Source organism: Pan paniscus, chromosome 2 (assembly GCF_029289425.2).
Source record: "Pan paniscus chromosome 2, NHGRI_mPanPan1-v2.0_pri, whole genome shotgun sequence".
Taxonomy (NCBI): domain Eukaryota; kingdom Metazoa; phylum Chordata; class Mammalia; order Primates; family Hominidae; genus Pan; species Pan paniscus.
The window spans coordinates 72,844,395-72,951,742 of record NC_085926.1 but is presented as its reverse complement, the minus strand read 5'-3'; the positions used below and the strand labels follow the sequence as shown (position 1 = coordinate 72,951,742).

General features: G+C 42.9%; 1 protein-coding gene and 1 pseudogene across 5 annotated transcripts; both read right to left on the bottom strand.

Annotated features, from left to right (window-relative positions):
• Nucleotides 1-12,605: 12,605 nt before the first annotated feature.
• GXYLT2 (glucoside xylosyltransferase 2) lies at nucleotides 12,606-105,549 on the bottom strand. Of its 5 annotated transcripts, none has more exons than XM_003815801.6 (7): nucleotides 104,901-105,542; nucleotides 84,837-85,029; nucleotides 71,322-71,453; nucleotides 38,310-38,561; nucleotides 36,317-36,440; nucleotides 25,976-26,148; nucleotides 12,606-18,709 (listed from the first exon to the last, which is right to left on the bottom strand). In XM_003815801.6, the coding sequence occupies exons 1-7, from the start codon at nucleotides 105,173-105,175 to the stop codon at nucleotides 18,527-18,529; spliced, it is 1,332 nt and encodes a 443-aa protein (XP_003815849.2). In that variant the 5' UTR covers nucleotides 105,176-105,542; the 3' UTR covers nucleotides 12,606-18,526. The 5 variants fall into 5 exon arrangements, with proteins under 5 accessions (XP_003815849.2, XP_034812785.1, XP_034812787.2 ...); XM_034956892.3 differs by lacking the exon at nucleotides 12,606-18,709 and adding an exon at nucleotides 21,018-21,544 and having other exon boundaries at nucleotides 104,901-105,543; XM_034956894.3 differs by lacking the exon at nucleotides 71,322-71,453 and having other exon boundaries at nucleotides 104,901-105,549.
• LOC134729995 (ferritin heavy chain-like) lies at nucleotides 63,897-69,676 on the bottom strand (annotated as a pseudogene).
• Nucleotides 105,550-107,348: the final 1,799 nt, after the last annotated feature.

The window sequence follows — 107,348 nt, the reverse complement described above, 5'->3', positions numbered from 1 at the left end:
GGGAGAAGAGGCAAAAGATGAGGCTGAAAAAATAACTTCATTTGGTTCATTCCTTCCTTCTTCCTTGAATTCTTCTCCAGCCGGCCTGTATCGCAATGTCTGCAATTACTAGAGCCTCCTACTGGCTGGGCATGGTGGCTCACACCTGTAATCTCGGTACTCTGGGAAGCCAAGGCTGGAGGATCACTTGAGACCAGCCCAGCAACATGTCTCTACAAAAAATAAAAAATTACCAGGGGTAGTGGCGCACACCTGTAGTACTAGCTACTTGGGAGGCTAGGAGGATTACTTGAGCCCAGGAATTTAAGTCTGCAGTGAGCCGGGATCATGCCACTGTAATCCATCCTGGGCCACAAACATAGTGAGACCCTGACTCAAAAATAAAAAATAGAATAAAAAGCCTCCTACTGATGCCAATTTCCTGGGAAGAAAACAGAATACAAATGTGGCAGCCAGCCCCCACAATTACCCCTCATGATCCTCACTTGCTGAGATTCATGCCCTAGTATAATCAGGCACACCAAATCACAGCTGTCTGTGTGAAGGCACTAGGGCTTCTGCCTTGGCCTCTTGAATTGGTAAATGGGGCCTCAATGGGGGAAGCCAGCTGCCATGTCATGAGAACATTAGACAGTCTTGTGGAAAGGCCCCACAGAGAGAAGAACTGTCCTTGAAGGTGGATCCTCCAGCCTCAGGAATTCCTTCAGGTAACTGCAGCCCCAGCTGACATCTGGATCACAACCTTAGCAGACATCCCACACTAGAGCAGCCCATCTAAGTCACTTCCCAATACATGATCCACAGAAACTGTAAAAGGTGACAATGTCTATAACTGTTCTAAGCCTCTAAATTTTAGAAACTAATGCAACAAATAAGAAATTTAATAGTAACAGCTAGTATTTATTAAATACTTTCATGTGTCTGGCATTCTCCTAAGCAGTTTACAAAACTATCAAAAAGTGTCTCCTAAGCAGTTTACAAAAGTATTTAATTGAATCCTCACAAAATCCTATGAGGATCCTCCTCACTTAACAGAAAAGAAAACTGAAATATAGAGGCCCAGCACAGTGGCTCACGCCTGTAATTCCAGCACTTTGAAAGGCCGAGGCGGGTGGATCACCTGAGGTCAGAAGCTGGAGACCAGCCTGGCCAATGTGATGAAACCCCATCTCTACTAAAAATACAAAAATTAGCTGGGCGTGGTGGTGGGCGCCTGTAATCCGAGCTACTCGGGAAGCTGAGGCAGGAGAATTGCTTGAACCCAAGAGGCAGAGCTTGCAATGAGCCAAGATCACGCCACTGCACTCCAGCCTGGGTGACAAGAGCGAAACTCAAGAAAGAAAGAGAGAGAGAGAAAGAAGGGAGGGAGGGAGGGAAGGAAAGGAGGAAAAGAAAAGAAAAGAAAGAAAAAGAAAGAAAGGGAAAGAAAGAAAGAAAACAGAAATATAAAGAGGTGAAATTGCTTGCACAAAATCACACAACTACATAGGCAGGTGACTGACCCATGATTCAAACCTAGACTGGCTTCAGAGCCCCCAAACACTTTCTTGTCCTCAAGAAGTTTGCAAAATACTAGGAAAGATAAGATGTAAGTGTAGGCCCTCATGCAAGGTAGAAGGCAAAGCTGTGTATCAGATATTCAGAGGCCTGCAAAATTTCTTCCAGGAAGAGATGGAAGGGTCTCACTTAAAGACTGGAAAAGATTTGTACTGACAGAGAAGAGCCCTCCTGGCAGAGGGAATGGTATTAACGAGGTAAACAGTCTGTGAGGGTCTCCAAGGTGCTCGGGAAAGTTGGTGCATAGTCTCTTTTCCCCCACGGAGCTCATAGTCTAATAGGGGAGGTAGACCTTAAATAAATATGAACATTCAGGAAGACTGGCAAGATGAAGGCCCATGTTCTGGGTGTGCAAAAGAGGGAAAAGGCCTGAACAGGGAGGAGACACAGAGTAGGCTGTAGAACATGGAGACACAAAGAGATGGGAGGGAGAAAACAGCCAGAACTATGTCAGAGAACATGTGGGTGGATCTTTTTTTAACCCCAGGGAAAAGTACTGGAGCTTGGCTGTCCTTCTGAGATGGGTCTGTGGGAAGGGACAAGAAGAGATTGAAGAAAAATCTAGAAAAACCAATATCCAGTCTAAACAAGCTGGAGAACAGAGGACAGACTGGGTTACAATACCACTACACAAAGCTTTAGACGTTCTTTGATTCTCGTGGCTTTTTATTCATGCCCTGAAGTCCTTATTTGTATATATAATGGGTACCAAATGAAGTTGAGATAGGAAGATAAACTAAACTGAATACATTTTTCTAAACAAGTATGAGGGCAGTTTCACAAACCATCAGGCTTCACTTTTTTCCCAGAGACTTTCCACTTTTTTAGTGGAAACAAGGGTAACAAAGGGTCTATGCAAAAAACCATGGGTTGTTTTCTCTGGAGTCACCACAGGCATGATGGCTGCTGGTGGCCATGGTGGGTGTTTAAGAGCAGTGTCAGAGAAGGGAACTGGCAGAGTGAAGCTGCCTAGGTGGCCATCTTGATTAGGTCTGACTGTAGTAGTGGAAGTTGGCTTCGAGTTGTGTGAAAGAAAATGGGAATTTATGAGGAGAGTAGGGTATTCCACAGATTAAGGACACTCACTGAACCCAACAGCCATTCTCTTCTTCAACTCTGCACACTTTCTGTCTCTTTCTCTGTCTCTCTCTCTCTTTCCCTTTCTCCACACCCACACCCACACATCCTATAGGTTGTGTTTCTTTGAAGAACCCTGATTATACATACACAGTCATGTGTCACTTAATAACAGAGATAGATTCTGAGAAACGTGCTATTGGGCAATTTCATTGTTGTGCAAGCATCGTAGAGTGTACTTACACAAACCTAGATGGTATAGCCTCCTACACACCTAGGCTATGGTACTTTCTATTGCTTCTAGGCTACAAACCAATACAGCGTGTTACTGTCCTGAATATTGTAAGCAACTGTAACACAATAGTAAATGTTTGTTTATCTAAACATACCTAAACATAGAAAGGCATAGTAAAAATACAGTATTATAATCTTATGAGACCATTGTCATTTATGTGATCTGTTGTCAAATGAAACATTGTTATGTGGTGCATGACTGTATATACACAAATACACACACATATATATATTCGATAATTGAATATGATAAAATCGAATAGTGTATTAAGAGAAAAAGGTCTAAAATCAGATATCTAGTTTAATTCCTGGCTTATTACTTCCTAGCTGTTTGAATTCAGGTAAATGATTAATATCAAAATGCCTCAGTTTCCTTATGTATAAATTGAAGTTAATAGTGGTGACTTACTCATTGGTTTGCTGAGAGAATTAAGCCAGTGATCTGACTCAATCAATATTAGGTATTGTTCATACTTACATAGGTTAAGAATTACAAAAATAATTTATGGTTTTTCTTTCTCTTTTGAAATGATTTCAAACTCACATAAAAGTTGCAAGTACAGGCCAGGCGTGGTGACTCAAGCCTGTAATCCCAGCACTTCGGGAGGCTGAGGCGGGCAGATCACTTGAGGTCAGGAATTCAAGACCAACCTGGCCAACATGGTGAAACCCCGTCTCTACTAAAAATACAAAAAATTCACCAGGCATAGTGGCACATGCCTGTAGTCCCAGCTACTCGGGAGGCTGAGGCAGGAGGATTGCTTGAACCCAGGTGCTGGAGGTTGCAGTGAGCCAAGATCTTGCCACTGCACTCCAGGCTGGGTGATGGAGCAAGACTCCATCTCAAAACCCAACCAGCAAACAAACAAGTTGCAAGTACAGTACGAACATTTCTTTTCCTGAACTATTTGAGAGTAAGTTGCTGAAGAGATACTCCCAACCCCCCGAAAACTTTAGTATATAATTGCTAAACATAATGGTGCAACAATTATTATTATACAACAATTGAGGCCGGGCGCAGTGGCTCACGCCTGTAATCCCAGCACTTTGGGAGGTCGAGGCAGGTGGATCACGAGGTCAGGAGATCGAGACCATCCTGGCTAACACGGTGAAACCCTGTCTTTACTAAAAATACAAAAAATTAGCCGGGCGTGGTGGCGGGCGCCTGTGGTCCCAGCTACTCGGGAGGCTGAGGCAGGAGAATGGCGTGAACCCAGGAGGCGGAGCTTGCAGTGAGCCGAGATCGCACCACTGCACTCCAGCCTGGGCGACAGAGTGAGACTCCATCTCAAAAAAAAAAAAAAAAAGCAATATATGTACTTTATTCTATTTCAATTATATCTTAAAAGAGTTGTACAAAAATACTGACTCCCTAAACACAAGTCAGAAATCAAAAACAAAAAACTAGAATACAGTGCATTTAAAGTACATACCTTAAAAGGGGAAATAGGGATAATAAAAGCATTGGGGGATTTTTGGAGTTAAAAATAAATCACCCAACTATGTTATCATTCGTAATAAAATTAAAGTAATAGCCATGCTACAAACTGGAGGAGAAATGTTATAAACCTTGAATATGTAACATCATAATAGCTAGTAAAATCCAATGATGAGAGAAAAATAAGAGAATATATAAGTATGCTAAATTCTAAATACTTTGTGCAGAGTTGATTCAGACTTTCCAAAATAGAAACAGAGATTGGCCGGGCACAGTGGTTCATGCCTGTAATCCCAGCACTTTGGAAGGCTGAGGCGGATGGATCACTTGAGGTCAGGAGTTCGAGACCAGCCTGGCCAACATGATGAAACCCTGTCTCTTCTAAAAATACAAAAACAAGCCAGGCATAGTGGCAAGCACATGTAATCCCAGCTACTCGGGAGGCTGAGGCAGGAGAATCACTTGAACCCAGGAGACGGAGGTTGCAGTGAGCTGAGATCATGCCATTGCACTCCAGCCTGGGCAGCACAGCCAAAGCTCCATCTCAAAAAAATAAATAAATAAAAATAAAAATAGAAACAGAGATGAAGGGCCAGGCGCAGTAGCTCATGCCTGTAGTCCCAGCACTTTGGGAGGCCGAGGTGGGCAGATCACCTGAGGTCAGGAGTTCAAGACCAGCCTGGCCAACATGGTGAAACCCCATCTCTACTAAAAATACAAAAATTAGCTGGGCATAGTGGCTAACGCCTGCAGTCCCAGCTACTTGGGAAGCTGAGGCAGGAGACTCGCTTGAACCCGGGAGGTGGAGGTTGCAGTGAGCCAAGATCACACCACTGCACTCCAGCCTGGGCAACAGAGTGAGACTTGGTCTCAAAAACAAAACAACAACAACAACAACAAACAGAAACAGGCGTGAAGAAGGAGTAGAGCGGGGAGGAGGATAATTATTCTTACGGTTAGTAAACTTAGACACAATATAGGTATTATTATTTAAGTTTTTTTTTTTTTGGAGACTGAATTTCACTCTGTTGTCCAGGCTGGAGTACAGTGGCGGGATCTCGGCTCACTGCAACATCTGCCTTCCGGGTTCAAGCAATTCTCCTGCCTCGGCCTCCCAAGTAGCAGGGATTACAGGCACGTGCCACCACGCTCAGCTACTTTTTGTGTTTTTAGTAGAGATGGGGGTTTCACCATGTTGGCCAGGCTGGTCTCAAACTCCTGACCTCAGGTGATCCTCCTGCCTTGGCATCCCAAAGTGCTGGGATTACAGGTGTAAGCCATCTGTACCTGGCCAAAATTCCATTTTTTATTCACATGAACAAAAATTACCAATTGCAAATGACAAGACAAAGATTTGAGTTCAAGTGGTCTATTTGGGGGCCAAATCCAAGAAAACACTGGTAGGAGTGGGGAAGTGTGATGGGGAAGGCAAGAAAGCCAATAAAGAATATATATTATTAAAGAAGTTACTACTGTGGGCAATTTGAGCTTCTTCACACTGGGAAATTCTGGGATGCAATTCTGGAACAGACCAGAGTTACCCTTCCAGAGAAGATGAGGAGCTGAGGTATTTATCTACCAACTCCTGTCAGTCAGTGATTGTTACTACTCCCAGAGGTGTTAATTTCCCAATACTTTGAGCCTGCCTGTAGGCAAGTGGAGCAGGCTGCAGTGGCAGAAGGGAGCCTTCGGGCAGAGTCACAGGTTGGGAATCAGAATTTTGAGCTGGCATGCATGGAAATAATGTATGTTAAGGGAATAAGACAGGGCATGCTATGCTGGTCATCTATTCTGTGCCAGAAATTGTGGGTTCTAAATAGGCAGATGGCAACCTTAGGAAGCTTAAATTCTGACACACAATACACCAACTATTTTCTTAATTAGTTATTGACTTTATTTGAATTTCCTCTCATTTGAGCACGTATTGGTTTTATGTTTTAAAACCTCCATACACATACAAACAATAAACATCAGAGAAGCTGTTATAAACGGTGATCATGTTTTAAACATTTAACTTTTTTTTAAAAGCTACTATCGGCCGGGCGCGGTGGCTCAAGCCTGTAATCCCAGCACTTTGGGAGGCTGAGGCAGGCGGATCACGAGGTCAGGAGATCGAGACCATCCTGGCTAACATGGTGAAACCCCGTCTCTACTAAAAATACAAAAAACTTAGCCGGGCGCGGTGGCAGGTGCCTGTAGTCCCAGCTATTCGGGAGGCTGAGGCAGGAGAATGGCGTGAACCCAGGAGGCGGAGCTTGCAGTGAGCCGAGATCACACCACTGCACTCCAGCTTGGGTGACAGACTGAGACTCCGTCTCAAAAAAAAAACAACAAAAAACAAAAAACAAACAAACAAACAAAAAGCTAGTATCAGTCCTTTTACTTTTCTTTCAACTGTGTGCTTGCAATCTTTTCTTTTCTTTTTTTTTTTTTTTTGAGATGGAGTTTCGCTCTGTCACCCAGGCTGGTGTGCAGTGGCGTGATCTCGGCTCACTGCAACCTCCGCCTCCTGGGTTAAAGCAACTCTCCTGCCTCAGCCTCCCGAGTAGCTGAGATTACAGGTGCCCGCCATGGCTTCTGGCTATTTTTTTTTTTTTTTTGTAATTTTAGTAGAGACTGGCATTCTGCCATGTTGGCCAGGCTGTTCTTAAACTCCTGACTTCAGGTGATTCACACACACTTTGGCCTCCCAGAGTGCTGGGATGGATACAGGCATGAGCCACTGCGCCTTGCCGCTTGCAATCTTTTCTAATAACAATAATTTAGAAGAATTCAATTTCCTAATATGATATTTAGACTTGCATTGTCACTTGACCCAGAATAGCAATCCTGAAAAAAGAAATGCTATTGTTTTGATAAACTCTAAGTGCTCCGTAATGAGACAGGCATAGGTGTTCCCAGGTGTCTCTTTATAGTTACAGCCTATATGCATATACATGACATAGAGCCTACATAAGTATAGTGGATACATCAACATTTATGATTTTGACTGTCACCTCTAGGAGTCTATGGGGACTGTGGAACTGAGGAATTGTTGAAGTGCTCTTTGGGAGGGGGAACCACCCCCTCCCAAATCATTCATTCATTTTAGATTATTGAATTGTTTCTGGTACGAGGGGTTTATTTGGTTAATGACAGTTTTCAATGAGGGGAAAAAGATATATTATAGTTGTCTTAAGTTAAACACCAGGAGAACAATTTTCTTGATATTTTGACCCAGGTTGGCAATACCATTTTTCATATGAACATGGAGACAAGGTATTTTTCCAAAGATGGAATGATTCTATTAAAATGACATGAAAATTTTATGGCCGGAATCCTAGAAGGATGTGTGGTTTTCAATAAAATATTAATGAAAAAAGCATTGTTAAAATGATACATTTCCCTTGGCATCTTTTGAGCCTTTGAATATAGAGCTATTTCCGGATTTTTCACTTACACAAGACCTTTTTTTTCCTCTGTACTTGTTTGAGTTGTGTTTGCTGTCACTTACAATTTAAAGAGTTTTAATGACTAAAGAAATTGGTACCAGGAGTGGGGTGGTTTCCAGGCAGCCAAAATCCCACAAATATCTAGTATAGAGCTATAAAAAACAGATTATGGAAATAGAGAGCATTTACACAAAAAGGAACTTTAACCTCATCTGACCTAACCATGTCATTTTATGAATAAGTAAATAAACTGACTCAATCAATACATTCTCTCTCTTTCTTTTTTTTTTTTCGGGACAAGGTCTTGTTCTCTCACCCAGGCTGGAGTATAGTGGTACAATTACAGCTCATTACAGCCTTGACCTCCTGGGTTCAAGTGATCCTCCTGACTCAGCCTCCCAAGTACCTAGGACTACAAGCATGCGCCATCACTCCCAGCAAATTGAAGTGTGTTTTTTTTTTTGATATGGGGTCTTGCCGTGTTGCCCAGGCTGGTCTTGAACTCCTGGCCTCATGATCCTCCTGCCTAGCCTCCCAAAGTGCTGGGATTACAGGCATCAGGCACCACACCTGGCCTCAATATACTTTCACTGACTGAGACTTTATTTATTTATTTATTTGAGACAGCGTCTCACTCTGTTGCCCAGGCTGGAGTGCACCTGGCCTCAACATACTTCCACTGAATGAGACTTTATTTATTTATTTATTTATTTATTTATTTATGTAAGACAGAGTCTCGCTCTGTTACCCAAGCTGGAGTGCAATGGTGCGATCTCGGCTCACTGCAACCTCCACTTCCTGGTTCAAGCAATTCTCCCACCTTAGCTTCCCAAGTAGCTAGGACTACAGGTGTGCACTACCATGCCCGGCTAATTTTTGTATTTTTAGTAGAGACGGAGTTTCACTCCCACAGTGCTGGGATTACAGGTGTGAGCCACCAAGCCTGGCTGAGACTTTATAGGATGGGTTATTATAGTCCAGCACCAACATTTACAGGAAAAGTAGTTTCTGAGAACACTCAAAATCAATACAGGGTATTGTGAAGCTTTGCCAATAGGAATTGGTCCCAATTCATGATGCAGATGAATAACTTCATTTATTTATTCCTTAAAGTTTTTTTTTTTTTGAGACGGAGTTTTGTTCTTGTCACTCAGGCTGGAGTGCAATAGCACGATCTCGGCTCACTGCAACCTCTGCCTCCCTGGTTCAAGCGATACTCCCGCCTCGGCCTCCTGAGTAGCGAGGATTACAGGTGCCAACCATCATGAGCTAATTTTTTTTTTTTTTTTGAGACCAAGTCTCACTCTGTTGCCCAGGCCAGAGTGCAGTGGCGTGATCTCAGCTTACTGCAACCTCCACCTTCTGGGTTCAAGCAATTCTCCTGCCTCAGCCTCCTGAGTAGCTGGGATTACAGGCACATGCCACCATGCCTGGCTAATTTTTTTATATTTTTAGTAGAGATGGGGTTTCACTGTGTTAGCCAGGATGATCTCGATCACCTGACCTCATGATCCGCCCACCTCAGCCTCCCAAAGTGCTGGGATTATAGGCATGAGCCACCGCGCCTGGCCTAATTTTTGTATTTTTAGTAGAGGCGGGGTTTCGCCGTGTTAGCCAGACTAGTCTCAAACTCCTGACCTCAGGTGATCGCCTGCCTTGACCTCCCAAAGTGCTGGGATTACAGGCATGAGCCACCGCGCCCAGCCCTCAAATATTTTTTGAGCATGAGAAATGTGTTGGCCGGCCCTCAAATATTTTTTGAGCATTGAGTTGATGATGGGCATAGAGCAGAGAACAGGATCAGCAAGGACCATACCCTCAAGGAACTATGTGTCTACTGGGGCAGGTATTCAATAAATTAATATTTTAATACAAATAAGTATTATTATTGTTATAATAATGCAAATAAAAAGTGCAGGTTGATATGAGTCAATATAAAACGAGGACCTGCCCTTATGTGGCATAATAAGAGGAGGCTTCCATGAGGAAATGGCATTTAAATTCAGACCTGAAAGATAGTGGAAATTTGCCAGGTGAAAGAAGGTGCGAGGCAAGGTGTAGGATTCCAGGTACATACGAAACCCCTGTGGGAGGAAAAAAGCTTGTATACTTAAAAAAGAAAACAAACCAGCATAAATAGAAATTAGTGTAGTGGGGGAGAATAACTCAAGATGAGAATAGGGAGATAGGAGATAGATTATACAGGAACTTTCTGAAACATTTGTTTTTCTTTTGTTTTGTTTTTGAGACAGAGTCTCACCCTGTCGCCCAGGCTGGAGTGTAGTGGCACAATCTCAGCTCACTGCAGCCTCCATCTCCCGGGTTCAAGTGATTCTCCTGTCTCAGCCTCCTGAGTAGCTGGGACTACAGGTGTGCACACCATGCCCAGCTAATTTTTGTATTTTTAGTAGAGATGGGGTTTCACTGTGTTGGCCAGGCTGGTCTCAAACTCCTGACCTCAGATGATCCACCTGCCTTGGCCTCCCAAAGTGCTGGGATTACAGGCGTGAGCCACTATGCCTGGCCTCTGAGACATTTGGAAAGGAGCTTAGGCATTATCGTAAGAGCAAAGGGGAATATGGGGTAGGGGTGGGTTATGGTTTAGAGGAAACCAGAGGGAATGTAGAGAGTGAAGAGAGACATAGGGCACAATGCAGGCTGGAGATGACAGGGACTCAAAGGGTTCTGAGCAGAGATAGCAGTAAAGATAAAAAGAGGAAGCTGACTCAGTTAATATTCAGGAGGTAGACATAGTCCATTCTCTTCTTTTCTGTGCTAGTTTGAGCTGTGTTTGCTGTCACTGGAAATTCAAAGGGCTTTAACTTACCACAGAAATCGGTACTGGGAGTGGGGTGGTTTAGTGGCGAAGTAATGATTTAGTGATGACAATGATGTAAAACCAGGGGGAGGAAAGAGACAAGGATAATGCCCAGGTTTCTGGGATAAGGCAGGGGGTAGGTGTTAGTGACATTTATGACTTAATGGAACAATGAAGAAGGAGAAGGAAGAGAAATATGAGATTGTGATGAAAGAGGGTGAGGCTGCTTTTGAGCTGTGTTCCAACTAAAGGACTTGATTAGGAAGCAAACAGAAACAGGACTGCAGTGAGAATTGTAAAGTGCAGCCAGAGAGTCACGCTTTTCTAGCTAAGTTCCTCTAAAAAGATAAAGAAGGCAGAACTTCTGCATATGAACCCCCTGGTAAGTAAACATAGGACATCATGGTAGACTGGTAAATTGTCATTCCTTAAATCTGATATTTAAAAAAATCTATTAGCCATTTATTTAGTGGAGGCAGGGAGCACAAATAAGATATTTTTAATTTCTGAAATTTCATGTTTTGCTTTATTTATTGTTTTTGAGAAAGGGCTCACTGCAGCCTCAACCTCCTGGGCTCAAATGATCAATCCCCCCAAGTAGCTGGGACTGTAGGCGCATGCCACCATGTCCAGCTAATTTTTTGTATTTTCGGTAGAGACGGGGTTTCGCCATGTTGCCCAGGCTGGTCTTGAACTCCTGAGCTCAAGCGATCCACCTGCCTTGATCTCCCAAGGTGCTAGGATTACAGGCATAAGCCAGTGTGCCCGGCCTCATGTTTTACTCAAATGCACCCAGATTTTACTTTTCTACAGTAACAATGTAGATGTGATAATAAAGCATGCTTTTAAAATTAGCAAGTGCTTTGAATCAGCATTATGCTAAAAGTCTTATTTTTATATCTCTTGTCACAATAACCCTTATAAGGTAGACATTTTAATGTCTGTTGTTTAAGGCACAGAGAGGTTAAGCTACTTCTACAAGGTTACACGACTAATAATTTATAAGCTAGGATTTGAGTCCAAGTTTATCTGAATATAGAAAGTTTTTTGTTTGTTTGTTTTTTGAGATGGAGTCTTGCTCTGTCGCCCAGACTGGAGTGCAGTAGTGCATTCTTGGCTCACTGCAACCTCCACCTTCTGGGTTCAAGCAATTCTCCTGCTTCAGCCTACCGAGTAGCTAGGATTACAAGCGCCTGCTACCATGCCTGGCTAAGTTTTGTATTTTTAGTATAGACTAAACATGGTTTCACCATGTTGGGCAGGCTGGTCTCGAACTCCTGACCTTGTGATCTGCTTGCCTCAGCCTCCCAAAGTGCTGGGATTACAGGCATGGGCTACCGTGCCTGACCTTTTTTTTTTTTTTTTTTCAGACAGGGTCTCACTCTGTTGCACAGGCTGGAATGTAGTGGTATGATCATGGCTCACTGCAGCCTTGACTCCCCTGGCTCATGATCCTCCCACCTCAGCTTTCTGAGTAGCTGGACTACAGGTGTGCACCACCGCACCCACCTAATTTTAAAAAAAGATTTTTTTCTTGACAGATAGGGGCTTGCTTTGTTGCTCAGGTTGGTCTAGAACTCCTGGCCTCAAGCAATTCTCAAGCCTCAGTCTCCCAAAGTTTGGGATTACAGGCATGAGCCACGGTATTTGGCTTAGTCAGTTATTTTTGATGTGTGTACTAGCTAGCAAGTTAGGCTCAATTTTGTTAAATAAAATGTAGGAACATAGATAATTAATTTTCACATTCTTCAAACTCTATTTATTCTATCTTAAACACAAAACACCATTAAAACCAAATAACATCATTTGTAGTATGGCATTTTTAAAAACAAAGCAAATTTTAATGATTTTTAAAAATAGACTAAGCTAATTACTAAACCAAATATTTCATTACTTGTTACAAGAATTTAAATATTATTACTTACTGTAAATGTTTAAACTTGAAATCTTATATAAAAGAAACATACCTCCAAAATAATACCCAAAGACATGTTTTTAAAGCTTTTATTTAAAAAAAGGGTAAAACAAGAGATGATATTTTAAAAAGACAAGACAGTAATTAAATCATAGTACCATGTCCCTTTTAATTTGCTGTAATAATTCCTTTTCTTTGGAGTATTCTTTTTTATGCTCATTTCTTTGCAAAGAAAAATTACAAAAAAAATGTTTTCCAATATAAAAAATGAATACGGGGCCAGGCGCGGTGGCTCACTCCTGTAATCCCAGCACTTTGGGAGGCTGAGGTGGGTGGATCACCTGAGGTCAGGAGTTTGAGATCAGCCTGGCCAACATGGTGAAATCCTGTCTCTACTAAAGATACAAAAATTAGCCAGGCATGGTAGCAGGCACCTGTAAATCCCAGCTACTGGGGAGGCTGAGGCAGGAGAATCACTTGAACCCAGGAGGCGGGGGTTGCAGTGAGCTGAGATCACGCTACTGCTCTCCAGCCTGGGCAACAAGAGCGACACTCCATCTCAAAAGAAAAAAAAAAGAATTTGGGGTCTCCTTGGGAGCTATAAACAGTGGATGCATTTTTTCAGTGACAACATGAACATGTGAAACTGATGAAGCAGAAATTGTATCTGATTCTTACATGTTCATGCATATGGTGATAGAAGCACAAACACTTTATCTTGCAGACAAGAGAATATTGCCAGTTTTGACCTATGAAGAACAAAAACTAGGACAAAGCTCTCTCTTTGTCAGAGAAATCTCATCAGTTTTCAATACCACCAATGCAATTGTGAAATGATTTGACCTAAGGTTTATCTATAATTCCTCAGTTCACAGGTACAACAAATATTGGCTCCTCCTTTTAAAGGCAGTGTGTGTGTGTGTGTGTGTGTTGTGTTGATTGATTTTTTTTTTTTTGAATTCTGGAAAACTCTTAACATAAAGATTTGGTCTAAGGGTTAGAACTTCGTTCTAGCCTGCAAGGGATCCCTAAGTTCTGTCATTCTACCACTAAAGCCAAGCTTCTTGGTTCTCCTCAGAAGCTTACATATACACAGAAATGGAAAGGCAAAAATGAAAAAGAGGAATATGAAAAAGTGGGAGAGAAAAAGAAAAACATGAAAAATTTCTCTATAATTCTATTAAGTGAGAATATGTCAGCTGGGCACAGTGGCTCATGCCTGTAATCCCAGCACTTTGGGAGGCCAAGGCAGGTGGATCACTTGAGCTCAGGAGTTTGAGACCAGCCTGGTCAACATGGTGAAATCCCATCTCTACTAAACATTCAAAAATTAGCTGGGCATGGTGGCGCACACCTGTAGTCCCAGCTACTCGGAAGCCTGAGGCATGAGAATCGTTTGAACCTGGGAGGCGGAGGCTGCAGTGAGCTGAGATTGTGCCACTGCACCCCAGCCTAGGTGATAGACGGAGACTTCATCTCAAAAAAAAAAAAAAAAAAGAGAGAATATGTCCTGTGTTAGCTTGCTTAAGAAAGAAAGAGGGAGAGAGAGAGAGAGAGAGAGAGGGAGGGAGGGAGGGAGGGAAAGAGAGAAAGAGAGAGAGAGCAAGACAGCAAGAGTAAGAAAGAAAGAAAAAGAGAAAGAAAGAAAAGAGGCCGGGCACAGTGGCTTACGCCTGTAATCCCAGCACTTTGGGAGGCCGAGGTGGGCGGATCACGAGGTCGGGAGATCAAGACCATCCTGGCTAACACGGTGAAACCCCTTCTCTACTAAAAATACAAAAAATTAGCTGGGCGTGGTGGCGCCTGTGGTCCCAGCTACTTGGGAGGCTGAGGCAGGAGAATGGCGTGAACCCGGGAGGTGGAGCTTGCAGTGAGCTGAGATCGTACCACTGCACTCCAGGCTGGGCGACAGAGTGAGACTCCATCTCAAAAAAAAAAAAAAAAGAAAGAAAAAAGAAAGAAAGAAAGAAAGGAAATATGATTTGTGCTGTCATAGAACTCAACATATTTCTGATTTCAGTGATGAAATCATGTTCATGTTGGTTTATCAAACACATGTAATTTATCTTTTATATGTATAAATATCAGATAATAACGTATAAATATCAGATAATATTTATACATGAATCTAAATTTGTATGAATGTCCTGCTTTCAGGCTGGGCTGGAGTGATTATTTTGTTATTGGATCATTATTTTGTTTTCAATCACTGTGAATAATAATGTTTTGTATGATTTGGTTTATTTGTTTGTTTTTGCTCATGAACACCATAACTGCAAATAAAAGAAATACTCTCAAACGTCTGAGTCCATATAAATACCCATTTCAATACCAAATTTGGTAAAAGTCACAATAATTTGCAATGGAAGCACTGAATATGAACTAGACATATCCCATAAATAGTAAAGCTTGAAGCTTTGTATCCAAAGTGCTAAATTGCCATTTTGGAAGTTGAAGAAAAACTTAAATTGCTTTTCTAGCCAGTTAATTGTTTAAATATTAGAATTTTCAATGTAAGCCATGATTACTGAGATTTATATTGGAGAAACACTCAGCAAGAAAAATATTGTCAGCATTTCCAGTGACACTGCTGTTGAAAAACCTCAATCTCGATGCATATAAAAATACTGTCACCTTTTGCTATCAGAAAGTGCTCTTTCCTTCTTTAATGGAACTCCATAGTTATATGCATTAAACAGAAATTAAAAAGAAATGAGTAAAGAAGAAAAGAGAGGGAAGAGAGAAAAGGCAGGGCAGGAGGAGAGGAGAGAACTGGCCCACCTTCTTCCCAGTATTCTTTTTTTTTTTTTTTTTTTGAGACGGAGTGTCGCTCTGTCGCCCAGGCTGGAGTGCAGGGGCGCAATCTCGGCTCCCTGCAAGCTCCGCCTGCCGGGTTCACGCCATTCTCCTGCCTCAGCCTCCCAAGTAGCTGGGACCACAGGCGCCACCACGCCCAGCTAATTTTTTGTATTTTTAGTAGAGAAGGGGTTTCATCGTGTTAGCCAGGATGGTCTTGATCTCCCGACCTCGTGATCCGCCCACCTCGGCCTCCCAAAGTGCTGGGATTACAGGCGTGAGCCACCGTGCCCGGCCCTTCCCAGTATTCAATGTGGCATATGGGGCAGCACCACCTTTGGCAAACTTTAAACCAGAGAGTGCATGTTTTAGCAGGCCACTGAATTAAAATTTGTGGCTCCTGGATTTCAAAGGCGGTTAATGTAGTAATTTGCTGGGAGTTATCAAAGGCAGAGAAAATATTGCTCCATGGTAATATCCTAGCTATGGAAAATAATTAGCACTTTCAGGCAGCAAGGATTAGAAAAGCAAATTTTCTCTAAATTCTCTGCCAAATTCAGCTAAAATTTCGGGATATAGCACAGGAATTCCAAGGCAGACAACCGCACGAGGTTCTAAGGTTTCACATTCTCAAAATTCATCATTCTAGAATGTTCTAGGGTGATATCATTGACCTTTGCGGGCAACCCTTTTCTGCACAGTCAGACCAGTACTGGTAGTTGAGAGTTGTGGGTAAACTTGGCTCTCATAAAAAAGAAAGGCATTGTATTTCAAGTCTTTACAGTAGATGTTTTTGTGGGACTTATCAAAGGAGGGAAGGAACCTCTTTGAGTTGGTGAGCCATCAACAAATCTGAGTGCCATTTGTGTGTTTCACTGGCCATTCTGAACAAGCAGAAAGGAAACTGGGATGAAGTTAGGAAATTATGTTCCATCCTGGCTCTTTCACTAAAACCCAATTTATGGGTATATAAGATGCAATTTCCCCTATGTGAAAGACAATTCAAAAATTGCTCCATATCGTATGTGTCCATACCACAAATGGAAAGCCTAGTACTAAAGTTACAAAATAATGATGTCACCTCTAGTGGTGAAATAAGGAAACAAAATATAACAGCAAAAATAAGAGTTTCCCATCATAATGGTAGTTTCCTTAACAAAAATAACCACAGGGCAACTGATCAGAAGGAAAGTATTACTCTAAAATTTTAGATTTAAATTTGTTACTACTATAATAATGCTGCATACCAAAACTGATTGGCATCTAAACATTTCTCTGTAGTGCTGAGATTTTCATATCTATTTTTTTTTCAGGGTAAGACTGACTTTTTTTTTGCTAATATTGCGCCCATGATATCTTATTGGATTCTAATATTTATAAGGATATCATATTTACATCAACAAGATAATATTTTTCTTTTTATACTTTCAGATCATTGTCTCGATATAACAAAAGGTATTTAATATTTTAATTTTCAAAAATGTCTCTGTAAATAAGATGCATCTTACACAGACTGTACGTCTTACAGAATAGCAATTATATTCAATATGTTCATTTCTTTGTGTTACAATTTCCTTGTTTGCCTTATAGAGATGATTCAGGACCCTACTAAATCCACTAGGCTGTTGCAAATATCAAGATCATTTATGCAATAGTCATTTGAGAAAAATAAAGCATTATGCAAAATATTGCTATGCTGATACCAACTATATGAGCAACTAGGGATTAAGCCAGATCCCCGTGGGGAACAGAATATTCAACTTCCTCCTTGCAGTGAGGTGATAAAACCTGTATGGACCAGCTGGGTAACCCTAGGGGGAAAGAAATTGTTTAAAGAGACCTTTCTAAGGCTGGTAGGAAGCTGAATTTTCTTACCAATAGAAGCAGCTGAACTATTTGTTTTTTACACATTAAATTTGAAGTTAGTCTCTGATTTCCACCCATTGCCCAACAGTTTAAGAAAGAGAGATGACCACAGCTACTGATGATTAACAGATCAAATGTTTTTGTCTGTGGTAAACACAAACATTCCTGAATTTCCTCTCAGAAGCTATTGTTGCATAGAAATGTATTACGATTTAGTCCTCCACAAATTGAAACAATTTTTTAATTTAGAAATACTCCCAGATTGGCTGGGTGCAGTGGCTCACACTTGTAATCCCAGCACTTTGGGAGGCTGAGGCAGGCAGATCACTTGAGGTCCGGAGATCAAGACCAGCCTGGCCAACATGGTAAAACCGTGTCTCTACTAAAAATACAAAAATTAGCCGGGTGTGGTGGCGCACACTTGTAATCCCAGCTACTGGGGAGGCTGAGGCATGAGAATCACTTGAACCCAGGAGGTGGAAGCTGCAGTGAGCCGAGATCCTGCCACTGCACTCTAGCCTGGGCTACAGAGTGAGATTCCGTCTCAAAAAAAAAAAAGAAAGAAAGAAAGAAAGAAAAAGAAGAAATACCCCCAGATACATGCTTCATCCTTTAACACTGCCCAAGTATCTGAATGATTCTCAGGTGTATTTTAAATAAAATTCTGTATGCATAATCATCTCGTCTAATATTTTAGTCTCCCACATAAAAATCTCAGCAAAAAGGCCAGCTTTTACTGAGATTACCTGTTTTAGATGTGTGTTAGAGTGGAAAATGCAAAAGTAGAGAAAAAAGGTTGTAAGGAACTGCTTTAAAATGGAAACAATCTTTTCCACTGGTCAATAGGATTATGGCTAATCTAATCTTGATGTTGAGCCCTTGACCCATATGCTCTACAAGTGTGTCTCTCTGTTTCACAAGTGTGTTTATTACTTTTATAACACGGGTGTGGGGGAGTCAGTTGCATAGAAAGAGTTTCAGGAATGCTAGATCAATATAACACCTCAGGTGCCACTGAAATGGTCTCAGACATTTAGGAATTGGAAGGCTCACAAAAGCTATTTTCACAGCTAGCTCAACCTGCTTAAACAATGTTAAATGAGTAATAGTCTTTTTTTTTTTTCCTTAGAGATAAATAGCATTTTAGAAAAAAAAAATAAGGAAAAGCATATTCCCTTTTGGGGGCAACTGATTTGGCAAAATTTAACGAGGTTTTTAAAACTCAACAGTCATGGAGCACCATTAAATATTCACACAAAAAGACCCAGGCAGCTTAGAGATTAATATTTCCTTGGTCACAAGACGCCTAATTGACTTGCAACAAGACAAAATATTCAGTGCATCTGGTTGGGGCCAACATGGATGATGACGTGTTTCTCATAAGCCCTTTTCATTGTTTTCTCAATTTGCTTCAGAAAAACTTGCGGGATTCGTCCACATAAAGTGTGCACAGTCTCCAAAAACTTCAGCTGAAGGGGGTAATACATGGATTGAAAGAGATTGTCTTGAAAGGGAAACTGAAAGATGACAAAAAAAAAAAAGCTTATTTAGTAACAGAAATGCCATTTTAAATGCAGATCATTTTTACTAAGAAATGACACAGGAATTACGATAAGCCCACAGGCACAGGTTTGGACAAGTGAAAAGACCTTTGAGGATCTAACTTAAAATCCCGTCTCAGCTGTGCAACCCCAGGTGATCATTTAAACTCTCTGAACCTCAGTTTCTTTACCTCTTTAAAAAGAAAAAGGCTGGGCATGGTGGCTTACACCTGTAACCCCAGCACTTTGAGAGGCCGAGGTGGGAGGACCACTTGAGCCCAGGAGTTTGAGACCAGCCTGAGCAACATGGCAAGACCCCATCTCATTAAAAAAGAATAGTAATAAAATTTAAAAAATTTTTGGGTCCTTAAGGGTCTTACAATCTAAAAATGATGCATGTCTCTAAGGACAGGAAAGTCCATATATCATAGCATGTTTATGCTGAGTAGAAGGAAGGCTCAAGATACTCACTTGAAATCTACTACAACAAAACAATGAATTCTTCATCTTTTTTCACCTTAATGAAGAAACTTTAGGGTATGTCTATGGTAATCTCGTGAAGTTCAGGGTTTAACAATTACTAGTAAAATTTATTGGCAATAAACCAGATTTTAATAATTCAGGTACCAAATATTAGTGGTTGTTTACTTCCCTCTTAATATTGGGCTTTTGAGATCATCACTGCCATTTTTAAAAATTCTTTTGTTTTTTTCATGGAATACGTCTATGAGCAGTATAACCCAAAATAAATCTTTCAGACCACTTAGTTATGCACATGTATCAAAGTTTTATTACAATCTTGTTGAAAGGGAGAAGTCTGGTAGTAGATCAAGTCAAAGATCCACTCTTGGTCAGGACTCGCTAGAAAGACTAGCGAGAAATGAAAGAAGAATGGTTAAAGATCAGTACACTCTTGCCTAACAGGAGAGGTGGGTGTCTGGTTTCCTAGAACAAATGTTAATCCTTTAAAATTAATCAGAAATACTGCTTACACAGGTTTATCAGAGATGCCAATTTCTTCTCGGAAGGAGATTATGCATTATGTAATGCAAGAAGGTTCTCTCCCAGACCAGGTTGATTTGGGATACTTTTTCTTTAATCATGAAATTTAAACCATTGATAAACCCCTTGAAGCCAGTCCTGAATCTGTCCTTTTCACCACTGTAGCTCCAGTAATGGGAACAGGATAGGTCAAAACCTTGGAATCACCCTCAATTCCTCTCTTTCCCCCCACAACCCTCATCCAATTCATCAGCAAGTCCTGTAAACTCTATCTCAACAACATAACCCAAATATGGCGACTTCTTCCCATTTTCCTGCCACCACGCAAGCCCATGCTGGCCCCACTGCTCACCCAGGTGGCTGCGATTAGTCTCACAAATAAATAGCCTTTGTGTTTTCACTCTTGCATCCCTTCCACCACGTTACCAAGGTGATATTTTTAAATCATAAATCAGAGCCTATCACTTTCCCGAAGGGGCTTTCCACTGCCATTAGAATGAGATTCCAACTCCTCCCTTGTTCTAAAGGTTCAAGGTGACCTGGAAACTCTCCCCTCTCAGTTCCTCCTCTCTCCTCTTATCTGGCCATTCCTGTATTTCCAGCACACCAAATTCATTCCTGCCTCTGGGACTTTCCCCTGGTTACTCCTTCTGTTTCACGGGATTTTCCCCAGATTTCCCCTGGGCTGCCTCCATCTGATAAGTCTAGGACTTACAAGCAGCCTTCCTGGTGCCCCTCCCCCCAGCTGGTAGAACACTCCTCTCCAGCCCAGGACTTTGGACCCATCAGCCCACTCTTTTTACTATCTCAGAGGATTTTTTTTTTCTTTCTTTCTTTTTTTTTTTTTTTTTGAGATAGGGTCTTGCTGTGTCACCCAAGCTGGAGTACAGAGGGGCAATCACGGCTCACTGCAGCCTTGAACTCCTGGGCTCAAGTGATCCTCCATCTCAGCCTCACAATTAGCTGGGACCACAGGCACTTGCCATGACGCCCAGTTGTTACTATTTTTTTTCCTAAAGAGGCAAAGTCTTGCTCTGGCTGGAGTACAGTGGTGCCATCCTAGCTCACTGTAGCCTTGGCCTCCTAAGCTCAAGGGATCTTCCCACCCCAGCCCCAACCCCTCCCCGCCCAGTAGCTGGGACTACCGGCATGTGCCACCAGGTTAATTTTTTTTTTTTTTTTTTAATTTTTGTAGAGACTCATCACACTATGTTGCCCAGGCTGAATTTTTCTTTCTTTTTCTCAATGAGTATTGTCTGGCTTCCCCCACCAGAATATATGCTTCTTTTTTTTTTTTTTTTTTTTTTTCCGAGACAGAGTCTTGCTCTGTCACCCAGGCTGGAGTGCAGTGGTGCGATCTTGGCTCACTGCAACTTCCGCTTCCTGGGTTCAAGAAATTCTCCTGCCTCAGCCTCCTGAGTAGCTGGGATTACAGGTGCCTGCCACCACGCCCGGCTGATTTCTGTATTTTTAGTAGAGACGGGGTTTCACCATGTTGGCCAGGCTGGTCTCGAACTCATGATCTCAGGTGATCCACCTGCCTCGGTCTCCCAAAGTGCTGGGATTACAGGCGTGACCCACTGCGCCCAGCTCAGAATATATGCTTCTTAAAGACTAGGGCTTTGTTCATCTTATTACCTTCCAAATTCCTAGAAACTAGAATTGTTCCTGCATAAAATAGATGCTTCATAAGTGACTGTCAAGAGAATTACTGCAAAAATGTCTATATGATAGATGCCTTCTTGTGGGGAGGCTGCACTGCCCTTTCACACAAACACGTACCACACAGGTTAGGATGTCTATGAGCACCTGAAACAGAGAGAGAAACAGAGAGAAAGAGAGAGAATATTTTCAGAGACAGATGAAGGGAGAAAAAGAAAAAGATATATAGAGAGAAACTGTTTATAAGCAAGAAGAGAGAGAGAAATGTGAAAAAGCTAGAGAAAGTGTGAAATTGTTATCATCAAAACAACTTCCTTATATCTTTTTTTTTTTTTTTTAGATGGAGTGTCACTCTGTCGCCCAGGCTGGAGTGCAGTGGCACGATCCTGGCTTGCTGTAACCTCTGCCTCCCGGTTTCAAGCCATTCTCCTACCTCAGCCTCCCAAGTAGCTGGGATTACAGGCATGCGCCACCACGCCCGGCTAATTTTCATGTTTTTAGTAGAGACAGGGTTTCGCCATTTTGGCCACGCTGGTCTCGAACTCCCAACCTCAAGTGATCCACCTGCCTCAGCCTCCCAAAGTGCTGGGATTACAGGTGTGAGCCACCGCACCTGGCCAAAACAACTTCTAATTATTGCACAAACTGTATGTCAGGCTCTGTACTAAAAGCGTAAAGACTATCATTTTGTTGAATTTTCATAACACTTGTTTGAGGTAGATAATCTTATTATCTACACTTGACTGATGAAAAAACTGAGGCCCAGCAAGGTAAGGGCACAGTTAATGGCAAATCACCAGAAAGTGGCAAAATTGGGATTTGAACCTGTCTGTCCAGGCCCAAAGCCAAGCTCTGACCCACTACACAATGGTTCACAGCATTGTAGAGAATGGGGAAATACATCTTTTATGATGGAGTCTCTTTATATTTACTCACATTTTAGGTCAGGGTTAGTCATTTTTCCGATTGAAATGCCTGAACGAAAACTATATTTTCAGGCCCAACTGAGGAAAATCATGGAGTGTACTAAGCAGAATCATTTATGAAACAAAGTTGTTCAGCCCTCTTTCTGATCCCCCAGAAAACAAACAAGATGAGTTGTAACTCAAGAACCACAACTGCTCAACTCCAAACTAGGGGTGACAGATCACAAAAGAAACCCAAGAGTGGCTCTGATAGACACACGGCTGCTGTGTACTTATTTAACTTCTGCTTGTACTCCTGAATGAGTTTGCCCCTGGAGTCAGTGTTTGAATATTTAAATGTGAGGATATCATTAAGCACAGAACAAATTTTCTGCGTAATTAAATCACCTGGCCTTTGAAAACCAAATAGCAGGAAATGCAGAAGGAAAAGCTTGGATGCATGCTAAACACTTTCCCTGTACAGAAGTCAACTCTAGGAATTTCTTTTTTCTTTTTTTGAGATGGAGTTTCACTCTTGTTGCCCAGGCTGGAGTGCAATGGCATGATCTTGGCTCACTGCAACCTCTGCTTCCCAGGTTCAAATGATTCTCCTGCCTCAGCCACCCGAGTAGCTGGGATTACAGGCATGCGCCACAACGCCCAGCTAATTTTGTATTTTTAGTAGAGACGGGGGGGATTTCTCCATGTTGGTCAGGCTGGTCTCGAACTCCCGACCTCAGGTGATCCACCCACCTCGGCCTCCCAAAGTGCTGGGATTACAGACGTGAGCCACCACGCTCAGCCAACTCTGCGAATTTCAGAGTTAGAATTCTCCAGGACTCTCCCTAGCAAATGCATACTTTCTTTTTTTCATTTATTTTCTTTTTTTTAATTTGTTTTTTCAGAGACAGGGTCTTACTATGTTGCCCAGGCTGGTCTTGAACTCCTCGCCTCAGCCTCCAAAGTGCTGGGATTATAGGCGTGAGCTTCTGTACCGGGCCTATTTAATTAATTAATTAATTGGTTTTTTTGAGATGGAGTGTCGCTCTGTCACCCAGGCTGGAGTGTAGTAGTGCAATCAAGACTCACTGCAACCTCTGCCTCCCAGGTTCACGCAATTCACCTGTCTCAGCCTCCCTAATAGCTGGGATTATAGGCGTGCACCACCATACCCGGCTAATTTTTGTATTTTTAGTAGAGATGGGGTTTTACCATGTTGGCCAGGCTGGTCTTGAATTCCTAACCTCAAGTGATCTGCCTGTCTCAGCCTCCCAATGTGCTAGGATTACAGGCATAAACCACCACACCAGGCCGATTTTATTTTTTTTTGAGATGGGGTCTCACTATGTTGGCTGCGCTGACCTCAAACTCCTGACCTCAAGCAATCCTCTCACTTCTTAGCCTCTTGAAGTGCTGGGATTACAGGCATGAGCCACTGTGCTGGGCCTTAAATGTTTTTTTTTTTTTTTTTTTTTTTTTTTTGCAAATGCACATTTTCATACACAAAAAAATGTTACTATGTTACAGGATTTACCCCCTACCTCACTTCTACCAAAGCCTGTTCATGAAACTTAGAGAATTCGATCTTTAACAACAAAGCCTAATAAATTCTACATGTTTTATGTCAGGGGCTGGCAAACTTTTTCTGTAAAGGAGTAGATGGTAAATATTTTAGACTCTGTAGACCATATGTCCTTTGTCACAACTAATCATCCTGTTATTATAGTGCCAACATAACCATAGATAATACATAAATGGCCAGGCACGATGGCTCAGACCTGTAGTCCTAGCACTTTGTGAGGCTGGGATGGGAAGATCACTTGAAGCCAGGAGTTTGAAATCAGCCTGGGCAACAAAGCAAGATCCCATCTCCACCAAAAGAAAAATGACAATACATAAATGAATAGGTGTCACTGGTTCCCAATATGACTTTATTTACCAGTGCTGACATTTGAATTTCATATAGTTTTCTTCTGTCGTGAATTTTTTTTTTTTTTTTTGAGACAGGGTCTTGCTCTGTTGCCCAAGCTGGAGTGAAGTGGTGCAATCATAGCTCACTGCAGCCTTGAACTCCTGGGGTCAAGTGATCCTCCTGCCTCAGCCTCCCAAGTCACTCAGATTACAGGCATGAGGCTTGCCTTATTTTTTAAATTTTTTGTACAGATGGGGTCTTACTATGTTGTAGTTTTCTTGAGAAAGTTGCATAAAGGGCTCCAGACAGCCATGTTCATACACATACCTGCATTCCCACCCTATTTTCTCCTCTCTTTTCCCATCCCTAGCCCACGAGTCCATAAAGAGGCAAGAACCTTCTTTTTTTTTTGAGATGGAGTCTTGCTCTGTCACCCAGGCTGGAGTGCAGTGGCGCCATCTCAGCTCCCTGCAAGCTCCGCCTCCTGGGTTCATGCAATTCTCCTGCCTCAGCCTCCCGAGTAGCTGGGACTACAGGCACTCGCCACCACACCCAGCACCAAAAAAAAATTTTTTTTTGTATTTTTTAGTAGAGATGGGGTTTCACCATGTTAGGAAAGTCTCGATCTCCTGACCTCGTGATCCGCCAACCTTGCCCTCCCAAAGTGCAGGGATTACAGGCATGAGCCACTGCGCCAAGCCTAATTTTTGTATTTTTAGTAGAGACAGGGTTTCACCATATTGGCCAGGCTGGTCTCGAACTCCTGACCTCGTGATCCACCTGCCTTGGCCTCCCCAAGTGTTGGGATTACAGGCGTGAGCCACTGCATCCAGCCAAGAACCTTTTCTTCAGTGCCCCTTGGCAGTGAGAAGGTTCCTGCCATGTGTGCTGTATGCACTTGACTCTTATCTTGTACCCTTTGGTGGGGAAAAATGGAAGACTGGGGAGTCAGGGCCTCTTTCTGCTGCTTGCATGCACTTCTGCAGTTAAGCAAATAAAGGCTTGATTGTTACTTTTAGTTTGCCTCCTTGTTATAACTGAACACCTTGACCCCTGATTGAGTAACAGATTGGAGTTGGCAATCAGGCAACGTATTTAGCTAGAACTGAGTAATATCATTTTCTTTTTATTGTCTAATCTTGATCCTATATGTTACCTTACACTATGGCAAAAGGCACAGAAGCTGTCTTTGTGACATGAAATTTCCTCCTAAAGTAGGTGGCTCACACCTGTAATACCAACATTTTGGGAGGCTAAGGCGAGTGGATCACTTGAGGTCAGGAGTTCGAGACCAGCCTGGCCAACGTGGTGAAACCCCATCTCTACTAAAAATACAAAAATTTGCCAGGCATGGCGGCGCGTGTCTGTAGTCCCAGCTACTTGGGAGGCTGAGGCAGGAAAATCACTTGAACCCAGGAGGTGGAGGTTGCAGTAAGCCAAGATCCCACCACTGCACTCCAGCCTGGGTAACAGAGCAAGACTCCATCTCAAAAAACAAAAACAAAAAACAGAAATTTCCTCCTAAAGTAAATTTGGTTAAGTAAAAGATAATGAATGGTGTACGTGGAAATAAGTCAAGTAGATATGACATAGTACAAGGTGGCAAGAGGATATAGTGACAGAGCGTGACTGAGGTCGGGAATAACTGGTATAACTCTATGCTTTGGGAATATTTGGCCTTCAAAGGGACAGGTGACTAAAGCGCCAATATTGCTTCATGCTGATAAGCACATCTGCTAACAGCAGCAAGGGCACACTTACATCCCGTATTGCTTCATAGAGTGCTCTGAACGTTGGTTGCTTATCGTCATGGTAGACGCCTCGGTTTCCATGCAGAACAGACACACCTTCATGCTCAGCCTCTCTGCAGTTGCTTCCGTACATGCAGTGATCGGGACGGTAGTTCCACTGGCAGGGGAATACATAGAGACACTCTGGTGGTAAAAAGAGAAAGACATATATGTCCACGGTTAGTGCCAGCTCTCATGCACATGTCCCACGATTAAACTGTTTCCACTAACTGTACACAGCATGTAATTTCAAAGTACAGGAGTGTGATTTTTTACTCATAGATCAAATTTTGCTCCATTTGTCAAAATTCTGAGATCAAGAATTGAAGGGGCACACAGTGATGATGTAGGTTTCATCTAAAAAAAGAAGAGAGTATTGCATCTTAAATAAGAAAGCAAACACAGGCATGAGGCAGCCTGGGTCCAAATCTCAACTCTCTCACTTAAAACCACTGAAATCCATGTCTAGTCACTTAACTTCCTGTACTTCTGTTTTCTCATCTGTAAATGGGAATAATACAACCTCTATCTTATTTTGATGATTAAACTTTAAACATACATGTAAAATGCTTAGCAGGGTATCAAACATACAGTAGTGGTTCAATAATGTTAGCAGTTGCACTGGCTGGGTGTGGTGGCTCACACCTGTAATCCCAGGGTTTGGGAGGCCAAGGTGGAAGGATCACTTGAGGTCAGGAGTTTGAGACCAGCTTGGGTAACATAGCAAGACCCCTGTCTCCACACAAATTTTAAAAATTAGCAGCTGGGCCAGGCATGGTGGCTCACGCCTGTAATCCCAGCACTTTGGGAGGCCAAGGCAGGCAAATCACCTGAGGTCAGGAGTTTGAGATCAGTCTGGCCAACATGGCGAAACCTGTCTCTACTAAAAATACAAAAATTAGCCAGCCATGGCGGCACGCACCTGTAATCCCACCTACTTGGGAGGCTGAGGCGGGAGAATAGCCAGGAGGTGGCAGAGGTTGCAGTGATCCAAGATCGCACCACTACACTCCACCCTGAGCAACAAAATAAGACTGTCTCAAAACAAAAAAAAACGAACAAACCAAAAAAATTACAAAAATAAATTAGCCAGGCATGGTGGCACACTTGAAGCTACTTGGCAGGATTCCTTGAGCCCAGGAGTTAGAGGTTACAGTGAGCTATGATCATGCCACTGCACTCTAGCCTGTGACGGAGTGAGATCCTGTATCAAAAAAAAAAAAAAAAGATACACACAAAAAAATGTCAAAAATAGTGTTAGCAGTTGTAATCAACTCTCTGGAAAGGTTTTATAAAATGGACAGAGCTAAAAAAGAGGAGTCAAGATTAAAGTAAAGATTCTGCTTCAGATTAAGAACAAACAAAAAACCAAAGGAAAAAAAAAAACCAGCAAAAACCCCCACCTTCGGCTGGGTACAGTGGCTCACACCTGTAATCCTAGCACTTTGGAAGGCTGAGGTTGGTGGATAACTTGAGGTCAGGAGTTCGAGACCAGCTTGACCAACATGATGAAACCCTGTCTCTTCTAAAAATACAAACGTTAGCCAGGCATGGAGGCAGGAGCCTGTAATCCCAGCTACTCAGGAGGCTGAGGCACAAGAATCTAGAACCCGGAAGGCAGAGGTTGCAGTGAGCTGAAATCACACCACTGCATTCCAGCCTGGGTGACGGAGTAAGACTCCATCTCAAAAACAAAAACCAACAACAACAAAAAAACCCCACCTACAACAGGAAAGAGAAAAACCCCAAAGCAAAAAGCAAAGAAAAAAAAGCCCTGTGCCAAGCTAACTATATGCACCATGGCCATATGTGCACATATGTACACAGGTGTGTTTGTATCTCTAAACCCTGGTTGGTTCTCAACCAGGGGCAATTTTGCCCCCTCCCTACTCCTCTACCCCAGGGCCATTTGGCAATATTTGGAGGGAAACACTGTTGACTGTTATACATGGGGGAGGCTGCTACTGGCATCTAGTGGGTGCTCTGAACATCCTATAATGAACAGGACAGTCCCCAACAATAGCAATAGTGCTGATGTTGAGAAACTCTGCCCTAATCCTATTGGATTCAGAAAATTTCCTCTTGGTGACCAGAATTATACAATTAGCAATAAATTCATGACCCCTAGCTTCCTGGCTTCTCAGCTTGATGCTTTTCAGGGTTGGGGGCAGAGGAGTATGGATCAAAGCTCTCTGCAAATGTGTGTTGCTGATCATGAGAAAGACCCTGTGAGAGAGCACAAGAGAGGATTACAGCAAATCAGTAACACCACCACCATTGGAAAAGCAACTTCAAGATGTGCTTGTTCATTGGGTTGATGGCATTCCTGTCTCACAGAAAAAAAATCATTGCTTAGTGATTACTTACAGAAAGCTTCAAGATGGAAGGCAAATAATGAAGTGATTGTCACAATCCCGTCTGGCAGGCTGTGTATGTTTTCATGGCTCAGTCTTTTATAGGACAGTGACATTTAGGCATCCTTTATCAAATTGCTAATTGCTCATAACACACTGTGACATTTCTCTTTTCTCAGGAGAACTCCATTCCACCATGACATTCCCGTACTTGCATTTACCTGAACATTTGCACATACATAGTCCCTAAGTGGGATGGAGTCGTGGCCATCCTCAAGTCACCCTATATAGATTTGAATCACAACTCCTCTATTAGCTGCCTGACCTTTCTGCAATTTAATGCAGAGACTGGATGTGAGGATTAAATAAAGGAAAATATCTAAAAGTGCTTTTGAACTGTGCCTGGCCACACCCAACTGCTTCCTTTTGTCACCCAATGGGTCATATCACTCATTAATGATGCTCACCCAAGCATTTACATTGTCTTGTTTAAGCGCCTTCTAAAGTTTCCAGTTGAATAAACTGTGCTTGAGTCTGTTTTTGTAAACACACTGATTGATTGAATCAATGAATATTTGTTGAGGGTCTGCTGTGTGCACTGTGGACAAATAATAGAAAAATCCAGTCCCTGCTTTCATGGAGTTTAGATTAGTGATGAGAGTTTTTGCCTCTTTCCAAGTAGTTTAGGGCTTACAAAAAGAAACCTTTTCTCGGCTGGGTGCAATGGCTCACGCCTGTAATCCCAGCACTTTAGGAGGCCAAGGCGGGCGGATCACGAGGTCAGGAGTTCGAGACCAGCCTGGCCAACATGGTGAAACCCCACCTATACTAAAAATACAAAAATTAGCCAGGCATGATGGCATGTGCCTGTAGTCCCAGCTACTCAGGGGGCTGAGGCAGGAGAACTGCTTGAACCTGGGAGGTGGAGGTTGTGGTGAGCCGAGATCGCACCACTGCACTCCAGCCCGAATGACAAAGCAAGACTCTGTCTCAAAAAAAAAAAAAAAGAAAAAAAAAGAGAGAAACCTTTTCTCTCTTTGCAACCTCCTTAGAGGACTGAGCCCAGTGAGGGGCACTCCAAGGCAGAAAACAAACAGAAAGGGCAAAGACTCTGGAATCAGAAGTGCAGAGGTGTAAATCTGGCTTCTACCCCCATCTAGCTCTATAATCGTGGTAAGTTAGAAAAACATTTCACCTTGATTTAACAGCAGTAAAGAGAAGCCAAGGCCGGGCATGGTGGCTCACGCCTATAATCCCAGCACTTTGGGAGGCCAAGGTGGGAGGACTGCTTTAGCTCAGGAGTTTGAGACCAGCCTGGGCAACACAGCGAGACTCCCGTCTCTACAAAATTAAAAAATTTGTCCGGGTATGGTGGCTCACGCCTGTAATCCCAGCACTTTGGGAGGCCATGGCAGGTAGATCACCTGAGGTCGGGAGTTCGAGACCAGCCTGACCAACATGGAGAAACCCTGTCTCTACTAAAAATACAAAAAAATTAGCTGGGCGTGGTGGCACATGACTGTAATCGCAGCTACTCGGGAGGGTGAGGCAGGAAAATTGCTTGGACCTGGGAGGCAGAGGTTGCGGTGAGCCAAGATCGTGCCATTGCACTCCAGCCTGGGCAACAACAGTGAAACTCTGTCTCAAAAAAAAAAAAAAAAAATTAGCTAGGCATGGTGGTACACACCTGTAATCCCAGCTACTCAGGAGGCTGAGGCAGGAGACTCACTTGAGCCCAGGATGTGGAGGTTGCATTGAGCCAAGATTGTGCCACTGCACTCCAGCCTGGGCAACAGGGTGAGACTCTGTCTCAAAAAAAACCCAAAAAACTCCGGACCTCAGGTGATCTGCCCGCCTCGGCCTCCCAAAGTGCTGGTATTACAGGCCTCTACTGTGCCCATCCAGAGTTTCGTATTTTTAGTAGAGACAGGGTTTCGCCATGTTGGCCAGGCTGGTCTCGAACTCCTTATCTCAAGTAATCTGCCCGCCTCAGCCTCCCAGTGCTGGGATTACAGGTGTCAGCCACTGTGCCCAGCCTACTCCTCTCCTTATATTTCTGATTATTTCATACTCTTGGGATCTCTAAGATTATGAACTAGTTTATGCCTGATCATTTTAACTTCATGGTAATACAGGCTTGCTACACTTTTATTTTTATTTTTTATGTATTTTTATTTTTTAGTAGAGATGGGGTCTTGCCACGTTGCCCAGACTGGTCTGGGACTCCTGGCCTCAAGCAATACTCCCTGCTCAGCCTCCTAAAGTGTTGAGATTACAGGCATAAGCTCCCACATGCGGCCTCGCTTAATACTCTGTATCAATAGAACGGAGGCTGTTCAACTGCACTGTTAATAGTTTCTTTTTTTTTTTTTTTAATGTCCCATCCTGGAACTGAGATTTCCCAGCATTCTCTTTTTCCTTATTTCAGAATGCTCCTTGTTCCAAAAAAGGCAATTACTTTTTTGAGAAGGCTTTTCTGATCACACAATCTAAGGAAGCTCTTCTCTCTCCAGCCTTGAGGGTCTCTCTCTCAACCCCTCATTTGTTTCCTCCATCTCATTTATCACAATTTGTGATTTTGAACAACTAGTTATTCTTTAGGAGTCTACCTTCTACCTCCTCCAACAAAAGGTAGGTTTCATGAAACCAGTAACTTTGTTTAACTCATCTGTTGCCATATTCCTGGGACCTAGCCCTGTGGCTGGCACATAGTGCTCAAAAACTAGTGCTGAATGAATGAATGAAATGCAACTTATACCTCCTTTCACCAAATGCATCTTTTCCCTTTCTCCAGCTTTCTATCTCCTTTCTCTCCTGAACTTCTCTTTTCTCTCATTTTCCTTGCTGTGGCTCTTTCTCTTCCATTTTTTAATACTTTTCCCCTTCACTCCCTTCTCTTAATTCCATTCATTCAACCAAACAACACTTCTGAACACCAACTCTATTTAAAGCACTGAGCCTTGCACTGTGAAAGACACAAAGTTGACACAACCCCTTCTCACACAGACCATACAATTTTTATCCGTTTCTCTTGCGTTTTACATCAGGGCTCATGAACTTCCTAGACTCCTGAAACAGTGATTTGTTACCAGTTTCCTAGAACAGTCCCAATATGAAATAACTGGGCTTGTCAACCCCACAATGCAGCACTCGTAACTGCCTGTTGCTGGGTGCTTTGGTGTGGTGAATATACAATGTGGTTGCATGCTCAAGGGCAGGGCTCCAGTGACTCCAGGCAGGATGAGAATAAGGCCCTCCTGGAGCCATTGAAGAGACTTGTCCCATGTGAGTGAGTCCTGCTCCTTGAGGTTCCCATGAACTCCTCCTGCCTCCCTAGTATCACACACTCGACTCACAATCTACGTGTACTCCATGGGCATTTCAGCTCTTCTCTCTTCCCTCAGGCAGAATTCTGCCTCTACACTAGCCTGATGCCCTGCCTTATCACTTATACTTGGCTGGTTTCATTTTCTTCCCTACCCACATCTCAGTTTTCTAGAAATTGCCCTTGTAGAAGGAGCAGACCTATGTGGTCACGTTTGAGAGAGGAAAATGCCACATGACTTTGCCCTTCTAGAGACCGATCAAGGGTGGTCTCCCAAATTAAAGAGAATTCAGTCGCAGCTGGGCTGGGCCAGTCTCTCTCTCTCTTTTTTTTTTTTTTTTCTAAGAATTCGAATTAGGAAACAGAGGAGATCCATCATCATTGATTGTGGACTTGTGAAAATGTATTCACTTGGGGTTGACAATCAGGTTGGGCCATGGGCAAACAGAGAATGTGGTCTGAGAGACAGAAAAGAATCAGACTGGCATGGAGAGAAGCAAAGATCACAGAAACCATGAGGCCTCTGAGAGATGAAGAAACTACTTTGGTCCTTGGCAACTTCCCAAGGCCAGTTCTCATGAAGCCTGGCTTGATTTGACTCGTGTGGTCATGAGACTGCCCCTGGCCTCTTACAGTATCTGCCCTCACTTAGCTGGCCTGAGTGGAGCTGTGTTCCCTGAAACCTAAGTGCATTCATGTAAACACATCTTCCTATATAGAATTCTCTTTTGGTTCCTGTCAGATTTACCCCTTCCATAGAACTCTGCTCTTGACTCAGACTCACCTTTAAGGGTGTGAACTCAGTTTTCCACCCCTTGATGAAGCTGCCTTGGCTCACCTGCCAGGAAATGTCCTGTGAACTCTCCTGCACGCCCCCACGCGTTTCAGCTATCTCAAGTCAGTCTATTACCCAGCACTGCAATTATGCACCCACAGGCATTTACTATCTAATTATAGCAAGAGTTTTAAAACACTTTCTAGCTAATGACTTTTAAACACATTTTAAAAAGCGGTGTTATCAGATACAAGACACTATAATAATGACAACATTTCCTGATGTGTGCTACAGGTTTTATGTGCATTGGTTCACCCATGGCAACCTGAAGAACCATAACAATAAACATGTTTATCTGCTGTGCCGTGGCCAATACTGTCTCCCTCTCTCCTTTCCAGGGATAAAGGTGACAAATCTTTTTTTCAAATACAGTTTGTTCTGGTTTGTGGAAAGTACTCTGCAATCAATATACATGAAGAGAAACCTTACAATGTGATAGATATTGCTGGATCTCAGTTCAAAGATCCCATGTTTAATCAAGTACCTGGGTAAAGTATGAAATAGGAAGATCAAATGCAGGCTGTACGAAGGACAATCAGGGAGTTCACCTATCAATCACTCATCTAAAACCAGAAAACTTGGTTATTTACTTGATACTGTGCAGAACCAGGATTTAGAACAACGTCACGATTATTTTCCAATATCCTGTTTTACTCAATGGATCTCAGATGGAGAGTGAAGAAGCAATTAAACTCCTCTGGTTTCAGCCCCAGTTAAAGACAAGGGACTCCTGTTTAATTGCAAAGCTGCTTACGCCTGCCTTCGGGTATTATTTATTTACTCACTAATCACATCCTCAAATAATCAGCAACAGGCTAAGAGGAACTGGGGAGGCAACTGTGTGAATCTTTTGGATTCCTCAATTTGGGAATATGGACAGGGAGACTTAAATTAGATCGTTTCGGTCACATGACAAAGAGGAAAATGCAGTATTTAAAGAAAAGGGCCGGGTGTGGTGGCTCACGCCTATAATCCCTCAAGTGATCCACCAGGAGGATCAAAAAATTTCCTGGGCATGGTGGCGGATGCCTGTAATACAAAAATTACAAAAATTAGCTGGGTGTGGTGGCAGGTGCCTGTAATCCCAGCTGCTCGGGAGGCTGAGGCAGAAGAATCGCTTGAACCCAGGAGGCAGAGGTTGCAGTGAGCCGAGATCGTGCCACCACACTCCAGCCTGGGTGACAGAGTGAGACTCTGTCTCAAAACAAACAAACAAACACAAAACCGGTCATGGTGGCTCATGCCTGTAATCCCAGCATTTTAGGAGGCCGAGGAGGGTGGATCACCTGAGGTCAGGAGTTCGAGACCAGCCTGGCCAACATGGCGAAACCCTGTCTCTACTAAAAGCACAAAAATTAGCCAGGGGTGATGGTGCATGCCTGTAGTCCCAGCTACTTGGGAGGCTGAGATAGGAGAATTGCTTGAACCTGGGGGGCAGAGATTGCAGTGAGACGAGATGGTGCCATTGCACTCCAGCCTGGGTGACAGAGCCAGATTCCATCTCAAGAAAAAAAAAAAGATGAAACCTACCTAAGAAGAAAAAGGAAGAGATGCAGACCTACTGTCACAGTGAAATGGATTAAAGCATGCCCTAAGAGGCTGGGCCTGGTTACTCATGCCTGAAATCCCAGCACTTTGGGAGGCCGAGGCAGGAAGATCGCTTGAGCCCAGGAGTTCCAGATGACCTTGGGCAACATAATGAGAATGCCCCCCCAATCTCTATAAAAAATTTAAAAAATTTGGCCAGGTACAGTGGCTGATGCCTGTAATCCCAACACTTTGGGAGGCCGAGGCAGGTGGATCACATGAGGTCAGGAGTTTGAGACCAGCCTGGCCAACATGGTGAAATACTGTCTCTACTAAATATACAAAAATTAGTTGGGTGTGGTGTTGGGTGCCTGTAATCCCAGCTACTCGGGAGGCTGAGGCAGAAGAATTGCTCGAACCTGGGAGGCAGAGGTTGCAGTGAGCCGAGATCATGCCACTGCACTCCAGCCTAGGTGACAGAGCAAGACTCCCTCTAAAAAAAAAAAAAAAAAAAAAGCTGGGTGTGGTGATGCACACCTATAGTCCCAGCTACTTGGGAGGCTGAGGTGGGAGGATCACTTGAGCCCAGGAGGTCAAGGCTACAGTGAGCCATAATTGCACCCACTGCACACCAGCCTGCGAGACAGAGTGAAACTTCATCTCATTAAGAAAAAAAAAAAAAAGAAAAAAAAATACCTGGGCACCGTGGCTGATGCCTACAATCCCAGCACTTTGGGAGGAGGAGGTGGGCAGATCACCTGAGGTCAGGAGCTCGAGACCAGCCTGGCCAACATGGGGAAACCCCATCTCTACTAAAAATACAAAAATCAGCCAGGCATAGTGGCACGCTCCTGTAATCTCCGCTACTTGGGAGGCTGAGGCAGAAGAACTGCTGGAACCCAGGAGGCAGAGATTGCAGTGAGCTGAGATTGTGTCACTGCACTCCAGCCTGGGCGACAGAGCCAGACTCTGTCCCAAAAAAAAAAAAAAAAAAAAAAAAGCCACAAGTGAACAGCTAAGACATTCCCCTTTCCTCTACTAAATTGGTATTGGGAATCTTTCCAAGAAACTCTGTATCAACCTGCTTTTTTTCTTTTCGAGGATTTGATCCTTTTTGATCCAAAGACATATGAAATTGAGTTTTATTCCAGAATTTTTTTTAAAAAGGTACACAATATGTGTTCCAAGGGTGACATACAAACAAACACAGGCAAAGTCTTTCTGAACAGCAGTCTCTACTTCAGGATTTTAAAATCAAAACGAAAGGCCTGAAAAGGGTAGGGTAAGGATTGCTTTTTTCGCCCAAAGATCTCTCTCAAGAAGAAAACATAGTTTTAATTTTTTTTTTTTTTGAGACAGAGTCTCGCTCTGTTGCCCAGGCTGGAGTGCAGTGGAGCAATCTTGGCTCCCTGCAACCTCCACCTCCCAGGTTCAAGTGATTCTCCTGCCTCAGCCTCCCAGTAGCTGGGATTACAGGTGCCTACCACCACATCTGGCTAATTTTTTTGTATTTTTAGTAGAGATGGGATTTCACCATGTTGGGTAGGCTGGTCTCAAACTCTCGACCTCAAGTGATCCGCCCAACTCGGCCTCCCAAAGTGCTGGGATTACAGGTGTGAGCCACTGTGCCCGGGAGTTTTAATTTTTAATAAGAATAAAGTTTTAACAAGGAAGAGGAAAAAAGAATTTTATTAGCTTTACGTGTTAATATAAACACACAGACCAGAAATTTTCATCTCCCTTTTTCCCTCTACCCCACCAAATCATCCACCTAACAATGTAAGAAGAATTTCTTTTGCCCCAGATGAAAAGCAAAAGGGATTTGGGGATCTGAGTTCTTTTTCTAGGATGTTTTGACCCTGAATATGTTCCTGAACTCCAAGGACCCTGAGAATCAATTCCCTTCAATCTAGCAGTTGTTCAGGCTACAGGGTCTCCTGCCTAGATTATAATATTTCCATTTAGTTTCACGCCTCACATCCATTTTAACTGCACTTCTTAGAAGAATGGTATAGCAAAACCTAAAAGATACTCTCTAAAAATGAGTCCAGTGTTGGAAGTTTCAACATTTGGCCTTTTGTGTCAGTAGTGCAAGGCCCCGCCTCCATCAGATACCCAGGGGGGCGGATGAAAGGGCAAACTTCGCTGGGGAACACAGGCTCCTCTGTGCACAATTCAAGCCTAGTCAATAGCAACCCGGGCATGGAATGTGCTCCGTGGGGTGTGCTGAGTGTACTCCTACACAAAAGGCATTCTCCAAAGATAACCTACCTGGGTTGAAATAAAAAATAATATTTAATAAATCCTGGTCTCCCCACGTGATGGCATTCTTGTACTTCTGGTACAGAGGGTACAACATGTCCTCCCAAGCCAGGCCTGTTGGAATCATGCTGTTCTGGAAAAAAGAAAACCATCAGAACAGCTGAAGCAAAGCAAATACATTTTGTCCACTGAGAAACAATGTAAAGGGACTAGTTTTCTTCCCTTCAGAGGAGGGAAACAAATACAGGAGGGGTCCTGCTATTCTCAGGTCACAGAACAAAGCAAAATTTGGGCTGTTGATTGTATCGCTTTTTTCAGCTGTACACACGGATACTAGATGGACCAGGGACTGATAGTCGAACCTATGGTTTCTACTCAGAAAACCATGCCTGGAAATGAACCCCTTCCTTTCTTCTCTTCCCTCCCTCCCTCCCTTCCTTCCTGTGTTTTTGTTTTTGTTTTGAGACAGAGTCTTGCTCTGTCGCCCAGGCTGGAGTGCAGTGGCACAATCTTGGCTTACTGCAACCTCCACCTCCTGGGTTCAAGCGATTCTCGTGCCTCAGCCTCCCAAGCAGCTGAGACTACGGGTGCATGCCATCACGCCTGGCTAACTTTTTGTATTTTTAGTAGAGATGGGGTTTCCCCCTGTTGGCCAGGCTGTTATCAAACTCCTGACCTCGAGTGACCCACCTCCCTCCCAAAGTGCTGGGATTGTAGGCGTGAGTCACCACACCTAAGAGGCGAAGTCTTTCTGAACAGCAGTCTCTACTTCAGGATTCTCTACTCTACTTCACCTTTCTTAGGTGAACATCTTTCTTAGGCTTATTTCCTCACTGTGAGGTGAAGGAACAAAATACAGATAACAGAGTTCAGGTATCTTAAGGAAAAACACCTTTCCTCGTCTTAAACAATGATTTACTTTTAAAATAAAAGTAACATATTCACAGACTGAATTATTCAAACAGCACACAAAAATATAAAATAAAAAAGTAAAAATATTCTTCTTCCATATCCCATTCCCATTTTCCCCAGACGTATCCACAATTAACAATTAATGGTCTCTTAGGTATTCTTCTGGACATGTGTTTTTCTTTCTTTCTTTCTTTTTTTAGAGACAGGGTCTCACTCTGTTGTTTAGGGTGAAGTGCAGTGGCTATAATGCAGCCTCGACCTCCTGGGCTCAAGCGATCCTCCCATCTCAGCCTCCCAAGTAGCTGAGACTACAGCCACGTGCCACCATGCCCCATTAATTCTTCTGGAAATTTCTAAGGCATACAAATAATCACAGTCTCTGTCGCCAGGCTGGAGTACAGTGGCGTGATCTTGGCTCACTGCAACCTCTGCTGTTCGGGTTCACACGATTCTCCTGCCTTAGGCTCCTGAATAGCTGGGACTACAGGTGTGCGCCATCATTCCTGGCTAATTTTTGTGTTTTTAATAGAGACAGGGTTTCGCCATGTTGGTCAGGCTGGTCTCAAACTCCTGGCCTCAAGTGATCCACCTGCCTTGGTCTTCCAAAGTGCTGGGATTACAAGTGTGAGCCACCACCCCTGGCCAGGAGGATAATTTTTTTTGACTAGTTCTCTAATGATGTTCTTTTAGCTTCTTTCCACTTCTTTGCTAGGATAAAAGATGAGATCATGAACATCCTTATACAAATATCGTCACGGACTTACATAAATAATCCCTAGGGTAATTTGAAGAAATTTTACATAGTCTTTGAAGCATTGGGTATGAAGCGTTCAAACATTATGGAATTCAGAAATGCAACATAGTATTCCTGAATGGTGACTTTGCTGAAGCTTTAAATTCCATTGCCATCTGAGCTTTTCCTGAATAAACAAATATTCTATAATTTTCTAAATACTTTTCTCTGGTTCCTTTTATCCTCACCTGTAGGCCACCCAATTTCCAAAATCAGCATATTGACACTCTGGTAATGCCACTGTTGACAAGACCAACTCCCAGTCTTTAAACAAGGAATTTTAAAGCACTCGTTTACCTTGAACTGGGTACTTCTTATCCGAGTTAAATTCATTAACATGACTCCTGAATTAACTCCTGCAGAGCCATAGAAAGGATGCCTAGCAAAGCGGCTGTACCAGCCAATCTTGGGGATTTCGTGCTCAGGGGCCATGGCTGCAAGCTGGGTGGAATTAAACAGCCTCAGAAGCTTCCAGATGTCATCAACAGGTCTCAGAAAGAGGACATCGGTGTCCACGTAGAGAAGTGAGTCCACATCCTTTAAAATCACCTTTGTGTGTAAGGAGTGGGTGTAAAGGGGAGAGGAGGGAAGAAAACAAAACAAAAACAGGTCAGAAACAAAGGAAGTAGCCTGATAGGTAAATAATGCTACCAACTTTTGTTGATTTCGTATTAAATTCTGGAAAGGTACCACTCTTAGCTTCCACTCCTTCCTTCTCCTTTGACTTGAGGAATGAGTGTCGATCAAGAGGTAGAGACTTAAAAGAAGATAAATCTTGGTCTGGATTAGCCCAATTCTGGGACCCTGGACTATATTTGATAAGGGTTGAACTTACAAAAAAATAAAAACGTCAGCAAATTATTGTGGCTCTCACTTCTTCCATCTTCCAATAAGGCCACTTGCTTTTCTCTCTTAGGTTTTCCTTGGAACATCCAGTGTGGCATTAGAAAACTCGAAGTCGACAATCTCTATTTATTTACTTATTTATTTTTGAGATGGAGTCTCACTCTGTCGCCCAGGCTGGAGTGCAGTGGCCTGATCTTGGCTCACTGCAACCTGAAGTGGACAATCTCTAAAGCAGCTCATACCAAGCCTTGGGGGTAAATACTCTCCATCTTTGGATCCATTTCTTCTAGTGTTAATGGGGGGCCCTGCATCTTTTAAAATATATATAAATATATATAAATATAAATACACACACACACACACACACACACACACAGGCTGGGAGCAGTGGCTCACTTTGGGAGGCCAAGGCAGGCGGATCACGAGGTCAAGAGATGGAGACCATCCTGGCCAACATGGTGAAACCCCATCTCTACTAAAAATACAAAAATTAGCTGGGCGTGGTGGTATGCGCCTGTAGTCCCACCTACTCTGGAGGCTGAGGCAGAAGAATCGCTTGAACCCGGCGGGGGGCGGAGGTTGCAGTGAACCAAGATAGCACCACTACACTCCAGCCTGGCAACAGAGCAAGACTCCATTTCAAAATTAAAAATTAAAAAAATATATAGTTTGCAGATGAGGGTCTTGCTCTGTTGTCCAGGTTGCAGTGCAGTGACATGCTCTTGGCTCACTGCACTCTCAATCTCCTGGACTCAAGTGGTCGTCCCACCTCAGCCTCTCGAGTAGCTAGGACGACAGCTACACACCACCATGCCTGGCTTTTTAAATTATTTGTGGAGACGAGGTGTTGTTATGTTGTCTGGGCTGGTCTTAAACTCCTGGACTGAAGTGATCCTCCCACCCTGGCCTCCCAAAGTGCTGGGATCACAGGTGTGAGTCACTGTGACCTGCCTAAAATGTATTTTTAGCTAAGATTTGGTCTTGGGATTAGGCAATGCAAGTCATTGGCTAGCTTTGTTTGTATATCAGCATGCGGCAACCTTTTTCCTCTAAAGGGCCAGATAGTAAATATTTCAGGCTCTGTTGCAACTCCTCAAATCTGCTGTTGTAACATGAAAGCAGCCACTGATAACAGATAAACAATGAGAGTGGGCCGGGCACAGTTTCTTCAAAACAACAGAATTTGAAGATTCTAATTTCAATCCTAGCACTTTGGGAGGTCGAGGCGGGCAGATAGCTTGAGCCCAGGAGTTCAAGACCAGCCTGGGCAAATGGTGAAACCCCACCTTTATCAAAAAGTAGAAAAATTAGCCACGCATGGTGGCATGCGTCTATAGTCCCAGCTACTCAGGGAGCTAAGGTGGGAGGGTTGCTTGAACCTGGGAGGCAGAGGTTGCAGTGAGCCAAGATCACACCACTGCACTCCAGCCTGTGCGACAGAGACTCTGTCTCAAAATAATAATAATAATGACAATAATAATAATAAGAGAATGGCTGTGTGTCTTAATAAAAGTTTATTTCAGGACATGGAAGTTTGAATTTCATATAATTTTCAGATATCACAAAATATCCTTCTTTTGATTTTTCAACCATATGAAATGTAAAAGCCACTCCTGGCTCACAGGCTGTGGTTTGCTAACCTCTGCTTGGAGGATTCAAGCCACCTTAGGTAAATTAGTTCTCCTGTGCGAACTGCTTAGCTTTCCAGAGCTTTGCTGGGTGATTTGAGACTTCAAAGCCTTAGTAGTGGCATTATTTGCTTTGTTTTGCCATTGTTCCTCAAACTTTGGGGTAGCTTAACCAAGGAAGGATTTGAATCTTCCTGGATCCTTGGCCTAACATCATCCCAACACCATAACACTTATGGACTGAATGTCTGTGTCCCCAACATTCATATGTTGAAGTCCTAACCCACAATGTGATGGCTTTTGGAAAGGGGCCTTTGGGAGATAATTGGGTTTAGCTGAGGTCAGAAGGATAGGGCCCTCAAGATGGGATCAGTGCCCTTATAAGAAGAGACACCAGAGAGTGCTCTCTCTCTCACTGCCATGTGAGGACAGAGGGAGAAGGTGGCCATTTGCAACCCAGGAAGAGGCTCCATCACCACAACCTGACCATGCTGACACCCTGATCTCAGACTTCCAGCCTCCAGAACCATGAGAAAATAAATTTCTGTTGTTTCAGCCACCCAGTCTTGTATTTTGTTATGGCAGCCCAAGCAGACTAGTATAACCTGCCACTGGGATCCCCAATATTTAAAATTGATGAACATGGGTGCTACATGATACAAGTATCAAAGGAATTTCAGACTTGAGTAATTCTGAAGCCCACAGAATTAGCCACAGGATTTATCTTTTGTTCTTCACCTACTAGAGGAATGGATGTTGCAAACCAATAAAATGAAATTAAAAATACTGATCATCTACCGTTTCATAAATGAAGATTATCTTAACATCCATTTTAAGAATTTGAAGATTCTAAGCCAGGCACGGTGCCTGGGAGGCTGAGGCAGGCAGATCACTTTAGGTCAGGAGTTTGAGACCAGCCTGGCCAATATGCTGAAACCCTGTCTCTACTAAAAATACAAAAATTAGCCAGGGGTTGTGGTGTGTGCCTGTAATTCAAGATACTCGAGAGGCTGAGGTACAAGAATCGCTTGAGCCCGGGAGGTGAGGGTTGCAGTGAGCCGAAATGATGACACTGCACTCCAGCCTGGGTGACAGAGTGAGACTCTGTCTCAAAAAAAAAAAAAAAAAAAAAAAAAAAAGCTGGGCATGATGTCACGTGCCTGTAATTCCAGCTATTCAGGAGGCTGAGGCAGGAGAATCCCTTGAACCCGGGAGGCAGAGGTTACAGTGAGCCGAGATCGTGCCACTGCACTGTAGCCTGGGAGACAGAGTGAGTAAGACTCTGTCTCAAAAACAAACAAAACAAAACAAAAAAACAAAAAGATAAACAAAACAAAACAAAAAAACAGAATTTGAAGATTCTAATTTCAAAATTAGGAAGAATGCTGTATATTGACTGCTTCTTAAACTAAGCATTTAAAGTTTCAGCATGCTCATTTTGGTATGTAGATCATATTTCAAAGGAACACACAAAAGTAGCCCTAAGGGTACATCTCAGAGAAATGTGAGAAAACAGCACTTAAGAATCGTGAGTCTGGTATTCCTGAGTTCAAGTCTTGGCAGCCTGAGGTAATACCCTCATGACTTCAGACAAGTTCCTCAGTTTACCACCCACCCAGGTTGTTACAAGGATGCAGTGAAATGAAACCCACAAAGTACTCAGTACAGTGGCTGGCACATAGTAAGTACTCAATAGATAGTGGTTTTGTAAGAAGTCTCTGTGTTTTCGCTTTTAAAATGTCAAGTATAATTAGTTACCGTTCGCATCAATGCTCACAGCACTTCAAAACATGTGTCAACCACAAAAAGCCTTTTATGTAGTCAGAGTCAAGCAGTGCAATGAAGTTTTTGAACCTTCCTAATATGATCCACTCAGTACCTTGACTGAAAATAAGTACATCAGGACTTTTTACTCTTTATCTGAAAAAACAAAGGACCAAAAAAAAAAAAAATCACTTTTTGATAACATTGCATCTCTAGAGGCTAATTCTGCAGCAATTACTGCTGGTATTAATTTGAAGAGGATCATTGTTGGCCATGTTATAATGGGATGTGGGATATTTACCGAAAGGATATAAAATTAGCCATTCTAATTCCTTTATGGAAATTAGCCAGCACTAGCAATGAGGCCTTTGTTTTTTTAGAGTAAGGGGCAGGGTTAAAAGGCAGCACACAATAGTACTCTGTACCCGATGCTGCTGGCTATAATGTAATGGATCTTCCTGCTCCTGCCCCATGCACCACCCTAACCTGGGCACCCACCTCCAGTGAACCCTGCTCAGCCATCTGCACCAAGTGTGAGCCAAAGCCTGGCCATGGGCAGTAAGACGATCAGGGGCTCACCAGTGCACCTTCAAATTCATTTTCAATTTGTTGTAATTCTAGTCTGAATTTGACAGTATGACTTGGTGGTTAAAAGTTTTAGGTTTGAAATCTGACAACCTGCGTTCAAATTCCATTTCCACCACTAACTATGTGATCTTGAACAAGCTCTTTTGGCCCATTTTTTTTTTAGACAGGGTTTCACTCTGTCACCCAGGTTGGAGTGCAGTGGTGCAATCATAGCTCACTGAGCCTTGACCTCCTGGGCTCAAGTGTTCCTCTCATATCAGCCTCCTGTGTAGCTGGGTCCACAGGCATGAGTTACCGTGGCCAGCTAATTTTTTCTTTTCTTTTTTTGAGATGAAGTCTCGCACTGTCGCCTGGGCTGGAGTGCAATGGCGTGATCTCAGCTCACTGCAACCTCCGCCTCCTAGGTTCAAGCGATTCTCCTGCCTCAACCTCTGGAGTAGCTGGGATTACAGGTGTGTGCCACCATACCTGGCTAATTTTTGTATTTTTATTAGAGACGAGGTTTCACCATGTTGGCCAGGCTGGTCTCGAACTCCTGACCTCAAGTGATTCGCCCGCCTCAGCCTCCCAAAGTCCTGGGATTACAGGTGTAAACCACTGTGCCCAGCTGCTAATTTTTTTGTTTTTTTGTAGAGACAGGCTCTTGGTTTGTTGCCAGGTTGGTCTTGAACTCCTGGGCTCAAGTTATCCTCCTGCCTTGGCCTCCCAAAGTGCTGGGATTACAGGCATAAGCCACCACTCTAAGTCTCAGTTTCCTCTTCCTGTAAATGGGATTGATAACCCATTTCATAATGCTGCCAGGATGATTAAATGAGATGATGTGTGTGAAGCCCCTGGCACACACACAGCAAGGACTCAATAAATGCTATGTGATCTTATTCTCGTCCCACTCTCATGAGGGCTAGGTTTCCTGACTGACAGCCCAGGTAACCAGCAACTGGCTATAGTAGTAGTAGTAATGAAAGAATGAGGCCGGGCACTGTGGCTCACGCCTGTAGTCCCAGCACTTTGGGAGGCTAAGGCGGGCGGATCATGAGGTCAAGACATCAAGACCATCCTGGCCAACGTGGTGAGACCCCGTCTCTACTAAAAATACAAAAAAAGTTGGCTGGGCATGGTGTCACGTGCCTGTGGTCTCAACTACTCTGGAAGCTGAGGCAGGAGAATCGCCTGAACCCGGGAGGCAGAGGTTGCAGTCAGCTGAGATTGCCCCGTGGCACTCCAGCCTGGTGACGGAGCAAGACTCCATCTCAAAAAAAAAAAAAAAAAAAAAAAGAAAAAGAAAGAAAGAATGATACATATTCCCTGTTCACAGGAGCTTTAATGGGGGAGACAGAAAAGGGGCAAAGCAAAGTGATGATGAGAAGGTTAGCACAGAAGCACAAAGCAGAGCCCTTAAGCCAGGCTGGAGGAAAAGTAAGGAAAGCTTCCCAGCAGAAGTGACATCTAAGCTAAGAGATAAATAAGTGGAGAGCAGGGCAAACATGGAAGAGCATGTGAAAAGAGAGGGCATGGCAAAGGGAGGACTGCCAGTTGCTCCAGGGCTGGAGTTTACAGTGGGAGGAGGGGTGAGAGATCAGGCTGTCCAAGTGGGCAGGTGCCCGATCAGGAACTATGTTGACAAATTTGGACTTAATTCTGAGAGCAACAGGGAGATATGTTCAATGACTTGACCCAGACACCTCTAGGTCATCCTTGCTTCCTCGCCTACCCATACTGCCCGCATCCAATCCTCAGCAAGTCACATAGGCTCTACCTCCAAAATGTCTGAGTCTGTCCATTTCTCTCCTTCTCTGCTTCCTCACCCAAAGTCCAAGGCACCATGACAGTTCTCCTAGAATTCTGTAAAGTTCTGTTCCCTGGGCTCCCTGTGTCTGCACTTGCCCCCTCCAATCCACTCCTCACAGAGCAGTCAAAGGGATTTTTTTTTTTTTTTTTTTGAGGCAGAATCTTGCTCTGTCACCAGGCTGGAGTGCAGTGGCATGATCTTGGCTCACTGCAACCTCCACCTCCCGGGTTCAAGCCATTCTCCTGCCTCAGCCTCCCAAGTAGCTGGGATTACAGGCGCCCACCACCACGCCCAGCTAATTTTTGTATTTTCAGTAGAGACGGGGTTTCACCATGTTGGCCAGGATGGTCTCGATCTCCTGACCTTGTGATCCACCCGCCTCGGCCTCCCAAAGTGCTGGGATTACAGGCGTGAGCTACTGCGCCCGGCAAGGGATTTTTAATTTCCATTGTGACTTGTTCTTCAACCCATCAGTTCTGTACAACTGTCTTGTTTAATTTCCAAATATTTGGAATTTTCCAGATATCTTTTTGTTATCCACTTCTAAGTTAACTCCCTTGTAGCCAGGGAGCACACTGCAGGATTGCCATCTTTTTGAATTGACTGAGACTTGTTTTATGGCCCAGGATACGGCCTATCTTGGTGAATGTTCCCTGTACATTTGAAAAAAAAAAAGTTTATGCTGCAGTTGCTGGGTGGAGTAGTCTATAAATGCTATAGCTGTTGATGAGGTCACTTGGTTGACAGTGTTGTCAAGGTCTTCTATATCCTCACTGGTTTTCACGAGCTCCATGGAGCTTTACATCCAGACACAAAGAAAAAGGGATGGAGAAATGTGGAGTTACTGCAAATTCATTTATATCAACAGGTATAATTAGGGAATCATTAATCATTTTCCCACTAATGAGAGTTAGTTATTAAAAGAGGAATGTTGGAATCTCCAACTCTGTGAATTTATCTTTTTCTCTATTTGTCTAGGAATGTTTTTGCTTCGTGGAACTGGAAGCTTTGTTATGAAGTGTACACTCATTTGAGATGGTTACACCTTCCTGATGGGTTGATCCTTACATCGTTATGCAACGTCCAGAGGGCTTTGAAACAAAAACAAAAACCTACAATAAATCATCCTGCTTTTATCCTCAAACCCCTCCAAGGCCTTTCACTGCATTTCTTTCTTTTTTTTAGAGATGGAGTTTTGCTCCTGTTGCCCAGGCTGGAAGTGCAATGGTGTGACCTTGGCTCACTGCAACCTCCGCCTCCTGGGTTCAAGCGATTCTCCTGCCTCAGCTTCCTGAGTAGCTGGGAACACAGGTGCCCACCACCACACTTGGCTACTTTTTTGCATTTTTAGTAGAGGCAAGGTTTCACCATGTTGGCTAGGCTGGTCTAGAACTCCTGACCTCAAGTGATCCACCCATCTCCACCTCCCAAAGTGCTGGGATTACAGGCGTGAGCCACTGTGCCCGGTCTTCACTGCATTTCAAACAGTCACACCTGTACCATAGTCTATGAAAGGCTCCATAGGATATACACACTCCGTCTACCTCTCCAACTTAGTTGGCTGTCACCAGTGTTCCTCCATCGCGTAGCACAATCCATTTTTTTTTTGGCTCCAGGGCCTTACACCTTTCATTACTGCTCTATTACTGTCAAAGTCAGCAGTGGACAGGGAGCTAAATAATCCTAATAGAAAGCCAATGAGCTCCTAATTCTCTCCCCGTCTAGAGCCAGGGTCTTCTCTATCTGAGATGCTCTTAAATATTTGTTTCTATCTTTGTCTTTGCTTAGATAGAAACAAATATTTAAGTCCCCTCTGTCAGAAAGAAAACACAAAATTGAAACAATAGGCCAGGTGTGGTAGCTCATCAGGCACTTTGGGAGCAGGAGGTGGGAGGATCGCTTGAGGCTAGGAGTTTGAAAACAGCCTGGGCCATGTAGTAAGGCCTCATCTCTGCAATAATATTAATAATAGTAATAATAGCAATAATAATAATAAAGTAGCTGGGTGTGGTGGTGTGCACCTGTAGTCCTAGCCACTTCGGAGGCTGAAGTGGGAGGATCACTTGAGCCCTGGAGTTTGAGGCTGCAGTGAGCTATGATCACACCACTGCACAGAGGCCCAGGCAACAGATGGAGACCTGTCTCTTAAACAAATAAAAACAAAATTAAAGCTATAAATTTCTAATTTAACAAAGGAATCATCTTATCATGGACTAAATGTTTATGTTTCCCCCAAGTTCATATGTTAAAATCTTAACCCACAAGGTGATGGTATTAAGAGGTAGAGTCCTAAAAGGTGATAAGGTTATAAGGGTGGAGCCCTCATGAATAGGATTAGCACCCTTATAAAGAAGGCCTCGGAGAGCTCTCTCACCCCTTCCACCACAGGAGGACACGGTGAGAAGGCACCATCTATGAATCAGGAAGCAGGTCCTCACCAGACAGATGCTGAATCAATCTTTTGGTGCCTTTATCTTAGACTTCCCAGCCTCTGGAACTGAGAAGTAAATTTCTGTTGTTTATAAGCTACCTAACTTATGGTCTTGTGTTCTTGCCGCCTGAACTAAGACATGCCTTCTGGAATGACTTAGTCTTCTCTACGACTGGGATGTCTTCTCTCTCACTTTATTTCCTAAGTTCATTAAGATGATAAGGCCCTCAAATGCACTTTAAAATGACATCCTTTTTTTTTTTTTTTTTTTTTTTTTCAGACAGGGTCTTGCTCTGTCACCCAGGCTGGAGTGCAGTGTCACAATCGTGGCTCACCGCAGCCTCAATTTCCTGGGTTCAAGTGACCCTCCCATCTCAGCCTCTCCAGTAGCTGGGACCACAGGCATGTATCATCACGCCTAGCTAATTTTTAAATTTTTTTGGAGAGACAAGGTCTCGCTATGTTGCCCGGATTGATCTCAAACTCCTGAGCTCAAGCAACCCTCCCATCTTGGCCTCCAAAAGTGCTGGTATTACAGGTGTGAGCCACCACACCCAGCCAAAAGAAATGGCATCTTTATTGATTATGAAATACATGTATTGCCCCTGATGCTTTAGTCAGTTTCTAGGTTTGTGAACTCTTGTTTTTGATCATTGCCTAAAGTATTAAAACTGTGATTAGTGCAGTATTAAAACTGTGATTAGTGTGAAAATTAATGCTTCCCAATCATATCTGCTGATGTAGGTGAAATAGCAGTCACTGCGCATTCTGCCCTCTTTCCCTGAGACTGCAGGTAAAGCCTCAGGGAGCTCCTGCTGTTCATGATAAGCAACTTCCCAGGCCTGCTGGTGAAGTGTCACCAAATGCTTCCCAAATGCCAGGCAGAGCACTTCACTCATTATTCTTGAACACTCAGGTCTGACTCATCCCTTCTTAGAAAGATTTTCCCAGAGGGCTCCCCCTTCCTTCCTTCCATTTTCTCTTCATCATACCACCCGACTTCCTTCCTTCCGTCATGTCTCACAGTCAATGGCCTTTGCTTAAATTATTTTCTCATCTGTTGCTTGCCTCCTCTAACTAGAATAGAAACCCCTTGCGGGCTGGGATCTTCCGTATCTAGGTAACATCTAAAGTCTGTGTGCCTGGCCCATGCCTGACATAATATACGCTAGGCATCCAATAAATATTTACACAAGCTAAGAAATTCAACTGTTGAGCTCACTCAGAACCACTATAATTTTATTTTATTTTATTTTATTTTTATTTTTTTATTTTTTGAGATGGAGTCTTGCTCAGTTGCCCAGGCTGGAGTGCAGTGGCGCGATCTCAGCTCACTGCAAGCTCCGCCTCCCGGGTTCACACTATTCTCCTGCCTCAGCCTCCTGAGTAGCAGGGACTACAGGCGCCCGCCACCACGCCCGGCTGATTTTTTTTTTTTTTGTAGTTTTAGTAGAGACAGGGTTTCACCGTGTTAGCCAGGATGGATAACCACTATAATTTTAAATACACTTTGAGGCTGATTGTAGAACAGAAGGACAGGTTCTAAGTGATGAGAAGATCTGTGAACAAATGAAGTGCAGAAGACTCAAGTTCATGAAGGAAAACCACTGCATTGCCAATCACGGGAATATCCTGCTTTTGCTTGCATGTCTGGGACGTCACCCTCTAGGCCTCTGTTGACAAGACAGCTAGGTTGCTACGCACATCATTCCACTTCCTTACCTCTCACGCATTTCGAAAATGCCCTGCAAACTAAAGGGCTAGAAAGAGAGCTAGGGGAGGAAAAGAACAGAAGCAAAGACAAAGTTGTCATTCAGATTCAAGCAGAAGTGAATTTCAGAGAGGGAACCTTTGGAAAATGAGCCTGCTGATAATCAGGAGAGAGAAGAAATATTAAAGAGGATTAATTCAGGAGGTGGAAACAGAGAAGAGCAAAGAACAGTTTCAGAAGAAAAAGAGAAACACTCTTTTTGCGCCAAGAGAAGATATCATCTACATACATAAAAAACAAACAGCTGGGGCCGGGTGCGGTGTACTTCCAGCACTTTTGGAGGCTGAGGTGGGCGGATCACTCGAGGTCAGGAGTTCAAGACCAGCCTGGCCAAGATGGTGAAACCCCATCTCCATTAAAAATACAAAAATTAGCTGGGCATGGTGGCACACGTTTGTAATCCCAGCTACTCGGGAGGCTGAGGCAGGAGAATCACTTGAACGTGGGAGTTGGAGGTTGCAGTAAACTGAGATTGTGTCACTGCACTCCAGCCTGGGCAACAGAGCCAGACAGTCTCAAAAAAAAAAAAAGAAAAAAAAAGAGCCAGGTGTGGTGACATGTGCCTGTGGTCCTAGCTACTTGGGAGGCTGAGGCAGGAGGATTGCTTGAACCCAGGAGGTTGAGGCTGCAGTGAACTATGATCACACTACTGCGCTCCAGCCTGGGTGAGAGAAAGAGACCCTGTCTTTAAACAAACAAACAAAAAAGACTTGAATGTAATGAAAATATCAACTATTAATCTATACAGAATCAGAAAGTCACAGTCTTGATGTATAAAAAATCAAATTATAACTAAAGAAATGATGCTCCCAGCCAGGCATGGTGGCTCACGCCTGTAATCCCAGCACTTTGGAAGGCCAAAATGGGAGGACAGCTTGAGCCCAGGAGTTTGAGACTAGCCTGGGCAACATAGCAAGACTCCACCTCTAAAAAAAAAAAATGATGCTCTCAATGGAAAGCTGCAAGCAATACAGACACTAGTTTCAGTTCGGGAAGATGCAAACATTTTAGCACAACAGTGTGTCTGTCCTTAATGCCACAGAACTGGACACTTAGATATGGTTAAAATGGTACATTTTATGTGATTTCTATTTATCATAATAAAGAATAGGAAAAAGAGGCTGGGTGCTGTAATCACGCCTGTAATCCCAGCACTTTGGGAGGCCAAGGCAGGAGGATCACTTGAGGCCAGGAGTTCCAGACCAGCCTGGGCAACATGGTGAAACCCCATCTCTACAAAAAAATAAAAAGTTAGCCAGGCGTGGTGGGGCGTGCCTGTGGTCCCAGCTACTCGGGAGGCTGAGGAGGGAGGATCACTTGAGCCCAGGAGATCAAGTCTAGAGTGAGGCATGTTCATGCCACTGCACTCCAGCCTGGGCAACAGAGGGAGACCCTGTCTCCAAAAAAAAAAAAAAAAAAAAGGAAAAAGAGAAATACAGATACCATTACTGCATTTTTTCAGTTAAAATAAAGATTGCTTTATGTGTACTCTGTTGTATTTATTCACCCATTTTTATCTTTGTAAATTTTCACTTCCTTAAGCCAAATACATTTTGAGAAGTTATTCCAAGATAATACTTAATTTCTGTAATTATATGAGGTCCCTGTCCTCCTTTTTCCCCCTTTTCCTTTTTGAAGCATCCATCATTTCTGAAACACACATCTCTTTGGGTAAAATGTGTTGTCAAAGCTGCTTGACTGTGCTGATTTTCACCCACTGCGTCTGGCTGTGTTTTTAAATTTTTTATTGTGAGATCATTTTAAATTTACAGAAGAGGTGTAAAAAGTTCAGAGAGTTCTCATATATTCTTCACTCAGCTTTCTCTTGTGTTAACATCTTACATAACAGGAGAACAGTAATCAAATCTAAGAAATTAACCCTGGTATAAATACTACTAACTAAACTAAAGAACTTATTCAGATGTCACCAGTTTTTCCACAAATCTCCTTTTTCAGTTCCAAGATCCAAACACTGAATTTATTTGTCACATCTCCTTAGTCTCCTCCAATCTGTAACAATTTCTCAGCCTTTCCTTTTTTTTTTTTTTAATAACCTGGACAGCTTTGAAAACACTGGCCGGTTATTTAGAACAAAGTCCCTCAATTTGGGTGTCTGATGTTTTCTCATGTTTAGATTGAGGTTATGCTTTATTGGGAAGAACAGAGGTGAAACACGCCTGGGCATATACGATGTTGACCGGGCCAAGTGATATCAGTCTTGATTGCTTGGCAAAGGTGGAGTCTGACAATATTCTCCACAGTCAACTAAGGATTTCCCCTTTTTCTTTACTAAATATTTTGGAGGAGATACTTTAAAAATCATACAAATATCATGTTTCTGGTTAAACTTTCACTCCTTAATTTTAGCATTCACAGGTAGATCTTACCCGCAGTAATTATTACTATGGTGCTCTAACAATGATTTTCTATTTCCCTCATTCTTTCTACATGTATTAACTGGAATTTTCTGTAAGGAAGAGGTGTGATTTTTCTCTATTTATTTATTTATTTATTTATTTATTCAGTTATGTATTTATTTTTTAAATTCAGTTATTTATTTAGATTAGCATGGACTTATGAAAAATTATTTTAAGTGTTATAATTAAATACTATCATTATTTATTTTGTTGCTCAAGTTGTTCCAGCTCAAGTCATTTGGAGCTCTTTCAGGTTGGCTCCTACCTCTTCCAATATGAACCCCCTCCTTTTAAAAATTATTTTTATTATTAAAAAATATTTTTTCGCACATCCTTACTTTCTGGCACCATAAGGTTAACTCCAGGGGCATCTTGCATTTTCCCTGCCTTCAGCCAGGAATGAATAGTTCTCCCAGGAGCCTTGGGTTCCTTTGGAGGATGGAATTCAGAAACCAATATCTAGGTGCTAGGTGTGTTCATTGCTACTCAGGTGTCACTGCTTCTAGCCTCCTAACAGTAGACAGAGCTAGGAAATACATGTATGTATACAAACCCATGTATACATACATATCCATAATTACTTCTTTTTCTTATTTTTATCTTTTCCTTTTTTTCACAGATGTTGAGTATCCATAATTACTTCTTTACTTATCTGTACCTATATATTTATTTTAAAAAACATGAGTCCACATTGACACTGATCTCAGGACTGTGCGGGCGTGTGTGTGTGTGTGTGTGTGTGTGTGTGTGTGTGTCTGCCTGTGAGAAATAATTTGTTAAAGGCAAAGAGAATTCTGAGCTTAGATTACTAGGGTGTTGGGCTAAGATTACTAGGTGTGATTTTAATAAGTGAGGCCAGAGGTAGGGGTGTAGAATGGCCAGGTTATTGTCTCCAGGCAACAGTATGGCAGAGGGTAATGTGCACAGCATCTGGGAAAGAGTGACACACACTAGAGCGGCTGGAATGGGAAATTCATGACTTTGAATAATGCTGAAAGTTAGTATGTAAACTCAGAATGCAAAGGGCCCCGAACACCAGGCCCAGAGGCCTGGACTTGACTCTGCAACAGGGACTCTAGGAGGATTCTGGGCCAGAATCCATCTGATGAGGATAGCATTCAAAAACCAAAAATGCAGAAGTGGTAACAGGAGAAAAGAGACACATGTAGCAGGGAAATGAGTAAACAGGATAATATAATAACCCTTTTCTCTATTATCATTGCCACCTTTATTTTTTGTCTTAATTGTAAATACATGCAGACCCAGAACACATGGTCAGAAAGAGGCCTATACCTTCACGGCTCTGTACTTCTGGTGCATGCGAATGTCTTTGCAAATGTGAACAGATAGCTTGCATACATTACGTAAAGCTCTGATGCTCTTTGTCTTTTTTCTCTTACTTACTGGTTTACTATTTTTAAAAACTGGGCCAGTGCGGTGGCTCATGCCTGTAATCCCAGCACTATGGGAGACCGAGGTGGGAGTATTGCTTGAGGCCAGGAGTTCAAGACCAGCCTGGGCAACATACAGATCCAATATTTACAAAAAATTAAAAAATTAGTCAGGTGTGGTAGTTTGGGTGGGTAATTCCAGCTACTCAGGAGGCTGGGACAGGAGGGTCCTCTGAGCCCAGAAGGTGGAGGCTGCAATGAGCCATGATTGCACCACTGCACTCTAGCCTGGATGACAGAGGGAGACCCTGTCTCAGAAATAAACAAACAAACAAAACACAAGTTGTCTGAATTCCACAATACACAAATTCATGCATGTGTGTTGTAAAAACATACAAACAATTCAGCAATCAACAGAGTAAGTTCAAGTTGCTCTTTACCTGTCCCTATCCTCACCACACCACCACTCCAAACCCCCATAACCAACCCCCTCTCTCTCTTCAGAATTAACCAACATTAACAGTGAACCTCATCCCAGTCTGTTCCATGGGGTCTTCGTATGGCCAGGAAGTCAGATCTCAACTCAATCATCACTCTTTAAACTCTTTTTTCTGTAATTCTTATTACTGCCTGAAATTAACTAATTTACTTGCTTTTTGTCATTCTTTTCTGACTTGGATATAAGCTCCATGAGATTAGGATATTTGGATATCTTATTCACAGTCATACTTCTAGGGCCAGTCACATAACTGAGGCTCAATAAATATTACCGAATAAATGGTTGTATGTGTAAATGTTTATAAACACACACGAACACATACATTTTTGCATTTTCATTTTATTTACTTTTTTGAGATAAGGTCTTGTTCTGTCACCCAGGCTGGAGTACAGTGACACAATCATGGCTCATTGCAGCCTCCACCTCCTGGGCTTAGGCAATCCTCCTGCCTCCCAGGTAGCTGGGATTAAAGGCGTGAGCCACAGCGCCTGGCCATTTCTTTGCATTTAAGAAATACTGGCTGAGTGCAGTGGCTCAAGTCTGTAATCCTAGCACTCTGGGAGGCCAAGGCAGGTGGAGTGGATTGCTTGAGCCTAGGAGTTCAAGAATAGCCTGGGCAACATGGCAAAACCTTGTCTCTACAAAAAATACAAAAATTAGCCAGGTGTGGTGGTGCATGCCTGTAGTCTCAGCTACTCAGGAGGCTGAGGTGAGGGAATCACTTGAGCCTGGGGAGGTTGAGGCTGCAGTGAGCTGTGATAGCACCACTGCACTCCAGCCTGGGCGACAGACTGAGACCCATGTTTTAAAAAAAAAAAAGGAAAGAAAAGACTACCTATAGAATCATACTACACATGCCATACTTTCTAATTGTCTACTTTGAAATACTTCCCTTTAATTTTATGTGTGCAGACAACAAAGAACATTGTTTGATGCTGCATATTCTCAAGTATCCTCTTTGATATTCTTGAAATAGTTTAAGACAGTTTAGAGAATAATGAATACATGGAAAATAATGTTGCTATATAATGCTTTCTTTTCTGTTTTGTTGTTGTAGTTGTTGTTGTTTTTGAAAGAGTCTTGCTCTGTCGCCCAGGCTGGAGTGCAGTGGTGTGATCTCGGCTCACTGCAACCTCTGCCTCCTGGGTTCAAATAATTCTCCTGCCTCAGCCTCCCAGGTAGCTGGGTGCAACCAAGCCCGGCTAATTTTTGTATTTTTAGTAGAGACAGGGTTTCGCCATGTTGGCCAGGCTGGTCATGATCTTTTCTGTTTTAAAATATATATATAATTGGGAGTTTGTAATAAAATAAATATGCATTCTTAAGTAGTGTTCCACACTGTTTTAATCTGAGATTTTAAGATTGCTCATTTTGTTAAATTATTACCTTAAAATGGGGTGGCACAGGAGAAAATTAAAGCCTATCAATTTTTATTTTTGTTTCTATTGTGCCCCCTTGTGGAATTACATATAACTTACATATTCATTTTTGTGACGTTCTAACAAAGAGCAGGGTGTACCAATGTCATGGCTGCATTCAGGCATGCGCCAATCAATGAAGTAGCCTCTTCTGATCAGTTTAGTCTTTGCAAACAAGATTCTGATTGCTTCTGAGTTGAGCAAAGCAATGATGGCTTTGTTCAAGATGGTTCTTCTAAAATTCTGGCTCATTAAACTTGTGTTTGGTCTTTGATTTCATCATTTCAGCTGTGTGGCCAACTGTTAGAACTGCATGCAGGACGTTTTCCACAGGCCTTGCGTAACTGAAAAGTATCTGGTTTCTCCGGCATGTTCTGAGATAATGGCTCTCTAAGATGTTCCATCTGCTTCCATGCTTGCTTTTGGCTTGCTTCCTCCTCTTATCAGGTGTTGCAATCCCAGCCAGCAAGCACACAGTATCTTTCCTTGTTGGCTGTAGACATTCCGTTAGCCATGGCAACTGTCATTTAAAGCAGAGTCTAGTTTCTTAGTCAGATGGTGCCTCCCCAGAGAATGTGTTGCTGAAAACAGGATCATTGGATCACAAGGAACTGTAGCTCTTCACTCAAATTAGACTGATTTTCAAAGAAGCTTTTCCCTTTTCTTATATTTGAGACTCTAATATAGCCAACATTTACTGAGTAGACACTGGGTTCAGGGCTTGGCACTTTTATAAGTTATATCTTTAAATCCTCTCTGTCACTTTTTGAAGCAGTGGTTAAAGCCCTTTTTATAAGACCATCCATCCATTTGTCCATCTTTCCATCCATTGTCCATCCCCCTATCCATCTATACATCCATCTTTCCTTCCACCCATTCATCCATCAAAAGAGTTTTACAGAGTGCCTTCTGTTAGTATGTACCAAATATTTCTGTAGGTGCAGAAGATCAAAGACCTTTTACATTTTTTTCTATTTTTAAAATTAAATTTTTGTAGAGAGGATCTCACTGTGTTGCCCAGGCCAGTCTTGAACTCCTGGCCTCAAGCATCCTCCCACCTCTGCCTCCCAAAATGCTGGGATTGTAGGCATGAACCACCATGCCTGGCCAAGATTAAAGATCCTTGCCCTGAGAGGGCTTACATGCTCCTGAGAAAAGCAAAAAAAAAATGAGTTAAGTGTGTAGTATTCCAACTTTGAAGATGGTAGGATATGGAAAACTAAAGCAGGGATGGGGAGCAATTATAAATACAAACACCTCACTAAACTGGCGAGTCTGAGCAAAGACATATGTTCTATTTCTTTTTTCTTTACCCATTTAACAGTTAAAGAATGGAAGGTTCAGGGGAATTTTCCTAAGGAGGTATTTTGGGAACACTTTAGGAATGTCTTCTACAAGTAGAGGAGAAAATGCTGTCACTAATATTCTAAGAAGTAGGGCAGAATGACTATTCTTTAGGAGAATCTTGGGCTTCAGTCCAGACTCCAAGATTTACCCCAGGAAAAGGATTTAGTTTTCCTCAATTTCAGTTTCCTCATTTGTAAAGAGGATGCAAATAAGCATATTCCTCAAAGAGTTGAGGAAGAGTTAATGAAATCATAAACCTAAAGATCGCAGCCTGGGTTAAGTGCAGTAGGCATTGGGTGGTCACTGGCCACCTACCATACATTCCTCTTTTTTCAGTGTTATGTCCTGAAGACATATTTTAAAGCAGCATTTCTTAAACTATTTTCAACTGTACCTCATAGTAAAAAACACATTTTCATCACAATTCTAGTTTATGCATACATAAATATATAAGACAGAAATGTCAAAAAGAATACTTGTTTTTACTAAATGCAATGCATATTTATTCTATTCTATTTCTTTTTTTAAAAAAAAGCTGATAATAATCCACTAAACTGGTTTCAGGAGTCACTGGTGGGTTATTCCTCACAATTAGGGGAAACTCAGAATAGTCAAATAGCTAACCAAAACTTAGTAAATAATATACATAGATAGGTAGGCAGACATATGGAAAAAGAAGTAAAAATGGTCCTTCCTCTATGTCCTCCACCATATTCTCTACTATTTTCTTCCCAGAGAAAACCACCAATTCCAATTATTTAAATTGATTCTGTAGGTATATACCTCTGTGTGTCTAAATAATATACCTTATCTATTAACTTCCTACCCTGGAAGAAAAGGTTTTATCTCCCTTTCACACAAATTCCCAACCCCACACATATACCTTCCCATCCCCCAATACAATAATATCAAAATATCATTTAGATCAATATACAGTATTATGATGGCCATGAAAACATTATTTCCAGTGAAGCCACAAAATGAGTAGCAATACTTTCCCTCTCTGTACAAGTGTTTTTCCTGGAATTAATGACTCTTTTTGCTGTTGTTAATTTGTTTCGGTTTTTTTGTTGTCGTTTTTTGAGATGGAGTCTCACTCTGTCACCCAGACTGGAGTGCAATGGTGCAATCTCAGCTCACTACATCTTCTGCCTCCTGGGTTCAGGTGATTCTCCTGCCTCAGCCTCCCGAGTAGCTGGGACTACAGGCATACTACACCACACTTGGCTAATTTTTGTATTTTTAGTAGAGACAGAGTTTCACCATGTTGGCCAGGCTAGTCTCAAGTGATTCATCTGCCTCGGCCTCCCAAAGTGCTGGGATTATAGGCATGAGCCACTGTGCTGGCCAGTTTTCTATGTTTATTAAAGTTTCTTCCACGACTTCCTGATTTTCTCTTCTTTTTGTTTTTCTTTTTTTTTTTGAGATGGGGTCTTGCTCTGTCACCCAGGCTGGAGCGCAATGGCGCGATCTTGGCTCACTGCAACCTCTGCCTCCCAGGTTCAAGCAATTCTCCTGCCTCAGCCTCGGGAATAGCTGGGACTACAAGCGCGTGCCACCACACCTGGCTAATTTTTTGTATTTTTAGTAGAGATGGAGTTTCACTGTGTTAGCTAGGATGGTCTTGATCTCCTGACCTCGTGATCCACCCACTTTGGCCTCCCAAAGTGCTGGGATTACAGACGTGAGCCACCGCGCCCGGCCGGCTTCCTGATTTTCTCCAACCAGGATGCTGTGCAGCTATCATCTCCTTTCCCCTGATACTCCTTTCACGCCCCCTTTGACTAGTATTCCCTGCTTCTAGGATCTCACATCTTCATGTTTCTTAATGTACTCCATTTCAGTGGAGTACATTAGACTCACAGAAGGAATTACAGAAGACTCACAGGAGGTAAATATTTTGAAGCGGTGCACATCTGAAAATGTCCTGTGACCTAGACACTTAATTTGTAGTTTGGTTGAGTATAGAATTCTAGATTGAAAATAATGTTGCCTGTGAATTTTAAAGGTATTGCTCCAATATTTTGGCACTTTGCCCACTACTGTTGAGGAGTTTGAAGCCCTTTTGATTTCCGGTTTGGGGAATGTGACTTTTTCTTCCCTTTCTGATAGCTAATATTATCTTCTATTTTACCTGTTGTTCTGAAAGTTCAGTCAATATGCCTGATACGGTATGGTTTTTTCCATCATATGTGATGTCTTCTGATGGATTCTCTCAATCTGGGAATTTATGTCTGCTTGTTCTGGGAAATTTCCTTGAATTAATTTCACTGTTGATTCCCTATCCTGTGCGTTGATTCTTCTTTCCAGAGCTCCTATTGTTCAGATGTTGGACCAGTCCTCTAAGTTTCTGATCATTTTATTGCTATTCTCCTTCTATTTAGTTTTTGTTTTTTGCTGTACTTTCAGAAAGAGTTCAATTTTCCCAATTCTTCTATTGAGTTCTATGTCTTTCTGCTGTACTTTTAATGTACAAGAGGTTTTTTTAATCCTCTAAACATTCCATTTTTGACATAGAATCCCATGCTTCTTTAATACATATTGTGTTTTATTTTATTCCTCTAGGATCCTAATAATAATTTCTTTAGAAGTTTTATTCATCTTCCATATATGATTTTCTGTAGGTTGATAAGCTCCCTTTGTTTGTTTTGAACCCTGTCTTTCCTATTAGAGGGTTTCTTCAAATGTCTAGCAATCACTGGATCTCTATTCATATTCCAGCTGTTTGGAAGTAGGTGGAGTAAGCCTGTCAGCTATGCACATCATTGGAGGAAGATCTGTGGGCCACTCTAATGGGGAATCCTTCCATGTCAGTGTTCTTAAATCTCCATAGATATGCTTCCAAATCTCTGTAATTTTCTTTGCAAGGTTCTGGGCTCTACATGGTAGAAACAGGCCTGGGGTCTTAACATTCATGTGTAAGTTTTTTACTGAATCTCATGTTTTCAACATAATATCCTTAACTGTGCCTGGATTCTCCTAGTCCAGAGACCCCCTGTTTTACTTTCTTTAGAAACTGAATTTCCAATATTTTGCCCAAGGGAGAATCAAATTCCAAGTTAAACAGTATGAAACAGGCAATCTGAAGGTGTAACTGCTTTTCAAACATAAATGTAACTACACCTCCTGATTTTAGGTTCATCTTCATTGCCATCTCCAGACATAGTGGATGCCGCTAATTCATTGGCTTTGGGGGTCTTTTTGCCATATATATCATTTGCTTCTGCGTTTTCCCCACTGCTGGTTAAAGATTTAGCTGTCTCAAGGTTGGTAAATACTATTCTGGTTGTCCTAGAATATATTTATGCTATTAAAAAAATTAATTATCAGCTAGGCATGGTGGCTCGTGCCTATAATCCCAGCACTTTGGGAGACTGAGGCGGGCAGACTGCTTGAGCCCAGGAGTTTAAGACCAGCCTGGGCAATACAGCAAGACCCTATCTCTACAAAAAAATACAAAAATTAGCCTGGCATGGTGGTGCACACCTGCAGTCCCAGCTACTCCGGAGGCTGAGATGGAAGGATCACTTGAACCCAGGAGGAGGTTGAGGCTTCAGTAAGCTGTGATCACACCACTACACTCCAGCCTGAGTGACAGAGCAAGACCCTGTCTCAAAAAAAAAAAAAAAGAATAAAATTAAAATTAACTATCAATTTTTGTATAGTTTTAGGAAAGAATGAATACAAATACAAATAATTTCCTTGCCATCTTTAATCCAACACAAGTCCAGCTGGCTAAGCTCCTCTTTCATTCTGAGAACTCCCAACATCCTTTCTTTTCTTTATTATTATTATTCTTAATTTTTGAGACAGGATCTCACTCTGTTGCCCGAGTTGGAGTGCAGTGGGGCCATCACAGCTCAACTGCAGCCTCGATCTCCTGGAGCTCAAGTGATCCTCCAAGCTTGGCCCCCCAAGGCTGCTGGGACTACAGACCTGTGCCACCACACCCGGTTAATTCTTTGTAGAGACAGGGTGTCACTTTGTTGCTCAGGCTGGTCTTGAACTCCTGGGCTCAAGTCATCTTCCCATCTTGGCCTTCTAAAGTGTTGGGATTACAGGTACGAGCCACTGTGCCCAGCCCCAACATCTTTTCAATCAAATTCTCTTCTGATTAACTCAGCCTGAATCAATTATGATCACGTTCATTTATTTTTCTTTTTTCTTAATATTTGTGCTTACTATAGCCAACATCATATATGATCACTTTCAACCAAAGAACTATGTTACAGTAAGTAATCAACATATATTATTGTGATTCTTACACTAGGCTTCGTAAGAAATATAATGACTCTTCAGTTGTAGAACCATTGCATCTATTAGCATTTACTAGCAACTATTGCAACTATTAGCATCTAATACTATGATGCTAATTATGCTGGAGTCAAAAAGACAATTCCCTACAATGTGACTGATGTTATAATAGGAGTGTTACCTGCTGGGATATGTTTACGATTGTTCATGGTTAGTTATGGCTTGGCCGACTGGGTCAAAAAAAATGATGTTGCTATTAATCAAGATAAAGTCCTTTTCAGAAAGAGAATTAACTATCTCAGTAGTTTCATGCTACATATCAGTCCTAAAAAATAGGTATAATAATAAAAATAGCATCTAACACTTCCTATGTGCCAGGCATTGTTTCCAAGGGTGTTAAATGTATTCACTAATTTGAATTTTCACAACACTATGAGATAGGCAATATTATTATTCTCTTCTTACAGATGAGTAAATGGAGGCAAGGAAAGTTGAAATTATTTCTTCTGGTTACAAAGCGGTAAGTGGTAGAAACAAGATTTAAATGTATTTGGGCTGCTTCCAGAGCCTGGGGTCTTAACAACTATACCATACTGTCTCTATATAATAATATCTCAAATTAATTTGTCTCCATTAAATGCTTCCTAATACTGTGGCTATTACATTTTCTAAAGGCCACACTTTGTATATTATCTCATATTCCTCATCTTAACAAAGTAACTGGACCTCTCTGAAGGCCTGAGAAGAAATGTTATATAACTATTCATTGTTAAGTCAAACAGATGTTTATTGTTTGCCTCCCCTTCATATCTTTCTCCATCTCCTGACAAGAGCCACTCTCCTGTGGTAAAACCCAATCCATGTGGCTTAAATGTTGTTGGCCCCTGTGGCCCATGGAGGAGAATGTGATTCAAGTCAAGCCAATCTGAGTATCCTGTCTTCCTGGACATAATGATTGGTTCAGAAATAAGCATGACTTTGGATTAGACAATGGTTTCTTAGATATGACACCAAAAGCACAACAAAAATGGAAATAGATAACTTTGAATTAAACAAAATTAAATACTTTTGTGTTGCCAATGATACTATTAAAGTGGGCCACGTACGGTGGCTCATGCCGGTAATCCCAGCACTTTGGGAGGCTGAGGCAGGTGGATCAACTGAGGTTAGGAGTTTGAGACCAGCCTGGCCAACATGGTGAAACCCCATCTCTACTAAAAATACACACAAAAAATTAGCTGGGCGTGGTGGTGGGCACCTGTAATCACAGCTACTGGGGAGGCTGAGGCAGGAGAATTGCTTGAACCCAGAAGGTAGAGGTTGCTGTGAGCCAAGATCGTGCCACTGCACTCCAGAAAACTCCATCTCAAAAAAAAAAAAAAAAAGTTAAAAGACAATCCACAGAATTCAAATTTGTCCATTTCATCTAAATTACCTAATTTATTGACATACAATTATTCATAGTATTGGTTTATAATCCTTTTATTTTGGTAATGTTGGTAGTTATGTTCCCTCTTTCCTTCCTGATTTTAGTAGTTTGAGTCTTCCCTTGTCTTCTAGCTCAGTCTACCTAAAGGTTTGTCAATTTTGTTGATCTTTTCAAAGTACCAATTTTTAGTTTTGGTGTTACTCCTCTACTGTTTTTTCTCTTCTCTGCATCATTACTTTTCAGTTGAATCTTTATTATTTCCATCCTTCTGCTTGCTTGGATTTAGTTTGCTCTTCTGAGGTGCTGTAAAGTGGAAGGTTAGGCTATTGACTTGAGGCCTTTCCTCATTTGTACTGCTGAAGTTTATAAATTTCCCTCTAAACCCTGTGTTAGGTGTCTGCCATAAGTACTGGTATGTTGTATCTTCATTTTCATTGTAGTTTCCCTTGTAGTTTCTTTTTAAAGCAATTGGCTATTTAGAAGTATGTTACTTAGGCCGGGCGCGGTGGCTCACGCCTGTAATCCTAGCACTTTGGGAGGCCGAGGCAGGTGAATCATGAGGTCAGGAGATCGAGACCATCCTGGCTAACATGGTGAAACCCCGTCTCTACTAAAAATACAAAAAATTAGCCATGTGTGGTGACGGGCACCTGTAGTCCCAGCTACTCGGCAAGCTGAGGCAGGAGAATTGGGGGTGAACCTGGGAGGCGGAGCTTGCAGTGAGCCGAGATGGAGCCACTGCACTCCAGCCTGGGGACGGTGCAAGACTCCGTCTCAAAAATAAAAAAAATAAAAAAATAAAAAATAAAGAAGTATGTTACTTAATTTCTACATTTTTGTTAACTTCCCAAATTTCTTTCTGTTATTGACTTCTAATTCCATTCCACTGTGGTCAGAGAACATACTTTGTATAACTTCAATCCTTTTATGTTTTTTACAGCTTCTTTTATGGTACAACATATGGTCCATTCTGGAGAAAGTTTCATGTGCACTCACAAGAACGTATTCTACTGGTGTTGGGTGGAGTGTCCTAAAGAAGTCGGTTGGTTCAGCTGGTTTATAGTGTTGTTCTTCTATTTCCGTGTTGACATTTAGCCTAGTTGTTCAATCCATTATTGAAAGTAAGGCAGCTGGGTGCAGTGGCTCATGCCTGTAATCCTAGCACTTTGGGAGGCTGAGGCAGGTGGATCACTTGAGCCCAGGGGTTCGAGACCAGCCTGGGCAACAGGGTGAAACCCCATCTCTACAAAAAGTATGAAAATTAGTTGGGCTTGTTGGTGCACACCTGTAGTCCCAGCTACTTGACAGGCTGAGGTGGGAGGATCACCTGAGCCTGGGAGGTCAAGGCTGCAGTGAGCCATGATCATACCACTGTACTCTAGCCTGGGTGACAGAGTGAAACCCTGTGTCAAAAAAAAAAAAAAAGAAGAAGAAAAAGAAAAAGAGGGGCACTTATATCTCCTACTACTGTTGATGAATTGCTTATTTATATCTTTTTTTTTTTTTGAGACAGGGTTTCACTCCTGTTACCCAGGCTGAAGTGCAGTGGCATGATCTTGGCCCACTGCAATCTCCGCCTCCTAGGCTCAAGCAATTCTCCTGCCTCAGTCTCCTGAGTAGCTGGGACTATAGGCACATGCCACCACGCCCAGCTAATTTTTGTGTTTTTAGGAGAGATGAGGTTTCACCATGTTGGCCAGGCTGTTCTTGAACTCCTGAGCTCAAGTGATCTGCCCGCCTCAGCTAGAATTACAGGCATGAACACCTCCTATAGAGAGCACACAGTTCGACTGTATTCTTTATCAACTATAACTTGCAACTCTGTTTTTTTTTGTTTTTTTGAGATGGAGTTTTGCCCTTTTTGCCCAAGCTAGAGTGCAATGACGCAATGTCAACTCACTGCACCCTCTGCTTCCTGGGTTCAAGTGATTCTCCTGGCTCACCCTCTCGAGTAGCTGGGATTACAGGTGCACGCCACCACGCCCAGCTAATTTTGTATTTTTAGTACAGACGCCATTTCACCATGTTGGCCAGGCTGGTTTTGAACTTCTGACCTCAGGTGATCCACCTGCCTTGGCCTCCCAAAGTGCTGGGATTACAGGCATGAGCCACTGCACCTGGCCTGCAACTCTGTGTTTTTATTTGATTGTTGAATCCATTCACATTCAATGCTATTATTTATATAGCCGAATTTATGTCTGCCATTTTACTATTTGTTTTCTATATGTCTCATATTTTTGTTGTTCCTCTATTCTTTCTTTTCTGCTTTATTTTGCATTAAGTGAATATTTTCTTTTTTCTTTTTTTGGGGGGGGTACCAAATTTCTTTATTTGAAGGAATGGTACACATCAAAGAACTTAAGTGGATGTTTTGGTACAACTTATAGAAAAAGTAAAGGAAACCCCAACATGCATGCACTGCCTTGGTGACCAGGGAAGTCACCCCATGGCTATGGGGAAATTAGCCTGAGGCTTAGCTTTCGTTATCACTGTCTCCCAGGGTGTGCTTGTCAAAGAGATATTCTGCCGAGCCAGATTCGGGTGCTCCCATCTTGCACAAGTTGGTAACGTGGCCACCCAATTCTTTGATGGCTTTCACCTGCTCATTCAGGTAATGTGTCTCAATGAAGTCACACAAATGGGGGTCATTTTTGTCACTGGCCAGTTTGTGCAGTTCCAGTAGTGACTGACTCACATTTTTTTTCCCCCAAATGTAATGCACACTCCATCGCATTCAGCCCGCTCTCCCAGTCGTCACAGTCTGGTTTCTTGATATCCTGAAGGAAGATTCGGCCACCTCGTTGGTTCTGCAACGTCATCAGTTTCTCGGCATGTTCCCTCTCCTCATGAGATTGGTGAAGAAAGTATTTGGCAAAGTTCTTCAAAGCCACATCATCGCGGTCAAAGTAGTAAGACATGGACAGGTAAACGCAGGAGGCGTAGAGCTCCAGGTTGATCTGGCGGTTGATGACGGCCTCTGAGTCCTGGTGGTAGCTCTGGCGCACCTGCGAGGTGGGCGCGGTCGTCATGGTGGCGGCTAAGGAGAGGCGGCGGTGGCTGCGCGGCGCTGGAGCGGCGGCGGGCCTTGGGGCGGTACCGAGGGCGCGGTGAAGAGGTGACGGAGGACTGGCTATGGGCGGCCGGCCGGGATGGGGCACGAACGCCGGGTTCCGTGCAAGCACTGTTGAAGCAGGAAACCCCGACGACTCCCGGCGAGGAACGTCTGGCAAAGTGAATATGTTCTAATAGAGCATTTTAATTTATTTTTTTCATGGTTTTTTTTTTTTTGAGTTATTTCCTCAGTGGAGCACAAATTGCCCCCACAGTCTGATCCAATGAAATTAAGGACAATTTGAATTTTTGAGGCTAGTCTGTGATATCTGTTATGACTCCAGGAGGGCACGTTTTACCTGCATTGTCCTCTGGCTCTCCCTTGTAAACTAACTGGCCTATGGTTTAGCTTGCTGTTCTCATTAAGTTGCAAGCCTCCTCTTAATTAAGAAACACCCTGGCTTCTAGGCCACACCTCCATGGAATTTAGGCTCTGCAACACATAGCTAGCTAGTAGCAATAAGAAATGCTGATGGCCTGTGCCTCCCAAGGAGATACCATGTTCCTCAACTGGGAGCTGGAGAGAGAGGAATCCCTGTGTTCTTGAATGAACTACCTGAAGGTGAATTTTTATCACCCTGAACTGGAAGGGGGAAGGAGGGAGGCTGTGGTTCAGATGTCACAGATTCTCACTCTTCTTACCAAGTTTTAGTAGATTTTCTTGAATAAATGTTCCTTCATTTGCCTAGGTCCTTAGGACAATTTCCAAAGTATTTAGATAGTTATTTTAAAAATTATTTTCACAAGTTATGCTTGTTTCACTGGGGAGCAATTCCACAGGGCTCCTAATGTCACCATTTTGGAAGTTGCTACCTTGCCATGCTCTTTTTCTGCCGTAGCTGCTAAGCTGCTAGAATTTGGATTTCAGGCTGCGTCAAGCAATCATTATGCTTATGGAGTAGCCTTGCAAGGGACTGAAAGAGAGAGACAGAGTCCTGATGACATTATGTTAGCCTCTGGATCTAGCTGTGCTTGGAATCAGCCCTACAGTGTGGACTTTGCAGTTAGATAAGCCAATAAATTAATTTCCTTCTTTGCTAGTTGGAGTTGAGTTTCTCTCACATATAACCAAGAATTGTAGCTAATATCCTGAATGTCAAACTTTTAATAGTGTATGAGTAAATGATAAGTACTGTGGAAAGCTTGTTCAACAAAATTGGTATCTAAGGTCATTTCATGTAATCATTTAGGTGGCTAATCTCATCCAAATAATTTATGGCCTCTTGGTGCTTGATGAAATGTATAAACATCATTTACGGTGATTCTAATTGATGTTCCCCTTAATAAGGGTTTTTAATATATTCCTATATGTGTGTCAATATTTGTTAATATCCAAAGGGTTTGTTGCAAGGATGTCTCAATGTTAATTGCAAATACTGAGGTGTAATATTAATAATAATATAGAGGTCTGACCTTAATTACAAAAAGTTCTAAAAAGTATGATAAGCTTCCTTTTTCCATTAGCCTACAGCTAACTCATGAAGACATCATTGGTAAGCATGCAGATTTCAAAACATTAGAACCAGTTACTGGTCTCTTTAACAAGCCGTAAGTAGAAAAGAGAAGATTATACATTGTTGCTTTCACTACATAAAATAAAGATTTATCTTTATTTGGCATGGTAGTCCTTTGAAATATTAAGGAGTGGGACAAGTTACTTGGAAATATGGAGTCAGAAAACTTTCAGAATACATTTACAGGTTAAAGCTATAACTAATTTGGCCAGGTGCTGTGGCTCACACCTGTAATCCCAGCACTTTAGGAGGCCTAGGAAGGAGGATCACTTGAGCCCAGGAGTTTGAGACCAGCCTGGGCAACATGGTGAGACTCTTGTCTCTACAAAAATTTTAAAAATTAGCTGGGCATGGTGGTGTGTACCTGTGGTCCCAGCTACTCAGGAGGCTTAGGTGGGAGGATCACTTGAGCCCAGGAGGTTGCGCTGCAGTGATCCATGATTGCACCACTGCACTCTAGCCTGGGCAACAGAGTGAGACCCTCTCTAACTCCTTCCTTAAATATGGCTATCTATTGTGAATGTCGGGAGCAAAAAAGACATCAGACATTATCCTAACCTTGGAGCTTATTAAAACTTGGTAAAAACAAAAACAAAAACATTTATCCCTGCATACAACTTTACCCTACCTCAAATTACCATATTGGGTACCACTTACTAATAATGTCTCTAAAGGTTCCGCAATCCAGTGATGTCTGTCATATTTTACCTATCTCTAGGATTCCCAGAAGACCACAGTTATTGAGGAGAGAAATCTTCATAATTAAACAGGCACAGCGTGTAACAAAATGTACAGATCTATTATAAAATCTCACTACTTCCAATTAATTGGGGGAAAGGTGATGTGAATTCATACAACTCAATTACTCTTACAGATGTAAAGGATTTCTGGCCTGTACTAAGAAAAGAAAAGTATTCCAGAATCAATTTTAACGAACACATTTGATTTATTTGTAATTGGCATATTGTTTTAAATATTTTAAGCTTCTGAATTACCTGAAATATGCATTTTAGAACGCTTAACCAAGCCATCTGCAGTTTAGTTTGCATTCATAATGATCCCATGTCATAGGACCATTAGTCACAGAAGTAGAGGAGTAAATGTCCACTGATTTGTAGGAGTTCATAAATTTTGAATTGGTGGGATCTGAATCACACTAATTGTACTTGAGAACCTAATTGGCTTGAGTTGCAAAGACTTATGCTCTGATATTATTCAGATAGTAAAATCTTAGTTGAGAAAGGGTCTCTTCCACAGTTTTGGGTAGATGACAGCCTCTTAGAAAATGGGTGGGACCATGGTCCTCAGTCAACTGACTACCTGATAGAATGTTTGCACTTTAGGATCTCCATTTTCTCTGTGCTCCTGAGGCAGCACACCTGATATGGTTTTATAGAGATGAATTCCAAGGAAAACACAACCTAGACTTTAAAATTACCCTCAAGATCAATACATCTCACTGATGCCCAAAAATGCCATGTTCATAATCTGCTGTTGTGATATACAACTAGGAAAAGGTAAATGTCCTGTCAACCACAATCTCTCTTTATTATTTTTAAAGAGGGCTCGTTTCCATTATCAGAAGCAGATAAGGAATGCCAGCACCCATTTGTCATTCAAAACCAAGCACCTACTTAGCTGGGAAAGAATTAAGGCCATTAGGTGATGAATTTGTTTTTTTTAAATAATGGTAATAAAGTCACAATTCAAGGTCAACAAAAATTCAAATGTAGTTCCATTGGGTAGCTAATATTTTGGATAGAATGGGAAGACCATTTCCCAACATTACCTTTGGTTTTCTAATACTTATTTTTTGCAAAAATGGAGACAAGAAACAGAAACCTAACATTTTCTCTCACCTCAAAGAGTAATCAGTTTTTATATCACCAACCTAGAGATTTTCATTTCAATTGGAGGGAGTCTTTTCCTACCCCAGTTTTTATGCGATTATATATAAAGGTCTGTGACATGTGAAGAATAGATGACGTGGCCAGGCGCAGTGGCTCATGCCTGTAATCTCAGCACTTTGGGAGGCCGAGGCGGGTGGATCACCTGAAGTCAGGAGTTCAAGATCAGCCTGACCAACATGGTGAAACCCTGTCTCCACTAAAAACACAAAAATTAGCAGGGCATGGTGGTATGCGCCAAAATCCCCCCTACTTGGGGGACTGAGGCAGGAGAATTGTTTGAATCCAGGAGGTGGAGGTTGCAGTGAGCTGAGATTGTGCCACTGCACTCCAGCCTGGGTGACAGAGTGAGACTCTGTCTCAAAAAAAAAAAAAAAAAGGAAAAGAAAAATAGATGACGTAATGAGCAAGTGAGCTTGGGCAGCTGATCGCTGCCAACAATTCATCCAGGGTTTATTCTGCTCACAGGTCTCTGCGTAGGAAATGCCAAAAGGGCTACTCCCCAGTTAGTGTTTCCAGACCCGATAGATGTGAAGATTCCTTCTGCTTGAGTATCCTCAGCCACCTCAAAATCAAAGTATGACCCAAATTAAACTCATTTGACCCCTTTACCAAAACTGCTTTTCCCTGTCTTTTCTATCCCTAAATGATTCTGCCATTTATTTCTTAGGTTGAGCCATAAGAAATTGCCTTTTTGTAGGTCATTAATGGTTGAATATTGGCAATTTCAAATAGATCAACCTTAACAGTTGTTCAGGTTAAAAAAAAACGTAAAATCCTTTTCATGTCACTCCCCCTTCAACTCTTACAGCGAGCCAATCATGAAGGTTGGTAAATTCTGTTTCAGGCAGGTCCATTATCCATCTCTAAGGCAACCATCAAAGCCCAAACCAAGTTAGTGAGCTGGCTTCACCAACCCTGTCCGCGCTGCCATAAACCAGAGTGTCTTCTTTAAAACACAAGTTAGAACATGCCACTTGCTGCAAAAAATCATCCAGTGGCTTCCCACTCCCCTTAAGAAAGGGACTTGGGCTGAGTGCTGTGGCTCTCATCTGTAATTCCAGCACTGTGGGAGGTCAAGGTAGGAGGACTGCTTGAGCCCAGGAGTATGTGAGGAGTATGTGACCAGGCTGGCAACATAGCAAGACATCATCTCTACAAAAAATAAAAAAATTAGCTAAGCATGGTGGCTCACACCTGTAGTCCCAGCTACTTGTGAGGCTCGGGTGGGAGGATCACTTAAGCCCAGGAGTTGGAGGCTGCAGTAAGCCATGACTGCACCACTGCACTCCAGCAGGGGCGACAGAGAGTGACCTTATCTCTTAAAAAAAAAAAAAAGAAAAAAAAAGACAAAGACCAGACACTTCTAGATGGCTTGCTGAGCCTGCAAGCTCCAGTCTCTGCTGATTGCTTCGTTCTCATCTCACTTTCTATTTTTTGGTTACTATGACCTTCTTTTATTTTCTTAAACATGGCCCTTCCCACCTTAGGGCCTTTGTATATACTGTTCCATCTGCCTGGACCCCTCTTTTCTCTCGTTACCCCCAAGGCCCTTGTCACCTAGTAACCCTTACTTCTCCTTCATTCATGTCTGCATAAATGCCACTGCTGGACAGGCATGGTGGCTCATGCCTGTAATCCTACTACTTTGGGAGGCCAAGGCGAGAGGATCACTTAAGCACAGGAGTTCAAGATCAGCCTGAGCAATATAGCGAGACCCCATCTCCACAAAAAAATATGCCACTGCCTCAGGAGAACCTTCTATGATCTCTCTCAGACCAGGATGGAACCCCATGTTACATACATCCATGAGATTATCTCCTCTTAGTACTGGTCATACTTCTAATTATTTGTTCAAGGCCCTACTAGACTCAACCTTCAAGGAAACAGGACCATGGCTGTCTTATTACCATGTCATCATCACTGAGCCAGGGCCCAGCACCCTAGTGGGCACTCAACAAATGTCTACTGAAGGCATGAATCCCTCACAAAAATTAAGGCAGCAACTGACAATTCAAAGTTGCTATCCCTGTGCAATATTATTCTCACTTTTGAAATATCTTTTTCTATTGAATATTTTTATTATTATTTGATTTTTAAAATTTTATTTCTTTATTTACTTTTTTGAGACACGGTCTCACTGTGTCAGGTAGGCTGGAGTGTGATGGTGTGATCATGGCTTACTGCAGCCTCAACCTCTTGAGCTCAGATGATCCTCCCACCTCAGCCTCCCAAGTAGCTGGGACTACAGGCATGCGCCACCATGCCCAGGTAATTTTTTTTTTGAGATGCAGTTTCGCTCTTGTTGCCCAGGCTGGAGTGCAGTGGCGTGATCTTGGCTCACTGCAACCTCTGCCTCCTGGGTTCAAGCGATTTTCTTGCCTCAGCCTCCTGAGTAGCTGGGATTACAGACATACACCACCAATCCTGGCTAATTTTTGTATTTTTAGTAGAGACAGGGTTTCACCATGTTGGCCAGGCTGGTCTTGAACTCCTAACCTCAGGTGACTCACTCGCCTCAGCCTCCCAAAGTGCTGGGATTATAGGCCTAAGCCACCACACCCCGCCTAATTTTTGTATTTTTTGTAGAGATGGGATTTCACCATGTTGCCCAGGCTGGTCTCAAACTCCTGTGCTCAAGTGATCCGCCTGCCTTGGCCTCCCCAAGTACTGGGATTATAGGTGTGAGCTGCCATGCCGGCCTCAAGATTTTAAAAAAGCAACCAAAAACATGCAATTTAAAAATTCATTAAACTAAAAGAGTAAACCAAAATTCTGGACCCTTTTGGAATGATAGCCTAGTATGGCCATAACTAGTAGTTGTTATTGTTATAAGAGAAATAACAATAATCCAGGCTAATATTTATTGAGGGCCAGCTATGTGCCAAGCCTATGGATAAAACTGAAGTTAGTAAAGTTGGGGGATTTAACGAGGTTCACAGGAGCCAGTAAATAATGGAACCATAGTCACAAAGACCAATGATCCAAGACAGGATTTGAATGCTCACAGTCCCTCAGTCTTTCGGTATGACAACCTCCAGAACACAGGGATCCTCTCTACATGCTGCAGACTTAGAGCATCAGCTCCAGAATCCAAGAGACACAGGTTTTCAGCTGTTAAGTTAAATGTTTCTACACACATCTCAGCTAATTTTACCTTATTTCCAGGAGCAAGCTACAACTTATTAAAAACAGGTGTTCCTACCGGAAGAAAGAGTCTCTGGGCAGCACAGGGTTTGAACAATTTCTTCCACTCCTGAGGGTTTCCAACAGAAAATGTGATGGGGTAGATTCTGTGCTCAAACTTCTTTGTATATGAGTCAGGCCACTGGCGTAACTGAAAAACATGGAAAGCAAGGGAAGGGTGATTAGGCCCTAGGAAATATGGAAAATGCCTGCGAAGCTTCTGGATGGTCAAATGGAAATTATTCAGGCAACTTACACAGAAAGTCTAACTTCATCACCACTATGAATGTTCACTAAATGAAAGAGTATTTGCTCCTACTAAAATTGCTAAGATTTTAAAAAATAACATTCACCGTTGGCAACAGTGTTGAGAAACTGCAGAGGGGAGTATAGATTTGAACAAACTTCCAAAAGGGCAACTTGGAAACTGGTAACAACACCCCAAAAGACAGAGGTACAAGGACATTCACCACAACCTAGTTTGTAATAACAAGACTTGAGAACTTTGCAGCTTGGAAGGAGGAAAAAAACCCAACAAACTTGGGAACAATCAAAATGTCCAATAATAAGGAATTGGGACAATTAAGTATGACAGAACTATATAATAAAATAATGTACAGTTAGAGGGACCAGGGATGGTGGCTCATGCCTGTAATCCCAGCACTTTGGGAGGCTGAAGTGGGTGGATCTCTTTAGGCCAGAAGTTTGAGACCAGCCTGGCCAACACAGCAAAACCCCATCTCTACTAAAAAACACAAAAATTAGCTGGGCATGGTGGCACATGCCTGTAGTCCCAGCTACTCGGGAGGCTGAGACACGAGAATTGCTTTGAACCGGGGAAGCGGAGGTTGCAGTGAGATCGTGCCACAGTACTCCAGCCTGGGTGACAGAGCGAGACTGTGTCTCAAAAAAATAAAATTAAATTTAATTTAATTTAAAAAGAAAAACAGAATAATGTACAGTTAGAATAAAGTAGATGTCTTTTGTGTTATTTGTGGCAGGCTGGATTTGGCTCTTGTACTCCCATAGTTTGCTGACCTCAGTTCTATATCATTGTCACTAATGACTGCATTGTATTCTGTTATGTAGATATGTACTGACATGGAAAACAGTTATAACGTATAGTTGGGTTTTGGAAAAAGCAAAGTGCAAAAAAACTATAATTTTTTTTTTTATTATTTCTTCACTACTGTCTGAATGAATGGTTCTGTCTTATAGGAAAAAATATATGCATGAGGCTGGGCGTGGTGGCTCACACCTGTAATCTCAGCACTTTGGGAGGCCCAGGCAGGGGGATCACTTGAGGTCAGGAGTTTGAGACCAGCCTGGCCAACATGGCGAAACCCCGTCTCTACTAAAAATACAAAAATTAGCTGGCGTGGTGGTGGGCGCCTGTAATCCCAGCTACTTCAGGAGGCTGAGGCAGGAGAATCACTTGAATCCGGGAGGCAGAGGTGGAGGTTGCAGTGAGCTGAGATCATGCCACTGCACTCCAGTCTGACGGACAGAGTGAGACTCTGACTAAAAAAAAAAAAAATACATATATATATATATATATATATATATATGCATGTACATTTTATATGTAAAGAAAAACCTAGATGGATATGCACCAAATTATTAAAAGTGGGCACTCTATAGCTGGTGATGGTGGTTTCATTTCCTCGGGCTACATTTCCATATTCTTTAGAATTTTTACAATGAGTATGTATTACTTTCTTTGCATATATTAATTTTATAACAAAATTTTTAAAATACACTTTTAGATTTTAGAGCAGTTTAATGTTTACAGAAAGTCAGCCAGGTGTTGGTGGCTCACGCCTGTAATCCTAACACTTTGGGAGGCCAAGGCGGGAAGATTGCTTAAGCCCAGGAATTTGAGACCAGCCAGCGCAGTATAAAAAGACCTGCCTCTTAAAAAAATTAAAAACAAGGCCAGGAGTGGTGGCTGACGCCTGTAATCTCATGACTTTGGGAGGCCAAGGCAGGTGGATCACTTGAGGTCAGGAGTTCAAGACCAGCCTGGCCAACATGGTGAAACCCGGTCTCTACTAAAAATACAAAAATTAGCCAGGAGCGGTGAGGCACTCCTGTAGTCCCAGCTACTCAGGAGGCTGAGGCAGGAGAATCACATCAACTCGGAAGGCGGAGGCTGCAGTGAGCCAAGATTGGACCACTGCACTCCAGCCTGGGTGACAGAGTGAGACTCTGTCTCAAAAAATAAAAAATAAAAATAAAAAATAAAAAAAGTAAAAACAAGAACAACAATGAAAACAAACAAGAAAAAAGAAAAATTGAGCAGAAATCAGAGTTTCCAGATAGCCTCTCTCTTCTCCCTCCCCTACAGTTTCCCCTATTATTTATATCTTGCATTCATGTGGTATATTTGTTACAACTGATAAGTCAATATCAATATGCTATTACTAACTAAAGTCCACAGTTTACATTAGTGTTAATTCTTTCTGTTGTACACTCTTTCTATGGATTTTGGCAAATGCACATCATGTATCTATCATTACAGTATACAGAACAGTGTCACTACCGTAAAAATCCTCTCTGCTCCAACTTTTCAACATTCCTGCCTGCCCTCTCACCTGAACTTCTTTTTGTTTTTGAGACAGAGTCTCGCGCTGTCATCCAGACTGGAGTGCAATGGCGCAATCTCAGCTCACTGCAACCGCCGCCTCCCACGTTCCAGCAATTCTCCTGCTTCAGCCTCCTGAGTAGCTGGAATTATAGGTGACAGCCACTACACCCAGTTACTTTTTGTATTTTTAGTAGAGATGGGGCTTCACCATGTTGGTCAGGCTGGTCTCAAACTCCCGACCTCAGGTGATCTACATGCCTTGGCCTCCCAAAGTGCTGGGATTACAGGCGTGAGCCACCGTGCCCAGCCCATTACTGATCTTTTTATAGTCTCTTTATGTTACCTTTTCCAGAATGTGATATAGTTAGAATCATATAGTACCTTGCCTTTTCAGACTGGCTTCTTTCATTTAGCAATATGCATTTAGGTCTCCTACATGTCTTTTTGTGGCTTGATAGCTCATTTTATTTTAATCATTTAATAATACTGTATGCTATGGTATGAATATATCACAGTTTGTTTATCCATTCACCTACTGAAGGATATCTTGGTTGCTTCCAGTTTTGGGAAACTGTGAATACAGCTGCTACAAACATCTGTGTACAGGTTTTTGTGTGGACATAAGTTTTCAACTCATTTGGGTAAATACTTAGGAGTTCAATTCCTGGATTGTATAGTAAGCCTATATTCAGCTTCCTAAGAAACTGCCAAACCGTCTTCCAAAGTGGCTGCATGATTTTGCATTCTTACCAGCAATGAATGAGAGTTCCTGTTGCTCCACATCCTCACCAGCATTTGGTGTTGTCAGGGTTCTAGATTTTAGCCATTCAAATAGGTGTGTAGTGGTGTTTCATTGTTATCTTAAGTTACAATGCTCTAATCACATATGACACTGAACATCTTTTCATATGCTTGTTTGCCATCTGTGTATCTTAATTTTTTTTTTCTTTTTGAGACAGAGCCTTGCTCTGTTGCCCAAGCTCGAGTGCAGTGGCATGATCTCAGCTCACTGCACTCTCTGCCTCCCGGGTTCAAGCAATTCTTGTGCCTCAGCCTACCCGAGTAGCCTCCCGAGTAGGCGCGCACTACTATGCCCAGCTAATTTTTTTGTATTTTCAGTAGAGATGGGGTTTCGCCATGTTTCCCAGGCTGGTCTTGAACTCCTGAGCTCAGGCAATCCGCCCGCCTCATCCTCCCAAAGTGCTAGGATTACACGCATGAGCCACCGCGGCTGGCCCTTCTCAATTTTTTTGAGTTAATGCCTTCCCGTTGCTACAACAATTCTAAGAATTATTCCTAAGGAAAAATTTCAAAAATGGATACTTGTTTATTACAAGGTTGTTTGTTTTAGTGTTGTTTGTAACAATGAAAAATTAGAAACAATCTAAAGAAGAGTTTGGTTAAGTAAGCTCCAGAGTCTATCTATATAACAGAATGCAATGTAGTCATTAGTGATAATGTCATAGAACTGGGGTCAGCAAATTATGGTAGTACCAGAGCCAAATCTAGCCTGCCACAAAGAGTACACAAGCCAACAATGGTTTGGCATTCTAAAATAGTTTTAAAAAATCAAAACAAGAATAATATTTTGTGACAATTATATGAAATTCAAATCTCAGTGCCCATAAGTAAAATGTTACCAGAACACAGCCACACCCATTTGTTTATATATTGTTTGTGGCTGATTCTACTCTAAATAGCACATTGAGTAGTTGGGATAGAGACCATACAGCCTGCAAAGCCTAAAATAGTTACTATCTGGCGTTTTCCAGGAAACATTGGTCAACTCACTTTAGAGGAAACTCAGTAATATAAGCATCAGTGATATAAAAGAGATCCCATTTCTGATGGTGATATGAAAAGAAAAGGAATGGAAATAAGTATTATATATATACACCAAAACTGTTCTCCCTGAGCATTAGTGTAATGGGTTTTTTTTCCATTTATTATTTATGAATTTACTGGTTTTTACAATGTACATATATTGTTTATATAACCATATAAACTTTTTTTTTTTGAGATGGGGCCTCACTCTGTTGCCCAGGCTGGAGTACAGTGGCACGATCATGGCTCACTACAGCCTTGACCTCTCTGGGCTCAGGTGATCCTCCCACCTCAGCCTCCCAAGTAGCTGGGACCACACGTGCATGCCATCATGCCTGGCTAATTTTTCTATTTTTTACTGAGACAAGGTTTTGCCATGTTGCCCAGGCTGGGATATAAACATTTTTTGAAATACATGATTGGAAACACTTTAAAATTCTTAATAGGAAAGGAGTGACAGACAAAGTATTTGACATTTGATATATGAAGGGTACTGACCAATTAGAACCCACACCAGGCATTACCTAGTATTTACCCAGTATAATTGCACAGATCCCATTAGAACTGACGCTAGGCATAAACTCTCAGTATGACAGTACTGACCAGTCAGAATGAACACTGGCACAAATACTGGGCACAAATACCAGTACAATTGTACCACCGCACAACAGCCCAAAATCAGCCCTCGAAAAAGTATGGGAAATTCACGTGGTTCACGGGCTCCCTTAGCTCTCGGCATCCTCTAACAGTCTGAGAGGTTGGGGCTGCAGTGAGCTGTGACGGCACCACTGCACTCCAACCTGGATGACAATGTGAGACCCTGTCTCAAAAAAACAAACACAAAAACAAAAAAATCCTTGCCACTCTGATTGTTAGCATCCTATCTTCCGAAAGGTTTAACTACCTTTGTCAATCTAACCGCCCACCTCATCCTTTACCTCAGTAGGTAACTCCTCCTTTCTTGCAGGTTCATTCATTCTTTTCAAGTTATAAAAAATATTTTTGAGCATTTACAAATGTTATAGAACAGAAGACTTTTAGGATCTCAAATCCATTACATTGCTTTCACAAGGGTTTGGCTGGTTTACAATAACACACTAGATACAATGAAGCTGTTAAAACTCAACTGCGGCTGGGCGAGGTGGCTCACATCTGTAATCCTAAAATTTGGGAGGCCGAGGTCAGGAGTTCGGGACCAGCCTGGCCAACATGGTGAAACCCCCATCTCTACTAAAAAATACAAAATTAGCTGGGTGTGGTAGTGCACGCCTGTAATCCCAGCTACTAGGGGGGCTGAGGCACAAGAAGCACTGGAACCCAGGAGGCGGAGGTTGCAGTGAGTGGAGATCACGCCACTACACTCCAGCCTGGGCAACAGAGTGAGACTCTATCTCAAAAACAAAAACAAACAAACTCAGTTGCATCAGTCAGGATAAACTAGGGTTATCAAGAATTTATGGCCAGGTGTGGTGACTCATACCTATAAACTCAACACTTTGAGAGGTCAAGGTTGGAGGATCACTTGAGACCAGGAGTTAGGGACCAGCCTGGGCAATATAGCAAGACCCCATCTCTACCCCCACCCCCAAAAAAGTTTATTTTAAGGTGTTTTTCTTTTCTTTTTTTTTTTCCTAAAGTTTGTTTCTTGCTCCTGCTACATCTTCAGACTGGCAAGGGGCTGTGCTCAGTATTCTCACTCAGGGGCCAAACTCATGGAGGCTCCATCTCAACTCACATCAGTGAACGCAGATGCAAGAGAAGGAAGTGTGGCAAAACACATACTAGATCTTAAGTTTCCACCAGGAAGTGACATATTTCATGTTAAAAGTGACGCTCATCACTGTCACCTACATTTCATTGGCCAAAGCAAATCACACAATCACACCCAACTTCAGAGGAGTCAGGGAGGTGCCAAATGACCATGCATCTAAAAGGATCATGGACCACGCATCTAATAATGACCACGAAGGTAAGACAACAAGGACCACACAGGGACAGTGAAGTGCAGCCCTTACCTTTCCCAAGTCCTCCATGGACATCCCTGAAACTGCTGGGCCAGCCTCAGCTTGTTCCTCTAGTAATGAGAAACCCAATACCTCTTTTTTTTTTTTGAGACAGGGTCTCCCTCTGTCACCCAGGATAGAGTGCAGTGGCGCGATCTTGGCTCACTGCAACCTCTGCCTCCTAGGTTCAAGCAATTCTGCCTCGGCCTCCTGAATAGCTAGGATTACAGGCGCATGCCACAACTTGGGCTAATTTTTGTATTTTTAGTAGAGACGGGGTTTCACCATGTTGGCCAGGCTGGTCTCGAACTCCCAACCTCAGGTGATCCGCCCGCCTTGGCCTCCGAAAGCGTTGGGATTACAGGCGTGAGCCACCCGCGCCCAGCTCCCCCAATACCTTTAAAAAGGGCTCCCTGCATGGAATTAGAACCAGCTGCCTGAGACCTCCCCCACATCACCCCTCGTTTTGTCCTGCAGAGCAACACGGAAAAAATCTAATTCCGATTGTATACGTCTTTAAATTACTGAAGAATACCTTATCATCTCTTTCTATGGGCTATTTTTCCTAAATCCCCCCCCACAAAAAAAAAAAAAGGAAATGAGTAACGAAGAGGCATGGTCCCTGTCCTCTAAAAGCACGTGGTACTATTTAAAAGCAGCCCTTTGGTGCTTTTTTTTCTTTCTTTAAAGGAAAAAAAACAACAACTCCTCACCATGTTTTAGTTACTTTGTGTTACTCTCAGGATGCTAGGTTGCTCACAATAAAACCAATTCAGGCTCTTTTTGAGATGGAGTCTCACTCTGTTGCCCAGGCTGGAGTGCAGTGGTGCCATCTTGGCTCATGCAACCTCCACTCCCGGGTTCAAGCGATTCTCATGCCTCAGCCTCCTAAGTAGCTGGGATTACAGGTGTGTTTCACCATGCCCAGCTAATTTTTGTATTTTTAGTAGAGACGGGCTCAAACTCCTGGCCTTAGCCTGCCTTGGCCTCCCAAAATGTTGGGATTACAGGTGTGAGCCACTGCATCTGGCCCAATTCAGGCTCTTTAAGCCAAAAAGAATTTAATGAAAGGATGTTAGGTAGCTCAGAAGACCAGTGGGAGGGCTGGAGAACCAGACTCAGGGGTCATGCCCTGATCCAGCTTGAGCCAGACCCAGGCTCTATGGCGTCGGTGTCTTTTTAATCTGTTAGAGCCTACCACAAGCCAGTCTGGTAAGGAAACCCCAGCTACTGTCACCACAAGTGCCACAGTTTGCCCCACTGACTCCAGGCACTGAAAGCTCCTGATGACAATTCTTCCCATGGCAGCTCTCTTCTCGCCACCCCCTCACACACACGCACATGTGCACACATATGCGCATATACATGCGCACGTATGTGCGCGCGCACACACACACACATATATATATAAATATATATATATATAAACATACATATATATACTGGCCGCCCCTACCACCAGAATGGATTGGTAGCCTCCTTATTTGTGTGTCCCACTACTTCCTGATTCTGAGTTGGGCAGTAGCACAGTTTAGCCGAATCTCAACCACATGCCCGATCCTGAGCTGCCGGAAAAGGCTAGGAAACCAACTGGCTGGCATCTCCCACTTCTCTGTTGGGAGATGACGAAAATAAATGAAACTTTAAAATATGAAGTATCTACCATGTAGACGGCAAATACCACCAGACATCCTGTACATATATGCAACTTTAAAAAGTCTAATTAAATACAGAAGAACTCGCCCATACTGCAGCCTTCGGAGGAATCATGACGGTACTGGCATTTTGTTTTGTTTTCACCCTGAGGTAAAAAATATGTGGCCCTGAGCTCCCAGAAGTTATCCCAAAAAAAAAACCCTGGGTTGCCCACAATGCCCTGGAGAAGGGTGACAGAGCCCACCCCTTCAGCATGTGCCAGTGGCTTGGCAGGAACCAAAACGGCTGTTCTATTTCTTTAGACCTAACAAAGTGCCCAAAATATAGATGTTCCAGAGAATCTTTGTGGGATTAAAAAAAAAATTCTTTATCTGATTTGGCCTCACCACCATAAGCAGGGTATCATTTGCCCCACGACACAGATGACAAACTGAGGCTGAGGAAATTCTATGGCTTACATAAGGGCAAAGGCAGTATGCATCTAAACTGGCAACATAATCCCTGCATGGACAAGAAAGTGACGGTAGTATACACCCTGCCTAGTTTTTCTAAAAATTATTTTTATTTATTTATTTTTTGAGACAGAGTCTTGCTCTGTCACCCAGGCTGGAGTACAGTGGCGTAATCTTGGCTCACTGCAACCTCCACCTCCCAGGTTCAAGTGATTCTCATGCCTCAAACTCCCGAGTAGCTGGGACTACAGGCACACACCACTACGCCTGACTAATTTTTGTATTTTTATTAGAGATGGGGTTTTGCCACGTTGGCCAGACTGGTCTCGAACTCCGGACCTCAGGTGATCCACTGGCCTTGGCCTCCCAAAGTGCTGGGATTACAGGCGTGAGCCATCATGCCCATCCCCTGCCTAGTTTTTAACACCCTGTCACAATTTCCTTCATTAGATGAGCTTCACTGGTTTAATAAAAACCTGAGGAAATGAACCATCAAAGGGATAAAGTCATCAGGAAAATTCAACACCTAGCACAACTTCACAAGTATCTGCAATAATTTTCCCATATAATTTAGCTCTTAATTTATAATGTTCCAGTTCTTACAGCTCATAAAAAATTACCCCAAAACTTAGTGGTATAAAACAATCATTTATTATGCTTACAGATTTCATGGATCAGGAATTCAGACAAGGCAGAGGAGGGGACAGGTTGACTCTGCTCCACAGTGTCTGGGGCCTCAGCTGGAAGCCTTGAAGGCTGGCGGCTGGAATCTTCTGAAAGCTTATTCACTCACATGTCTAGACGTTGGGGCTGGCTGTTGGCTGGAGGCCTCAGTTCTTTTCAGGGGCAGGCATCCTCACAAAGAGCCAGGCAGAAGCTGTATCCTTTTTTTGTCACATAGCATTACATTTGGCATAATGTATTTCATACATACATACATGTTTGTGTATGTATATGTGTATGTACATATATATGTAATATATTAACTGTTGCCTTATAACAAATTACCCCAAAACTTAGCAGCGTATGATCACAAACAGGCGAGGCATGGTGGCATGTGCCTATAATCCCAGTACTTTGGGAGGCCAAGGCAGGAGGATCACTTGAGCCTGGAGTTCAAAACCAGCCTGGGCAACGTAGGGAGACCCCATCTCTACAAAAAATAAAATATTAGCCAGTGCTGGGCACAGTGACTCATGCCTGTAATCCCAGCACTTTGAGAGACTGAGGCAGGTAGATCACTTGAGGTCAGGTGTTTGAGACAAGCCTGGCCAACGTGACAAAACCCTGTCTCTACTAAAAATACAAAAATTAGCCGGGTATGGTGGCGTGGCTTGTAGTCCCAGCTACTTGGGAGGCTGAGGCATGAGAACTTCTTGAATACAGGACGTGGAGAATGCTGTGAGCTAAGATCATGCCACTGCACTCCAGCCTGGGCAACAGAGCGAGACGCTGTCTCAAAAAAAAAAAAAAAAGAAATATATATATATACACACACACACGCACACACACACAACTTATATATTATGTATATTTTTATACATAATATATAATATGTATAAAAATGTATATTTTTATACATATTACATATGTAATAAATATGTATAAACATAATATATAATATGTATAAAAATGTATATTTTTATACATATTACATATGTAATAAAAAATATATATTTTTATTAACCAGGCATGGAGGGGATACTGAGGCAGGAGGATTGCTTGAGCCCAGGCATTCAAGGATGCAGTAAGCTATGATTGTGTCACTGCAATGGACAACAGAGTGAGACCCTATCTCAAAAAAATAAAAATAAAAGTAAATAAAACCACAAACATGTATGATTTTACATAGTTTCTTAGGGTTGAGAATGTACAAGCTGGGTTGTTCTGTCTCAGGGCCTCTCATGAGATTACAGGACTATGGTCATCTGAAGGCTTGAAGGGGTTGGAGGATCTTCCATCCAGCTCACACACAAGTGTTGGCAAGGGTCCTCTGTTCCTCACCATGCAGGCCTCTCCAGAGGGCTACTCTGACATGGTAGCTGGCTTCCCCCACACCCACTGATCCGAGATGGAAGGTGAAGTGCCTTTTGTAACCTAATCTCAGAAGTGACATACCATCCCTTCTGCCCTGTCCTATTAGTCACACAGAGGACCCTGGGACAATGTAGGAGGGAAGTATACCAGCATGAGAATAACAGAAGGTGGGACCATTGGGGGCCTCCTTGGAAAGTACAACCTGCTAAACAGATATGGTTACACGTATACATCTTCCTTCCCTTCCCTTTCGTTATTTTTTTTGAGACAGAGTCTTTCTCTGTCGCCCAGGCTAGAGTGCAATGGCACAATCTCAGCTCACTGCAACTCCACCTCCCAGGTTTGAGCAATTCTCCTGCCTCAACCTCCTGAGTAGCTGGGACTATGGCACACTCCACCACACCCAGCTAATTTTTGTATTTTTAGTAGAGACAGGGTTTTACTATGTTGACCAGGCTGGTCTCGAACTCCTGACCTCAGGTGATCCGCCCGCCTCAGCTTCGCAAAGTGCTGGGATTACAGGTATGAGCCACCACGCCTGGCCCTTCCCTTCCCCTTTTAAAGTCCAAGTCTGTATTTTGTTCTGCTCCATCCCCACATCCTTGCTTTTTAGTATGCAGCAGGTACTCACTAAGTACTGGGTAGACAGATATTGTACAAGACATGAGTAGTGTTTGCACATAGCCAGCTTCCCTTCGTTCTGCCACATAGAGCACTTCTCAGTCTCCCGCAGTTGGATGGGCTTGTGACTACTAGCCAGTTAAACTTGCATGGAAAGACCTGAGTCACTGCCACACTGAGGGAATGAAAGGTGGGGTTATGACTCTCTAGTCTCTTTCCTGCCATGGCATCCCACGAACTACAGATGTCAAATGCTCTGGCAAGTGTAGCTAACACATGAATAGCCTCAGTCTACTTCCGTCCCAAACCTAAGAGGCTGTACAGAATGGAGGTTCTGTCCCCTGGGAAACAAGCTGCAGGCACATGAAAAGTGTCTGAGTTTTGGGGGAGTTGTTACTGAAGCCTGACCTGACCTATCCATATTACAGATCTACCATCTCTTTTAGCAAACCCGCTAGCCTCAAGTTGCAGATGGGGAAACTGAGGCTCAAAAAGGCCAAAAGACTAACCCAAGGTCATATAGCAAGTACATAGTGGAGGTGAGTTTTGAATTTGAGTCTTCTGTCTACTAGTTGAGGAGGTGGTATGGCATATCGATTAATTCCATGGAAGGGTGAGCCAATAAACTTGACCTGAACCCTGATGAGCAAATCACTAAAATTCTGTAAGCTCAATGATCTCAGTCTGTAAAACTGGGACATAATAATTACCTTCTTCAAAGGTTACCTTTGAAGATTATGAGGATTAAATGAGATGAACTCATAAATCATAAGCCCTTAACAAATGCTATATATTCTCATTATCATTTCCCTTATACTTCACCCTCTGAGCTAACTATATAGAGTTTCAGCCTTTTTCCTTCACCCTTCCCCTGATTCAGATCATTTACAAGGCATTTTCCAATCAATTCCAAAGCCCCAAGTCTATTTCCTCCATGGTTTCTCTTGGTAAAGATGTCAAGGTGATTTTTTTTTCCTACTCAAACATAACACATTTTCCATCTTTCTATTATTAGCCTTTCTCTGCCCAACATGCTTTTTTTTGGGCATTTCTCATTAGTGCAGCTAGCCTGGTGACAGGATACAGCACTGTTGACTCAAGTTGGTAGACACAAAGCAAACCAGCTTCTCGCTCTGCCACCATTTGAGAACTTACAGCAAGAGAAAACTCTCAAGGAAAACAAAGCTTGATCTGCAAAGGTCACGTGTGTACCTACCCTGGGGGAAGAGACCTTTCCAAAGCTCTTTTTGTGTACTGGAAAAAACTCATTACCTGTTCTTCAGTATGGGAATAGTCAAATAAATGAGGACCCAGCCCCGTAATAAAATACTATGTAGTCACCAAAAAGAATGAGGTAAGAATGTAGGAGTACTGACTGGGAACAATGCTGATGATACAGTTTTCAACGCAAAAAGCAAGTTCCACAACAATATACAGAGTACAATCCTGATTTTCGTAAAAGAAATACAATTTAATCAGGATACATACATATGTATGTAATTATACATATGCATGTCTATATGTACAAACATAGATAGACAACTATATATGGGAAAAAAAAACCAGCCAGGCGCAGTGGATCATGCCTGTAATCCCAGCACTTTGGGAGGGACAGGCAGGTGGATCATTTGAGGTCAGAAGTTCAAGACCAGCCTAGGCAACATGGTGAGACCCCATCTCTACTAAAAATACAAAAATTAGCCAGGCATGGGGGCATAGTCCTGTAATCCCAGCTACTCGGGAGGCTGAGGCAGAAGAATCGCTTGAACCCAGGAAATAGAGGGTGCAATGAGCTAAGATCGCACCACTGGACTCCAGCCTGGGCAACAGAGTGAGCCTCTGTCTCAAAAAAAAAAAAAAGAAAGAAAGAAAGAAAAGGAAAAAACGGGGGCTGGGCATGGTGGCACATGCCTATAACCCCAGCACTTTGGGAGGCCAAGGTGGGTAGACTGCTTAAGCCAACCTGGGCAACACGGCAAAATTTTGTCTCTATTAAAAAATACACAAAAATTAGCCAGACATGGTGGTGCATGCCTGTAGTCCCAGCTACTTGGGAGGCTAAGGTGGGAGGATCACTTGAGCCTGGAAGGTTGAGGCTGCAGTGAGCCGAGATTGCACCACTGTACTCTAGCCTGGGCAATAGAGTGAGACCCTGGTCTCATTCAATCCTCACCATGTCTCTATGAGGTAGTATAATTATCCCTGTTTTACCAAAAACTGAGGCTCAGAGTCAAGTGTTCAAGGTCACACAATTGAACATGCAGCAAAATACATTAGTTAACAGAATATGCAGTTCCTAAAACGTAGTCTGTTTGTACTCAGTAAACACTGTGCCATGATTTCTGCAAATTCACCTGCTTATCAAACTCGGGCTTCAGAGAGTCTTCAGTGAAGATGTGGAATTGGATCTTCCTGTGGCTAAAAAGCACAGCTGATTTGAGCATGACCAGCGTCTCCTCCAGCCGATTGCCACAGGCCACCACAGCCAGGTGGATCCAGAGCTCGGGTGGCAGCACAGCTTGGAAACTCCTGGGTTCTCCAGGCCTCCTAGAAAGAAGGAAAACAAGTGAAAGCTATTACTAAACTCAAAAAAGTAAAAACAACAAAAAACCGGCGAGTGAATGGTTAGAACATTTCAAAACACGATCAGGCACAATCTGTTATATTTTATAAAGTGATAAGCATTTTGACAATTCTTCCTGCTTAGAGAAAAATACCATTTATTCCCATATTTATCCTGGCAATAGCAGGATGAGTCACTGTTTGGACTGCTATAGGTGTCTGAGGCTTTTTCTGCCAGCACTCAGCTGTCTAGTGCCTGCTGGCTGCCTACTGGCCCATGTTTGGAAATAGTATTGCTAAACTTCGACAGCTGACACAAGGGCTGTGGAGCTCCCACTCGCACAGGCCGTGGAAATTAGATTTGAATGCAACTTGAACAAGAGGAGTGTGGGTTGTGGCTTTCCCATGTGAAACGAGCAACATGATATTCCCATCATCTGGATGTTTTTAGGTTGGGGTGGAATGCATGACCACTGGACCAAAGCAAGTCATGCAAGTCTGGGAGGTGAGCAAAGAAAACAACATATGTGCCCTGACTACATCTCAGGAGAGTCTTGAAGAAACAGGTGTTAATCCTGACCGTCTCGCCAATACTGGTGAGGTGGTGGGTATGAAATTCATCTTCCAGTATGAAATTCACATTAATGAGAAACAGGCAGGAGAGGGGGTAGGTTAATCTGAAAATGATCAAGGTATCAAATACTGAGTCAACAGCTGACAGAGGGATAGGGTCCAAGGGTCCAGAATCATCATCCAGCTATTTCCTAGTAATAAAAGATTTGTTCCAGACGAAGGGATGCAGCCAAGCCTCAAACACACCACTGAGAAACATTTGCAGTCAAGTTGGAAGAAGTTGGCCTGGAAAAGGTGCCCTGAGACAAATGAAACTAATTTACTTGCACAAAAGATTTGGAGACCAGGGGAACTTGGATGTCAAATGCTACCTTCCTTCCAAAAACTTCGAGTTCAATCAGCTTGCTGCTCCATTATTCACTGCATGGTTGAATAATGGCAGTCTTGCTCCAGATTTCTTTCACCAGGAGGAAAGTTGAAGATGTGGGTGGAGCATTTTGGAAAGGCTCCCAATTTGATTACTTATGAGCATGCTTAGTAGAAGCACAGCCTCATGGCTCAGCTAAGACCAGATGCGGAGAGTTACTTGGATTCCATTTACTTCGGGGATCACAGGAAAAGACAGTAGAGACATCCCAAGTATCTCTGGAAATTGTCCACTTCTCTCCATTCTCCCTGCCATTATCTGGTGAGGCCATCATCTGCCTTCCCTTGGATCACTGAGACAGCCCTCTGGGTGGTCCACCTGTCTCCAATCTTATCTTTAACCCCCAGCCTATGCTTTCTCCTGGTTGGTGCCAGGGTGATGTTTCTCTAAAATGCAAATAGGATTGTGTTATTCTCTTGATTAAAATCATGCAAGGGCTCCCCGCTGCCCCCAAGATCAAGTCCAAGCTGCTGACTATGGCTCCTACTTATATCTCTCACAACTGCCCACAGCACTCCAACCTGGAGAGACGGCCATTCATAATCATAGTCATATTCTGTTTCACTTCCAGTGCAGGTGATCACACTGTGTTGGCTCCAGGTCTTGGCACATACATTGCCTGTCTCTCTTTATTTCAGAAATGCTCTTCTTTGCCCTCTTTTCCTTGCTAACTTCAGACCATTTATTAATCAACAAATTTTTACTAAGTACTGTTATGTGTAGGCATTATTCTAGGAAGACAGTGAACAAAACAAAGACGCCTGCGCTGGAAGAAGTTACGTTCTGCAGGGAATAAGGGAAACACAAAAATAAGTAAGAGTCAAAGTGGATGGTAACTAAATAATTTATATAGAAAGCTAGACAGTAATAAGTACTATGAAGGTAATACATAGTGGAGCAGGATGGGGGTACCAGGAGTGGCTGGCGGGCTGGGGCAGTATATTCCCGACAGTGTCAAGTTGGAAAAGGCCTCACTAAGGTGAGCTCTGCAAATGACCTGCAGGAGGGGAGGTAGCGAGCCATGTGCACGTCTGGGGGGAGGAGCATGCCACGCAGAGGGGACAGCAGAACAAAGGCACTAAATCAGGGATCTTCCTGAAGAATGTGAGGACCCCTGCCTGCAAGACTCACAGGCCTGGTCTCTTCCTTGGCTTCACGGTTGGGTTTTCATGTTTGCTATTTAAGTCAACTCCCCAGTCACATGTAAAGGGATGTGGAGATGTTAAAGATAATGCTAAAATGACAGTCAATTTCTAAAAATCAGTCAAGACACTAGCTGAAATACACTACGAAAAATTATGCCCAATATTTAGGGATATGCATACGATTCAAATGGACTAACACCATAAAGGCAATCACTTAGATATCTTAAATATGAATACCCTCACCTGCCCCCAAACAGAATGACTCCATCTAGTTTAGCTTTATATATTGGGCTTCTGCCAAGGATAACAGGTTTTAATCTTAGTAATCAGGGAAGTACAAATCCAAATAATAAAGAGATTTATTTTTATTTTCAGATTGGCAAAAATTACAAAGTAAAATAGAAGCTGCACCATATTGAGCTTTCATGTGGATATGGGGCAGGGAACAGCTCAGGCGCTGGTGGGGGCAGTGTAAGTTGGACTGAACACTTTGGAGAGCCATTTGGCAACATATAGCACAGGTGAAGATGGATGTACACCCTCCACCCCCGCAGTCCAACTCCTGCATATATAACCTGAAGAAACTCTTGCATATTTGCACAAGACCTATGCAAGAATATTCACAGCAGCTCTGTTTATTGAAAATGAAAAATAGGAAATAAACTTCAGTGACTATGCAAAGGAGAAAAGTGAATATATTTGCTATGTTTTTAAAGTGAATACCATATAGCAGTGAAAAAAAATAAACCAGACTGGCATGTACCAACGTAAGGCCAAAGAGAATGAAAAACAACAGGCCAGTGCGGTGGCTCATGCCTATAATCCCAGCAGGAGTTCGAGGCGGGCAGACCACTTGAGGTCAGGAGTTCGAGACCAGCCTGGCCATCATGATGAAACCTTGTCTCTACTAAAAATACAAAAATTAGCTGGTTGTGGTGGCGTGTGCCTGTAATCCCAGCTACTTGGGAGGCTGAGGCAGGAGAATTGCTTGAACCTGGGAGACTGAGGTTGCAATGAGCTGAGATCGTGCCACTGCACTCCAGCCTGGGTGAGAGTGAGACTCTGTCTCAAACAAAACAAATGCAGGATAGTGGTTATTTTCTTTTTCTTTTCTTTTCTTTCCTTCTTTTTTTTTTTTTTTTTTTTTTTTTGAGACAGAATCTCACTCTGTTGCCCAGGCTGGAGTGCAGTGGTGCAATTTCAGCTCACTGCAACCTCAGCTCACTGCAACCTCCATTTCCCAGGCTCAAGCAATTCTCATGCCTCAGCCTCCCAAGTAGCTGGGACTACAAACCGAAGGCCATCACACCTGGTTTTTTTTTTTTTTTTTTTGTATCTTTAGTAGAGATGGGGTTTTGCCAGGCTGGTCTCGAATGCCTCGCCTCAAGTGATCCGCCCACCTTGGCCTCCCAAATTGCTGGGATTACAGGGGTGAGCCACCATGCCTGGCCGGATAGTGGTTATTTCTGATTAAAATCTTATTCCTTAAGCCAAGTGGTGGGCACTTCATTTTGTTATTATCTATATTTTTTGTGGCCCCAAACTATTTGACTTTTTTTTTTTTAATAAAAAAAAAAGCATGCACTGTTCTGCAAGACAGCAGGCCACCTCTTCTCTTCTTTGCAGGCTTCAGTGATTTGGGTCTGCACAGTACAAAAAGCAGGGGCTAGGGACAACAATCATTCACAGTGTCTGGTGACAGATACTAAAGAAAAATAAAACCTCTCCTGGTGCCAGTTCAAGTATCAGTGGTTGGAATTTAATGAGACCTTTGCTGGCCTCACCCTATTACTTCTCACATTACATGAAAAATCTCAGGCTTTAGGTAATCAGTGTTAGTGCTGTGCAGTCACAATGCATAATAAAGTTTAAGGGCACTGGCACGGTGTGCCTTCCACCAGCTCCTACTGATGGCACTCTCAAATGTCACTCAAGATTGTGAGGATCCAGAGGAGGAGTGCAGTCTAGGGACCTAGGACTTCTTAACCCCTTGAATGACTAGGATTGGGCAGGCAATGGGTGAGAGGGAATTCTAGCACTGCTGTGACTGATGGTTAATAACGTTCTTATTTTTACTTTATAAAAGGGGACTGGAGTGAACATTTGCTGTCCAGGAATTTTAAGGACCTGTTGCTAAGGCAGGGGCTGATGGCAACGATCCTGGTAACCATGCTGGTACAGCCTGAACAGGAGTCAGCTTATCACAGTGGAAAAGCAGAGTCAGATGGTGGCAGGGCAGATCTCTGGTGATACCACCTGGATCTAGGTGCATCTGACCCTAATCTTAGGTAGTTTAGTTATTAAGCCAATAAACTCCCTTTTGCTTAAACCAATTTGAAACAAACTTACAACTTAGCAATCAAAATAAGAGTCGTAACAAAGGTCCTAAAAAGATGTTCCCAATCAACTTTGACTCTTCCTGCCTCGCTCATATTCACCTGATTTATCCTTTGAAATGCCCACTGAACCCATTCCCTCCTTGTTGCTCACTGCTATGACCCTTACCCAAATCCTGACCATTCTTCCAGTTTTGTGGCTGGAAGAGATGCCAAACACCATGTAGGGCAGGGGATTCCCTACCTGGCCATGCATCATAATCATCTGCAGTGTTTGTTATTCTGCAGACTCCCAACTCACAGAGATTCTGATTCCATGGGTCTTGGGTGAGGCCCTGGAGTCTGCATATTAACACACTTGTACTACACACCACCCATAGTTCAGCTATGGTCAGGAACCAGGGATCTGAGCTCAAATCTCACCTCTCCTCCTTTCCTTAAGATTTACATTCCCAGAAATGGAATTACTGGGTTAATATCTATGATCCTTTCAAGAAAGTAGCAATTTTGATAGTTTCTCAAATTTACCCAAGTTCTAAAGGAAAGCATCAGACTATGAGAAGAAAACAAAAAGCGTAACAAACACTACCCTAGCCATCTCTGGATTACTTGTACTATGTAAGCGGAAATGGTCTTGTGTAAGACCTACTGCCTCCTAATTCCATGTATTCCAATGAGGTGATGCATAGGTGCTAGTAAACATTGAGACTCCAATGCAGCAAATAACACTGAGTCACACAGTGAGAAAGCTATTCCATTTTCAGTGCTTTTTCAACAACACCAACAACAATAAAGTCTCAGCTTGATGCTTTTTAAGAATTTTAATATTTTCCTATTCTTTTTTGTTTTGTTTTGTTTTTTGAGACGGAGTCTCGCCCTGTGGCAAAGGCTGGAGTGCAATGGTGTGATCCCAGCTCACTGCAACTCTATCTCCCAGGTTCAAATGATTCTCCTGCCTCAGCCTCTCGAGTAGCTGGGATTACAGGTGCCCACCACCACACCCAGCTAATTTTTGTATTTTTAGTAGAGATGGGGTTTCATCATCTTGGCCAGGCTGGTCTCGAACTCCTGACCTCGTGATCCTCCTGCCTTGGCCTCCCAAAGTGCTGGGATTACAGGCATGAACCACCACGCCTGGAAGTACAGGCATGAGCCACTGCGCCTGGCCTTTCTTATTTATTTATTTATTTATTTTGGTAGAGATGGGATCTCGCTACATTGCCCAGACTGAACTCCTGGGCTCAAATGATCCTCCCACCTTGGCCTATCAAAGTATTGGGATTACAGGCATGAGCCACTGCACTCGGCTCAGCTTGCTGCTTACATGTCTTGAACACTTTTCTGATATTATCTAATCCTCCCTTTCAATTGAAAAGACGCTGGAACCTTCAGCAGGAAAGAATACCAAGCTAAAAATGACAACATCTAGTGTTCTTAGTGTTTGATTTGACAATTGTCTTCTATTTATGTTATCACTGACAATTTCTGGCTTTCTGATATAAAGTTTCTTTTAAAAATAAATGTACTTAGGATGTGGAGAAACTAGGATCCTAAAACATTGCTGGTGGGATTAGAAACTGGTACAGCCACTTTGGAAAACAGTTTGGTAGTTCCTGAGAATGTTAAATATAGAAGGTACCATATGACCCAGAAGTTCCTTTTCTAGTTATATACCTACAGGAATTGAAAACATGTGTCCACATAAAAGGTTGTACACAAATGTTCAAATAGCAGCATTATTCCCAATAGCCAAAAAGTCCAACTTAAATGTCCATCAACTGGTAAACTGATACATCAAATATGGTATATCCATACAATGGAATAGTATTTGGCAATAAAAAGGAATCAAGTATGATAACGATGCATGCTACAACATAAATGAACCTTGCAAACAGTAAACCTGTGAACATAATGACAATGTAAAAAGCCACATATTTTATGATTCCACATATACGAAAAGTCCAAAATAGGCAAAGCCACAGAGACAGGAAGTAGATTAATGAGGCCAGGTGCGGTGGCTCACCCCTGTAATCCCAGCACTTTGGGAGGCTGAGGCGGGCGGATCACTTGAGGTCAGTAGTTTGAGACCAGCCTGACCAACATGGAGAAACCCCATCTCTACTAAAAATATACAAATTAGCTAGGTGTGGTGGTGCATGCCTGTAATCCCAGCTACTCGTGTGGCTGAGGCAGGAGAATCGCTTGAACCCAGGAGGCGGAGCTTGCAGTGAGCTGAGATCATGTCACTGCACTCCAGCCTGGGCGACAGAGTGAGACTCTGTCTCAAAAAAAAAAAAAAAAAGCGAAAATGTTCTGAAATTCTATGGTGATGATGGAATAATTATTTGAATAAACTAAAAACGACGGAATAGTATACTTTTTTTTTTTTTTTTTTTGATGCAGAGTCTTGCTCTGTAGCCCAGGCTGCAGTGCGGTGGTGCGATCTTGGCTTACTGCAACCTCTGCTTCTCGGGTCCCAGTTCAAGCAATTCTCCTGCCTCAGCCTCCTGGCTAGCTGAGATTACAGGCATGTGCCACAATGCCCAGCTAATTTTTTTTTTTTTTTTGAGACGGAGTCTAGATCTGTCCCCCAGGCTGGAGTACAGTGGCATGATCTCACCTCACTGCAACCTCCGCCTTCCAGGTTCAAGCAATTCTCCTGTCTCAGCCTCCTGAATAGCTGGGACTACAGGCACCTGCCACCACGCCTAGCTAATTTTTGTATTTTTAATAGAGACGGGGTTTCATCATATTGATCAGGCTGGTCTTGAACTCCTGACCTCAGGTGATCTGCCCACCTCAGCCTCCCAAAGTGCTGGGATTACAGGGGTGAGCCACCATACCCAGCCAATTTTTTGTATTTTTAGTAGAGACGGGGTTTCACCATGTTGGCCAGGCTGGTCTTGAACTCCTGACCTCATGATCCACCCACCTTGGCCTTCCAAAGTGCTGGGATTACAGGCGTGAGCCACCGTACCTGGCCCGAATTGTATACTTTTAAAATGTACTTGAGTTAAACTGCAATAAAGTTGTTATTAAATAAATAAATACATCAATGCACTTAACATTTATAACATGGATAGATGTCGTAAAAATTTTTAAAGCAGGTAATGGTAGTATAGCAATATTATAAGAATTGTGGGCTGGGTGTGGTGACTCATGCCTGTATTCCCAGCACTTTGGGAGGCCGAGGCGGGTGGATCACCTGAGGTCAGGAGTTTGAGACCAGACTGGCCAACATGGTGAAACCTGGTCTCTACTAAAAACACAAAAAGAAGTAGCTGGGTATGGTTGCGGGTGCTTGTAATCCCAGCTACTTGGAAGGCTGAGGCAGGAGAATCGCTTGAACTGGGGAGGTGGAGGTTACAGTGAGCCGAGATTGTACCATTTGCATTTCAGCCTGGGCAACAAGAGTGAAACTCCGTCTCAAAAAAATAAAATAAAATTGTGATGCCATGTGGGAATGAATGAAGTTTGTAAAACGTTGCCCTAGTTGTCCTGGCTCAAGTGTTCCCCATGCTCAAATGAAAAATGATATTCAGAATAACACAGAAGCCTAGGAGGGAGAAGCAACTTCCATGCTTCCTCTCCAGGGTGCCTGAGACAAGCGTCTCCTTAATTGCTTAAAAGTCTCAAGCGTGCGACTTAATTAAACTTCAATTTCTGGAGTGTATAAATAATGAAATACGGCATTTATGTGTAGTGCTATTTACTTTGTAGCCTATTACTGCAAAACACACTGAATTATTAAAGCGAGTAATTGGTTCTACTCAGACCCTCTTTTCTGCCATCTCCTGCTATTTCTCTTATCAGTGCTTCTCCTGAACTGTCAAGCTAAATTAACTCAGGTGAACCTGAGGCTGCCATACAGACTAGCAGGGTAAGTTGGATGGAAAATCGCACTTCTTTCAAATACAGCCCTAACCCATGCTGTTGGCAACTAGTTTTACTTACAGAAGGAAACAGAAATACGTGGGGGGAAAATGGTAGAAGATGAATTTTAAGAAGCTGAATATGCTCACCTTATGGGAAGAATAGATTAGTGATGTCCCCCTCCCTAGTGGAGTATTTTGCAAGATGGAACTGTTTTTGCTATTTTAACATGGAGAAAGTCTGCAAATGAGGAGAGAGTGGCAGTTCAGGAAGCAGAAACAACACCTTGATAAGGCCCCTAGAAGAAGAGTCTGGCGATGGATAATTAGAGCCATGTCAAGTGTTGGCAGTTGAGAGTTACTACTAAAGTTCCCTGCAAACCACAGGCTTTGGAAAGCATGAATCCCGACAAAAATTTTCTCCCTTGACGTCATGATTAGACTCTTCGCTCAGAACCCACCCATGACACTAAGGACTTTGCTAACAGTTAAATCACTTTTAATGACCCATGGTTTCGAGTTAAATCAAATATCATAAATCTTTCAAGATAGAAGAGCTGGCATTTGCCTTGAAGTCACGGTGTTACATGAATAATGCCAAGAGAGTGCCAAAAAACTCCATGAGGGGCTTCATGACATTATTTGATAAATGCATTTAGTTATTAATAGTACATATTTAGCTTGGCTCATGATATCTGAAATGAGGCTGTATTCTTAAACAAAGTCTAGGTCTAACACATGGGAGGTGTTCAGAGCCTAAAGTTGGTAATTACAGCTATGTGTATACGTGTGTGTGTTTGCTTTTAGACATCACTGTGCACATACATAAGCTTTAAAACTAGTAAGTGTCACAGCAAGGATTCAAACCCAGAGAGGGGGACTTAAGAGGCCATGCCTTTAATCTTTATGTTGTATTTGGAACCACATACAAGTAAGTTAGGAAAAGAGCCCTCTCTGGCCGGGCGCGGTGGCTCACGTCTGTAATCCCAGCACTTTGGGAGGCCAAGGCAGGCGGATCACCTGAGGTCGGGAGTTCAAGACCAGCCTGACCAACATGGTGAAACCCTGTCTCTACTAAAAATACAAAATTAGCCGGGCGTGGTGGCGCATGCCTGTAGTCCTAGCTCCTCAGGAGGCTTAGGCAGGAGAATCACTTGAACCCGGAAGGCGGAGGTTGCAGTGAGCTGAGATCGCACCATTACACTCCAGCGTGGGCAACAAGAATGAAACTCCATCTGAAAAAAAAAAGAAAAGAAAAGAAAAAGAGCCCTCTCTGAGCAGATGAAGCCCCTACGCAAGGCTCCTGGCATGGACTGGATTTCAGTCTCCCACGCCTCCCCGGGTGCTCGGGTGCAGGGAACGATCTCCACAGCAGACCTTTGCCAACTCTACCTTCCTAACCCACCCCATCTGCCATTCGCAGAGGTTATTCACATTTGTGTTGATTTATTCCCCCTCCAGAATTCTATGAAGGCACCTGGACTATTCTCATTTCATTTTTTCCCTTATGATTGTTCCTGACATATAGGAGACTCTATTTCTCCATCTCCTTCTTCTTTCCAAATTAACATGTTATTGAGATTTTAAAATATGAATCTGCGGCGCTAGTTTGAAATAAATGGCTGTTGACATACGAGGGAGAAGAATTAGATGAGGATTACATATTTCACAAAGGTGCATTTCTGTCTCATTTCCTGAAAAAGAACATGAAGGACTTTAAAGCTTAGCGGGGGGGGGGGGGGAAACAAAGAAAAATGGTCTCCCCAACTAATTTCCAGCTTCCTAAGCCTCAGGCCATCAAGGGATTTTTAATTTTTATGGTAATTTATATACTTTAAATTGCTTAATGCATATACAAGTAGTGCATATCATAGAAAAAATTTTAAATACCACTAGCAAAAATGAGGGGCACTCAATTCCAATTTCATAACTACTGTTAAAATTTTGGTATACTGTCTTCCAGAGTTATACCCAATATATGTGGGTGTGTGTATATAAATATGTAAATATATAAAAACTTTTAAACTTAAAGTAGGATAATTTTCATACCTTGCTTTTTTCCTTACAAATCTGAACAATTACAAAAAACTAGAGAGGTTCTAACAAAAAACTAGAGAGGTTCTAGAAAGCTATCAAATGGTTCAAATTGTGAGATTTGTTCTCAGCTACAGCATGGTGGTTAGCAATTTTGCTGTAAAAGCACATGGACCTGGCTTCAAATTCTAGGCCTGCCACTTGACTGTCCTATCTTGGGCAAGTGCTTTAACCACCTTTAGCCCTCAGTTTCCTCATCTGTAAAATGGGCATACCAATGATAATGGACATCTGCTTTGGGTTTTGGGGTTTCTTACTGGCATCCATTTTTAGGACTTTCTGGTAAAAGCATCTTAATTTTATTTTGGGGACACCACTCTTTTTCTGTTCTCAGTCCATGAGGCTTGGAGGGGATGAATGAGCTGCCCCTCACCCCACCAGCTGTAAGCACATTTCACGTGTAGCCATCGGTGATTGGAAACACATGTTATTCAAGTGAGGTCAACAGAGGCAGCCCTGGGACTTTTGCTGGATGGGATTTTTCCCTTAGGGGCTACCAGAAGAGGAGGTTGCACGCCCAGACCTATTGGGAATCGTTACATAGAGAAAATTTACCTGAGAGTGTCACCCACACAGAAGGAAGCAGAGCTAAAAGGAGGCAAGATTGTTAGAAATCCTGGCTTCACTTGCGACTGAAGCTTTATCTCTTTGCACTTTCCAGTTTTATGAGCCAGTTAAAACCCCTTTTATGACTAAGTGATACAAACAGATGAGCTGGTATTCTATCACGTGCAACTGAAAGAGTTCTGCCCTATCCAATATGAGTTCCTACCTCCTAGGTTATTATGAAGATTAAATGAAATAATGCAGTGAAGTGCTTAATAAGGTACGTGGCATATTGTAAGTCATCATTCAATATTAGTTATCATCATCATTATTACTAAGTATTAACATGACATTCATCAAAAGCCTTCATTTTTCTCTAAATATGTTATATCCATGCCAAAACCAGGCTAGGCAGGGCAGCAAAAAGCATGTTATTTTATGTATCAACATTCTACCTTACTACAAACCGGATTTGAACTGCTAGTAAACATTTTTTTTTTTTTTTTAATGTGAGACAAGGTCTCACTCTGTCACTCAGGCTGGAGTGCAGTGGCGCTATCTCGGCTCACTGCAACCTCCGCCTCCCGGGTTCAAGCAATATCTCTTGCCTCAGCCTCCAGAGTAGCTGGGATTACAGGCACCTGCCACCATGCCCGGCTAATTTTTGTATTTTTGGTAGAGACCAGGTTTCACCATATTGGCCAGGATGGTCTCGAACTCCTGATCTCAAGCGATCTGCCCGCCTCAGCCTCCCAAAGTGCTGGGATTACAGTCTTGAGCCACCGCGCCTGGCCACACTCCTTCAGCTTTTAATGAGTACCAGGAGACTGAGATTGGTGTATCCTTTATTATATATAGAAGCTGAGTCTCAGTTTCCTCAAGTCATACCTACCCCCACAAGAAAAGGCTGCTTGAATCTGCATCTTTTTAAAAAAATATAAAACTGAAATAGAGATGGATGTCTCACTATATTGCCTAGGTTGGTCTCTAACTCCTGGGCTCAACCAATCCTCCTGCCTCAGCCTCCCAAAGTGCTGGGATTACAGGCATGAGCCACCAGGCCCAGCCTTGAATCTGTAGCTTAGCCCTTGCTAACACTTGCTGGGAGTTTCTGGTGTGGCACGTTCGGTGTCAGCACTTTACCTGCATTGTCTCATTTTGTCACTGAGCTTATTTCTGAGAAAGCCACAATTTGCTGAGGACTGACTTGTTCAAAGTCATGCGGGTACTTAGCTGGGTCTAGTTATGGCTCAATTCCTAAGTAACAATGCAATGATGGATAATAATAGTACCCAGAACAGCAAATCATTTGGTGACTCCCATGAGCTAACCTACTGTGCTAGGTGCTTTATGTACATTATTATTTCACCTCTCGGATCTCAGTTTTCTCACTCACAAAAGAGAGCCATATTTTGGATTATGTATTCTCTGTTGTCTTATGTAAAGCTTGGATTATAAATTGTACCATATGAGATTACAGTCTCTCATGTTGCTAAAAGAGATAGGGGATCATCTAAAAGTCACTTGAAATATATCAAGGTTACTCTTTTCTGGCACAAAATCAGCAACTCCCAATAAAGGTATCATGTCAAAAAACTTCTTTTTCCAAGAGGAGTTTTCGGAACTTCATAATCTGAAATAAATGCTGGGGAATATTTAAGGGAAACATAAAATGAATAAATGAATTCTATCTTCAACAGAAGTCTCTTTTCTTTTTATTATTTGTAAAATTGTGCTAAAATCCATACAACATAAAATTTTGTCTTTTTTTTCTTTACAGTGAATTATAAATGAAGTATTCCTAAGGAAAACAAATCTGTTCTCAAATTCTCTTCCAAAGACTCTCACCTGTGAGTTTTAAAAGGAACCGTGTCAATATGGCCAATATTTACTGAATTTAGTAAAGGTGTTAAAAGCAGGTGCTACATATTCAAATTAGTCAGGACTCTCTGGTAGCAAGTAACAAATGCAAGTCAAACTAGATTAAGAAAAAAAGGGGAACTCATTACATCACAGAATCTAGAAAAGGTTGAGACAGCACAGCCAGTGAAAGGCAAGAAGCTGGCCTTGGGAACAGTGTTGGGAGCTGCCCCCCCACCCCGCCACCAGCCCAGCTGACCCCACTCCGCCCTACCCCATCTGGGTTGCTCTGCGTCACTTCTCATCTCTCCATATCATCTTGGTTTTCATGAGCTCCTATTGCAGAACAGCCTTCTCCACTGGCAGAAATACAGTTGCAATCCCTGAGTTGCATAATGTAAAGCTTCAGCCACTAGAAACAGTTTGCCCTTACGCTGTTCCCTTAGCTCTCTGTTGTGCCAAACCCCTATTAACCTCAATGGGGAAAGCACCAGGTTCAAGAGGCTGAAGAAAAGACCCAGAGCCAGCAAACGAGACCTGGGGTTTTACTGGGGGCTTCCATACAGAGGAGAGAGTCCAGTGGCAATGGGCTGGGCAGGAGGACCGCCTTACATACAGTCCAGTGGCAGTGGGTTGGACAAGATGACTGCACAGCCCAGTGGGGAAGGGCTGGGCAGAAGAACCACAATTGTTTGCAAAAGGTGTGCAGTTTACATATTATAGCGTTTTCACTTGCCACCCTCCCCTCAACAACCTCCACCTGGCAATCTTCATGCAACCCAAAACTCAAGGCCTTAATCCCCTGTATAGCCCGTGTTCCACGGGGCAGGACGAGGGCTCAGATGTTCCTCATTGAACGTAAGACTGACTCTCTGGGTTGGCCACTCCAGGATTCCCTAGGTTGGAACACACATTCAGGTGCGGCTGGCATGCAGGGTCATTCCAAGGGTATGCTCAAGCTATTGCTATCAGGTACATTTACCATATAGTCTCTGATCCCAATTTTTAAAAATCCTTAAGAAAAGTCTGATTTTGCTCAGGAACCTACCTCTGGTAAGTGACCCGCAGGTTTTGATAAAGTCAAGTGCACATAACGGCTGCTCTAGTGTGTGGTGGATGCTCACTTCCTGGGTGCCCCCACCCAACTATTCCCCTTTCTCTCCATCAATAGTCCCAAGATTTTGATTTAAAAGAACCATCTAGTTCAGCTAAGATGCTTTTGGATGCAGTAACAGAACCCTCAACTCCAACACAGGGCCCAAGAAACGTTAGACCTCAGGATGCCTTGATTCTGGGACTCAGTGGTGTCCTCAAGGACCTGTATTTTCTTTTTCTACTGCCCAAACAGATGGCTTCATCCTAAAGGCGATTCCCTTATGAACATGGTGGCAGCTGGGGCTATTTATTTCCTTGGTTGTATCTAGAAGATGGAGTCTTTTGTTTAATAATGTAAAATAAGTTCTTTCCTTCTGGCTGATTGGGCCAGTTTGGGTCATTTGACATACCTGTGGACCAATAGCTGTTGGCAGAGAAATGAATGTATTGACAGGCTTAGTACTGGATACAAGAAGCTCACACTATGAAAGGCATGGATCATGATGGTGGGCTTAGACACTCCCTTGGGGTGACACAGTGAGACACTATCTCAAAAAAAAAAAAACCCAAAAAATAAAAGTAATAAAAAATAAAACCTATTTAAAAGGAAAAACATCCCTCACTTTTAATGGTGTTACTATTAAAGACCCTCACTATTCTTCGAAAGGGTATGGGACTATTTTGAATATTATTAGATAATAAGGAACTTAATACTATAAGTAAATCTTGGAACACGGCTGGCACAGGCAGGTCCTGCACCCATTCATTAGTTCGTTCAACAAGTATTTATTGAATATCTGCTATGAGATCATCTATCTCTGTTTTAGGAGTTAGTGAAACAGTGATTTAAGGAGATCACTGTTAAGTGTACATGAGGGGGCAGGAGCAAATAACATACAATATTCACACAATGAGTGCTGTGAAAAACAAAAGACTACACAGGGTAAGGAAGAAGAGAGTGATGGAGAGGAGTACTCGAGCGGCTAGCAGGACCCCTCTCAGGAGAAAACATTTGAGCATAGTCCTGAAAAAAATGGAGGAGTTAGCCGTGTTAGGATGTGCACAAACATTCCAGCACAGAGAGATGCATGCTGCTGAAGCAGGAATGGGCTTGGTGTATTTGAAGCCCAGTGTGGCTGAAGCAGAGCAAGTGAATGGGGAGTGGTAGGAGAGGAGGCCAGAAAACTAAATGGAGTTGAGATCAGGCAAGGGCTCAAAGGCCACACTGGGAAACTTAAAAGTTATTCTTAGTGTGATAGGAAGTCAGTCACTGGAGGGCTTTAACCAGCAAATAGGTGGACCCCATCTGGTCCACCTATCAGATTATTTAAGCGGCCGTAAGGAAAATGGACTGTAGAGGGCGCTAGAGTGGACCCACACAAACCAGAGAGTAGGCACCTGCAGGTGTCCAGCTAGGGAATGATGGTGGTTAGGAGCTCAGTAAGTAACTATGGAGTGGAAATGGTGGAACTGGGGACATATTTTTGAGACAGAACCAATAGGGCTTACTGACTGAGTAGGTGTGGAGGGTGATCGAGGGGATTCATGGACCAATCAATAAAAATGAATTGTGGATAGAATCAAGACTCACACTACATAATATCATAGATGGTACTCAAGATCCAGACACCTTTAATGTGCTCTGGGGCTATTAGCTAATTATAGGATGGCCATAGATGAAGCATTTTGCTACAGAACACCATCTCTTTTTAGCGAGACCTTTGTTCCGGTTTGAACACTCTGAGAAGACTTATCTCAGACACTAAAGGGAACTGCAGGAAATGGTGCCTCTTGATGAGACACACGCTTCCTTTCATTGGAGCAGCTGGGGAGGCTGCCAAGTGTAATGTGTTTCTGTATTGTCTCCTTTCCCTCATCCCCAAATTCTGGGAGGGCAGCAACTCCATTCACCATTGTACCAGGAGTGCCTGGCAGAGTAAATGTGCAATCACGTTTGCTGAATGACTATGGAATAAAATGGCAGAGGAAAACTACAGGGCTTAGAGGTATCTTAAGTCTCCCTTAGAAGCCATATTTTAAGAGAAACAACAATATCCAGGCCAACACAGAAAAAAAGAATAAAGTTCAGGACAGGGTTGCGGTTGAGTAATCAGTAAGAGCGCTAGGATGGAGCCCATAAATGAGAAACAGTGATTTTGCAAGAGTTAGCACAAAGGGCCATGCAATAACCATTGTTGGGATTTTGCTGCTAAACTTGATGATCTCATCATAGGATCATCAAATGTCTGAGCTGGAAGATATCTTAGACAACTTTTGGATTAATTTGCTCATTTCACAGATGAAGAAAATAAGGTGAAATGGCTTTGGACTAGAACCCAATTTGCTGGACTCCACATGCCAAATTCTTTTCAATATTGCACTGATTAGCAGTTAACCTTCCTTTTCTGTATGTAGGCTCAAGGAGGAGTTTTCAGAAGCAACCTAGAGTCTTCTAATGTCTAAAATCTGTTCCCAAGTACAATTCTCATTTTATCATTCAGTTTCATGAAAAAAAAAAAAAAAGATCTCTCTTGATAAACCTTTCCTCTTGTTCAGTGAAAATGAGGCCGCCCATCATGGTTCCCTTTTTGAAATGGCTGCCAGGCTTAAATTGAACACTTAATCCTACTAACAAAGGTATTGTTTATTTTTGACAAACAGTATTTATTTACCCCTCTTCTTTATGACTTTTCATTTTTTATACCATTTCAATGGACTTATTGTATATGTGTCTTTTACTATACGTTGTCTCAGACTCTTTTTGGAAGTCAGCCAGCTGTAAATCACCAATAAGCCAAAATAGAAGGAAGATTTCATTTGTTTTGTGCACTGGGACTGCTGCTTCCAGAATGGTGTTCATTTTCAAATCCCCCCTTGAAAGAAAAGCTCAGACCTTACTTACCTCTTGGCTTTATATTTATAGAGAAGGAGGCCACCACAGGGCAGATTGCATACAAATGACTAGTTATAAAATTGAAGGGTCTGCCTACTAACGAGGCAAATCCTTGGAAACTTCTGTGAAATGAAAACAAGATGTGGAAGGAGAGTGCTATGTTTCCTGCGTTGACGTGGCAGAACTTCACTTACAGCAGCCCCCTGTGGGAGGCGAGGCAGCACAGGCTGTGGATGGTAAGCAGGTGGTGGACTGTGTCACATCCAACTCCAGGCTCTCAGCTAACTACAACCACAAGCCTGACCCTCCCCAGGCCAGAGAAATGAGATCACGTAGCCTTCATCTCTTCTGGATTCTAGCCATGTAAAGAGATTAAAGCACTCGTTTTCTGAAAACACGAGGCTTTCTCTTCCCTCCCTAAATGAAATTCCTCCTAAACCACAAAAATTTAACCCAAGCAGAATTAGGAAAGCAATAAAGGAGACCGAGCAGAGATCTTTCCTCCTGCTCCCTCACAACTTCAGAATCTTCTGTTGCCATTTCTGTGGAGGTAGCAAGAGAAACAATAAATAAGTCCCAGAAAATGTCAACTGTTTATGCATTTGAGCCTGAGACTTCCTGTGGCTTTTGTTTTTTACTCCTTCCCCAGTTTTAAAATTTTGTTCCTTATTCCTATGGTGTTGGCCATGATTTCCATGATAATCTAAGAGATATGTTCAAAAGAAAAATGGCTTCAAGGGTACTGTTGCTCCTGGAAATAGAAACACTCCTTCCCTAAAACATCCATTTGGATTCTGTTCATGATCTCCTCCTAGTCAGAGACACTTTGTTCAGATAGACACAAAAAGATGCTGCGCCACTGTTCTCGACACCTTGAAGAATGAGACAGATCCAAAAATCTACAGTGTTTCTTTAAAAAACATCTCAGTAAAATTACGAATTGCAGGCAAGTCTATGGCCTGACATCAGCATAGCAGGTAAGTGCTCAACCTGAGCCCACACTGCCTGGATCTTTATCCTTCTCTACCAGGTTACCTGTGAACCTTGGACAAACTGCTAACCCTTGTGCAATACTTTCCTCATCTGAAAAGTGGGGATACCACTGGTGCTTACTTTGCAGAGCGGGTTCTCAAACTTTGTTGTGCATGAGAAACAATGGGAGGGACGTGTTAAAACACGGTTGCTGACCCCCCAAAGCTTCTGATTCTGTAGGGCTGGGGTGGGGCCCAGGAATCTGCATTTCTAACAAGTTCCCAGATGATGCCTGTGCCACTGGTCTGAAGTCCACACTTTGAGAACCACTGTCAAAGGGTTATGGTGTGGGCCCGGCGCGGTGGCTCACGCCTGTAATCCTAGCACTTTGGGAAAGGCTGAGGCAGATGGATCACTGGGCTCAGGAGTTCCTGGCCAATATGGTGAAACCCCGTCTCTCTACTAAAAATACAAAAATCAGCTGGGCATGGTGGCACACGCCTGTTTGCCAGCTACCTGGCAGGCTGAGGCACAAGAATCACTTGAAACTGGGAGGCTTGAACCCGGGAGACAGCGGTTGCAGTGAGCAGAGATCGCAGCACTGCACTCCAGCCTGGGCAACAGAGGGAGACTTTGTCACAAAAACAAACAAACAAACAAAAGAAAAACAGCGGTGTGGGGGAGGTTATGGTGTGGATTATGTAGTTGTATATGTTAAGCGTTAACTGTGACTATTTGTACGTACTGCGGTTAGCACTGTCCCTGGCAATAGGTTAGCGATGTTAAGGGTGACAGTTATTATTATCTTACCAGTTGTCCCATCAAACTTAGCAATCATATTAAACTTGCAGTTAAACCCTAATTAATCTCTTACAAGAAACTCCAGTATAGAAGAGGGGAAATCCTATTAATTTCCTAACAGAGATATCCTTAAAGACTGTATACATCCAGAAAGGGCTGTAAAGTGTTATAAGTACTTTAAAGTGACAGATTGTTGGGGTTTTTTCCCCCTAAAACTTGTCAGTACCCATTTGTACTGAGACAGAAGGGAAACAAAGGCTGACACAGCTACTTCTTGAGGTTTCGTGTCTTTTAGTTACAGTAAAAGCACCAAAGAGATTTAGTCATTATGGTCAAAAATAATTTTTCAGCTCCTTTCAGGTTGAAATTAATGAGCCCAGCAAACAAGGACGTTGCAATGGCAGTTAGAAACAACAGTTTTGAAAGGGCAGATGAAACAGACTCGCTACAAGACAAGGGGATTGTTGAAAAGCCCTCCACAACAAAGGAAATGAACTCAAATCCCTAACCTGCGGGGCGTTCCAGCAACCCTGAGGCCAAAAATAAAGCTCTCTGATGAAAAGCCTCCGCGTGTTAGGCTTTGTGTAGGGAAAGAGAGTATCAAACACAAGGTTGAAGGTTAAGATGTTTTTCTTGTAGGAGGACCCTTTGACCACACTTGAGCCTGAAACAGAATGAGGATCTGGAAACCCCCACTCTGTCTTTTCTGTGCCACGCATCAGTCCTTTCAAGGAGAAAACTTCTTTTTAATAAACTTAGGTCAAGTGTCTCTTCTGTTCTAAGCATGGGGGTACTCGAGGTTGAATGAGAGGCTGCCAGTCCTTGGTAAACATCTAACTTTTCCAACTCAACCATATCTGAGGTTTCGGTAAAATTCTCCCGTGAAACATGAGAATTAGATAAAACATTCTTGCACCGTGATGGCTTTTGACAAATTAAACAAAGGGTGCATGTTTGCAAGAGTGCAAAAATACGCCTTGCCTTGACAGTTAAAAAATGTAATGTACGAAACCACTTTCCTTGACACTTCAAAAAATGTACGTGATTATCAACACCGAGCTGTTAAGGGGGACTCCACCAAGGTGGGTCTTCTTTTCTATCGGGCTAAAAACAGAGGTGGGCAGCCCGTGGGTGAAACTTGGAAATCTGTCTCTCCAGCGCAAAGCCTCCCTTGGACTTGGCACGGGTGTAGGGAGCAAGACACGGGTCCGCAGATGGGATTCTGGGGTTGCCACGACTCACCTCGCCAACTTCTCCAGTCTCGCAGCGCCCCGGCGGCCCGCTCGGGGGCGCGGACGCGGGGGCCGGCGCCTCCGAACTCCCGGGCTGGCCCCGGGGAGGGCGCCCGGCCCGGGCCAGCGCGCGGGGACAGGCGCGGGGTGGCGCTGCGGGGCGGACGCGGGGCGCGCGGGCAGCGCTGGGGGCTCAGCGCGGCCAGCGCGCAGGGACAGCAGCGCCAGCAGCAGCGCGGCCAGCGCGAGCAAGAGCAGCGCCGCCGCCTTGCTGCGGAGCTTCATGGTGCGGCGCGGCGGCGGCGGCGGCCCCCAGGCGGCTCGGCCCCTCTGCGCATCGCGGCGGCGGCAGGATGAGTGCAGCAGCGCGCGGCGGTCGCCTCCTCCGCCCGCCCGCCGGGGACTGGGGTCGTGGCGGCCGGCGGGCGGCCGGCGGCGGCGGCGACGGCGAAGGAGGAGGAGAGAGAGGAGAGGAGGGGGAGGCGGTGAGAGCTGGGTTACAGGAGGAGCAGCCCGCGCCTACCGTACTGTGTGGAGTAGCCGCCCCTCCGCCCGCCCGCAGCCAGGCTCTCGGGCTTCTGGTAGCTCAGACTCAAAACCACTTCATTCATTCATTCATTCATTCGTTCTTTCGTTCGTTTACTTCCCCATTCACTCACCCACCCATGCCATCCACTGTTCCCGCTGATTCTCTCATACCATGATTCACTTATTTGTTGATGTATTCCATGTGTTTCCTCCTTATTTATTTTATCCATCTATCCACACATTTGTGCACTTATCCACACATCCTTTCAGGCAGGAACATCTCTGTCCTGTTTGCCCAGTGCAGGGATCTGCGGGTGGTGGTGCCCAATAAATATCTGTTGAATAAACCCCTATTGCCGCCTCTGTCTTGCCACCTCCATTTTTCCTGGAGGAGGACATATTCAACAAGGACACATGCAATAAGGCAAAGCGAGTAAAAGTAACACGTGATTAGTAGTTGGGGTTTCAGACTCAAAACACCAAAGTAGAACTTGGGACAGCTAGACTGGACCGAACCGATCCCTGTAGTCTGAAGAAATTAGAGAATGAATTTCAAAGTTTGGATGTGAAATCTGACACTGTGGTTAACTGGCTTGGTGATCCTGAGGAAGCTGCATAACTTTCTTAAGCCTTAACTTCCTTACATGCAAAATGGGAATGACAATACTGCTCACTACAGAGGCGTTTTGTGAGCATTAAATTAAATAATGCCTTCAAAGAAACTAGCACAGTGCCTGGCTCACAGTCGGTGCCCAATAAAAGTTCTGTAATGATTAGTTCAATAAAACATAGCTTATAATATACACATAAACACACATTTTATTTTCTTTCTGGCACAGATTTGAGATAGAGTAATAATTTCACAACACAATGTAAGAATGGCTTCTTTGGAGACTTTAACAGCTGCAATCGCCAGATGAAGGTCGTAATTTCCAGACGATTCTTCCAGGGGATCCCCAGTTACAAATCTGAAACATTAGGACACATCCTCTTATGACTCACGGTGAACTGACAGCCAGGACTCCATTAACTCTCTTTTCAGCACACCACAGAACAAAGAACACTAGTTAAGTTATAACAACGTCCCTGAGTTTTTCAGTTTTTTTTTTTTTTTTTTTTTTTGATCACTCTGTAGCCCAGGCAGGAGTGCAATGGTGCAATCTCAACTCACTGCAGCTTCCGCCTCCCGGGTTCAAGCCATTCTCCTGCCTCAGCCTCCCAAGTAGCTGGGATTACAGGCTGCGCCACCATACCCGGCTGATTTTTGTATATTTAGTAGAGACGGGGTTTCACCACGTTGGCCAGGCTGGTCTTGAACACCTGACCTCAAGTGATCCACCCGTCTCGTTCTTCCAAAGTGCTGGGATTACAGGCATGAGCCACCGCGCCCAGCCTGTCCCTGAGTTTCTACAAGATTCCATGTTGCTTTATAAATAATCTAAGATTTAGTTATATTCTGAATTATTCTCATATTAGCATTTTATATTAATTCCTTGAGAACCCATTGTATTTAAAGTTCTAGGGATGAGAATATTTAGTAATTTGGAAGCTCTTGCCAAGCAGACATCTAGGAAATGGCAGGGTGCAAGTTCAGTGTGGGGGACATGTTGTAGGTGAGTAAGCGCAAAGAATCCATTAGTTCTCAAAGATGAGGGAGAAGGTTCCATCCTACTAGGAAGCATCTGGAATTGTGGGAAGGCTGACAGGTTCTACTAGCATATGCAAAACCTCCTGCAATGCTCAGGACATGCCAACAACGAAAACTATCCTGGACCAATGTGGGACCCTGTTGAGAAACACTAGGCCAGGCTAAGGCATGATGTTTAGATCTTTCAGGTTTAGAAATGGCCACCACTCTGTTGACATGTGGCCCAGAGAAGCAGGCATTCCCAACTCTGTCTTGCCCCCTCCCTTCTACCTCTAGGAGGAC

Bases quoted from the DNA above. Each gene is read 5' to 3' on its own strand.
- GXYLT2 (XM_003815801.6), bottom strand. From the start codon at position 105,175: ATGAAGCTCCGCAGCAAGGCGGCGGCGCTGCTCTTGCTCGCGCTGGCC. The intron at 38,562-71,321 runs GTAGGAACACCT...TTACACACAAAG, and splicing joins CCCAGAGACTCTTTCTTCCG to GTGATTTTAAAGGATGTGGA. The intron at 18,710-25,975 runs GTAAGTGTGCCC...GTCATCTTTCAG, and splicing joins TCTATGAAGCAATACGGGAT to TTTCCCTTTCAAGACAATCT.